The 137606-nt window shown below is 44.4% G+C and overlaps 1 protein-coding gene across 2 annotated transcripts; it reads right to left on the reverse strand.

Moving 5' to 3' along the window:
- Positions 1–2810: 2810 nt before the first annotated feature.
- Rai14 (retinoic acid induced 14) lies at positions 2811–121440 on the reverse strand. Of its 2 annotated transcripts, XM_050139038.1 has the most exons (18): positions 121298–121440; positions 97207–97288; positions 50918–51048; positions 35465–35553; positions 26443–26507; positions 22609–22666; positions 21752–21822; positions 19728–19834; positions 18666–18844; positions 18405–18433; positions 17306–17392; positions 16243–16329; positions 13271–13325; positions 11487–11605; positions 7928–9433; positions 6456–6605; positions 5356–5421; positions 2811–4621 (listed from the first exon to the last, which is right to left on the reverse strand). In XM_050139038.1, the coding sequence occupies exons 2-18, from the start codon at positions 97240–97242 to the stop codon at positions 4544–4546; spliced, it is 2913 nt and encodes a 970-aa protein (XP_049994995.1). In that variant the 5' UTR covers positions 97243–97288; positions 121298–121440; the 3' UTR covers positions 2811–4543. The 2 variants fall into 2 exon arrangements, with proteins under 2 accessions (XP_049994995.1, XP_049994996.1); XM_050139039.1 differs by lacking the exon at positions 17306–17392.
- Between the last annotated feature and the right edge of the window lie 16166 nt (positions 121441–137606).

Genomic DNA, 137606 nt, shown 5'->3' on the forward strand with positions numbered 1-137606 from the left:
GCACACAGGTACACATACACACACACATATGCACATACTCAAACACAAATAAATAAATGCTATCAGAATACGTCTAGGAGTTCTGGAGTTAGAGTAGGCCCATCCTAATGATCATCCAGAACAATCTGAAGGTCAACTAAGAAGCCATTTAAATTGTCCTCTTCCCTGTACAAAACAACTTATTCATATAAATTCCTAGGTAGGGTTTCTATTGCTGTGAAGAGACACCATGATCACAGCAACTCTTTTAAAGGAACACATTTATTGGGCCTGGCTTACAGTTTCAGAGGTTTAGTCCATTGTCAACATGGTAGGAAGCAGGGCAGCATGCGTGGAGAGGTAGCTGAGAGTCCTACCTCCTGATCCACAGGCAACAGGAAGTGAACTGTGTGCCACATTGGGCATAGCTTGAACATAGGAGTCCTCAAAGTCCACATTTACTTTACAGTGACACATTTACTCCAACAAGGCCACACCAACTCCAAAAAAGCCACATCCCCTAATAGTGCTACTCCTACGGGAGCCATCTTCTTTCAAAACACCACAGGTTTCAAAGTTTGTTTGTATAAACAGACCTCTTGGAGGAGAAAACTCACTCTTCCAGAGTTTTTGACATGACTTAAATGCACAGCTTCCAAAACTTCTAGCGGTAACAACACATAGGGAGCTTTTCCTCCCAGTCTTTTCTGGCTATGGCCTTTTCTTTTCTCTTCCCCACACATCTTGTACAATCTGGTAGACAGTAAACTCTTAACTGTGTTTTCTTCCTCTTTTAGGGCCTGGCTTATAATAAAAGTGAAGGATTCTCTTCATTCTATTCACTCTCATCTCTTGGGACATAAGTCCTTCTGGAAGCCTCTCCATAGGCCGGAACTCATTCCCTATTTGCTTTCAAAGACTATTTGTGGTGGCCATCATGAGAGCTCATTTGGGTCTTTGATTTCTCCAGTCTCCCATGCCCTCCTGTAATGCTCAACAGCTCTCAGCCCTGAACTGCTGGTGGAAATCTCCCACTTCTTCCCGAGTCTGCCGCCCTTTCCGGCTCTTTGTCTTGCGGTCGACATTTTAACTTTGCTCAAAGAGCATCACCTCCATCACTGTTGGGCAGCGTTTCTGCTGCTGTCAGCACCCAGCATTCCAGAGCTGTCACAGTGCAAAAAGTTGTGCTTCAACATGTTTGGGAGGTTCTCCCCGCAGTGTATCATATGTTTATCTTAGGACGAGTGGATTTAGTTATTGAGGGCTCTGGAGCCTGTCTTAACAGTTTACAGAAGAACAAATATTCTATGATTCATCCACTACGAAGGATAAGACTATTCTTTCTCACTAATATGATGATGTCAACAATACTTTATTCTCCATATTGCCGGAATTATAATGGGAAGGTAGAGTAAAAATGGTCTACTTGAAAATTATCTGAAAAGTCCTCACTTGTGAATGCATAAGATAGACCATTTTTACAGCCACAAGGTGTTTACAGATTAAAGACTCATCATCGAGCCTGAAGTTAACTAAATCACAGCACTAGGAAATATTGTCCCGCAGTTAGAAAGAATCTCCATATTAAAATACATTCCTACATAAGACTGTCTCAGGTCACTCATTTAATAGTTGTGGTTTCTGGAGAGGTTAGCTGAGGGCTGGGAGCCAGAAGAGAAAGGTCTGTTTTTAGTTTACTTAATTATCCTAGTTATAGCCTGACACCTAACCACGGAGGGATATATCCCTTGCCCAGTAATCTGTCCACATGACATCATCGTCTGAGTTGGTGGATCGGTTCCAGTGATGTCAATTGTTCTCTTGGGGAACATGTATTTGATAACCTAAAATAGAAATAACTCCAATTGCCTTTACCTTTCTTTCTTTCTTTTTTTTTTTTACTTTTTTTAGGGGATAGTGGTGGTGGAGGGAGGGGAACATTAAAGGTTCAAGTAAGCAAACTGAGCATCACACACATGCTTCTCTTGAAATCAAGTTTTAATGTATACTATATTGCATCATTAACAGCTGGGGCAGAGAAGGAAGACTCCAACTATGAGTAGAGGGAATTGATGATGTTATAGTATGATAAATAACACCACTACACCACTACTTGAATTATTTCTCATTGGATATTTTGATTTTAAGGTCCTACAGTAAGAGGTTTGATTTTGTTTTTGTTTTCTTTGCTTCTAGAGACAGAATCTCTCATTATGCAACTAGAGAAGGTATTCCTTGAATTCCTGATTCTTCTGCCTCTACTTCCCAACCACCAAAATAGTCTCCCCATCCCCTAGAATTGAATTATTCTTTTTTTAAATATTTATTTATTATGTATACAATATTCTGTCTGTATGTCTGCAGGCCAGAAGAGGGCACCAGACCTCATTTTAGAGGGTTGTGAGCCACCATGTGGTTGCTGGGATTTGAACTCAGGACCTTTGGAAGAGCAGGCAATGCTCTTAACCTTTGAGCCATCTCTCCAGTCCCTGAATTATTCTTATTAATAAAATAGGATGTATTTACTTTTTAAAAAACTTAAAAAGATAAAGGAGATAGAAGCAGGAAAAAAATCCATTATATATAACAAGTACTTTTGAATGAAAGAAATATGACACAAAATGCCCCAAACTGGCCTGAATGGAACAGAGTTCAGGATGAACCCAGGAGCCTGCAGGCAGGATGATGTCATCTTATGTGGAATGGCGGGGACAGCTCCCACTGGTCAAGGATGGAGTGGGATGTAAAAACCATCACATCCAAGCGCTATTAAACTAATCAACTGGAGCTATAGATCTGCTCACAAATACACCGCAAATAGACAAAAGGGATGAAAAAATGAACCAGGTTTATTTTCTGCAAGAATTTCTGAAAATTACAAAGATAAAAATGCTAAACTACAGCATATATCTTTTCAATATTTAACCAGAATACTTGTAATAAATATGCATCCTGAAACAAGAAAAAGGCTACACGTTGTCAGGCATCCTACAAAATGTCTCAAGTTTTACATTCTGCAGCATTCCTGTGGGGGTGGGCACCAGGGGAGGTGGCTTTGTAACTCCTTAAGTTCTGAGACAAATCCTTTCACATTTCTTTGGAGCACTTTTGAGAAATGCTGAACTGTAAATTAGACAACTTAAGAAAAGGAACACCACCAACCTGAAGCCACTTTTGTTTGGCTGGCTTTGGTCTTTACCTAATACAGATGAACTCAGGCAGTTCAGCCGTGCGCCTCAGAGCCTAGGCAGCCCTGCTGTCCACTGAACCTGTCAGAGTGGGCCTCCACCCTTAGTAACATACTAAAAGTTCTACATCCCACTTATCTCCCTCATGATCGGGGCCATAGGAGAAGCTGCAAGCAAGTCAAACGTTATTTTAACCTGAAAGTCAACAGACATATTTTCCCCCAAGACTTCTGCTGTGCACCATGTTACCACGCCGGGCATTTACTTTCAACATGGAAACACTGGCTGGAACTAACAGTCGTCCCAGGAATCATTTATGGGCACTAGAGTTTGGGGTGTTTACAGATAGCCAACTGGCAAAAGAAGGACTTCATAAGTAGACTAGAAAATTCTAGGGGTACTGTTGGCAACTCATGTTGAGTTTGGAATATATAACTGGCCCTCTGCTATAGCTGAAAATTTTTGAGGAAAAAGTGACATTTTTAAGAAATCTTAAGCATGGTTATCTAAAAATATTGTTAATATAATCTAATCTCACTTACTTCGGGGTTTAGCTATGAAAACATCTTTAAATGCCAATAAAAATATCATAGAGAAAAAAAACCTTTTAAAAAAGTTGAGGTTAGGAACCATGAGGCATTTCTTTTGGCTGTAAACACACGGTTTACTGTCCTTTGCTGAAACACAAATATTTGGATTTCCTGAGCTTCATGGATAACAGCAGGAGTCAAGTTTGCATAGGAAATTTGTAATATGTTGATTTACTTAGAAACCTTTAAGAACCATTCACCCTCGGATTGGAACTTGTATTTCAGTTAGCAGTTCTCACCAAACTGTGAGACCAACAAAGAGAGCAAAGACATGTAAGGCAGCTGGAGGGAGAAAGATGGAATCTGCATTTTTAAATCCACAGGATAAAGGATCTTAAATACTCGCTTCTAATGTTATTCTAATTTGGTAAGAAATTAAATTGCGGTTGGGGAAGGGAGGGAAAAGATGCTCCCTCATACTGAGTGGCATGGCCCAAAGGCAGAGAGCAAGCAAGGACTATGCACCGTGTAACTCAGGAACATCACTCAGATAGCCAGGTACCAAGGAAGGTAGGGCAGAGTTGGGGGGCGTAGCTGATCCCAGCTGTAGATTCTGAAGAGATGACAGGGACTGTCTGTCACCTCTGCTGGTTTGAAGTACCCACGCAGTTCTGAGGAGAGCATCTTCTCCTGGGGCTAGTCCCCAGAAACCTCTGGAGAAGAAGCTGCGCTAGGTCACAGTGCACACCATGGATAAGAACAATGGCAGTGGTCGGCGGCGACAACTCCAGATCTAACACAAAAAACAGGCGACAAAAGGGGCGGAGTCCTGCCAAGGCGTCTGCTTTACTTCTTCTGGGACTGGTTTTTACACATGGTGAGTATTTGCTTCAGAACTCTCTGGACATCTTCATCCATTTGGCCCTAGAAACGTCACACGGACGATACGCATTAGAACACTTCCTTACATCTTGGCACCTTCTTCCCTGAGGAGCGAGATGGCTGAGACTCAGCCTTTTCCTAACTCCCCACAGTGTTCAGAAGAATATCAGTGCTACCAATTCTCACATTTCCATGAAGAGTTGAATCAAAGAGAGCTCCCTGCTTCTCCTGTGGGAGGCGACTAAATCTACCCAAATCCTCAGTAAAGGGTAACTGTGGTCTTAGTTGTGTGAGCCCAGCTAGCCAGAAGCAAGCACAAGGGCAAGGCAGGGCTGAGGGGTATCTGAAGACACTGGCATCCTTATTAAATAAAGCCTGGGTCTTCCTGGTAGGGAAAGACAGATACATCTTTCTTAGTGATAATTCCCCCTAAGTAAATAATGAACCCACCACCAGTAGGCAAGGCATAGGCTTGACACAAAAATCTTACCCAAAAGGCATTCGAGGTTTCCCCAAAAGGAGACTCCTCTCATTCTAGTCCATGTGCTAGTCCAATGGTGGTACTCTGTGCAACACCTCCCGCCCCATTTATTACTGTTACTATTGAGACAGGGTTGCATGTAGCCCAGGCTGGTCTCAAACTCGCTACGTAGCAAAGGATGGCAATGAACTCCTGGTCCTCCTGCCTCTACCTCTAAATTTCAGGGATGACAGGCGTGTGACATTGCTTGGCTAGGCTGACAGATTTCTTCAGGATGCCGCTGGGGTTACCATACCTGAACAGCATACAGAAGATGCATTCTATAAACCGATATGACCTCCTGGTGTTGTTTCTTACATTCCTGAAAGAGACAACCTGACATTACTAATGAGCTTGGGGGGGGGGGGTCTTTGAAGATGCAGATGTTACGTAGGAAAAGCTGTCACTCAGGTGCTACACATCTGTCACTCAGGTGGACCACTCAGGCGGTACACATCCGCATCTGTATGTTAGCACAGAAAGCTTCTAGATTTGCTAAATTCACTGGTTTGTTTCTAAATGCTTGTCACTATTTTAGATATCTCAGTATGCCAATGCTAGAAGAACAGCTGTGGACAAAGTACTTATTACCATCCCAATTTAACACACACACACACACACAGAGAGAGAGAGAGAGAGAGAAAGAGAGAGAGAGAGAGAAAGAGAGAGAGAGAGAGACACTGTAAGTGAATGCCTAAGAAAATAGATGAAAGGCAAAATGAAAGTATTTCAGAGTTGTTGAGCTACGGGTATACTTCATTTTTAAGAGATTTTAAGTTGTTTATTTGTGTTTAATTTGCAAATTTATAATTACTAAATCGTCATTCACTTAGTTGAAGATAAAATCTATTTATTTTTAATGGAGGTACTATACACAGATAATGCCGTGTAGTCCTCAAGAAGCTCAGCTACTTAGTTATCTGTACCAAGGACACAAACGAGGAACAGTCTCAGTCTCAAGGGTCTTCATGACTGCTGCCGCTACAATCATTGCTCCGTGTTAAGTTAGAACTACAGTTTCCCCCACTGACTGTTCCTATGGTCAACACCCGCCTCCCACCTAATCAAAGAGAATGAGTCCCTTCTCTCTATTAAGCAAATGGAAACCATAAAATATGAGTTACCTAAACAAACCTACACATGCTCATCAATACCCTTTTTCCTCTCCTCACCAGCGTCAGCATCCGAGCTAGCTATCCCGTTGCCACGCCTGAAGCTTTGATGTTCACGCTCCAAGGCTGGTTTGAGACGGTCTTCCCGTGTAGCTCAGGCTAGCCTGGACTCACTACGCATCTCAGGCCATGGCCAGCTGAGCTGGTATGCAACTCGAGAGGCCGAGAAGAGAAGCACGCTCACCGTTAGCTGGTTCTGGAGCTGTTTCACCTGCTGCTGGAGCCCTTCCAGCTGCTGGCTCTGCCTCTTGGATGAGCTTGTGGAGTAGGAAAGCTGTGAGAGGCTGTTGAGGGCCTCCTTCAACTTCACGACTTCCTTCGACATCTCATTTATCTGGGGAGAAAGAAAGATTAAATTAGTAGGCTAATAATCTGTCTGCAGAAGCGAGATTCTAGAGATTTCTAGGCCTCCAACATTATTCATTTCTTTGAATCGCTGGTCCAATTCGCGTTTTTTTTTAAATTTCTTAAAGGAAATCGTAAAATAAAGCATAACAAATTCAGACAAACCAGTTAAGACCTTTGAGTCTGTGCCATTCAGATAAGGCCCGTTGTGTTTTAAGTGTACGAGGGTAAGAAAAGCTACAGCACCAAAGTTCTTTTCTTACTTTGAAAGGGGTGCAGTAAAAATATAGTACACTGTTCAAATACAGATCTGCCACATCTGCCTTGTGATACAGGGAACGTTAGCTCGTTTTGAATCCAGAAATGTTTCTTTATCATCTACAAAGCCAAATACTCGGAGGGCTTAACTCCTAGACTGCTCCTTAAAGCTCTGCATGCTCTCCCATCGAAATGGACAACCAGTCAGTCTAAGAAGCCCTAACCCCTCTAGACATCTCACTATAGAGTGAACTCAATTTCTCACGTCGCCCCAGCAGTCCCGGGTGAAAGACGAACAGGGTTCTAACGCCATTCAGAGCATAAGGGAGAAAATCCAGGTACAGGATGATCCTGAACTCACTTCTTTTTGCTTCCTTCCATCCTCTGTATCACACCCAGAAGCACCTCTAAATTGCTGGCTCCCTACAACCAATCACTCTATATCTGTATACCTCTGAAAACCGGGATCGGGGAAAACAGCGTTTGCGGTGATTCGGGTGGCAAGGAGACCCGTCACACTAGTCCTGGATCCCTAATACTAGCTGTACTGGCTAGCTCTCTGTCAACTTGACACCGGCTAGAGTCATCAGAGAGGAGGGAGCCTCAGCTGAGAAAAACGCCTCCATAGGATCAGGCAAGCCTGTGGGGCGTTTCGAGAAGGATCACAACAGCAGCAACCTGAAGACACTAGCAAAGCTTGTATTAAATCATTAATGTTTCTAATTTGTGTGTATGAGTGCACCTGTACTGATGCGTTTTCAGATTAATCTTTAAAAAAAATCCTAAATCCTTTTTACTTGAAAGATAGAGTCTTACTATATAGCCCAGGGTAGCCTTAAATTTATAAGTGCTGGGTTTACAGGTGTCTATTGCCATACTTGGCTCTTCCTGCTATGAATGTGGTTTTGGTAATGGCGACAGACAGGCACTGAGCCTCTGAGTATTCATGCAGGTTGTTACCAACACATTCTGTAAAGGTTTAGAACAGGAAAATTGGAAGGGCCTTATGAGGACTCAGTGCCAGAAACCTAACAGCAAGGAACCTTCACCGACCTTTTCATCTTTATCCTCCTCCAGCTTTGAAGAGGTCTCAGAACATCTTTTCATCCCTTCAAGTTCTTCCTGAGCACGCTGGAATTTCTGCACAAGTTCAGTCACTTCCTGCTCTTTGGATTTCAAGAGGGTCTGGATGTTTTCCTTTTCCCTCTTCACCTGTGAGACCTCACTTCGAACCTGGGCGACCTCCGAGTGGGCTTTCTCTTTCTCTCTCACCGAATCCTTTAATTTCGTTGCTAGCGCATTGACTTCACTCTCTAAGGAGGCCTGGAGCTTCTCATAGGAAGCCTTGGGGACCATGGCGTCGGTCATGGCAGCTTTCTCTTCCAGGAGCTGCCTCTCCAGCTTTGTGACTTCGGCTTCCTTGCTCGCAAGGTGCTCTTTGAGGCTGCTTATTCTCTCTTCCATCTCTTTGGCCGTTGTCCGCAGCGTGGTTATCACCTGCAAGTGCTCTGTGATGGACACAGAGTTCTCCTTGTGAGCATCGACCAGCTGTTTGAGCTGCGTCAACTCGTGCAACACTTTGGAATACTGCGACTTCATTTCGGACAGTGCTTCTTCCGCTTTCGCCCTGGACAGGTTTTTCTCGTGCATCAGCCGCTCATGCTCGGCTTTGTGGATATATTCAGCTGCATCTTCTAGAGATTTCCTCTTCCTATAATCCTCCAGCTCTGCCTGGGCTTCTTTGTACAGCTGCGACAGCTCGCTCACCTGTTTATTGAGTTCATCTATCATCCTGTTCATGGCCTCCTTCATGTCCCCAGCGTCATCAGGGGCTTCCTGTGGCATCTGACTTTTGAGCGTATCTTTTAGTTTCATGATTTCTTCTTGGGCCTGCTGGTACTTCTCAAACAAAAACGTCTTCTCCTTATTCATATTCTCGATGACAGCGCAGTAGGAGCTTTTGATCTCCTCACACTCTTCTGCAGGTGGCTTAGTGGCCCCAGCCTTCTCTTTCTCCGCCAGCTTTGTTTCCAACTCTCTCACCCGCTCTTTATTCCTTGCACTTTCTTCCAGCGCGTTCTGCAGGTTCTGCTTTAGAATGCCAACTTCGCCATCAGCAACCCCCGGCTCTCGGAGTTGCAAATAGCCATCTGCACTCTCATGGGAGAGGAGGCCCAGTTTCATCTGCTTCTGCGCACTCAGGACTTCTTTCATGGCCTCCTCGTACTTGATCTGAGTGTCTTTGAGTTTCTGGCTGAGGTCAGAGCCGTTCTCTGAAATCTCTGCGCTGTTCAGGCACCTCAGGTCTGTCCTCTGGGACTGGAGTTCGGCCTGGAGCTGCTGCTTCTCCGCTTCAGAACTCTCCAATTGCCTCTGCAAAGCTTGCAGACTGTCTTGTAGCTGCTGGATTCTGACATCAACATGCTCGACAGGTGGCGATGATTTGGCATCTGAGGAAGGGGCTTCACTAGACTTGCCCAGGGAGGGGGCCAGGTCAGTCTGAGTGGAATGGAAAGACTCAAAGCTCAGGTCTGCTTCAGCTTCCTTGGGTGACTTGGCCTGGCAAAGAAACAAGGAATGACAGTTACACTAAGGAGTGGCTAGGTGTGCACACTGGAATGCGAGGGACAACCTGAGGTTTAGGTATGGATGAGCAGGGTGATCATTCTGCATGTGTTCTCCTGGATCACGTAAACACGTGGTCTGTGGCACTGGAGGCAGACCGACTGCGCACGCTTACTCCGTGTTCTATGAGCACAGATCATTTCTGTAATTTTAAAACATTTTAACTGCTTCATCTGTAGAACCTCCAATTGAAATTTTTCTATTTTTCTTTGTATTTATATCATTTCAAATTTTTCTTTGTTTTTTTTTTTATCATTTCAATTGCCCAAGGCACTGCATAGTTATTTTCCACCAGGTTCTTAAGATTATTAGAGATCAATTTTACTAAATCAATGGCTATTACTATATACATTACAAAATTTAAGTATAACATTTCAATGTATAAAGGTCTGAATGAGGAGGTGGGCAGGAGGATATGGACAAGGGGGGAAAAGGACGAATCGGTAGACAAAACTAAGGATGCATGAAAAAGTCATATTTATTTAATACGCTTATTAAAAATTATAATCTAAAAATAAAGGTTTGAATACAGGTGCCCTCCATGAATGGATAATGCTCCTGCCAGAAACAACAGGTTATTAAATGAAAATCCCAGAGCCAGCTGTATGGAATACCTCCCTCTGAGTTCTTAATCGTGAACTCTGTGAGAACAATAAGGACCTGCCAGGCGTGATGCTCGTAGCTGGATTTGAAGCTTACTTCTCAGTAGGAAGCTCACACTTGGTCTGTGAACATAGGCCCCAGGGGTAGAGAGAACCTACTACTATTGTCGAGTCTTGTTAAATAATCACAGTCTCAGTACTCATGTCTAGACACATGGATTCGTCACAGGTTAGTGCTGTTCCCCGTCCTCATTAGAGGAGCTTCTTATTGCGGGTGGATGACAGTTAATACAGAATCCATAACTAGACAAAGCACAAGGGATAAGGGACGGTGGACTGACTGCTCAGCCCTAAGTGGACATCGATATCACCTCCTTCTAAAGCTCAGAGAACACCGTGGAAGAGAGAGAGGAGAAAACCTGAGCCGGGCTGTGTGCTGGTAGCGCACGCCTTTAATCTACAGAGCTAGTTTTCCAGGACAGCTAGGGCTACAGAGAGAAACCCTGGGGGACGGGAGGGGGGAAAGCTGGGGGGAGGGGGACAAACAAAACAAACAAACCCTTGAATCTGATTGGCAGACATGCAGCAAAAAGACGTGAAAAAGCCACTGCATTTGGGAATGCACCGAAGATGTGATTATCTGCACAAGACCCACACAAGGTTGGGCCCTTCAGCATTTCATTCAGGGCAGATAGGGCCCATGAGGCCCCACCCCTTCCCGAGGGACTACTAGCTGTTAAGGATTGTTGGAGGAGGAGGTGCCATTTTTTTTTCTTCAGTGGTATAACCACTGGTACAGTTGCTCTTGATCCAGTAAATAACCTCCTACCTAAGCTTCTTGCAGGAACCTATAATTAAAATCTGTAGGTTTTCACAGAAGAGATGAAAGCAGGAGGGAGATTTGGTGGAAGTGGGCTTCAGCAGGAGGGGGAGGGGCTTGAGAGGGGAATGGGAGGGTGAAAGTGACCAACTATATAAATATGTGAAACTATCAAACAACAAAAAAGCAAGATATAGTATATATAAGCATGGAAATATAAAATTTATAGATGAAAAATTTCATAGAACATTCTGTGTATACCACATATATATACTAACTTAATTTATATAAATTGTATCTATATTCTATATTTAAGTTTTATGTCACTATACTTATTAAACTATATATAATTATACATAATTTAGCAATTTCCAAAAATAGAATTAGTGAGCACTGTTAAATAACCTGAAACCATTAAGAGTTTTACAGTTAACTATATTGGAAAAAAGAAACACGATACAGGAAAAGAAGAAATGTGTAGCTATTTAAAACTAAATGTATCCCCAACTACCCTTGAACACACCAATACTTTACAGGATAGCCTGTCAGCGATATTTTTACCAACCTGCAATTTATCTTGTAACTCCTTGTTGTGTAAGGTAAGGGAAGCGACTTTTGCTTGCAATAGGACAAGAAGATCCTGTTGGTCAGCCTCAGAACTTCCATCCAACAAGCTGTCCGCACCTTGGAAGAAAAGAAAGGAAATGTAAAGCCGTGTCTGAAAATCGCAAGTGCTTTTCCTCTAATTCCTCTGCAGTTGGGCAGAGGGACGGCGGCTGTGAGCTGCCAGTGTGTCCCTGCTGTGGAATCGCTGGCACAATGCTACAGGACACAGCTGCACAGCAGGCTGTGGCAGTTGGCAGCTCTGGGTACCTGCCATTCACCCCAAGTACCACACCATGAGTGATTTTCACTTCTCTTTGTCCCCATGTCCCAGGTGTGAATCCTTTCAAAGGTCTCTCTGCATCTGGTTTATCTCTTACCCTGATTACTTCAGGCGTCATCACCATGCTTGGAAACGCTGCAAATGACTCCCCAACAAGTCTCTTCCTCCCCCACCCCCTCCTCCTATCCCCGTCCTTCCTGGTGAAATGGAGCCTGCATGGGAACACATATAGCCATCCAAACATACAGAGGTTGGGTCATTTCTTTGGTTCAATTAACATGTTTCAATTATTCTGTCTCCAAAAACTATCTGTAGGTGGAGCAACACCTCTATGTCTGTCCCAAATCTCTGTTTTCAGGTTTATGTGATGGGGGATATCTGACTGTTGTTCAACCCCCAAAGGGGTTGTGACCCGCAAGCTGTGAACTGCTGAAATAGGTGTTTTTTAGAAGTATCCAATGTAACATTTATTCAGTTATATCAATTGATTTTTTACTAGGAATTGGAAAATTTCATTTCTAAAGTTTACAAATCTATCCACATATAAAATGTACAATATTCTAAGGAACTGAATGTTGAGCCAAGGGGACGTTTGAAATCATACACAATCATTGAAATATAATTCTAAAGATACTATATTCTTTGAGACACAGTGAGTCTAAATATCAGCATCTTCTTTAAAAAGAACTCATTCTCTTTTTCCTTTTTGAGAGAGGGTTTTACTACACAGCATAGAGTAACCTCAGAATTGTGGTCCTAGGAGAGACTTTTAAAAGACACATTGGTTGACGCCTGCCATGGTGAAGCCACTGGGACCATATTGTTTACTGGCAGGTGCTGTCTTTGAGTATACTTGGAGCCTGTGGTGTTAAAGTTAGGTTGTGGTCATAGCATGTTCCATCTGTCTTGGGGACAGAACTTGCTGTTTCTCTGGAATGAGAATGTGGTGCTGTAAGCTGAGAGCTTAAAACCTATGGCCTGCATCTCAAAACAGTGTAAATGTATAAGATAAATACACAGACTACAGTAATATGAAAGCTTATTTGTAACCCACTAAGTATTAAGATGGAAAGCAGGTCTAATAACTGCCATACTTCCTATGGGAGGCACTAGACATGGTATCTGAACCTGTCTCCAACAGTAAGGTGACCGGAAACCGTGAGTCCTCTAGGCAGTGTCCCTATTCCGCGAGTGCTATTCACAATTACAGAAACTACTCATTGATAGTGACAAATGATTTTCTTTTTACATCCAAACTTTAACATGTAAGTTAAGGCCCCTTGCGGTGCAGACAGCACAGCCTATGCATTGCTGGCAGTCTGTGCGGGGGGGGGGGGGGGCACGGGCATGGGCTGGTTCTCACGACCTGGCACAGAGTGTGTGAGTGGCCTCTGTTCTCTTTACAGAAACATGTAAAACCTAAATGTGGTCCAAGGAAGGAAAACCAGTTCTCCCGTCCTCACCTGTGGTGCTGTCGCTCAGCCTGTCTTTGTTTTCTTGTATGGAACTGATCTCAGCCTGTGTGCAGAAACGCAAAACGACATTGAAAGAATTCCCCTAAACGTGCTCACTACACGTTAAGAACCAAATCGCCTTCCCTCGGTGAGCTGCTGAGAGAAGAGCCGTGCTGCTCGACTGCAGAAAAATCTCACAGGAAAACAGTTACAAATCTAGGCAAATAACAGACACAGGGACTCGATAAAGTTTAATTCTGAAACTATCAGCAACTGCGGAGTGTAATTTTGAAAACAACAACCCTCAGAGTAACTTTAAAGGAACTTGATCTAGTTATATTTTATATTATAGTTTATGTGGCAGCCCCCTTCTGGACCATGTCCTAAGATGTAGCAAATACACAGAGAGAGGCACTATGACAATCAAGACTTCTGCCAATCATCCCCCCTTGTTTCCCTAGCCCAACCCGGCTCAGCCTGCTCCATTTGCAGGCAGCCAGTACTTCCCTTTTTGCGTTTTCTAAAGCTGCTGTAATAGAACATCACATAGTAAGGGTATCTTTGTGCCGGGCCTTTCCTGTTCATCGTGACGATTTTCTACTTCTGGTGCTGTCTACACGGCAGATCATCCCTTCCACAGTTTACTATCAAGTGATATTCTCTCATACAGATGATTACCTCTGTCCACGCAGTTATTGATGACATTTACAATGTTCCCAGCTTAGAGATAGCGTGAATAAACGGTGACATTTAAGTATATGATTTGGTATAGGCAAATATTTCCTTTCGTTGGATAAACACCACTGGGCTGGAGCATATGGTAGGTGCACACTTAACTTGTGACAAAATTGTCAAACATACAAAGTATCTAACATTTTACAATCCCACCTCCAGAAAATGATGGGTCTAGTTCTACCGTAATACACTCAAGAATCCCCAGTCTTTTTAAGCTCCAGCCATTCCAAATAGTTGTCATTTTTAAAAAATCTTGTTTTGTTTTGCATTGTTTAGGAATTAGATTCTATCTTCCTCTTAAAAGTTACAATTCGTGGTATCACTGGCTGGAACGCACTGCCCCTCTTGAGCCACAATCAGATTAGAAGACACGGGGACACTAATAACAGGATCAAGACTTTCTTGTCTTCCCCTGCATAAGTGTTCATCTTAAAAGTTTATTAATTCAGCCTGGTTAGAGTGAAGGAAGTGACAGAGAGAATGGGCTTCAGAATTCATCTATAGCATCCTAAGTTGAAGGGTTGTTGGAAACGCAACCAACCACACAAGCTTCATCCAAAGTACAACTCCCTAGTGGTTGTTAGGTAAACAGACACTGACTAGATACCTTCTCTTTTTAAAACACTTTCCAAACCCATATTCATGGAATGGGTGCAATAAAGTCTACTGGACTTTCTAAAATTCCTAAAACAACCGCTTTTATAGTCATGAAAAAAACTGTACAGCCACGAGAAAGCAGGGTTCCTGCTGCTTTGGTTCCCTTATGTCAACTCAACTTTGTAAGAAGATTAGGTTGAGGTAAGCACTGTCTCTTTAAAAACAAAAACAAAACAAAATAAAAATGTTTAATGATTGTGATTATGTTGAGTTGTGTATGTGGGGTGGGAAGTGCGTGCGCGTGAGTACAAGTGCGTGCAGACTCCGGCAGTGGGTGCCAGATCCCCTGGAGCGGCCTGACGTGGGTGCCAGGAGTGGAACTCGGGTCCCTGCAAGGCAGCACCTGCTCTGAACTACTGAGCCGTTTCTTCAGACCCTTACTCTTCCTTTTTCCATTTTTTTTAAATATACTTCATACCTGGAAAATTTTGGATTTGTAAGGCAGTTACACAGAAGTTAACATTAACAGAAACAGGATAAAGATACTACTTTTTGACTGTGTTCATAATATACTTGCCAAAATGGAGATACTAGCACAATAAATCACTGTTAGCTAAACTGCAGCAGTCCTGTATGAGGTACAGCACTTTCCCCACCGGTATCCTTTTTGTCTTTACACAAGGAGGATGACCTGAGTCTTAACACACCAGGCAAACATGACCACTGAGCCAAGTCCCTGGGTTCTGATTTTTTTTTTTTTTTTTTTTTTGAGGCAGGGTCACATTTTACAAAGCTCAGGCTAGGCATGAATCTTCCATATACTGGGTTGGCACTGATCTTCTGATCTCTGTGCCTCCGCCTCTTTAGCTGGGTACTTCAGGTACCACCACATTTGTCTCAATTAATGTATTTTTTCTAACTTAGTGTCCAATACAGGATGCTTTATTTCATGTAGAGAATTACGTGAGATGAATGCTACCAACCAGAAGGAGGTAATTTATGCCACTGTCATTTTGGTTTTGGCTAGAGAAATGGCTCAGTAGTTAAGGGCGGCTGCTGCTCTACCAGAGGACCTGGGTTCAATTCCCAGTACCCACAGGTTGTATCAGTGTCTGCAACTTTAGTTACAGGGGAACCCCCGAGAATTCTAGGGTAACAGACCCACGTTACTGCCCCCAGCCTTCAGTGCATTCTGGGGATCTGATCTCAGCTCTTCATTCATAAGTATCTTATCCACTGAGTCATCTCCTTAGCCCTCAGCAACTTTAAAGATTAAAACACATTGTGAACTCAAATCATTGTGTCATTTAATACAGCTCTTTAATCCCCCCCTCAACATCTCCCCAAATTCTTCAGTCTTTTCAACTCTAAGAACCACCATTCTACTCTCTTGCTTCGATGAATTAACGATTTTACATAAACATCATTTATCTCTTATTTAAAATTATTAGTAAATGTGATTTATTTTTTTCTAAACTTTTTTTTATGTTTTCCATGCCAGAAAAAATAATCAAGGGGCTCTTCGTGGTGAAATGTCATGAAATAGTGACTCAAAAGTGTAATCTGTTTTGCACAGTATTGTATAAATGAAAGCAAGGCCATCCGCTATCATAAATACGGTAAGAAAGTTGAACATAGAAAAGGAATACCTTGAAGGGTGCTTCAGCAAAAAACACTGATTCCTTTCCCGAAAGTGGTGTGGAAGTTATTGATCTCGGAGAAGACACATCACTCAACTGAAAGAGAAAAAGAAAGCCACGAATAACGGGCGTGTCTTCAAGGCCTGTCTTCCGAGTTGCTGAACAATCCATGGCTTAATTCCTGTGGTTAGATCTAGCAGTAGGTATGGAGAGGTTCATTCAACTCAGGAGTAACATCCTCAAGGCAGTCCAGCTGCTTCGAGTATTTCTGAGCGCTCTCAGAGTATAACTTCAACCTAATGCTACTATATTAACTGCATCAGCCTTTAGAATCTATAGAATTCTGCTGTGGGTTAATAACACTAATAATGGATGTGCTAACATATTTGTAAGCGTCTGACAGATTCAATAGTCCTCCCACTAGCTTATCTTTTTTTATATCCTGTGCTTGTCTTGGCAATAAAAGCTATCCTGTTTGTATTTGATATTTCGTATTTTTGTACTTGCTCCTCTATGTATGTATGTATGTAGTTGCTATTACGTACTCAGAAAAAACTTTTAATATTAGCCACCCATAAATGTAGTAAAAAAGCAAATATTAATATCTTAAGTAACTAACTAAAACCCGTCACTCTCTAGTCCTCGCTAGCTAGCCATCCTCTCTAGAGCTGTTCACATGAGCTAATGACAACCCGAGACCATCTTAAGGAAAAGCTCCAGTCCTAAGACTAAGAAATTTCCTTGAGATTAAAAAAAAAAGGATAATGCTAAATTCTAATTTTAAGACAAATGAAACCCACAATATTCCAGCTTAATAACGGACACAGCCATTTACTGTGCACGTGCGAGCATGCATGCGTGTGTTCCTCTGGAACTCCAACCCAGGGGCTCACACATGCTAGGCAAGTATTTATTACTATGCTACACATCCAGCCCCACAGACTGAAACTGAAAACTACTAAGGGAGATTTGGAATGTGCGCTTAGGCGTCAGTGGCGCAGCCTCCCTCTGGGCCCAGACACAGAAGGACGGCTGCTGGTTTTGCTTGTGGTTCGTTCGCTCTTGATTTTACCTGGGTAGGACTGATAGGAGGTGGTGGAGCTTTGCGTTTTTTTGGAGTTCCACTTCTTTCTGAGCTTATTTTAGAGACTTGATCATGCTGAAAGTTATCACAGTCCACAGAACGGAGGTGGGTTAGTTATGTTAGTAAAGTCGGAGCGAGTAGCTGCAGCAAACACGAGAACAACCTGCTGACAGTCACACATTCCTAGCTGCATCAAGGTCTGAAACACACTGCCCGCATGACAATAAGGAACATGCATTCGCTAAGTTTTCTTCCCAGCAACCCATGCTTCGACGGCAAGAAAGTTTAAAAACCAAACCAAACCAAACGGATTAAGGTGGTGTGCAGAACTGGGAAAGGATGACGACATGCCTATCAGCCACAGGGCAGCACCCAGAATGCATTCCGAGTCAGCTTTCCCTCTTCAGGCAGAGAGCACTCCGCACCTCTGCGCGGCTCCCATTCACCCACCACCCAACACCCCGCTTTGAAGGAACGAGAGCTTCATATGCAAAGGTTCCTCATAAGCAACAGCTAGCACATAATAAATCCGCTGTAAAATATCTGCTTTCTATGACTTAGAAACCGCGGTGTATAAATAAACAGAGGAGCCAGACATACAGAGAGCCCGCAGGCTTTGAGGAATAAAATTCCAGTTAGAAAATGTCTCTCTCGCTACCCCGTGTAACACCAATGGCAGTTTCAAACGCTGCAGCTAAAATTAAAAGGCTGAAGCTCTTATTTTTCACAAATTCGTTAACAATTTTATGGGTATATATATTCACCCATAGGATGTGATATTTAAAATATTTTCATTTAGTTTCAAGATTTAGTTGCACCACAGGTCTGTTATTACTGCACTTCATTAAAAAAAAAACAGTATAAAGTACATACTTTTGAGACAATATAATAAAATGGTTAAAAAATATTTGCCACCATGTAACAATGGATTATTCACTCAAAATTACGTCAGTCTTTTCTTAAGAATTTTCAACCCAGTTTTTAATCACTGCCCTAAGGAACCACAGCATTTATTCTCAACATTTTCATATTGTCACAAGCAAATGTTAAAAAAATATATATAGCATCTCATTCCCAAGATAAATACCTGCTTTGGTTTTGTTGGGGTCTTTAAATCTAAAGAGAAAGAGTGAAGAAAAAAAAAGACTGTAAGAACCATAATGATTCATATCTTTTATAAATTTTGGGTGGATGGACACACACACACACACACACAACATTCAACACTTCACCTTCAAGCATGTATCTAGAAGAATAACAACACATCAGATTGCACGAATTCCTGGATCCTTTCGGGGAAAATGAGTGGATAAACTTAAAACAGCATTGGCTGTTTTCTTTTACATACCAGCATCCTGAGAGATTTTTGATAATAGAAGGCTTTGAATTCCTGCGTTCTCCGAGAGTTTGGAATAATATAAGGCATTGTGTCCAAGAGAGTCTACCAGGTTCAGGTCGGCACCTTTTTTAATTAAGGCTTCCACAGTACTAGAGCTGCCAGCTTCACAAGCGAGCATGAGAGCAGTTCTAGAGAAGAAAAGGGACGTACGGTTAGAATGCTTTCCTGAGACACGTTTGTCTTGAAAATAGGAAAGGGGATTAAATACAGTTAAACCTTCAGTCATCTGGGGAACAAAGTGGAAAACCGTCAAGATGAAATAAGGTGGTGTTTTTAAAACTTTGGACTAAATCAAAACGTTAAACTCTAACTAACCAAACAGCACAGACAGTCTTCCATACATGGTTTACAATGACAGAATGTCCTATGATTGGTGTAAATACCAAGCTTGTTTTAGAGGCCGATTCTTCCACCTCTAGTATTTTAAAGGATATACATTATTAAAATTATTGCTGTTTTAAAACAGGGTTTCTCTGTATAGCCCTGGTTGTCTTGAAATTTACTCTGTAGACCAGGATGGTCCTGAACTCAGCAATTCTCCTGCCTCTGCCTCCTGAGTGCTAACATTAAAGGCATGTGCCACCACACCTGGCTTTAAAATTATTATTGTTGTTATTATGATTATTATTGTTGTTTGTGAACCAGGGTTTCCCTGTGTAGCCGTGGCTGTCCTGGAACTCACTAAATAGTCCAGGCTGGTCTCAAACTCAAGAGATTCGCTTGCCTTTACCTCCTGAGTTGCTGGGATTAAAAGTGTGTGCCATCACCGCCCAGGTTAAAATTATTTTCAAATACACTCAATATATCTACTTTTGTTTTGTTTAGGAGGAAAAATAAAATCGCAGGAAATGGCTTATTCAGTTCAATATTTAATTAGTTTCATTGCAGAGTCTTAGTCAAAACAGATTCTCAATTATCAGGAAGGAAGAAAGTTAAAAAAGGAAACCACTTTACAACATTTAAAAAAATGGGTATCTCTGAAATTATGACTTCTGCCTTAACTTGCTGTACCTTCCATTTTTGTCCCTGGAATTGACATCTGCTCCATGATCCAAGAGAAAGTGACAGACCTCACTGTGGCCATTTTGTACTGCAACAAGCAGGGGTATATTCCCATCCTAGGAGAAAAACTCAGATTGTAACTCCAATTCCAATACCAGGACTGCAATACCTTGTCCTTCCCACACTGTTCTCATGACTTGTACCGCTAGGCTACACTTTCATCTGCAGTGAGACTCCATGCCCTCTTAGGGCCACCCTCACACTTCACCGTAAGTCTTACACAATGTCACCGACTTTAGCTTTTCTCTAGAAGCCCAGCTATTTGGGTTGCCTGCTCCATTACCTATCACTAGCTCTGCCTGGTAATGTAAGAGAGAATACACACTAAGTGTGTTCAGATGAAAGTAAGTGGGGGCTGGAGAAATGGCTCAGCGGTTCAGGGCAGGCGCTGCTCATGCTGAAGCCCTGAGTATGATCCCCTGCACCAACGTGTAGGAAAGAAAGACCTGACTTGCTCAGTATGTCCTGTAATTTCATGCATGCTGCACCCCCCAATAAAAATATATGTTAAAAAACTTTAAAGGTTAAAGTAAAATTACTGGGGTGGAGAGACGGCTCAGGGTAAGAGCGCTTGCTGCTTTTCCAGAGTACCCAGCTCATAACCAACCACCTACAAATCCAGTTCCTGGGACCTGATGCTCTCTGACCTCTGCAGGCACCAGGCACGCATGTGGTGCACACACATACGTGTGGGCAAAACACTTTCATACATAAAATAAATACATAAATAAATAAACAAAACACCCCAAGCCAAAACAAAGCAATGACAGAAATATTCCAGACTTTAGAATATGGGGATTTGGGACCAGTTACATAAGAAAGTATCCTGGGGCCAGGACCCAAGGCTACATATGAAATTCATTTGTGTATTTTTTTTTCATATAAAAGACCTTGCAGTTTACACATTTTGGCCATGTATATGAAATACAAGTTTCAGGCTGTGGCGTATTGGGGACTTTTGGAATAGAGATGTTTAACCCTATACTGAGGTTCAGAAAGTATACGTGTATTTGCTTGATGAGGGGCAAGTACATGCAAGTCAATTTTCATGCTATAGCAAGTCATTAAACTCTGGAACCACATGCCACAGGCACATATATGTATTCTTGTGATAGGCTAGTGGAGTCACAAAGACTAAAAGTTCTCTTCAGAGAACTTGGAAAATTCTACTAAGAATCATCAAAGGTGATACTATGAAAAAAAAAAAAACACAACAGAATTTCTAATTAGGTATCTCTGAAGTTCACACGGATTGTCAACTTGAGGAGATGTGGACTCACTTTGGTGACAAATCTACAGACATCTGTGGGAGGGACTTTCTAAATGAGGTGAGCTGTGTTAGGAAGACCCACTGTAACAGCCAGAATGGAAGAAAGCAAGCTGAGAAACAGCATCTGTTCCCCTTAGCTTCTTGACTCTGGAGGTGGTGGAACTAGCTCCCTCAAGTCCCTGGTGTCCTGACTTCCCTGCCATGATGGTCTGCACCTTCAAGGTGAGAGCTGAAATGAACCCCTCCTTTCTTAAGCTGCTGTTGTCCCATACTTTGTTGCAGCAACAAGACAAGTAACATACAAAATGTTCTATTTTTATAAACTGAGACACGAAGTTTTTTTTTTTTTTTTTTTTTTTTTTCAAGACAGGGTTTCTCTGTGGTTTTGGAGCCTGTCCTGGAACTAGCTCTTGTAGACCAGGCTGGTCTCGAACTCACAGAGATCCACCTGCCTCTGCCTCCCGAGTGCTGGGATTATAGGCGTGTGCCACCACCGCCCGGCTAAGACACGAAGTTTTATTCACATTTGGGTTAATGGTAGAACACAAATATATACTTAGGATTGACATATAAGACTATTTTGCCAAAAAAAATAAATAAAAAATTCTGGTTGTAAAGAAATAAAATTTTAGCAAATACTAAGGTCTTTAAGGTCTCTCTAGAAACCTGCACCCCATTCTCTCAGCGTCCACGTGATACATACCGCGTCCTTAAGGTTTATGGGGCTCTTGTGTTCGCAGAGGACCTGCACAGCTTGAAGGCATCCCTGTGCCGCTGAGGAAGAAAAAACACAAGCCGTCACAGACAACCCAGACACCCACTTCTAGGAAGGAAGAGTTCACTCTCTGGCCAGCAGATGCACAGCACAGAAGAGAGAGGCTAGGCCACAGGGGTGTGAAAACACTCGCTTCACTTCAGCCTTAGCCAAAGCTACAGCCACCGACTCCCAGTACCTGGAGGCAAGCATTTGATTTAGCTTCTCACAGGACTTGGCTTTTCTACAATAAAATTAATAAATAAAATTAATTATATATTCAATCACCCCCGTGAGTTTAATATTAACATCTGTCACTCGAAGCTATGACAGAAACCAAAAGTAAACAAATACAACTGGCCTTCATTGTGATCCCGAAACAAACAAACAAACAAACAGACAAACAAAAAGCAGCGTCTTCTAGTCCTGAAATCCACAACTGCCCATTACTACTTTAAAAAGGAACTTTAAGTTGATTTAAAAATCTATACACATACGCACGCACACATATGCACGTGTACTTAGTACTAGAGCTTAAAACCAGAGCCTTGCACATGCTAAGCAGGCCCTTCATTACTGAGCTTACTTGCAGCCTGAGTTGAATATATTCGCCACGGTACTGGCTGCAGGGCAGCAAACCAACAGTAGGGGCGCTCCTTAGTAAATCTGTGTGTGACTTACAAATGGAGTGACACGGGGACCTTCTGGGAGCTACAGAAATCAGCCCCATGAATAATAGAACAGCAAGGCGAGTGACAACGGAAGTCTCCTAGAGCAAAACAGACGAATAAGAGAAAGCACGGTACCTGCGTAGTGTAAAGCTGTCTTCCCAGAGTTGTCAGTACTGTCAGCTGGGCTTTTGTACTGCGAGAGAAAAAGAAGTATCTTAAAGTAACTGCACAAATACCATCGAGTCCAGCCTTTCCCTTCAAGCATCACGTATTCGGAAGGGCACACACGTGTGTAAATCCTACCTTCTGAGCTCCTTGGCCCTACAGTCCTTGATGAAGAAGAAGACACATACCCAAACAATCAGGATAGCAGCTATGGTCACCCCATTGCAGATATGGTCCTTCACCCCTCCCTGACGTCATCTCTTCAGCCCCATTGGCTAACACACACGCTCTATGAGCTCCTGTGTAGATCTTGTATTTTCCCATTTCCTCTGTCTCTTCTTCTACAACCAGCTTTCTCTGAGTTACCTACACAGTCCCTGTTTCCTTGCCTCCCTTTCACTTCTGAACCCACAGACGGCAGGTAATCTGCCCTCAGGATTCCACAGTGATGGCCCAAGTCAAGGTCACCAGGAGTCTTGTAGTTCCCACACATCTGTCCTCTGACAGCTATTTGAGCAGCAGCCTACTCTTTCCCCAGATTTCCCCTTCTTCCTCCTGAGGCTATCTGTGTGGTTCAGCCTCTTGTAGTTTCCCCCCCCACTACCTGACCAGCCCCCTCCTCTAACAAACACACAGTCTCACACTTGTCGTTGCTGCTCCCCAAAGCTCTTTTCCCAGTACTCCCATCTGCACCTACATTCAGATGTCAGTGACCCGACAACAGCAGTGAGCGTTACACAGGTATTGTGCATCAGGCTCTGAATAAAAACGTGCTTTAAGTCTGCTCACAGCCCAAGCTGGATGACTATCCCTGCAGTCATCTTCAGTGGGTGATGTGGGATTCCCTTCTGTATGCTGTGAACACCATTGACTAATAAAGAAACTGTCCTAGGCCTGCGCAGGACAGAATACAGGTAGGCAAGGAAAACTAAACTGACTGCTGGAAGAAAGAAGGTGGAGTCAGTAAGAAGCCATGAGGCCCCTCTGGAGACAGATGCCAGAACTTTACCCAGTAATTTGCAGCCTTGTGGCAATACACAGATTAATGGAGATGGGTTAGTTTAGGATATATGAGTTAGCCAGAAATACGCTTAAACTATTGGCCAAACAGTATTGCAAATAATATGGTTTCTGTGTGATTGTTTCAGGGCTGAGCAGCCTGGAACAAACAAGCAGCCTCCTACAACAAGTGGAAACTGAGGTATAAGTAAATTAATGAATTGCTTGAATTATGGCAGTGGTGAAGCCAGAATGTGGACCTGCTGGAGCCTGGATACTTATTCATATACAAGTATCACCTGTGTGTGCCCAGGCTTGAGACCCCACTGCACCTGCCCGACACCTCTGGTGTGATCCCTCATAAGCACCCGAAAGGCAAGTTTTCCACTCCTCCATGCCCAGCTCGTTCCTCCCTGAGTTTTTATGATCTCTGTGACCACCAACCACTATTGGCTATTTACCCAATGAAATAGAAACTGAATTAACTTTGATTCCTCCTCCTCCTCTTCCTCCTCTAAGCTCTTACCCTGTAGATCCTTTCTCCAAATCACAAATGAGAGACACCTTCTTCTCTCTCTCATTATCTCCATCCTAGCCCAGGCAGCGTTTTCTCTCATGAACAGTTAGTCTAGCCTCCAATGGGTCTTCCCGATTTGTTTCTTCCCATCTTAATCCACTTCTCTACCCCAAAGAATCATCCTATAAAACTCTATGTTACCGTCTGCCATTCACAATTCCACAGAGGACTTGGGATTATTTAGCTTGCACTTCTCGACATACTGGGCCCTGCATTTTGTGCCACACAGTTCCTCACGCCTTTGCCTCAGACTTACTAACTGGCTTTCTCCCCACCCTGGCCAATCCCTTGCCTACCCACGCCCTGTGTCTTGCTGTTCTGGTTGGAATGTGTTCCACTGGTTCTCTGCACACTGGAGATCTCAGCTTAAACATCGCCTTCTCTTGAGGGCTTCCCTAGAAACCACCACTTTCCATCTTAGTGCCCTGGAATTTGTAACACACGTTTCTTTCCTTATGAACCAGACTGTGCACTGCACAAAGTCAGCAACTGCGCTGCTTGCTGGTAGATACTTATTGCTTAGCACCATGCATCGTACCCTGATATAAGGGAGGACAGGAGGACTTACACAGAGAAGGGAGAGATGTCATTTGAAATTGCAGGACTCCACAGCTTTCATTTTGTGCTAACCACCTTAAGAAGGTAGGAGTTGAAAATGGTAGCAGCCGGAGGGCAGAAATATCTTCAACAAACAGACATGGCTAAGAGACCAATGCACAGGGTACAAGAGCAAGGGGTCAGAGAGAACACTAAAGGCAGTGGGCTTGCTGGGATGAGAAGAGCAGGAGACAAGGGGGGTCTCATCTGTACACAGCCTGATTCACAAAGGGGTGAACAAGTGCTGGAGAGGGCTGCCATGCAAGTCCAGCAAGAGGCAGGCCAGGGGAGGTAAGAACAGGCTCCCTTAGAGTGAAACGCTTCCTCTGCTGTGGTTAGGAGAAAGGAGATCCAGTTACTACTTACCAAGGCTTTGGCCTAATTTTAGAACAGCACAAGGAACTGTTTAAAGGCTTCAAAGATTTCAGAGAAAAACCAAAGCATTTGCATAACCAGATATAAAATGACATTAGAGGCTAGAATATCTGGTCCTAGCCCACAAGGACTCTGAGCCTGTCAGGTTAAATCTTCCTTAAAATCAGAGCCAGATGCATGGGCCAGAGTGGAATGGGAATTTAAAACATATTTTTAAAAAGTAAAATAGGGCCCAGGGTGGAGAGAGGGAGGGTACCCTAGCCAAGTGAGTCATATTCCGCCATTATCCTGAGGACCTGGTCCTGCAGAAGGCAAGGAAGAAAAGCTTCATGTTAACTGGTCAAGGGCAACTCTCTTAAGTCAACAACACAAACACAGATCGATTTTTCTTGAGTTTGGCTTTAAAGACCCGTGAAGGTTAAATATTCTCATCATGCAGGGTGAGACAAGGAACCGTGCAACCAATGCTGCAAGTTGATGAATGCGACCACGGTCTGACTCAAGAATTTCAAAGCCAAATGAAAGCAAGATGCTGGGGCTCCAAGAGTGCTTGTGAAGGCAGGACAACAGCTTGATAGGACAGACAGTTCTCCAAACACTTATTTTATTGCTCCATGCGGTTCCTGAAAACAGCCAGCTTGCATTTTGACTGGCAACAGCTGGACATTACTGTACGGCTGCTATTGAGGTGGGGGGGGTCCACGAAATACGTATTTTTACAGATTTACAGAGGTCATCACCTCAGAGGGGTCATTATCAACTTCCTGGCAAAGTCAGCAAACCAGGAAGTTGGATAAAAATTATAAATAAGAATAAAACCGAGCACTTAAGCGAGGACCGAGAACTGTCTAAAAGCTCATCAAGTTACAGACCAAGGGATAATGGCCGAAACTGCTAATCCAGAAGGGACTGCACGCCATGAGCAATTTCTAGAGCGCACAGGACACCGCAGAGCCTGCGAGCCAGGGGTCACCACAGTTTGGAAAAGAAGAACTAAATAAGGGGGTAACAAGGCCGACCCCAGGGAGACAGTCCAATTTCTCGTGACAAGCCACTTTTCTAAGTAGCCATGGAAACAACCTTATTATTGGCTGTTCTTTACAAATGGGCTGCAGGACCGTATTAACAGGTATGTACTAAGAAGAGGGGTTTCTCCTTTTACAGATAGGGTTACCTTTAAATTAGTAATAAATAAATAAATAAATAAATAAATAAATAAATGAATAAAGTGATGCACCTATGAGTTACCTGCTTACCTGAAGGAGCTTCTTGACGTACTCTGGGTGACTGTTCTTGGCTGCGATATGTAACGCACTGTGGCCTAAATGGATTAAAATGGGGAAACAAAACAACTTTTATTTTCTTTTGTGTTAGCATGCAAATAAACTGGTTTCCTGCGAGCATCTCCATGCATGTTAATTTTGGCTGCCCCCCCCCCCCCCCAGGCCTGCTCTGCTCCCCATCTCTCCACCCCACTCCGTTCTTAGGCCCTCACCCTAGTTTTCCCCATTTTACTTTCGTGTCCTGTGTTCTAGCTCCCTTCTAATCCCCTTCCTTACGGCTGATTTTCTCCCCTTTCTCAAGGATGCCCTCTCTGGTTTCATGACCATCAGCAGCCGGAATGCGCACGTGAGAGCACGCAGGGTTTGCCTTTTTGAACCTGGGCTATCTCGATACGGTATTTTCCAATCGACTCATTTTCCTGCACACTTCATAGTTTCACAGAATTCCATTGTGTATATGCAGAACAGTTTCATTATCCTTTCCTCTGCTGATGGATGCTTTAGGCTGATTCAGCTTCCTTGCTATGGTGACTAGAGAAGCAACAGGCAGGGATGCGGTAAGTTTCTCTGTGGTAAGTCTCTGGGTCTGTGCCCAGGAGCAGTAGGTATGGTAGGTGACATTGTACTTATTTCTTGTTTGGAAGTCTCCACACTGATTTCCCTAGTAGCTGCACAAGTCTACGTTCCCACTAGCAGTCAGTGAGTTCCTCTTCCCCTAGCTTTCGCTGTCCTTTATAATTCAAAGTGGATCAAAGACTTTAATTTAAAACATGAACAGCTGACATTGTTCCAATGGAGCACGGGGATAAACACAAAGCTAAAAGTACAGACAAGAACTTTCTGAACAGCACACGCTTCCTACATAGTATCTAACTGCTGTGCCAAAGACAGGAGGAACAAAGTCCCCAGCACAGCAGGACCGTTCCTCTAGAGATTAAGGTCCCACATTCTTTAGAGTGATCACAGATAACATTGAGAGGCTCCAACCACCGTTTCCTGCGTGTTCCGTTCAGCTCTGGTCAGGACTGCACAGGGTTGCATTTAGCTGGCATGTGTGTGCACAAAATGCCCATGTCCACAACTGTCACTTCAAGCTAGAATACCTCAGGCCTAGAGACCAGAAAAGACAGTCCACAAGCTAGCAGACAATAGTCCAGAAACCCAACACTTACATCCTATGATTGGCCCCTCATTTCCCTCTCTACAAAATGCCTTCAACCCTGAATGAATGCTACCCGGGATTTTCAGATGTTTACAAACCCTTGTTCAGGAATTCATAGACAGGGAACTTCAAGAAACCCTAAGGTGCTACCTAACTCCCCAGTGCCAAATGAACCTCCCTGCCAGGGCCTCTACAACTGCTGTTATGTTTAGCCCAAATTCTCTTCCCCTGCAACAGCCACACAGTTTGTTCTCTCGCCTTCAGGTTCAACTTAAAGGCTGCCTTTTTAAATGAGGTCTTTCCTGGGCTAGGGATGTAGCCCAGTTAGTAGAATACTTGCCTAAGTGCGCACGATGCGCCAGGTTCAATACCTATCATAGCACAAATATGGTATTATGAGAGCAGCACCCAGATCAGACGGTCAAGGTCATACCTGGCTAAACGGTTGGAGACTGCCTTGGGACACATGAGACCTTATCATAAAAAAGAGGCCTTTTTTTTTTTCTTTTTTGGTCCTACCCATTACATATCCCATTTCCTCTTTAGCTCCTTTTACACTGGTTTTCTGCATCATTTCTCCATTCTTCATGATGCCTCATATTTTACAGCACTCTGTTCTCAGCTCTAGTCAAGACATATGCTACTGACAACACACACACACACACACACACACACACACACACACCTCTACCTGCTGGTTAACTAGACCCCTGGCCCTGCAGTCCTATCTCACTCCCTACTGAATTCCTTGCTCCTACAACACTGCTGGTGAACAGCTGGTTCTCAACAGAGTCCAGTCATTTTGAATTAAAGGCTATGCTAATTTCAGTGTCTGTAATGAGTGCCCAATATGCCTAAGTAACTCAATATGCCCAAGAAAGCCTTAAATCTTGTCTTTCCCAACTTGCTTGGCCAACATATCCTCAAGGTAACATTCACAAGCAACCTTGATTTTGGGACTTGCTTCAAACCCAGTTTCAACCCCAGCACTATGGATGTTTTTTTTACTGGATAACAGCAGTAGGTAATCATTCTGTTAATTCTACTAACCTGTCACTCTGCCTCCCTGGTCCCCACCCAGGAGAAGTCTACTTATGACAATCAAAACAATCACCAGACATTGCAAAATGTCCCCGAGCATTGAGACCTAAGATTTTAGGAAGAACAATTTCTTTTACATCATGGCCCAGTTCCACAATGCTGTTTTTCCCTTTTGATTAGTCTTCAGTTAGCACTGCCTAGAATTTACTAGAGAATCACATGGCTAGGAAACACCTTAAAGATCAGAGGGTCAGGAGATCATGGGAGCCACACAAAATGCATCCCAATCTCAAAAGAACAGACCTCTCTGTTCTGCAAAAGATACCCTGGGATGTTAAGGGCATGTGCGGAGGACATTTTAGTTGGTGTGGGATAATGAGGCAGAAATCCCTCAACCCTCTCTTGAAAAGATGAGGGAGGAGAGACCCTTGAAAGTGGGAAAGTAAGATTTTTCTTTTCCTCTTCTGTTTCATGTACAGAACGACCCTGTGTTTCAGAATTAAATGAAGGCCAAGAACGAGAGTTCACTATACTGTGCATTTAACAGGCTTTGGTGGTCAGCTTGGCCTCTGCAGACATCATTCGTACCACTGTTGCTAAGGACAAGCACATTTTTAATTTTAAACAAATGCCTTACAAATGAACTTCTGGAACACATCCTGATTGTAAACTATGGGCTGTTTATACTGCGCATGTAAGGCAGTAATTGCTGTCTACCCTGGGAAGAGAAGCCATTCTACACAAACACCACTCATGTGACAAAGTCGCAGTTGTCCAAAGACAACATGGTAGGAACACTCAGGCAACATACCATGACTACGTATCAGCTTTCCTTTCTCTTCATGTTCGGGTCATACCTAGAAGTGAGTCACTGATGTCTGCAGAAGCAAAATTCATCTACTCCCCTTTGATGTGTGCCCGTAGAAGAGCACTTTTCACAATATTTGGTCTCAATATCCAAATCGCAAATCATTCCCAGACACCACCCTACTGACAGCAAGATGTCTCTCACTGCTAACACTAAAACAAATTTCTCTCTCCAAGCACAAATTCTCCTAGACAGAATATATTATTTATGACGGAAGCCCACTGGAAGGAGACGATGTATATTCCTGGCTCCCAGACAGCCATGGATCTGTCTGGCTGTCAAGGAACAACTTCCCTTTAGACAAATATCAAGGACAACCATAATTCATGTTCACTCTAGCAGATCTTTGCTCACAAACACAAAGACTAGTGTTAATTAAAAACCAAGAGCCCCAGATGACAGTTGACTAAGTGATCCAATATTGAAAGTGACTCTAAGTATCTGCCGACCTACATGATCATGCCTTACTGAATCTTTACTAGAGGAAATGGGGGGGGGGGACACACCTAATTAGCAGGGTCCTATGATGTGTGGTGCCTGTATCATTTCTTCAACACCTGGAAACACTTATATTAATATTGAAGAAATAAGACTACATGATATTCAACTAGATATGCTTTAAAATATTTTCTTAAAGGTCAGTTTCAAAATGCAGAATATATTTCTACAATAAAGTCACAACTTTAATTGGTTATTATTTACAATTTTACATATGTATAAATGACATTTTTAAGAAGTTCTTGTCTTCAGGTGAATTTTTACCACTGAAACACAAGCGCGGTCGCCTCGATACATTCCCAGAGAGAAAGCAGACCAGAAAATATTTGTTTTCTGTAATGCTATTCTTAGAATCATGAGACTGTCCCTGTGCCCCATCTTTAAAGTGCAATATATATCCAAGGCCACTTCTGAGTGTTACCTTCTGGAGTGTTTCCAGGGCCAGGTATGCTGAGCCTTGTCTCGTGACCTCTCATGGCCTCCCCACATGCATGCATTAGCAGCAAGTCAAAATCACAAGCCATGCCGTTTTTGCTTTTCTTTGTCTGAAGTTAAAGCATGAACTACATGGATTGATTCTGATGTGCAGCTATCAGGACGAATCATCCTCTAAAATGTGAATATTATCTTTTCTGTTTTCTTTTTTGGGATGGGGGAGTCTCACTATCTATGAGCCATTATAGAACTCACTATGTGGACCAGGGTGGCCTTGATCTCACAGAGATGTGCCTGCCTCTGCTCCCCAAATGCTGCCATTAAAAGCCTGTGCCAATAATCCAGCATTATCTTTTCTACTTTCATAAGGTGTCAACTGTGAGTGGGATTAGTGTGTCTAATATAACGAAAGCTCACTCATAAATTTAAAAACAAACACAAGCAAGCAAACAAAACTAAAACAAGTATCCTGGCAACCGTAGATGCTAGCGAAGTGGGAGGACTCACAAATTTGAGCCCTCCAAGGACTCCCTGTGTTTTACGTTTTCATAGCTCTGATTTCCACTCTTCTAAATATCCTTTCTGACTAAAGAAGTTTCACAAGGAAAAACACCCCAAGAGATTAGCCAATATTTAGGGTTATTAGTACGCCAAGACACACAAATCACTCTTTAGCCTCTGCTTCTGCCTCTTGCAAAACCTCTGTGTTTCAACTAAGCACATAACCGTCTAGAATCTGCATGATGAAGGCAGATTGTGGTCACAGTCCAAGTGGTACCCAGTGAGGTCTGAGGGCATCCGATGCATGGTATGTGAGCTGCACCTCCCTTTCCCATGCTGTTTCTGGGATGTGGTTCCCTGAGATGCAGTAACCTCAAACCTGGGTGACTGGAGCCACAATTGGACTCGTGGGTCATCACAAAAAGAAAGATATGAAATTGGAAGGAGGCATGCTGGGAAGTTGGGGGAGGGGCATGGGTGCATATGCTCATATTTCATTGTATATGGATATAAAATTCTCAGTAAAAAAAGAAGAAAAGCTCCCGATGGTGCTGGAATAAGGAGTGGAAAGCTCTGGTCCTCATGGTGTAGAGGAAGGCCGCCACATTGGTCTAGCACTGTCAACTAAGAAAGATGAACTTCCGGTGCATTAGCCACTTTTGTTTTGAGGTGTGCCACACTGTCCCTGCGTCTATGCATCTTAACAGGGAGAGTCTGAAGGCACGTATTCCAGATATCTAGAATAACATCCGGTTTTTCTTTCCAGTCTTCTAGTATATGTTTTCATTTCCTTCTGTCTCCTACTTTGGCGTACAGGTAATAACAACAACAATCACAAAGAATCAGCAAAACAAAACAAAACCCTAGGCATTGCCTTTGTTATATTCCCAGAGAGAATGTGTTATATACACAGAGAGAATGCCCAGATATCCCATAAGGGAAGAACAAGACCACATAAGAAACAAAGCATCCAGGATGGGTACCGTGGGCGCAGTCAGAGAAGGCTGAACTCCTTACCTAAGCACTATACGCTGCTTGGCAAACAGCAATTAAAGATGGGGTGGAGGGCAAGCAAAAACAAAGACACGGGTCTTCCCTATGTCCAAGGGGTTTGGGTTGCTTGTTCTAATTTTTAAGCACAACCGATTGGTGTAGACACTGTTAAACCTTTTTAGTTCTTTATCCTTGTTGTTTGAGTCAGAATCTCACCAGTAGTAGCTCAGGCTAGCCTCACATTTGCCCACCCTTCTACCTTAGCAGGTTGTGCCACCACACCTGCCCCAAACCTTTTCTTTCTGTTTTGGTTTCCTGTTTGTTTGTTTTGTTTTTGTCTTTAAGATTTGAAGCTCGTTAACAGCCTACTAGTAAAGAAGAACAAAAAGTCAAGTCCCACGAGTCACCATGAAACAGTAGCTAGCTACAGTGAGCTTTCTATGATTTTATACCACGAGCATTCACCTGCCGCTGCTGAGCCACCAAGGGCGACCCTCTCACTGAAGCCAGCTAAGCTAGGTAAGTATGCAGTCGCCTGCTGACAGTGTCTAGAAGATCCCCTGTGAGACGTCCAGAAGAATTTCGTGAATTCCAAGCATCTCATATAGAAGCATAATTTAAAAGATAGATTAAAAATTCCTTGCCTCTAAAGGTTGTCTACTCAAATAGTTTAAAAAGTAGGAAAAAAAATTACAATTTGACCATCATAAGATCGTGTGAATAAAAAGAACAGAGCACTCCAGTGGGATACATTCTGAAAGGAGGACCCTCCCACTGCTGAAAAAGCCCCCCCAGGGGCCAGGCATGGGCTCACGCCTGTAAACTTGGAGTTCAAGAGGCAGAGGCAGGAGGAATACTGAAAGTTTATATATGACTGTCTACGTAGTGAATTCCAGGCCAGCTGGGATAGTGACAATGGTGAGGATATGATGACGATGATAATGATATGAAGATGATGGTGGTAGAATCCATATATATATATATATATATATGTATATGTATATATATAATATAGCAGTGTAGGAATTTGAGTAAGAGGTTTTTATATCGAGTCTCATCAGGTTTCCATATTGGAGGCTAAAACATCTCAGTAACACTGAGTGATATTTAAGATGAGTTTACTGAAAATATCGTGTCAAAGCTAGAGGCACAGAGGTGGGTTATCTTTGGGGTTGAAGGCTAGGCTAGCCAGAACAGCCCATTCAACAGGCTTTGGGCCAAGGAGAAACCGTGCCTCAAAATACAGTGAATAACACCTGGGGAATGATATCAGAGGTTGGTCTGTGGTTTCCACATGCACACACACACACACACACACACACACACACAAGTGCACCCACAAACATGAACATGCACACATACACACACACCATGCACACACAAAGTATACCTGCAAACATATGAACATGAACACACATACACACAACACACACACAAGTGCACCCACAACTTATGAACATGAATACACACACGCACACAAGTACACTTGCGAACACAAACAGGAATACACACCCCACACCCACAAAAGGCAGGACAGAATTCTATAATGTAATTTAACCTAATTAGAAGTGTTAGGGACAGCATGTTTTTCCTGTTGTTGTTTGTTTGAAGGAACACACTATTTCTTCTTTCTTGTAGGAGTAGAAGCAATGGCTATTCTCTTCACACATTTTTGTACTCTCCTATCATGAACATTTATCAAAAGGAGCTTATATCTCTCTTTAATGTGAGGAGAGATGACGGGTGATGTTTGGCCATGATGGAATAACAGAACCACAGGACAGCGGGTCCACTCACTCTAGCCTAGTTCTCGACACTGCAGTTTTCTCCGAGAGCAACCCCCCTCGCTGATGTTACTGGAGGTATGCTGCTCACTCACCTTTGCACTAGATGATGTGGGTTAACTTTAAGAATACTGACAGCGTGCTTTAAAACAAACAAAAGAGCTGGGTCCTGAGATCAAAGATGCCATTTTCTCCTCCAAACAGTCATGTTAAGGAAGTCATTTATCCTTCTACTAACCGACCTTCCTCATATGGTTTTTTTTTTTTAATTCTATGTGAAAAATCATTGAGACTTCGAATTTTCTCCAAAATAGTTATATCAGTTTGAAACATTAGCCTGACTTAATCCCCATTTACTCCCTCAGAAAACAAACACCCGCAACTATTCTCAAAGTATCAAGATTTCCAACTACTAAATTACTTCAAAAATAGGAAAAAGAAAAGTCAAACATGCCTCGGACTTTGAAAACCATCCTGAAACATTACGTTTTCAACTTTACCGTGGGTAAGAATAGCCGTATGACACCTGGCTGATCCCCGAGATGGCTGCTCTGAAGAGGCCATTAGGGGAGGGAGTAGAAGGAACTCAGTAGAGCTTTGTGAACGGCCTAGATGAAGACAGCAATTATACCAATTTTATATCCCAGTAAAAACTAATGTAAACCTTTTAGGGGCCAAAGATTTTCACATGCATCAGACAAATGAAGTCATCAGCTTGAACCTTCCCACATGGCGAGCAGAGAACAAATAGGCCAAAGACCCAGGGGCGCACTGCTGGAGAACAGGGCTGCAAACTCAGGCTATCCTGCTTTTCCTTGCATTCGCCTTGCTAATACTTTGCCGGCACAGGCTTCACATTAGAATCACCCGAGAGGCTTTTAGGAAACACCCCTGTGTTAACAACGATAAAACAACCCAGCAAAAGCAGCTTAAGGGAGAAAGGTTCATCTGGCTCCCAGTTCCAAGTTCCAGTCTCTGCTGGAAGGAGAGCCACAGCGACAGGAGCCTGAGGTAGCTGTCTGCATATGCCCACATAGCAAGGGAAGCATGTACGCCAGTGCCCAGCCCGCTCTCTCCACTCTTACTCGGTCCATGATCCCGTCTAGGGAATGGTACACTGGTTGGTTCTTCCTCCTTAACATGTCAAGACTAGGCATCATACACATGCCTAGTTTCAGTCTTTCAGGCAATCAATTCTAAATTCTGCCACGCTGACAACATTAACCATCACAAGTAATATTCTCTCTTCCTCCCCCCTCTCTTTGTACTGTTTATTCTTTCTTTCCCCTCTTTCCTTCATCTCTTCCCGGTCCCAGATGACTCTGCAGGCACTGCAGTACAGCCAGGGTCAAGAGGAAGTCATCCTTCTGCCCATACTCTAGAAGCTAGCTATGAAATACATTACCAATAATTTACCACACTTATCAGTTTACATAACATCAAGAATTAGGAGACATTAATCTAGGACATACAGTCCTAGAAAATAATATAAAGAGCCGAATTAGAGGAAGAGAAGTATACAGTTTTCAGCTGGCTAGACACACCGAAGATGAACATACTAACAGAGGCGAACAATGAAGTTTCGTTACTGAATTTTGTTTTTTCTGCTCCTGGCTTGTCTGCACGCTCCGTATTTCACAGTGAATATGTTTCACCTTTGTGACACCTATCCTCACGCTGGTTTGTTGATTTAAGAGCTTCAAAACCACATACCGGAAGTATCTTGGGCAGCCACGTCCACACCGTGTGTAACCATGACCTTGAGACATTCCACGTGTCCTTTCGCAGCAGCAAGGTGGAAACTGCAAAGAGAGAAGGAAACACAAATCCTTAGGAGTCATCATCTCAGGGTTCATCTCCAACAAAGCTTTACTTCACCATGCACACAGTCTCTCATCTGAGCTCCATGGCAACACTGCAAGACCCAAGTGGGCATCACAGTGGGCATCGTTATCAACCTCACGGTGAAGACTAGGTCTCTCATCTGAGCTCCATGGCAACACTCCAAGACCCAAGTGGGCATCACAGCGGGCATTGTTATCAACCTCACGGTGAAGACTAGGTCTCTCATCTGAGCTCCATGGCAACCCTGCAAGATCCAAGTGGGCATCACAAGCGGGCATCGTTATCAACCTCACGGTGAAGACTAGCTCCATGGTAACACTCCATGGTAACACTCCAAGACTAAACTAGGCATCACTGTCAACCTCATGGTGAAGACCAGAGACTTGGAAGGGTCTGATTGTTTGCTCACTTAACACTTTTCCTCGGTGTTGAAGCTTGAATCTAGAATGACATATTACCACTGAGCTACACACCCCCTGTCAATCACTGTCATCTTTTATGAATTGATGTAGCAGGAACTCAATCCTGGGCCTTTCAACTCAAAGACAAGGCTCTTTGGAAAGTGGGATTCACCACTTAACTGTCTCTTTCTCCATCCTGGGCTGAGATTCTAAGTAGAAAGTCATCGCCTTTTTTCCTTCTATCCACTGCTTGCAATGAAAGCAACTTTCTTAAACAATACATTCTACTAAGTCACACAGTGGTTGGTTCTCGAACAAGCCAAGTACGTTATGCTGCTGTTTCATAGGTGAGTAACAAAAGTCAAAGGAAACATTTGCTGAGTGTCTAGTATGTGTCCAACAACTTCCACTTTTAGATCTTTATATCTATGTATCCACTTTCATCATCTCTGTCCATCCCTATAATATCCTTTTGAGGTGAGGCTTATATTTGTAGCTGATGGCAGGAATAACAGGGCTCTAGAACTCAGGGACACTTGAGACTAAATGCTATGTTCACCATCTTTAGAATGCCATTAAAAGGACTAAATTAAAAAATTCTACCCATTTCTGCAGTTCCCAGAAAGAGGCACTTCTGCAGGCTGAAAGAGGTGATGGATAACTTCCCTATGCAGTCAGGACCAAAAGCAGAGATGGTCTCCAACATGGGGTAATGGCATGTCTTCCTCTCAGGCCCACTCTTACGCATAGGGACAGGCAAGCACTCACTCCTCCTCAGCCTCAGCTGTTTGAAAGGCGTGTCCTTGGGATGCGTCCTATGCAGGGCTGCCTCTGGGTTAGTGCCCACGAATCGCTTGTACGGTTTGCACAGCCATCAGAGCCTGGAGTCACAGTCAGGGGGTAAACCCGAGATCTGGATAATTTGAACCCAATCGTGTGGCTGCAGACCTCTCCTTACAGCGAAGTGCAGCTAAAGGGCAGATCCATCAAAGGGGGATACATCGGGTCTGACAGTAAACCACCAGCTGAAAACAACAGCCGATTATCTGTGCTTGGGCCAAGTGCATTCAGCTTCCCTTGAGCCTCAATTCCCACCACTGCAAGCAGGTCAAAGCCCACCTAGTCCCAGTCACATTGTTCCAATAACACGACCTGTGCACAATCTCTTGGCCATCAGAATTCGCTCTGTAAGTTATTGACATCTTAAGAAAATTTACTAACTTGGAAATGTGGTCGCCACATAAGCAGACTCTTGGTGATTCTGCCTATGTAACTGCCTCCCTCAGTTGCTCAGGACTGCCTAGGGTGCCTAATTCCATCAATTTACCACAAAAGGGAAGCCTTCTATTTTAACCAGCCTTGGTAGAGTCTGCTGAATGTGCCCCAGACACAGAACTGGTATGTGTAATATAACTAGGCTTGAGGATATGGAGTCCACACATCTGCCTTAGTACTGAACTCTACTTTCAGAGCCCCTGACAACTATGTCCCTACATTGCTAGATTGCTAAGACATGATTAATAAGCTGTTTAATAACTGCCTTTTTTCCTATGGCTATGGGATGTTCACTTTGCTATATCTTCTATGACCAGAGAACATCAAAGTTTCAAGTGTTGAGACTGGAAGTCACTCTAATTATACCCAAACTAGGAACAGTGTTTCTCTCTCTCTCTCTCTCTCTCTCTCTCTCTCTCTCTCTCTCTCTCTCTCTCTCTCTCCTCTCTTCTTCTTCTTTTCTTCTTCTTTCTTCCTTCTTCCTTCTTCTTCTTCTTTTTCTTCTTCTTCTTCTTCTTCTTCTTCTTCTTCTTCTTCTCTCTCTCACACACACATGCATGCTGATGTGTTTATTGTTGGTTTGTTTGTTTGTTTGAGGCAGAGGCATGCGACACAGCATACGCTGGCCTCACTCATGATCTTGTTGGCTCGGCTTTTCGAGTGCTGGTGGTGCATTTGTGTTGCAACAGCCAGGGTTTGTACACGAACTTTTGATTAAAGGATAACACGTGTAACGACAACGGGATATCATTACACAGTTAGCTGAACTTTTGTGAAGAGAAGATGCCCTATTTTACTTTATACAACAAGAAACACAACAGAGTCAGCCGCTTCCATAGCCCCTCTGAAGCTGTCCTTTGGGCTCTCCATGTGTGATAGGACTGCATACGGTATCATGGGGAGTTTAAACAGCAAACTCATCTGAAATCAGTGCTACTACATCGATGCATGCAGCCAAATAAACCTGGCATGAAAGTCACTGGATGACTTAGACCACAGAGCCTCGAACTATTACTTGGAAGATCATGATCATTATAGGGAAGAAATAAAGTGTTGAGAAGATGGGCTCGGCTTCCAATTCCACAACAGAAACTCCTCAGACATTGGTTTTACAGGAAAACACCTAACCTGACATCTTTGACGGCTCGCAGAGCCAATCAGTAAAGGACTCACGGACTACATTTTAATACAGCTTGGTTATGAGTGTGATTCATTGGGCTCTACTACACTCATCAGACTTCGGATCATAATTTAGAGTTACAGTGGTTGCTTTCCCCTGTAGTTTGGGGACTTTCTAACAATTCTCCTGCAGAACGTTTGCACCCTGCTTAGTAAAAGAGAATAATAGACATGCCCCCCTCTCTCAGATTCACTCTGTATTTTACAAAAAGCTTCAATATTTACTGCTATTAACAGAATACCAAAATTATAAATAATTAGAAACAGCTCTCTGCAAGGACAGATACTCATACCTGCAATGTTACACTTCACCATAGAAACCACACTTTTAGCTAGTAAAGCTATTTATTCTTAGTCCGTGCGACTGAAAAGCAAGCAAACCATCATTTCAAGGTACATCTCAAAAAGACTCATTTCTGGGTGTTTCTGTATCTTACAGCCACACAGAAGCTGCTGCTTTAATTTTTAAGTCAGAGCAGGCACATACAGACAGGCCCACATACTGACAGGAAAGGGATGAGCCAGGTGTCTTTGCCCCAAGTTTTTTAACTCATTTAATCCGAGAGGGAAGGAGCTCCCTCGGCACCTTCGTCCTCACCCACAGAGCGTGCATCCTGGGGAGCTTGGAGCAAAGCTGAACAAACCAGTACGTAACCCTGCTCCCAGGGGACATACACAATGCTGAGCCCCTCTGTCCCTCTAGATCTGCCCTGGGCTCGTGGTCTGGGGCCTGTGGCACGGAGGAGAGCTATCATGGCCTGCGTCCAATTTGCCCACCTGTTAGCTGTCCTGTCAGAAATAACAGAATTTCTATGTGAAAGCACGGATAAGGAGTAAGTACGCCCCCACAAACGCCACCAGTTATTCCAGCCTCATCGACACAAGACAGGGCAGAGAATGTGACCTGTCGCTTCACGAAAGAAACGCAGCGCTCACAATCTTTATCTGCTACCACTGCTTTACCAGGGAAGGCGGAGGGGGCAGGAGATAAAAGCCGCATGCATTTCCAGATTGGAAGCTCGGAACAAAGCAGTAGGCATTCTCAGGCCCCAGAGACCCGCTCGACATCGGCCTTGTCGAAGGCTCACACTTGAGCTACTTATGTTCTGGCACCTTTCAGAAAAGTGACAATCCCCAGAGCAGCCCTTGGCAGCAGCGAGACATTAACTGTAGCCTCTGTGAACCAGAAGCAGAGCCGACTTGAACAAGACCCTCAAGTGGGGAACACTGGGTTCCACTGGGTGGAAAAGCAAGACTCATAGGTGACAAAGCTTTGATCCGTAGCCGAGAAGGAGCACGTTTCCGCTCCTGTGGGGGCACTTTCAGAGGGGGGCGGTCTAGGGTGGACAGGGACCAGCTCCTGTATAGACAGCCGCAGGCGGGAATCTGCGCAGTAACCATAGGAACAAGAATGAAGAGTGGCGTAGGTCCCCAACTAATCGCTGATGTCCCTATTGGCCTACGTTATAGAATCCCGGCTATAACGTAAAGCATCTACCTGTAAAAAAAGTTTTGCAGATTGGGATGAGTGCAAACCAAAGCAGCAAATTACCTAAAACCTGCACACAAACTCTCTTTTAAACATGCTCTCTTGACGGTGCTGATGCATATGTCTTGACAACATGTACTACCTCGAGAATGAGATACTTTTAACACTACTATACTTGTATGGTTTTGAAGTACTGGTGCTACTATAGTTAAATTCACCCACGGACATATTTACTACAATATATAGTATCCATATGTCAAATACTGTTCTGAGCCCTGAGAAATAGAGAATAAAACAAACTCCGTTCTTATGAAATGCAGCTTTTAGTATGGACTCTAAAGGTTACCCAGATTAAAGGAACATTCTGTACCTATCACACACACACACATACACAGAGAGAGAGACAGACAGACAGACAGACACACACGGGAGTGGGGTGGGAATTTTACAACATTCAGAGACAGTTCTGGTTACTAATAGGGAAGGGGGAGAAGAGGGACCCCAGCTAATGTGCAGAAGACAGAGATAACTGCTAAGAATCCCAGACATCACAAGACAGCTCCTATCTCAAAATACAAGTCATTCCTGGGTTTAAAAGTGCTGTCCTAAGCCTTTAGATCAACATACGCTCTATCAAAGACTGAAGAAATAAAATAAGCACATTTTCACATTTTACTGAGATACAATCTACATACTATAAAGTCATTATAAGATGCCTGTTTTTAGCCTGTTCACAAAGGTGTGTGTGTGTGTGTGTGTGTGTGTGTGTGTGTGTGTGAGAGAGAGAGAGAGAGAGAGAGAGAGAGACTAGCTTCACTGCACCAGTCAGACTTACTGTCACTACGACTAAAATCCCTGACCTAGGAAAGATGTTTCGGTTCATCGTGGTGAGGATGGCACAGTGGGGGCAGAGAGCTACCACCATGGTGGTCAGAAGTGGAAAGAAGAGAAGGGACAGGGATGAGGGAGACCCTTCAAAAGTCCACTACCAGCGCCCTACTTCCTCCAGCCAGACCCCAGCCTCTCCCAAACAGCCCCGCTAGCTGGGGATCAAACACTAATGTGTAAGGCTCTATATTCAAGTAATAATGCCCACTCTCGAATTCCACATTGTCGACAAAATCTCCAGATGAAGAGGCGCTCATGTTCTCCCAGTCCTTAAAAATAAAATAAAATAATCACCAGAGTAATTTCCACCTTCTACTAATTCACCCCGCTGTGTGAACATTTCCTAGAGACGGGACCATACACTATGTGGTCCACTGGATCTGACTTCATCTAGCATGTTGTCAAGACACACGCATGGATTATCAGTATCTCATGGCTATTTAAGTTCACGAACATAGTGCTTTGCTTTTTCACTGATAACTTGATGCCTGTGTTGGTTGTTTCTACTTTTAAAGGACTGTTAATGCTACAACATATATGTAGTGTATACATGTGGGTATATATATGTGTGGGTATATGCTCACAAGCCTGCAAGTTTACACAGCGATGGGATTGCTCAGACAGATGTATTTACCTCTCTGAGACACCTCTAAGTCTTCTAAAGCTACCCCCTATTACGTATTTCTGACAGAAATGCAGGGAGTCCCACTTTTTTATTTAAACAGAATTTTTATTACAGTGCAAAACTTACAGAGGCAAAAGTTATATTTATATAAAAAAATCTTTATGTATGTGTACGTGTCTGTGTGTACAAGCCATGAGGACAGGGTGCCCATACAGTGCAGAAGAGGGCATCGGGGTCCCCAGAGATGGAGTTGCAGGCTGTCCAGTATCAGTGTTAGGAGCTGATTTCCAGCCTTGCATGTTGGCCTTTCTTGATGAGCCCTTTGAAGTAGCTCAGTTTTCTGACAGCTGAACTCCTCTCCCCTCTGAGGAGTAGAAGAGACTGAATGCAAACAAGAACGCCCTTTGGTTCTGTCTTTATCTAAGCTGCTGACTTCTCCTAAAAACTAGAACTGCCATTAAAAAGTCTACACAGTTGGAGAAAGACTGTTTCCTTACAGTTTTATTTAGGTAGTTCAAGAATTCGGTGGCAGCAGGAAGGCTTGAAGAGCCTTTAATCTACTTCTCTAATACAAGGTCCCCAGACAAAGCTCAGGGTTACACAGAACGGCTCCCTAGAGTGGAAGCGGTAGCACCTTAGTAACCTAAGTCTTGCTTACTCACAGCGTGGTTCATGGACCAAGATGTCCTAGAAATGCAAGTTCTGGGAACTGGAGAGAAGGCTCAGCAATTAAGAGCATCAGCTGCTCTTAAAGAGGACCAGGTTCAACTCCCAGCACCCACAATGACAGGTTAACAACCATCTAGATCTCCATCCCAGGGAGCTGATGCCCTCTTGTGGCCCCTCTTAGCATTGCAATATGTGGTGCAGTCAGCAACACTCACACAAATAAAATCTGTAAGAAGGAAGGGAGGAAGGGAAGAAAAGAGAAATGGAGGGAGGAAGGGAGGGAAGGAGAAAGGGAGGGAGGGAGGAAGGAAGGAAGGAAGGAATGAAGGAAGGAAGGAAGGGAAGAAGGAAGGAAGGAAGGAAAGAAGGAAGGGGAAGCTCTACAGCTCTAACAAGACCCCACATTCCACTGAGTTCAAAGCTTCCTGCACTAGATCCCCAGAACAGCTCCCATATACCTACAGTAAAAAACGCACTGGCCTAAATGGAGGACAAACTGAAAACCCCACATCATTAGGTTCTGCCACGATACCCACTGTTTCACTATTCTTTAAAAACATACTCTCTTAACCTTAAAACCCATTTTATAGCTATGTCCCACAAAAAAGGGTTCCCTCCGGTGTCCTGTTTTGTTGCCACAGGGCATGTTTAGCCAGCCCTCAACAGAGATGTAACCAAAAGACACAAACAAGCAGCCGCACGATTTACATGGAGCCGCTTTCATCCTGAGACGCGTTCTGATTCTTGGGATGTTTCTGCTTTTGACACTTGGACCAATCCCAAGCTTGTAGTCCCCACCAGTTCTACTTCTCTCTTAAGACTTTTTCTTTCTCACCCCCACCCCCGTCCCCATCCCCTGAGAAAGTCACCTCATGGGTGATGTCCCCAGCCTCAAGCAGCAGCTGGGCAGCCTAAGTACTGGACAGTGGGGGTGGCACAGGAGGGGAGGGTGGCCTGGTGAGGAGCTAGAGGTCTGAGTAGCACACTGACATTCATTTTATTGATACATGGTGGTCACTGAACTTTAGCTGTCCTAGAACTTGTAGACCGGGCTGGCCTCAAACTCACAGAGATCTGCCTGCCTCTGACTTCCAAGTGCTGAGATTGAAGGCAACATCACCACTGCCTGGTGATAGGTGGTCCTACGTGCCCAGGATTGACACCAAATGCAGTCAGCACTAATATTTCTGGGCTGGGTTCTCCTGGGGAAGGGGTTAGGGGGTGCGGTGACAGAAATGGAAGATTACTTTTCTAAAGCTAAGAACCCCTACAGGACTGGGGGTGCAGTTCAAGGATACAACCTTTGTTTTTGGCACGTGTCGGGCCCTGGGGTCTGAGAAAGGGGCGAGAAGAAATCCACACTCCGAACGTAACACATCTCAGACTCTGTGCTAGAAAGGAGAGCAGGTGATGTGTATTGATTCCAGAATTTCTGGGCTTCTGAGTGAATTCTTTGATGGTCCCGGGCTAAGTGAGACCTTCAGAAGAGAGGGGTGTGATGAACACTGGACAGGGGTTGACAAATGAACTAGGGTAAATGGGTGACAAAGGGGGAAAACCCTGTGTCCAGCAGCTCAACAAATAATCCCTTAGTCGGCTCTGACCCTGGCCATTTGGTAATGAAACAAGATAAATGCAGCCCCTTTGGGACTTTGCGGAGGTTACAAGTGAGAGGGGGTGCCCGAGAGTCTTGAGACACTAACTCGGTGGGATGGGTTTTCCTGGAGGCTGGCAGGAGGATGCGCGTGTGTGAAGGATAGGCGCTCCTCACTGATCGCACTGACCCTTGAACTGCCTGGCTGCTGCTCAGCGTGAGAACCTCCCGCTCCAGACGCCCTCTCTCTTGTGAGTGACTGAGGGCAGGTCACTGACTGTGTGCTCCACAGCTCCACCCCCAGTCTCCCTGCTCTGCTCTCTACCAGAGTGACCAAGTTTCCCAGGATCTCTGTGACCCCGCATTGGCGGTAGCTTAGGTCCTAGCCAACCAGGAGGAGGAGGAGGAGGTCAGCCAGACAGTCAAGCACCAATCACACACTGCCATCTTAAAAATTCTCCACTTGGCATACTTAATCCACTTACTTCTGTTTTGGGACAAGGTCTTGTGACATACACTAAGCATTTTTTTTGGATGACACTGCCAAGTTCGACCACCAATGTGGGGAACCCAGGCCCCCTTGAATCACATTTGCTGCGGCATTTGTTGCTGTTCTTTTCTAGGGGCAGAAAGTTCCTTTTCCTTTTACGCACTGGAAGCTTAGCTTAGCAACCTTCCCACTATGCCAATGCAGAGTTGGCCTCTCCTTAACAGTGCTAATTTTTAGCAATTACAGCTTCTGTCATAGAACAAGAGTTGGCAGTGACATCCAGCTTAGTCGTCTCCTTTTCCTCTGTGCCCTGTGTATTTTCCACTTCTTTTGCTCTTCTTTGTTGTAGACCTGCAGCACACAAGTGTCACTAATAACCACTTAATAGAGTCAATATGAGCTGCCTTGAAACATCCTCTTCCAAAGAAATTAGTCTATTCCTTTTTCCTTCAGCCTCAGGCAAGTGCTTAGGATGAGGGTAGAAAGCAGCCAGATTCTTTGCTGAAGTTCACAAGAATAGTCTCTAGCTCAGTGGCTAACACTGCTCCCCTCTGAAACCCCTTGGCCTGGGCCTCCACAGTCATGTAAGCCCCAGTCTACTGACATCCAGACTCCTACTTGGATGGCTCACTGGATGGTTTAGTGTTCAACTGCTTTTCTAGTCTAAAATCCCAAATTTTTCACATTCTTCCAAAAAAAAAAAAAACCCAAAATAGATAAATAAATAAAAACAAACAGAAAAACAAAACCATAAACCTGCATGGTCATCAGGTCTGTCACACAGTCTACTTCCTGGGACTAATTTCTGATTTCTGCCCTAGTTACTCTTCTGTTGTGATAAAACATGATGACCAAGGCAACCACAGAAGAAAGAGTTAATCTGGGTCTACATCTCCAGGGGCTCAGACATGACAGCGGAGGGCAGGAAGAGGTCAGCCGACAGACATGGCACCTGGAACAGCAGCTGAGAGCTCACATCTTGAGCCAAACACAGAAAGCACATTAAAATAGATGGTGTGCATCTTCTGAAATCCCAAAGCCCACCCGCAGTGACACACTTTCTACCATCCAATGCCTTTCACCGTCTAATGAAAATCAAGGGGACAACCATTGGCCTGGGGTCAGTGAGGCCCCCTAAGAACTCATTCACCTCTGAAAACTGATGCAGGGATTGGAGTTATGACGCAGAGGTGTAGAGCACTCGCTACTCTTGCAGAGGACCCGGGTTCCATTCCTAGCATCCACGTGGTGGCTCACACCAGCTATAACCCTAGTTCTGATGCCCTGTTCTGACCTCCATGGGCACAAAGCATGAGCATGGTACACATACTCACATGAAGCAAAACACTCACGCTGTGGAATAATCCTTCTGAACACTGTGAAGATGTTTTGTTCTCATTCTTAATAAAAAGGCTGATTGGCCGAGAGCTAGGCAGGTTTTTTGGGGCAGAGAGAATGCTGGGAAGAAAGGCAGCGTTCAAGGGAGTCATGAGGAGTTGCCAGCCAGATGTGGAGAAGCAAAGTGGGAAGTTCACAGACAAGGTAAAGGAGCGTCAGGACAGTACACAGATTAAAAGAAATGGGTTAATTTAAGTTATAAGAGCTAGCTAAAAATAAGCCTAAGATATCGGCTGAGCATTTATAATTAATATTTAAGTCTCTGTGCGGTTCTTTGGGAGTAGGCTGGCAAGACAAAACTCCACCTACACACTCATACACACAAAAAATAAGTAAAATACCGCAAGGCACAATATATGTATTGTATATGTGTGTAGTTTAAGACCTAGCAAGTATCAGCAGAAAGCAGAACGGTATGAGTGAGGGGATAAAGGACATCAAAATCCGGGCTCCAATTTCCAGAGCAGTTTCAAGAAAGACTTAGTCCATACAATCCAGAGCTCAAGTACCTATCACTACCTAAGACCAACCTTTAAAGGGAAGCTGTACTATGCAGAGAGGAACGGAGGCCGCCATCACTCCCAGTATATAATGGTTGTCATTAATTAATTCAGAAGTCCTTTGTGAGAAGAGCTAGAGATGGCTGTTCACATGGTATGACTTGATTTCTAAGATGGAACTGCTGGTACCAACTACCTAAGGCATCCCTATCCCTGTTCTGAGCAAACAGCAAGGCAGAGGGTAAAAGGCCACGGGCCAGAGAAGTGCCTTATTGTACTGGCTTGCAGAGATCAAAACCTACTTCTTTACTTTACACTTCAGTTCCACAGACATCTAAAAATACTTCGAAGCGTTTCTGCTTTCAAGGCCAAAGAGATAAGGTTTCTGAAAAGCGGACTACCCACACATAGTCTCTTTCTTCTCTCTCTCTCCTCTCTCTCTCTCTCTCTCTCTCTCTCTCTCTCTCTGTCTCTCTCTCTCTCTCAATGCCCTTTCTGAGGTCTATACACATATGCACTGGTGAGTACTGGTTCAAATACTATGGTCCCAGCCGTGATTTTATTTAGTCTGGTTGTTCCCAAGACAAACACACAGCACTTTAATTAAAGGCATATTCAGCACAGGGGAAACCATCTTGAAGCAATTAGACTCTTCCACGGTAAGGTTTCGGGGTATGGAATCCTCCCACTTCCTCACCTCCCCCATGGAAAGGGAGCAGATGGGGCCGAGGAAACTCAAGCCTACCTCCATAAACACAGCCCGCCGCCGCAACTGCCGGCCCTGCTCTGTTTTGCTCTCTGACCGAGCCACCACCCTGCTCCCTATCTTCCCTAAATGAACTCATCATTCAACTGCTTTGACTTTTTAAAATCCCCTCTGTAAACAGTGGCGGAAGAAGACATTTTCTGACGGCTTCTTCTTTTACCATGGCAGGGGATCTTCAGGGAGAAACTTAAAAAGTCTTGGGCATTTCCAAGCGACCCATCTGGTCCTGGGCTATGGCAGTTTATGAAGAATGACTGAGCAATGACTACTTGGCCCAGCAATTCTCGGGACTCCTGGGCTTGCTGGTCCTCAGGATAGTACAAGCGGAGTGCCTTTTTCTATTGACACTGGCCTGGAAAAGCAGGGGTGGGGGCGGTGATGCTTCCCCCGGAATTTCCATTTCCTCTGGACCCCACGTTAATTCGCCCCTTAGTTATTTATCTCTGAAGCATTATCAGCCAAAAAGAGTTTTTTTTTTTTTTTTTCTTCTCCACAGCAAAGGGTTCTTTTGTGTCCAGATGACAGGGAAAGGCTAAACAACAAAAACGATTTGACCCTTGTCTTCCTGGAGCTGAACCACACAGGAGATTCGGGTCCTTTGGAAAGCAAGGCCTTTCATGGTGGAAGTATTACTGCTGCCCCTGTTCTGTCAGCCCTACAGAATGTAACTGGACACAGAACTTGGGCAGTGGTGCAGTTTTAGTTAAGAGAAGGTAGGGACATACAGGAAAAGGGGGTACATAAGGAGAGAAGGTTTACATGGGGGCATGGCTGAGAGATGGCGTTGAGTCACCAAGTCCAATCTCGGCACTCACTGGCAAATTCCCTTCCCTAAAAAGTGCTCGAGAAAGGGATCCTGCAGCCCAAATTTGCACGGACCTGTGAACAAGGAATGGAAGGAAAAGACAGGAAATGAGACCGAGCATGGCCAGGGATATAACTTTCAAGTTCAATATGGCCTTATCCTTTAGTGGGAAAAGTGAAGCATCCCAGACATGTCACCAAATGATCACCAATCATTTCCACAGACTTTCCACTGGGCTGATGGAACCACGAGCAGCAGTAAAGGGGACAAGATCAGCCGTGGTCTGCCACAGACTCTGAACTATTCTTAGGACACTGCAGTTTATAGGTTTACCAAACCAAATGTACCTAGAAAGACCAGAGAGAACCAATTTTCCAGGAGTACGCAGATCACAGGGAACCTTGGCACAGAGGCATCAACACCTATGGGCGAGAAGGTCAAGGCGATGGAGGGATGCCACATGGGACTCCTTTGATAGCAGGAAGGTCGAGTTTATAAGTTTACGTTGTTACGGCCTGATAAAGGGATAAGGAAGATGGTCCCTGGTCTCTCAGCCCCACCTCAGTGTGACCACCGAGTTAGACTAGAAATATAAAGCCAGGTAAGATTCAACACCATGGTTGCCTTTGAAACTTGAATTCACACAGTTACTGGTTAATCGTTTCAGTCCTTAAAAAGTATCCCAAGCAGGAAAATGAAGCATTAACAGAAGCGTTGATCTGATCAGATTCAGATTATGATTTCTGGAAAATCCCGCACTGGAAAAGAGGTCCATTAATCTTTCCAACTTTTTATTTTTTTTTATTTTTTTATTTTTTTATTTTTTTTTTGGTTTTTCGAGACAGGGTTTCTCTGTAGCTTTGGAGCCTGTCCTGGAACTCCCTTTGTAGACCAGGCTGGCCTCGAACTCACAGAAATCCGCCTGCCTCTGCCTCCCGAGTGCTGGGATTACAGGCGTGCGCCACCACTGCCCGGCTCTAACTTTTTAAATAAGGGTTGTTGAGGAAAAAGAGAAAAGAGAGCTGCTTTCCTAGAGCAAGATAAGGGGAGCCGTGGTGCAGAGGCCTCACTTTTATCATCTGTAAGATGGAGGCGGGGGTTTCTGTGCAGCGTCTGTGTACAGTAATGCCATTGTAAGAGAACAGAGTGAACACTGGTCATACCAAAACACTAAGTGAAGAAGCTAGAGACAGAGGACACACACACGCTCCACTGACATGGGATATTCAGAAGAGGCAAATGCACAGAGACCGTAAGCTCATAAGTGACTAGTGGGGGAAGACAGCGAGAGGTTGGGGGTGACCGCCTAGCGGGCACAGAGATTTCTTACAGATGACGAACCGCACTGTGAAAAGTGCTCAAGGAACCGCACTGTAGATTTTAAAATCATTAAAATACCTAGTTTTATGTGATATGCTTTTTACCATAATAGAGAAGAGAAACTAGAGTACGGTCATCTTCATCATCTAGTCTATACATATAAATAGGAAATAAGGGACAAATTCCATATGCTCTTCATGCCTGTGTCTGAGATGTTAATCTAAATTTTCTGTTATCTTTTTAGTGAGTAATACCTTAATCAAAAGTGTCATAAGCACTTATCTTGCCTTCTCCAGGGATAACTATAAAAGGCTGTCTTACGCAGACACCGGGACCCAAGGAATAATTGCAGGGAGGTTGTGGTAGACTAGTACAAAAGGCACTGTCTGTCGCCAGAAACCTCAGCACAAAAGCACAGACTCGCTCCCCGGGCTTCCAAAGGTGCCATGACTCAGAACACCCCCTTCAAGTACCTCAGGCAATTCCAGGGCAGAAGCTCCCTGCACTAAGAATCACAGGTCTGGAGTGAGGAAGAAAAGACGTTTCTCGAGTGTCTCTTGCTAGTGAGAATTGTGCTCTCTCTGTACACACAGTACCTACAACCCTCGGCCATTTATACTCTCATGGACCTTTATTACCTAAACCGTGAACACATTGTGGTCCCTAGGGAGAGACTCCGCCTCTGAGGAACAGGAGAGCAAGGACAAATACCCTATTTGTTCTACCTAAACACAAAGGAAAATGGACGTTTTATGCGAAGAGCCAGGCTAGGAGTACTTGGGGCTCTGTGAGCCATATGGGCTCTGCTATAATTATGTGGTTCTGCCTTTGTAGCTCAGGGGCAGCAATGGACCAGGACTTAATGAACAGCAGACAGAAAGCCATGCCTGCCAACTCCGCTATAAGTCTAATACTTCTAGACATCCTCAGACAAGCGCCCCAGTCACCAACCAGAGAAACCTGCCAATAACAACCCCACACCTACAGTTCCTTTCCCATGCTGCTGGGATCTCCAGTGACAGAAGCAATTGGCAAACAAGGCCTTGTCTCTCAGCTGCTTCTGAGGACAGCAAAGTAAGGCTCGGCTGGACATGGTGACACACACCTTTAATACTAGCACTTGGAAGTAGGAGGCAGGTATGTATTTATGAGTTCAAGAACAGCCTGGTCAACATAGTGAGTTCCAGAATATCTAGGAATACCGTCTCAATATGAACAAAAAGAGTGAGGCTCAAGGATAAGGAGGCCATGCATACATAACAGAGTCCACATGACCCTGTGTGGTCTGAAAGTCACTGTTTTCAATACCACTACCAAAGTAAAGACAGCTCTAAGCTCCTCCCTCCCCCCAACAAGGTTTTAATTATGGCAAGCAGGAATTTGATGCATACCAAGAGAAAGCAAAATCGTACTAGAATGCTCATGCAGTCACTACCCATGCTAAAGAGTGGCTTAACAAATCACAAAGTAAGCTTTGAAAGCTGCGCTGTTTCCCATCCAGGGGAGAACCGATTTCCCATCTACCACAGGCAGGCAATCCTGGCACTGTTAGTTCTCTGGTACAGTCGTTGGTTGGTTGTGTCCAGGAACAAACACAGCCACTAGGGAAAGTCCAATGTATAATTTGGACTTGGATGGAAAAGGAAACAAACCCATAAATGTTTTAGCATAGGGTTAGGAAGGGGTCAGCAGTAATTTTTCCAAGTCCCCCAAAACATTGATCAAATTCCCCTTGATATGCTAGGGATTCTGGAGCCCTTGTTGAAAGCCCTAAATGAGCCAATGTTTAGGGGTTTCTTTGTTTGTTTCTTACAGTGTTGGAGATGGAACCCTGGGCTTTGGACATGCTTCGCAGACACTCTGCCAATGAAATGCTCCCCTACCCGTAACACACATATGTCAAAACCAGTCTTTTCTCTTACGCGGTCCTGCCCTCGGTGTCATGCTTGGTGGCACTGGTCCCCTTCTTGCCCAGCAGTGAGGCCACCTTCTCAGCATCTCCATTCTCCACGGCCTGCAGCAGGCGGTCGTCATTCTTGTTCCACTCATTGGTCTGTGGAGCAAAAGGTTGAGGAAGAGGGGTGAGTGACTTCAGCCACATCGCTGTCAAATCAAGCCCTACTCCCAACCAGCAGCTCCACAAATGCCTTCAGCTTCACCGTGGGAACACCCCCCAGAAGGCTGGTTTCTCCAAAGAAAGAACCAACCACTTAATGAACTACCAGGCCTCGGCAAACTCTGAGGTACGGTCACTCGGTCACTCCCTTCAGCTCCCCTTCAGAAGGTGAAGCGATGTGGACAACGGGCCAGTTTACTCATTAGCTAAGTGCTTGCTAACCTTGACAGCTGGGGCCTGAGAATGCAGGCCTTTGACCTAGTGCCCAGTTCACTCGAGAGCACTGCGCTACCAAACCAAACCGGCAAGCAGGTCAAGTTTACAAAGGCTTTAAACACAAGCTCTTCCTGCTGGCCTGCTTACCAGGCCTCGATCCTCTGAGCTGTCTGCAGGTTTTAAGTAGCTGTCCAGACTGCCAACTCAATGAAGTATCGCCCAGGACAGAAGTTGTCCCTGCTCAAGTTATTACACGCCAAACAGCCAGTGCCACCGAGGGACTGAATTCTTCAAACTCCGAGAAACTGCTAGTGAGCGCCGTATGAAATAGCACAGCTCTGTATGATGACCTCAAATTGGATTTTTATCAAAGTCTGTCTGGGCCACCGTCCTCCACATTCCTACCCCAACGGTGTACTCAAAAAATTTAGGCATTATCCTGATGACAAACCAAGCGTCCCATTGAAGGGAAGACAGAAGTGCATGGCCAGGGCACCCGCTCTTCTTACCAGTCTAAGAGGTGCTACTTAACTGTAGCACACACGAAGAAACAGATTGCAGGTGATGTTCCCCCAGAGTGCGCTTTATAAACAAACAAACAAACAAACAAACAAAATAAAGCCTCGCTGAAGAGTGTTAGGGCCAATGATCTCTGGCTACACTTCCCCGAAAGGGAACAGATTAGCCCCCTGTAAAATCTTCCCCTCACGTGCACTGACTAAATTAAGACTGGATCGGGCTTATCAGAAGAATGGGACAGCTTAGTGGATGACACTGAAAGCGTTTAAGTGAGGTGAGGCCACAGGAGAGGCTTTTCTGCCTGCTGCCACTAAGGCACTCAGCTCTTCAGAGAAAAATCCAATGAGGAGGGTTCCCTAAATGAGTTCCAGGTGGATCTCTGGTGAGGCCGCGGCAAGGAAGGGCTCCCTCCCATGCAGCCTGGCGGGCAACAGCACTTGCCTAAGGCCTGAACCGACTCTGAATCAGGCTGCAGGACCTGAGCCTCTCTAGGCAGATGAGGAGAGAAGCTGGCATCTCCTATGTGGATGCTCAGGAACTGGCACCGCCGGTCAGTCTGTAGGTGCTGCCCAGTGGCTCATGATGGGCAGGGGGACAAGAATAGGTGCTCATTCATAGCAGGGACCTTCAGGGTGTGAATGGAGGGAGACTTCAGAGCAAACTGAGAAAGGGAGAGCCGGAAAGGTGACCCCCTACTTTCTTCTAAACTTCCTCTTTCTCAGACACCGCTCCACACACTGCCACCTGATATATTATCTCCCTCTGGCACAGCATGGGGGCACGGTCGAGGAGCATTCTGATGCCACCTCTCTTAGGCATCTAGAAGTAAATTCCTCATTTCCACCCTTATCCCTGTTTCCCCTAACCCTTCCCCAAGAGGCACAACATTGAAATCAAGCGCCAGAAGAAACCTTAAAAGTTATCTCGGTCAATCTGCAGTCAAAAGATGGGATCAGCCAGATAAAAAGATGAAAAGGGACGTTCTCTCCTAACATTTCAAGGTCATTTGCACTCCGGAATCAAGAAAGGTTTCCAGAGATCACCATGCATGGAGAATGTCTCTTCCTCGACTCTTCTGTGAAAATCTGGTTATAAGACAGGCCCCACACTGGTCACTTTTAAGAGTTTTCAGCCCAGTTTTGGGTTAAGCTAACAAAATTAAAAGCAAAACAAAAAACGATACCACCAGGTGCTCAGGTTTAATAAGACTGAACGCCTTGTGGAACATCTGGCTCGCATAAACACGTGCCCACCGGGCAGAGAGAGCAAGTACTTGTTATTAGAGAGTCACAATACAGCAATGGAAGCCGCGGCTTAGAGCACTCTGCCATCCACCACCTACACAGAGGACAACGCCTAAAGCTGACCAGGCCCTGGAGGAGCCTAGGGCCTTCCTGGTGACCCCTCTGCTACTCTGCTCTGCTGTGTCCTCGGGGGCCACCTACTCAGCTCCACTGAAGCCTACTGTCTAGCCGAGATGAAATATGGCATCCTGGCTTTTGCTCGAGGGTTCTGGTTTGTTCGTTTTAGCCCAAACCTCAGTTCCCTGAAGGCAGTGGGCTGCAGCTTTTCTCTCTTACATCCCCGGTGCCTGGAGAATGCGCAGTGTGTGCTCCCTCTTGGCTAATCTAAATCTCTCTTGACTTAGCAAATATTTGCACTGTCACAATAAAATTCATTCTCTTTTAAACAATTAAATCATGTTTCAGTCTTTTAAAAATACATTTACAGGCTAAATGAGGCCAACTTCCTTAGCTCTTCCACACACACACACACACACACACACACACACACACACACACGCCAGTTTTCCATGATTTTTAAGCATGGATACTTTCCGCAAATTTCTTCATGACTAAGATGCCAAACCTCATAAATTCAACCGGGTGAGCCTGTCTCTCCCTCCCAAGAACCACCCAGATGGCGGGTGAGTGTGCATACTCTCGCTCTCATTCTAAAGATTCTGACCCAGTGGCTTGAGATGATTCCCAGGAGTCTCTTAGGTCCAGCAACTATTCTCCCTGATCCCATTCAGAGACATTCGGTCTCTGCCAAGGCCGGCTAGGGAATTTATGTAAACCAATTCTGTCCTCCACAAGGCCTTAATAAGAAGAGGATGGGAAAAAGAGAAAGAAATTCTCTGTTCCAACACCACTCAGCGAACATTAGGCCTTTGCTCAGGGATGCATCTTCAATGTGTCCGTGGGATGTGTGCAGGGTTAACAGCCCCGCTCAGAAGAGACCAAATTCACAAATGACTTAAGTAGATGATAGTACAAATACGGGGAGTCTGCAGGGCAACCAAATGAACACAACGGGGTTCAAGAGCACAGACGATTACTAGAAAATGATTAGAGAACAAGACCAACCTGTAAAGCTCCACTTTATATGCTGTACGCATATAAAGAAAGATCCAGAATAGAACCACACCATGTAGAAGTGGATACAATAAAACCAAGGACAAGGTTGTAGTAAAAGCCAGGATGTAAGTTAGGAGTTGAGGGGCTGTGGCTGGTGAGAAAGGGACGCATGGGTCTACATAGTGGCCCTGGTCTGCTTTGCAATCTGGTTAGTGGCGCCATAGACACTCACTTGGCTAAGTATCCGCCAAACCATATATTCACGTATGTTTTCTCTAATAAATCATATTTCTCCTCTCCCTTCCCTCCCCCATATATAGAACGAAAACATCGTTGGGGTCTGCTTCTGGCTAAGCTGACACTGGGTCAAGGGTGAACAGATGGACACACTCCCACCTGTTTACCATACCATTTATTGAAGACAAGTCTGTTCCTAAAACCTGCTTCTTAATCATCTGGAAAATTTATAAACCCACTCGGTGATGAAGCTGCTGTTAGATTCATGTACATACACACAAAACATGCATGTAGCTTCAAAGGGTCTAACTGAGCTGCCCTGGCTGGCCTTGAACTTGATCTGTAGCCTTAACCTTGGGTTGGCTCCTCCCTCAGTCTATGGACTGGCTGGGACACAGGGTCTATACCATCAAAATGAGCTTATTATTCTTGAACTAGACAACCTGTCCCATTCCCGTCTAACTAACACTCCACGAATCTTTTAACATCCACAATAAACAACGGCTTCTACAGCTACAACCTGACAATGCATTACGGATATAGAGGCAGGTAACACTTTAATGCAAAATTTCTACTCTGTTCCTTAGAAATCACATTTTAAAGGACCCTAGGGAAAACTTCCTGGACAGGAAATTATTTTATTGAATGCAGCTTCACTATTCCAGGAGACTGTTCAAACAGACATTATTTCAACAGAGCAGGAGGCCACATTTGCAAGTTCAGGAAGCCATATGTTACACTCCAGAGACATGTGTAATGTGTCAGCTATGAAGGGCTGCCTGTGGGAAAGGCAGACCTCACCCTCAATGCGGGCTCCCGACATTCCTGCTAATATATCACAAGTGAAATTTTCAGTGGCTAGCCGGTACGTCTCCCAGCTATCAAATCACTTCCAAATGACACCTACTTGCTCACTACTCTTCCCTTGAAGCTTGGCCCCTGAAAGTCCTGACTGTCTCCATCCAGGAGAGCAAATGGCATGTCATGGTGATGGATGCTGGGGCTTTGGCAACTCGCAACATCTGCCCTTGGTCAGACATGGCATCATCTTCTTGTATTTTGGTTTAATCGTGGAAAACTAAAAAAACCAGTGGAAATTCAGTGGTCACAGACATTTGGCCAAGGGGCAGGCTTGAGTTTTGAAACAGATCTGTCCAGTCGAAGCAAAATAGTCCAGGGGCATAGAAGAGAGCCAGGAAGAAAAAAGCTTCTTGGAGTTATTGAGAAAGATCCTAAAGCCCAAACCGCTGCAAACTGAAATAGCACTTGTTGTATGGGGTTTCCTGGAGCAGCTATCAGGGAGAATCTATTTGAGAGATTATGTTTAGAAATGTTTTATTTTCCCCTCTAGTTTATGGAGAAGAATGGATTGTTTTGCCAATACAATCAGCAAGGTAGAAGGCAAATTGTATTTGTACTAGGAATGTTTCAGATTCATGCTACACAGATATATAAAAAAAAGCTTGTACTTCAAAACTTTAAAGGGGGACAATAAACAGGCAAGCTTCATGGCCCTAACTAGCTTTCTCTGTCACTGTTGTTAACAGCCAGTTGTTAATAATGTCTATCTACTAGATATAAAGTAATGAAGAGGCTACCGATGTTTATTACGCAGAAAAGAGAAAAGCCCTATTTATTCATTCATTCAACAAGTATTTATTTAGCTCCTTTTACATGAGCACCATACCATTTACTGACTATAAAATATACAAAATTATAACATTTCCAGAAGTATGCCAACAATAAGAGCTAGTGTCACCTGAAGTGAGTGAAACAGAGAGCCAACCCCATTGAAAGGAAGGAGAACTCTCAGCTGGGCAAGTACATTTTTGTACCAAATCATGAACCAGACTGTGCAGTGAGAGATACTCAGGTCAATGGAGAGGAGTCATGGGTGAAGGACGCATGCATTCGGCAGATGGTGTAGACATGCATGAAGGATGCAGATGCATTCGGCAGACGGTACAGGCATGGGTGAAGGATGCAGATGCATTCAACAGACGGTACAGGCATGGGTGAAGGATGCAGATGCATTCAACAGACGGTACAGGCATGGGTGAAGGATGCAGATGCATTTGACAGACGGTACAGGCATGGGTGAAGAATGCAGATGTATTCGGAAGATGGTGTAGACATGGGTGAAGGATGCAGATGCATTCGGTAGACAGTGTCACATCTTCCTAGAACCTGTTCTCAACCTTCCTAATGCGGTGTAACCCGTTAATACAGTTCCCTATGTTGTAGTGACCCCATAAAATAAAACATAAAATTATTTTAGCTGCTACTTCATAACTGAAATTTTGCTAATGTTATTAATCAAAATGTAAATATCTTTGTTTTAAGATGGTCTTGGCCACCCCCCCCCATGAAAGGGTCACCTGAAGGGGTCACAACCCACATGTTAAGAGCCACTGTTCTACAACCTCAGAATATGATCTTATTTGGAAACCATCTTTACAGATAATCTTTACGATGAGGCCTTCCGGGTGTCTAGTGAGTCCTATGTCCAGTGAATGGCGCCCTTATAAGAAAAGAGACGGTAGGCCCGGGAAAGGTGATTGGGCAATGATGGCAGCGGAGGCTGGAGCTGTGTTGCCAGGTGAGGCACACCAAGCCTGGCAGAGCCACCACGGATTAGATGAGGCAGAGAGGTGGTCTCCCCTTGAGCCTCTGCAGAAAGCATGTCTCTGGCAGCACTGTGATTTGGGACATCTGAGTTTCAGAGTATGGCAGAATGCGTTTCTGTGGTCTCAAACTCACCCAGCTGTGACAATTTGTCACTGAAGCCTCGGAAAGCAATGGAAGAGGCAGGCAGGTACTGTGCTCCTCAGAATAGAGATCACACCCTAAATTCCAGTGTCAGAATGCGGAGACCTGGAAAGCCAAAACCTAGACTCCCGGAGCTCTTGATTCCGAGGGACACTTCAGGGACAGAAGGTGGTGTCTCAGGGTTACTATGGCTGTGAAGAGGCACCCTGACCAAGGCAACTCTTACAAAGGAAAGCATTTAACTGGGGCTGGCTTATAGGTTCAGAGGTTCAGTCCATTGTTGTCATGGCGGGAAGCATGACCACACACAGGCAGATATGGTGCTGGAGAAGGAGCTGAGAGTTCTACACCTGGATCAGCAGGCAGCAGGAAGAGAGGCAGCAAGCCACTGGGTCTGGCTTGAGCTTTTGAAAGCCCAAAGCTTACTCCAGGTATTACCCTTCCTCCAGTAAGGCCACACCTACTCCAACAAGGCCACTTCTAGTCCCTGCCAAGTGTTGCCACTTTCAAATGATTCAGCATCCAAATATATGAGCCTATAGGGGCCATTTCTATTCAAACCACCACAGGTGGTGAACAAGTTGACTGAGCCAGGGGGCAGCTATGGAGGGCAGAGGAAGAGACCTAGGTCTGGTTGGCAATAAGGCTGGAAAGAGAACTCTAACATTCTCTCTTTTCTCCCCTCCTCCCTTTCCACCTTCCCCAGCAGAAACCAGAGCCTGGCATACTGAGTTATGTCCCCTGAATATCCCTCTAAATACAGGAACCATGATTAAAGGAAACTCAGCATCACCCATGAAGTTGGTAGCTATACAAAAGCAATTAAAGTATGATTATTTACTTTGCAAACACATTCACAGTAAGACCTCTGTGAGTAGCAGCACACTCTTAAAAATTTTATGAAGGTACATATAAGATATGATTTATTTTTAAAACTCCTTGTTTAACAGAATAGCCTATGATCTGAGGAATTTTTAATGGTGTATTTAAACAGCTATAGCTTCTAAGTTGTGCTCTTTGTGTAAGTGGCATTGCACAGACTTCCCATGAAGCAGCCCCACAATGGGCTTATCCACAAAACCTGCTGACGCGTGTTTTAGGGTCTACACAGTCGAAGTCAGGGGTGAGGGAGGTTTCCAGTCTGCATATGCAGCCCCATTCCCACCACAGATGCTAAAAATAGAACAAGAGGATAACACAAGGGCAAAAGAATTGCACTAGCTATGAAAGCAGCTCTTCGAGAAACACGTTCAATGTGAATTCTTTGTCAAGACAGGGTTTCTCTGTAGTCTTGGAGTCTGCCCTGGAACTTACTTTATCACAATAAGAGAAGACAAGGCGTGGAACACGGGGAAGAAAGCAACATGAGTGATGGAGGCAGAGGTTAGACTGTGGTGACGGAAAAGCCAACAATACAGAGCGACCAGCATCCACCAGAAGCTAGGACAAGGACGGGATAGCATTTCCTTCAGGGCCCTCAGAAAATGTGAGCCCAACGCTGCTTTGCCTTCGGAGTTTCTGGCCTCCTGAACTGTTTAAGCTGGCACACAGTTTGTGGTCGGCCCTGGGATACCAACACCATGACGGACAGAGAGAAGGCTGTTCATTTCCCACCAGATGGCCCTCGATCCTCCATCACAGCTGACCGGAGGCCCACCATAACCTCTGCAGCAACCACACACTTCTCTGGTCTGTTCCGTGTTAGTTCTCAGTCCCTGGGCTAAGCACTGTACTTAGCTGGGTTCAAAGCCTGGCCCTAAAGTCGTTTAACTTTGTGCACTTCAGCTTCCTAAAGTGTAAAACACAGTTGCTAAGAACACACTTCCATAGTGATGCATGATTCCTCACTGCCACTCAGCAGACCTATGAGGACACTTTGCAATGAACCACTCTGTTAAAACAGAGCCAACGGTATTTGGATTCTGGACAACATTCCAAAGCTTTAGGTCACCATTCCAATTTTTTATGTATTTTGCAACAGAGGCTAGAAGCCTTATTTCACTAAGAGATTTAAGTAGTCAACATACTATACATATAAGCCCCATGGTTCATGTTCTCAGATGTCATTTGCTTATTATTTCTGTAGTGTTGGGGACTGAACACGGGATTTTTATAGGCTAGGCAAGCGCTCCCTGGTTCAGCTGTATCCCCAGTACCCAAGGTTAATTTTAAGTAGTCTGGATATTTTAATGGATTTAAGGCAACAGACACCATTGATTTATTTATAACAGAACACTTACAGTGCTCGAGAAAGGGCATATTTGTTGTAGCCTTTCTATACTCCAATAATAGCAAACTCAGAATAAACTCCAATATCCACCCACAGGGGGAAAAAAATCGAGTTCCAAGAAATTATTTCTGCCTCATATTAAAGGCAGAGGTCAGTGCTTTTTAAGAGCATAGAAAACGGCTAAGAGTTCACTATCAGTCTGATGTGTCCCAGGCTTCAGAAAAGTCTCTGTATAGGTGACCCTCCGACACCACCACCACCCCAGACCTCAGGGAATACAGGGCCTCCCAGGCAGGCCCAGGAAGGCCCAGCTCCTCCACAGAACAGTTCCGAGAGCAGCGGAGAAGCCAAAGCTAAAGATGCTGGCAGATGCAGAGAGATCTGAAAACCTCACAGAAGTTCCTACATTTGAAGCTGTATTCGTTACCCTTCAGAGCGCAAAGGGCAGCCTTGCCTTAGGGTTTTATGACTCAGCTAGAGTCTGAGTGATAAAGGGACAGGAACAAAAATCACCAAAAGGGAGAAAAGTCTAATCATGCAATTCCAGAACTTTGCTATATGCCTTAGGACATGGATTTTGACCCTACTCTAATGTGAATGTCAGGTATCTGTCACGTGACTACTTTAAAACCCAGCGAGTTTGTGGACCACTAAAAACAACGACGTCGTTTAAAATAATAATGATTTTGACATTCTGGAGCTCTATGTCCCAGGGCAGGCAAGGTATTATCTCTTATTATAGAAGCACCTTCTACAGAAACTCTTCCTGTGTTCAGCTGGTTGTGTCCCACTGACTGTGAGCTCAGGGACAGGCACTGTGGCTTTTCTATCTTATCTTGGGTACCCAGAACAAGGGTGCACAGTCAGAAATGAACAGTCTTATTCAGCAGATGAATAAAGAAGCCTCGGCAGTCCATTGAGCTCCACTCGCAACATGGGCGCTAAAAACATCAAAAGAAATCCACCCTCAAGGCTTCCTCTTGCCCACTCCAACTATTTGAGCGTTATTATCGTGACGTGTTCATCCCGACTGCTCCCTCATAGCAGGCAGAAAACTGGCTCCCTTCTGCCAGAGCGATTTCAAACTCTGGACACTAGTACGAGAAAGCCACCGAGTTCCAACAGCTCTTCCAACTTCTGAAAAGTTATGTCATATAAGGCTAAGGCATGGACCCGGAAATCAGCCTCTCTGGGGTCACAGACTGCTGGCTCCATTCTGTGACTTGGGCAAGTTACATCATTCTTCTAGCTTCGGTCATGGAGTAGAAGAGAGCAAGAGTAATCTCTATTTGGGGGGTTGGGAGAACCAAAAGGGTCTGATATTTCTAAAATAGTATCTGGCGGAGAGAAAGGCATTCAGCAAGTGCGAGCTAATTCGGTTATTACTCACAGTCCCACGGGACATCCCATTGTTATTTTAAATAATGGTCCTTTTTCTCTAGGCTTAGTGGGTATTCATATCCACAACATCCGCCCACAACTAGATTCAGATCTGCTGACTGGCTCTGGCAGAGAAAGAGATACTGCTGATGGCACGCGCAAGTCCAGAAGCATCTGCAACTCTGCTGGCCCAGAGAAATCGCTGCCTTGTAAGCTACTGAAGCGGTATGGACTTGGGGGAAACTCATTAAAAGTCTTAACATTTTGAAATGATACATCACTTTCCCAGCGAAATGAACTGCATGGTACAAATGAAGGGACATTTTGCATCTCCACAGAAAATAACGGAAGGAGATGCCCAACCTAGAAACTGTGGGATATATCTCACAGTTTAAGGTCAAGTGGGACAAATTTGGAAAAACCCACTAGACCATGAATGCTAGTTAATAAATTGCATTCTTGTCTGCCAGGAAAATCCCTGGAAGAAAGCCCAACAAAAACCCACTCACAGAGCCGAAGTCCGAGGGATGAGTGGTAGCAAGCACGATTCGTGCATTCCTGGTTTCCGCTTGGTCGTCATGAGGACTACCTGTCTTTAATTACAAGGCAATAACATGGGAGGACATCACACAAAATAGAGTCACCATTCCACGAGTTCCAGGCCACCACTACCATCTAATCACTTTCATTGTCAGAGCCTCCTGCTGCCACTGTCTCCAAACCACTCATTCCTCAGGCACCTGGACTTCTAACATGGCAACACAGAAGGATGGGAAGGATTTTCCTTTCTGCTTGTTTCTCCTCAGCGGACAGAGAGATCTGAAGAGCCACTCCACGGCATCCAGCAGACCCTGCCCACTCAAGTCCACATGAACATTCCATTTTCTATGGAAAGTTCCAGGCCATACATACATATACATATATACATATACATACACACACACATATATATACACACACACACACATACATATATGTTTGGATATGTGCCTGTGAATGCAGGTGTCCACAGTCCTCAAAGGGTCCCCTGGAGCTGGAATTACAGGCAATTGTAACTTGCCCTACATCGGGGCTTGGGAACCGAACTTGAGTCCTCACCAAAGCAGCAAGTCCTCTTCATCATGAACCCTGGAATTTTTAAGATTCAACTGTTCTCAAGAATTTCATACTGATTTTGTGCTCACGATATCTTCCAGCCCGGTTCCAGGGCTACCATCTTCCCGCTTCTATCCTGCAGGACAACTGTCTTTACCTTGACCACACTTCTGAGCTATTCCATTTAGCAAGTTGAATGTCCGGCATGCACTCTATCTGGATCTGGGAGTGTAACAATTTAGACAGCCAAGAGCAGCAAACATTAAAACTATTATTCTTAGTTTTATGAAACAATAAAGAATTTCCTAACTTTTCTCACTGTCACCACAATTTGTTAAAAAATGCATCGATGAGATTTCCATGAGAATGTTCGAATTTAACCGACACTTCAGTCTACATAAGCAAAAACTTGCCAAGGTATGCCTATAGCTATGGACTGTTAAGCCACTGGGGAGATAAAATCTATTTACATTTTGTGGTAGAACACTTGGTGATGCTCCTTGCACACATGAGGAGCTGAACAGCATTTGCTGTCATGCCGACCACTGGTATCATGGTCGCCACAGCAGCACTAGGGCCTGGCAGCACCACAGGAAATTAGGCCCACAACCGGTTCTCCACTCAGGGTCAGAGGCCGATACTGGCTGAGTCTGTATAGACAAGAAAATATAACCCTCTCGTGCCAGTGTCTCTGTATGTTCAGATCCCACCGATTTATTACACTCGAGCCACTTAAATAAACCCTGGAGAATTACTTTCCCTGAAATACTTTCTTAATAAATTACAAAATAGTTATGAGAGAAGATGAACAGCATTTGGAGGCTGTACAAATTAAGTGGATTCTCGTTTTCTGGTCTTCAAAATGAGGCCTACAACATAATTCTAAAAGTCACTTGGAAGATTTCATTCCGCAATAAAGGCAGTTTTCCAAATTAGCACATACATTTACAACTGCCAAATAGGATTCAGGACAGTCAGTTGTTGAAATGGAAGCCAGATTGTGGAATGAGGTAACTAAGTTATTAGGCCAACTAAGACAGAAGGAAAAATAATTGACTAAAAGCTTTCCGTGAAGAGATTTTAAAACTCAGAGATTTGGGGAAATGTCAGAAATCTTCAGAAGCTGAGCACACAAATCACCTGAAATAATAGACACCTGATCCGAGCATGTAATCTAGCCTTTTATTACATTTAATAGTGTAGGGCCTGAGTTTGTTTTGTTAGTGATGTTGTGTGTGTACAAGCACCCGTGGGAGCCAGAGGCCCCTAACCCTTGCAGCTGGAGTAAGAGGCAGTTGTGAGCTGCCTGATGTAGGTGCTGGGAACTGAACCTGGATCCTCTAGGAGCAGCAAGCACTCTTAACCACTGAGCCATTTCTCCAACCTCTAATGACATATGGAAACTAGATTAATTGAAAAAAAAATCACACAGAATAAAAAACAATAAAATAATAGTATCACTTTTAGTTCTGTCACTCAAGGACAAGAATTCTTCATGGTGTTCTTAATTGTACGATCCACCATGACAAGAGAAAACTAGGAAAGACTGGTTTCATATACTGTCTGTTTTTAGTGTTTTACACACGAGCTAGGGATACATACCCTTTCCTTTGTGCTGACAGGTTAAGTGAAGTGGCACAACGCTAATTTGATATCTATCTATCTATCTATCTATCTATCTATCTATCTATCTATTATCTATCTATCTATCTATCATCTATCCACCCACCCTGATAGACAGACAGACAGACAGACAGACAGACACACACACACACACACACACACACACACACACACACATAGAGTATCACCAATGACTCCGACAGATTTGGAACTCTGCAGACCAGGCTGGACTTGACTCACAGAGCTCCATTGGCCTCTGCCTCCCATGGGCTGGGATTACAGGTGTGCTCTACCACGTCTGGCTCTTTGAAACCTTTCGCCCAATTTGTAATGCTTGCTATTCATAGAGAATAAAACTGATTTTCATACTTTAAAAAAATAAAATAATTAAAATCTCTTTAAAGGTTTTGTTATCGATCAAATGTCTCCTAGCAGTACGGCTCTATGGCCAGACATTGAAGTCTACAGATTAGTGGCTGTTGCTAAGTACCTGACCAAAAGCAACTCTGGGAAGGAAGGGGCACCCCAGCTTCCAAGCTCTTTGCTTCCAACTAGGAGGCCATCAACACAATCACAGAAATTAGGGCGCCTGCAACAAGGGAAGATAAGTATCTCTCTCATTGGCTGCCGTGTATGTAGTCTCTTCATTGGCTGCTTCCAGCCATGTCTCTGAGCTACTGACAAGAACAGAAAAGAAAGCCCAGTATGAGGAAGCAGCACTGGAGAAGCCACCAGGTTTGAGAGACGAGGATAAGCAGCCTTGGGTGGGATGAATCTGACAGCATTATGTAGCCAGACTAGAGCCAGTCTGCTGACAGCCTCACCAGAATGGTTGTCTGTGGTTGGGTATAGAGAGTGAGAGGGTTAATAAAGGCTTTACCTGGACGGCAGAACCCCAAGTCAGGGAGCTGAGACTAGCACACACCCGTTGAACCAGCATTTGGTTAGAAAAGCAACCAGTATGGACCAACAAGGCAGAGGACCATCTCTATGCTTAGCTAATTAAAGATGCTCACAATGTCTACAGTTCTAATATATCCCCCGCAATTCCTTTCTACCTCCAGATTCCAAGGGTTTTGTCCTTTGATCCCAAGCAGAACAGAAGGTGAGCAAGGGCACAATACCTCTTCTGTCTGTTCAGTGTGTTAGTGCTGGCTGGAGTCATACTGAAGAAAAGAGATTTAAATGAATTTGGAGAAGGAGTTTTTGGATTGGTCTCTGAAAGTTTTGAATGTTGCCTGCTGTAAAAGTCAAAGGGAAGGAGAGACCTATAACATACAGATCCTACTGAATGCACACCCCAACAGGCTGGAGAGAACTCAGGAAATCAGCTCCCTCTCAAATACAGTTAAATGTCTGTGCTCAATAAATAGGGCACGAGGTCCTCGCTGGGCCATCCATTCATCCAGCAGATTTTTTTGAGTGCCTGTGGGAGAACAGCCCAGCACAGCCCAGGGCTCTGGGAAGTTAGATTCCAAGGGTGGGAGGGATGCTGGAAGACTTCCCCAGTACCCTGGCTCCTTCGGCCTCCCCAGTCCTGTTCTGATATTCCTCCTCCAATTAATTTGTAAAAAGCATGGAAATGAAATATCGTCCAACCACCCGGGTCTTTGTTCCTTCTCTCTCTCTCCCTCCCTCTCCCTCTCCTCCTCTCTCTCCTTCTCCTCCTCCTCCTTCTTCTTCTCCTCCTCCTCCTCCTCCCCCTCCTCTCCCCTCCCCCTCCCCCTCCCCTTCCCTGTCCCTCTCCCTCTCCTTCTCCTTCTTCTTCTTCTTAAAGCAGTGTACACTTCAGGAAATAAAGCTGAACAGTTTGTATTTTAGAAACATAAGCACAAGCCATATGGGTGCTTCTAAATACCCCAACTGCTGGGACCAGAGCTAAGGCAAAGGGCCGTGAGGGGGGAGAGCCGGGAAGAGCTTGCCTTGTCAATATTATTTCCAAATAAAAAGGGGAAAAACCTGGTAACACACACATACACACACACACACAATCTACATTCATCATTACTTTAAAATATCAACAGTAAATATTATGTATTATGTATAAAATACACACACACATATGAGATTTCCTAGAGTGGTTTATAGGCTGTGGTCCAGCTATGTGTGGCCCAGTAGTTGTTCAGTTTATATGTGGTCCAGTTGTCGTTCAGTCTGTGAGGCTGGATGTCTCAGCTGGTCTTCAGTAAATGCCAAAAAGAATTCCAAAGAAGTAGGCTCTAATGCCAGTGAGACTGAGGGCAAGCAGGCAAAAAGAAAACTTCTGTCTTCCATGTCCTTTATAGAGGCTGCCCAGATTAAAGGTGGATCTTCTCACCTCAAAAGATCCAGAATAAAAGTGGGTCTTCCCACCTTAAATTATTTAATTAAGAAAAACAAACCCTTAGCGGTTTTAGTTCATTCCAGGTATAGTCACGTTGGCGACAGTCGTCAAGCAGACACCACAACTTCCTACTATCTGATAATAAGTTCAGGCTTTCTCATATAAGTGTACTTTGGCTCCTGCTGTGGCTAAGTTCAGAATGACTTCCTTCCTTCAGGGTTATAATGAATATTCACACCCATTTTTTTTCCTAGTTCCTCAAAGTAACCCACAATGCTATACTCGGGTCTCACGTATGTACACGCTATTTGAATTATACAAATCACAAGATTTGATTTAATTACCAGTAGGTTGCATCCACTGAGAGAAAAGAGTGTTTCATTATAGTGGCACATATCTAAACAATTTGAATTATTTTGCAGGCTGTCTTCAGATACATTTCCATATGGTCCTAAAGGGAAAAGAAATCCAACGTCTTTTAGAAAAAGGGAAATTCCCACCTTGGCCCTGTAGAGCTTTCTAAGCAATGAGGGCATTTACTAGTTATATGCAAGAATGAAAAACGGGTGTTCGTTTAAATCACAATGAGGTGGGTGCTTTTTTTTTTTTTCTTAATGGCATCTTCTTTAACTGTAACCATCACAATTCAAACAGACCCGAGCCCTTTTAAAGGAACACATTGATTGAGCCTAAGTTTGGTAACCTAGGAGACCCTCTTCTCCGTCTCCCAGAGCCTGTCACCCCAGAAAAGCACTTCGACTTAACAGATGGCCAGTTTTCTAAGCCTCCATCAGATGGATGGAAGGAGGAAGAGAAGTGACACTCCAATATCCCCTAAACGGTAGCCCTAGGGCTGCTTTTAAAGCAGAAATTCCCACGGTAGCAAAGTAGAATTCTGATGCAAAGTCCTAAGACAGGAAGGAAAAAGCACAGACTAAGCAACTGATGCAACCAGCCTTAAAGAATGCCGGGTTTCTGAGTCATGGGGAAATAACAGTTAACACTTGATAGCACACTTAATGCCTGCACAGACATTTAGGGGCAATGAGCATGCTACATTTTAATATGCGATCAACTTATCCATATATCGAAACAAGACAGGCACAAAGAATCAAGTCAGGGGATGCATGTGAATACGTCGTTAATAGTAACAACATTTAAGTTTAGCTTTTATGAGTCAGCTTCAGAAATTCTGATTTTCTAGAAAATATACCCATACCGTGACTTTTGAAGCATCGGGTCCACATTACAAGGATAAGCCCTGGGGACCAGCTGCTTGCTCAAATGCTAGTCTAGACATTGCTGTGGAGGAAAATTGTTTAAAGACTTGTAAACAAGATTAACATTTAGAACAGGAGACTGAGAAAAGATGACTACCTTCCGTAATACAGATCGGTTTCATTCGGAGAGCCAAAGACCACACAACTCTGCTTCCAGAATGCAGTCAATTTTGAGCTGCAAAGTCAGCCAAGTCCACTGCTGATTCATGAAAGCTATGTTAGCTTCACAGTTATCTACTTGTTAGCGTATGACACAACATGTCTTTACAGATTTCCTCTAAATTGGAGAGTGTCGGTTGTTAGCGCCTCTGGAACAGCATGCTGCACCCTGGGCGGCCTCATCAGCAGAGAGGGATCATCTCGGAGGGTCTGGCAATCCAAGCGAAGCTTCAGCAAGTTTCTCCTGAGCCCTCGCTCTGAGGCTTGCAGACAGTGGCTCACTGTGCCTTCACACACTTTTGCCTCTGTGCGTGCAAACCCCTGAGGTTTTTTCTAATAGCCAAATTTCTCCCTCATGTAAGCACATTCCTCTAATTGGATAAGGGTCCTCTTAAAGACCTCATGTTAACTTAATTTCCCTTAGAAAAGCCCCGTCTCCGAATATAACCATATTTTGAGATCCTGAGAATTGGGTTTTGAGCTCAGTGCGTGCATTCATTGTGGTGAGACTCAAGTGGGCTCCAGACAGTCTATTTAGAAATATCCGATTGAACACACAGACCATGCGGCTTATGTGGAACTCCCTATGGAGGTAACCTAAGGAGAAGCTTTCCTCCAGCCAAGTGTCCCTCCAAGAGCATGCAGGGCTGAGGACTGAGACAGGCTGGCTCAATGACTGCAGCACCAGAGGACCTGAGTAAGGATCACCAGCACCCAGGTAAAAGCTAGGATCCATGGTGTAGGTCTATGACCCTTGAGCTTAGGACGAAGCAGGCCTGAGACAGTGAAGTCTACAGAAGCAGGTACAAGGGAGCAACTGCTGAGGGAGTAGACCGGAACCAGAGACGTCTGTGGGTCCAGGCAGTCTGGGACCTCTGAGGGAGTAGGCCTGAGTCAGGACCTCTGTGGATCCGGGCATGAGTCTAGGACCTCCAAGGGAGGAGGCCGGAATCAGAGACTTCTACGGATCCCCTCATGAGTTTGGGACCACTGAGGGAGTTGGCCTGAGCCAGGACCTCTGCGGGGTTCGGACACATCTGGGACCTCCAAGGGAGTAAGCAGGAACCAGAGACCTCTGCATCCAGATGCAAGTCTGGGGCCTCCAAGGGAATAGGCAGGAACCAGAGACCTCTGTGGGTCTGAGGCGCAAATCCGGAACAGCCTAAGGAGTAGGCCTGAGCCAGAACCTCTGCCAGAACAGGCCCAAGACAGCAACCTCAGCAGAAAGAGCACCAAGCAAGCAATCTCTGTGGTGCAGGCTCGGACGACTCCTGGAATGGCAGAGCAAACCCTGGGAGTGCCTAGTGACCTCCAGGAACACGGAGTGACCAACGGGGTGACTGGAATTTTGGCCCTGACTGCACCACACGGAGCAACCATCTGAGCCTTGGATCCACTGGCACCTGGAAGATTGATCACCAGAGTCCCAGACAGCCCCAACTACACAGTCAGAGGAAAAGATGGGTAGACAAGGTAAGAACACACAACACCACAAAGAACAACATGACACCAGTAAAAACTAGTGACCCCTACAACAGCAGGACTTGAACAACCAAATATAGATGAAGCAGAAGAAAATGTTCTAAAAATTATCTTTAGGAGAATGTTTGAGGTCCTTAAAGAGGCAGGGAGGGGAACAGAGAAAATGTATAGCTCAATAAAATAATTAAAAAAATAAAATGCCAGAACTGTATATATGGAAACACGGGTGCATTTTCCAAGACTTTCCACCTCCATCTCCCTTGAGTCTCTCACAGAGCCTAGGGAGCTGCACGGAAGTGCTAGTGCTTCTATTTGACAGAAAAACCCGATGCAGATCCATCAAAATGGTCTTCAGAGCCTGGAAGCAACTGAACATTTCATAGGCCGACTCTGCCCCTATCAGTGGTACCCAATCACGGCTTGGTTGCTTTGTTTTTAGAAATAAGCAAACAAACATTACCCACCTTACCTTTAAATTTCTGGTTTAAGCTATAGGATATATATGTATTATTTAAAAAATACCCTACAGGATACATATATATTGTAAAAACTCTTGTGTCTAGATCTTTTTCAGTAAAAGCTCTTTTTTGGCTTCACACACCTAAGAGTTTATAAACTGTTTAGCCAAGAAGATTTGTCTCTTTCAAACAAGCCTAGACGAGAGTGACAAATGACTATTTTCTGGAGAAAACATCCATGATCACACTGCAAGAAGCTTGATTCCTTTTGAGAAGTCAATCTGTGTCCCTCTGAGGTCACTGTCAGTCTTCTGCCTCAGCCTCACAGGGAAGACAATCTAGCAAATACTACAACTTTCCTATATTTATTCGAATGCATTTTTCCTAATCTCAGGGTACAAAGTAATCGATCTTTTAGTGGTGGGGCAAGTCAGGGAACAGGGAATATGATTCTTAGCATGAAGCAAAAATCAAGGCAAAGCATTAGAAGGGGAATGGGGCGGAGTCAGGTCATGGAGGTCATGGCATGTCCTCTACTGATGCCATTACCAACACACACAGCCCAGGGTGTGGCTACCAACATATGGTTAGTCACTACACATAACAGTCTGGTTCCAGATGAAAACCCAAGCTCCTGCTCCAAACTGGGGCAGAATCCAGTGTTGTACTCCATGCTTTTGTGTTAAGGCCTTGACCTCTCGGCTGCCAAGTCACCTCAGTGTCCCAATACTCAGGTATACTGGACTCGGACAGCTGCCGCCACAGGAAAACACAAGCGTCGCAAATGAACGCCATTCCATCCACTAAGATGGTATAAATACGGTTAACTAGCATTTCCTCTGGAAGTGCAATCTTTGAGAGTGGGCCCCCTAAACACATCCATTACCTTGCTTACCTGTGCTTCCCCTTGAGGGCTGGCCAACTGAGAGGATTTACCATGCACCGGATTCCCACTCCCATACTCATAGTTAGGGCAGGCAGAGGGGAGTGAGCTCAGCTTTGGCCTTTGTCTTTTGAGGATGTCCTGTTGGGACAACATTCAGCTTCCCCCTCCCAAGAACCTAAGATTAGGGCTGGAGAAAATGGCCTAGATAGGTCTGGGAACAACTTCACTACCATCAGGGATGTGAAGAGAGTCCACTGCCCCCAAGAAAGGGTAGCCAGCTCCTTTCAGATCTGTGTTAACGAGGCAGGAATGTCAGCACCTAGTGTTGTCCAGAAAAGCTTTCTTCCTACAACAGACCCCCAGCGAGGCAACTCACTTTCGTTCACAAGGGGATACTGAGAAAACGACATGGGGGAACCTCCCACCTGTCAGGTGGGGAGGTTCTAGTTACACTTCCTCTTCCTAGGGCTGTTCCTTCAGCTTCAGCAGTCAGAACTCACACTCTAAGTCTTGCTTCAGGACTTCAGGGTCTAATTTGTGAGTGTCCCTAGCCCCACCCCTTGAGTCTCCTTAAGTACTTAAATCGCCAATTTCCATGAGGATAGTTGACCAAGTGGGAGAGACAGAGGACAGGACAGACTCTAATGCTGAATGAGATTGATTTGTGTTGCACAACTGAGAAACCCCGACTCACGAAGCTGCATTTTACTGGGCCTGCACTACAGTTTTTCTGAAAACTGTCTACCTGTGTCCCAAGAGTCGGATTAGCTACCTGTGAGCTATTCATCTCTGGCTGAACGGTGAGAGAAAGAGAAGAAATGTACTTCATAAATCTTGCTTCTTATTATCATTAACTTCAGGCATGTGAACAATTCAAAGACATTCCTTGTGGTGACTCTTTAAAACAAACACGGTCGGAAAGCCAGCTATGGCTATGCACTGTTTAATCTGCAAATGAAGAACACAACTGGAGTCCAGCCTCCCCCACTTCTCTCTCCAGGGCGGAATACATAAAAAGAAATTCACAGGGACTGGGGATGTCACTCAGTTGGTACAGGGCTTGTCTATCATGTAGAGAGCCCTTAGTTTGGTCTCCAATATTGTGTACACCAGGCACAGTGGTACACATCTTTAATTACGCCACCGATGATACAGAGGCAGGTGGATGAGAGATTCAAAGTGATCCAGTCAACCTTGGCTAGATAGAGAAATTCTAGGCCAACCTGGATAAATGAATGAGATCTGCTATGGAATATTTGTACACTGTGTGAATATGTGTTGCTGTGATTGGTACAATAAAGAGTTGAATGGCCAATAGCCAGGCAGGAGTTATACACAGGAATTCCAGGGACAGAGAAGACTGGGAAGAAGAAAGGCAGAGATGCTAGGAGTTGCAGAGCCAGCAGGATGTGCAAGAGGAGAGATAACAGCCCCGAGTCATGTATCATAATGTAGATTTGTATAAGTGGTTAGTTCAAGTTGTAAGAACTAGTTGGAAACAAGCCTAAGCCATAGACCAAGCTTTTGCAATGAATAAGAAGTCTCTGAGTATTTAGTAGTTGGCAGGACAAAAAACTTATTACAGAGATCCTAACTTAAAAAAAAAGGAGTAGGGGCAGCGTGGGGAGACGGCTCAGGGGTTCAAGGCACTAGTCACGTTTCTAACTGGAGGGGCTTCAGCCCCCAGAATCCAAGAAAAGGCCAAATAAGCATGATAGCCTGCCTGAAATTCCTGCCTTGGAAGGCACAAACAGAAAATCCACAAAGCAAGCAAACTATAAAACCTAGCCATAATACTGTATCAGCAAGCTTTCAGTTTGACTGAGAGACTCTGCCTCAAAGAATAAAGTGGACAAATGAGAGGTGAAAAGACACGAAGAGTCAATCCCCCAATTTACACACATGTGCAAACACACATACGCATGCACAACACACACATGTGCATACATGACAATGAAAAAAATCTATGACTTTAGAATTACATAATGTCATAAGAAATACTGATCATACAGAAGAAAATTTTCATTCATTACCAAAATTATCTTGCTGCTTATAGGAGGAAAGGGTGAGGCCAAAGCCTGCAGCATTTTTTAATTTTCTCCCCCCAGGATATAGCCCATTTCTTAGCCGGAGTAGAAGATGGAAGAAGAGAATCATCTCAGCCAGGGATCTAATCTAACCACGTGCTCTCTGTTTGCTCTCAAAGACGGTTCTGAGAAGCAGAACATGAGACTGTATCTATCCATAGAAAGCTGTATCATAGAAAGTTAACGGAAGATTATTATAAGCTAGCCAAAGCTACTGAGCATCTTAACTCCACTGTGTTCTTTCTAGATGGAGGTGGAAAGGCAAAATTCAGAGATATAGGACAACTGGCCCCAATGGAACTGCTCCAAACTGGGGAGTCTCAAATTCGCCGGGGCAACCATATCCAAATGTCTGTGTATCTCAAAACATGAGCATGTAAGTCAGCCTGTTCCTCACTGTGCCACTCCCGTCGTGCAGATTGTTTGCCCTGTCTGTGGGCACAAAGAGCTCCAGATGTGTGCTATCAGGCATTCCCAGGGTCAGGGCTCTTTGGCCTTCACATTCCTACACAACAAGAAATGCGCTTGTTTTTCTTGGGCTGTACTATAACTGCCCAAGTACTGCGTACAGATACTCCTGCCAGGAAATTCTTTTTGTATTTTTATTTTTATTTTATTTTTTTCCAAGGCTCATTTCCTTTCAAGTGTCTGGTCTGGTAAGAATTCTGGGAAGATGAACAGTAACATTCTAAATTTACAGCCGAGGTAGCTGTGATTCATACATGTATCCATTCATGCAGTGAGGATTTGCTGAGCGATCCTTGCGGGCCAGGCTAGTGCGTCTGCAAGGAGACACCCGGAGCACGATCCTCACAAGGGTACAGAACCTAAACAATCAAGTGTGCCACAAACAACCAGCATATCGGGAAGGGGGATGTACTTAAAAGTTAACGTGAGGGGATAGGAAACCAGAAGGGGGATTTGTTACTAGAGAATGCTGTGGAAGGCCCGGAGACTCAAAAGTTGAGTAGACTGGAAAGAGGTGAAGAAGTCTTGAGCAGACTGAACATGCATACAGTGGACAGTGTGAGCCCTGCCTGTCACGGGCTGGACACCTCAGCAGGACTTGGCTCTACGAGGGGGATGGCAAGCCACTGAAGTGTGGTGAGCACAGGACTGAGGAAATGGGTCCGCTGGGCTGGTGACTAGGGGTGGGAGATAGAGGGCAAGGGTGGAGCAGTGGGACAGGAGGATTGCTGGGACCGCAGGGTTCGCTGTGGGCAGCATGCACGACTGTTCATGTGTGAACGCAGTTTGAGGACAACACCAGTATGTTTTGCTGATTTGCTAGAAGGAAGGAAGTAATAATAAGTAAATGAGCTTGGATTTATTTATTTATTTTTTTGTCAAAAAATTAATTTTATTTATTCTCTTGTGATACTAAAGGGTACCTCTTTTTAAATACTCACTTTAAATGTCTTTTTCTGTTTTGCCTTCCCCATAAAACTCTAATCCTAGCTTGGTCACCTACAAGCTGTTGACTCCTGGGACAGTAAATGTTCTAAATTCTCCAAATCTCTGCTCTTTTTTTCCTCTGTAAAGTGGAGACAAAACTATCCACCCTGCAAAGAAAAATAACTATATTTAGACAAAGATTACAGTGCCTAGGTGTTATTTTTTAAAAAAGGAAAATGAAAATACTAATAATTTTTATTTCTGTGGCTAACCTAAACGCCCCAACCCACGCCCAACAAAGGTCTCATTAGGGAGCTATCTAACAGACTCGCCCTTGCCCCACAGCTCGCAATAGCCCCAGCTGATGGTCATTCCATTTTACCCCATCAGCTGTTGTTTCCACGGTTGAGTTACACTGCAGTTCTAATCTCAACAGAATCAGCAAACCAACTCTTCCTTTATCAGAGAGATGGGCACTCACAGCAAATAAAACACGGCACCCTGGGGCTAGAGATTTCAGACAATGCAACGGGCAGCACCAGAACATGGCAGAGTTCATACTAAGCTCTCCTGGCTTTGTATTCTGCAATCTACAGCTTGCCCCTTTTCCTGCCCAGTAACTACGTCTAGTCCAACATTTCTTCCTTATGTTGACATATAATCAATATTCCAACCTTATGACCTTAAGAGATAACTGGGTCATGAGGAAAGAACCTTCAGGAATGACGGTAGTGCCCTTTCATAAAAGGAACCACAGGGCGTTCATTTTTCCACCTTGTGAGGAAGCAACAAGAAGCCAGCGGTAATCAACCAGGAAGAGGCACAGCCTACTTAGTCCCTCTTCTGTTGCTTCCATCGTAATACCAGACTGGAGAAATTATGAAGAAAGGAGGTATATCTGGGCTCTGGGTTCTAGTCCAAAGCCAAGGGACGATACCTGCTGGTAGCCATGTGACTGGAGCAACCCAAGGCAGCAGACAGCATCCCGTGGAGAGACTGGAACACTGCAAGAGATAGCTAGTAAGACTGGCTTTTACTAGATACACTCTAGAGATGGTCTGCTAACCCATTATCCACCAGCGAGGGGACTGAGTGATCCACTTGTGACAGAACAACCCTCTTAAAGGGCCCCACACCCCAAAACAGTCATTTCAAATGCTTCAAAATGAGGTTCAGTGGGGAGGGACAAAGCACAGTAAAGGCCCTGGCCATGCAGGAACCCTCACCCCTCAAATTTCAAGGCTCCAGAATTATAAAACAGCAATGGAGAGAGTAGCATGTTAATCGTTATTTTCAAATAGCGTGCATTTCAATAATCCTCTTAGCACTGGGATAATCGCAAAGCGCTAGTCAGCCGGGAGAGGCTGCTGACAACAAAAGCTGCGCATCAGCTCACTTCACCCTCGTGACACACAGAGAGCAGACCAAGGCCTGTCAGAAGACAGCTTCCTGCACAGCGTGTGATCCTAATCCCTGCTATCTGACTCCCAAACTCAAGAGCCTCGAGTGCTGCACTTCAGTCTCCTAAACCATAAACTCGGTCCACGCCCCTCTCTGCTAGCCCATGCTCAACGAATAAATCAGTTTTCTTTTATCACCATTAGTCTATCAGCCATCTCTTATTTCTCTCCCATGGGAACATCTAAAGGGCTCCGAATCCCACTTCCAGCACGCCTCTTGAAGCCACCTCCTTCCTGTCAGGGTCTGACTTTTCCCGGGGCCGTTCGTTCATCTCACCTAAATAGCTCACCACACCCCATACCGCCAAATCTGATACACCGCAAGCCATTAGTCACATGCGATCGCCTCAGTCAAGTGGCCAGGCTGGTGGCTTCCTCAAGTCTTTAATGACTCTCCAGGCTACCCTACTGAATACAAATACACTAGAGCCTACCCACAGCTGGTCTCCTCAGAAACTCATGCTGGAATTCATTCCCTATCATAAAGCAATACACTGTGAAACCGGGAGAGAATTCTGAGAACTGACAAGCGCTCTGCCTTGTGAGCGGACTAAACAGCCCACGTGACTACTAGATGAATGGGCTATCTCTCAAGTGTAAGTCTGCTGTAAGAGCCGGTGTGGACAGAGCTCTCTCGCTGTCTGCGTCTCACCTCCGTACCTCTGGAGACCTAGAGCTAACGCCACCAAGAAGAGCCCAGAGCTCATCTTTTGATAGCCTGCTCTTCTTACAAGATCTTTTAAACATCTGTTCCTCCTCACTCTTCTTCTTGGATATAGCAGTTTTCTTCAGTCAACTTCCGCTCAGCTCAGTGTCTGTTCTTCCCCCAGTTCCACCCCTCCCCCAATCCTGACCATTACCAATCCCCAAGTACAGAACTGAAGGAGGAACTAGCCCTGTCCACCTTCAAGGAGAATACTCAGAAATGTTTTCTCCATTTATCTTAAAACCTACCTCACAGAGACTACATTTTCCACTAACCCTTTAAGACATGCATTTCTATCATGCCTCAGAGATACTCAGTACTCAGGAATAGAGTGCTCACGGAGAAAGCACTTAGGGAGAGAACACTCAGGGAAGTCAGGGCTAGAGCACTCGGGGCACTCGGGCCACTCGGGGATCGAGTACTCAGGGTACTTAAGGATCGAGTACTCAGGATACTTAGGGATTGAGTATTCAGGGATAGAGCACTCGGGGTACTCAGGGATAGAGTACTCCGGGATCGATCACTCGAGTACTCAGAAATAGAACACTCAGAGATGCTCAGGTAGAGCACTCAGATATTCTGAGAGAGTACTGAGATACTCAGAGACAGAGTAATCAGAAGTGGAGTACTCAGATATTCCGAGAGAATACTGAGATACTCAGAGACAGAGTATTCAGAAGTGGAGAATAGAAATGTTTGTTTAGAAGCCAAGGCTGCACACGTCCTGCATCCCCTGGGTTCCTTAGCAACACATTCAGCATCAGTGAGAACTCCATGGATGCTGAATGAGTTGCTGGACTCTAGACCCTTATTACCTGGTAAGTGGGCATGTTGCTCCTGGAATATAAAAGCTAAGAACTGAAAGATATAACCACTTTGCCACATTTAGAGGTTCATCTTTACTGATTTCCCCTCGAAGTTTTCCTAACCACTTTTAAATATATCCTCTCTAAATGAACACACGGAAGATCATGTTAGCTACTTGTGTTCATTAGGTCCAAGAGGATCTCAGGACAACCCCATCTTAATGAATGAACCCTCGGACTGATGGAAGATTCTGATTTCATCTGTCATCTGTCATAAGAGAAGAATGAGAAGATGTGGAGGAGAGATGGGGAGGGGAAAGCAACTTCAACTGTACCACAGACAGCTAATCTTTGGCATGAACTTTCCAGAGAGAAAATGATGAATGTCTAATTGCCATCTTGTCTGATGTTTCTTTACCAGACAAGATAATTCTAGAGTGTGATGAGTAAAGGAATGAGATATCCGTATCAAAGGGGATTCTGTGCATGTACTGATGACAGGGGATGAATTATGCCCTCCATAAATCATATGCTGAAGTTTTAATTCCTCTACTCTCTCTCTCTATATATATGTATATGCATATACATACTCTATATTCCCCTACTTTCTACATATACATATACACTTTCTATAGATGTGGAATATGACCTCATTCGCGAGTAGAGTCTTTAAAGAGGTAATCAGGTTAAAATAACATAACCAGGACACATCAATTCAATGGGACTGATATCCGGTTAAAGGGGGAAATTTGAGCACAACGACAGATCCAGAGGGAAAACGACTCTACCAAGATGGAAGACTGGAGTAAAACATGGCCAAGTCCAAGAACGCCAAGGCCAATGGGCAAACTACCAGCAGCCCAAACAAGAAGGAAAGATCTAAGCAGTTTAGGCCAGAACATGCCCCAATGGACTTAAAATGCTAGCCCTCCTCCTCTCAAGTAAGACCAACTCAGTTTTTAACTTACTATTAAATTTTCCATTAACATACAAAATGATGGCTTCACTGTGTTTTCACTGCCTGAGATTATGTGGCTAACTTGTCCTCAAACATCAACAGAGTGGAAAGGAAAGAGGGGCAGGGAGGGAGGGAGGAAGAAAAGAAAGAACCCCAAATTCAGAAATACGAGGAAACTCATCCTATATGAAATTCAGCAATGGGCTACAAGAACACTCTAGAACTGGAATTTCAGAACGAATTAGTATTCTATTTTTGTTTTATTGACAGACTGCAACTAAATAATCCCAGAGAATTCTCAGGCCCCTGACTGTACCTGTGCACGTGGGTCTTTTGGGACCAGCAATACAACCCGGGAGTGAAAAGCACTGGGTCGTTTAACCTGGCATTCTGGGTCTAAAATCTAGAAGCCAGGAAGGGGAGGGGAGAACGGGGTCGAGAAAATTGTCATCCCATACACTTGCATGTGCACATATGTGTGTGCACACACGCACATACACAAAGAGAAATATGTACCAATGATTTCCTGAGATGACATTTCCAAACACCCTCAGTAGTTTGGAAAAATACAGTATAATAATAATAATACCAACTGACATTCCAGCTGTTATAACTTGGCAAATATCCAAGTATTTAAGTCCAAAGAGATCCACAGCCTCTGAATTCTGATCTACATAAATTTAAGAAAAGAATGCTTTCTCCTCTTTTCCCTTGTTTTACTTTAGAGAGAAGGTAGGCTAATAATGGACCACTGTTTAATGACTGAGATGATTATACTGCCAGAATCCTGCAGGTTTCTTTTAGCATTTATTTTTATTTCTTGTAATTATGTGTAGGTTGTGTGTCTGCACAAAGGGTGTGCACGTAAGTGCAGATACACGAGGCGGTCAGAGGCGATGGACCGCCTAGAGCCCATGTTGGAAACAGTTACCAGCAGCCTGATGTGGGTGCTAGGAATGAACGACTTGGGAAGAGCAGCAAGTGCTCTCAACTAACTGAGCCGGCTCTCCAGTCCCTGCAGATTTCTTAAATACATTAAATTTCTTCCTACTTAGCAATTCCATCACTTCAAATGTGGCTCCAAAGAGTATATTAAATTAAATCTTCAATTATAAATAGAAAAAAAATCCAGAAGGTACTTAGCTTTTATCCTACCTAAGTTGATAAGACTACTTTTCTTTACCTTGGACCCAACACATGCTTATAACGCATATCTAGAAATGAAGAGCCCCCACCCCATTCTCTGTCTTTCCCATCAATCTCTCTTTGGATATTTTTAGTTTATTTTTTTCTCAGAGAATGACAAGGCATTAGTACACCTGCCAGCAATTGCAAGACCCCGGGTTCTGAATTTAATCTACAGCACTGAAAATAAAATAAATATAAAAAAAAATGGGAAGGGAGAAAGAGAAAAAGGAAAAAGGAAGGAAGGAAGGAAGGAAGGAAAAAAGGAAGGAAGAAAGGAAGGAAGGAAGGAAGGAAGGAAGGAAGGAAGGAAGGAAGAGTATTCTAGAAAAGGTCAGCCCTTCAGGATTTCTTGTCTACAGTTTTGCTTTGCCCTTGTGGGAAAGAAGACATGCCTATTTCAGAGGCGAGTTATGATAACCATTCTTACCACAGGGCCAGAGGCTTTCTTTCCCTGTTCTTAACTAGCAACAACTCCACGAACAGCCATGGACTAAAAGATGACTAGCTAGGTGCTGGAGTGACTTGAACATGCTTCATTTAAGATGTGTGTTTTCCTTTTCCAGATGCTGCTGGGACTTTGCGAAGCTCTAGTAAAGATAAATACACTACTTCCGTACCTTCTTCATGAAGCAATTACCAGCGAGTGCAAAGGTGGACGGGAGCCGAGGGAGTCGAAAAGAGAATTGAACAGGAAATACATGGTCCTCAAAGCTTAACGAGACTTCTGAGAGCATCTTATTTTACTCCTGTGGAAACCCAGGGAGGCAAAGCAACCAGCAGGAGTTGGGAATGAGTAGCTGGCAGGGCTTGGGTCAACAAATACAGCTGACAGTCTGTCAAGGGTACGTGCCAAGTTCTGATGCAATCCGGCAGGACATGTGGAGCCTCTCTGCCCTCATGGCTTATATTTGTCATACCTTAATAGTCGATAATTGAATATCTGGTATAAGAGATGGAGTTTCTGATGCTCTTGACTGGGCTGTTAGTGACTCTTTAGGTAAAAACCTCTTGCAAAATATTTCTTAGGAAATACAATCCATAGTACAAAACTCAAGGTTGACTTATCAGATGGGTCAAGAAGATTACTTCTGAATCCACTGAGCATCACTTGAAGCTAACACTTCAAGCAGAGAAAAACACTGTTGCAGTACCAGGAGACAGCAACAAAGAGTAAGTAAGACCAATCAGGATTTTAAAAATACTATTAAATAGCACAACCAATCACATCACGGGTCCAACGCCAAGGTAACGAAGTCCTAAAATGAAATCCACTGTGGGCACATTATTTTAAGTATAAACAGAGGGCTGGGTTTGGTGGCTTGTGCACTTGGGAGAGGGAGTCAGGTAGAATCCGAGTTTCAGGTCAGCTTGTGTTATGTGGGTAAGACCATGTCTCAAGAAAACAAAACAAAAGAAAACAAACCTGAGGGTTACAACTGTAACTGAGTGATAGAGCAATCACCTAACATTTCAAGGCCCTGGGTTCCATCCCCAGCGCTGTCGCCACCAAAAGGGACAGGAAGCTTCTAATACCTAGTGCTCAAACTGAAAAGCCATTAAAAGTTAAATGTAAGTGTCTAACAAACCTCCAATCTACTGTTCAGCCTGAGACATGTATATTTTGAATAAAGGCATTTCAAGTAGGAGGGGAAGCAAGTCAATGAAATATTTAACTGCTATAATAGTCCTGTTTACCTTACAGGAAACCTTCATCGCGCTCAGTTAGCTCTCAATAATGGAGAGACAGTCACATTCCATAGGTCACAGAAAGCCAAGGCTACTTAAGCGGATGATCTAACCCTTCAAGGAAAACTGGATGGCAGGAAGGTCAAGTCCCTTTTTAAAAAGCATATTAAGAGGTATTACAAAAATAAGGAAGTGGTTTTAAGTCTGAGTTCCAAGAAAGGCAACTCCCTCGTATGGACGAGGAAAACACCAGGGCAGAACAATCACATTCCCATGCTGAGAGGACACACAGCATCAAACGCCAACACTCAAACACACCACAAGCATACACACGCCACAGAGGCCAAAATCACCTTTGAAAAAAAAAATGTGTTTTGTTGAGGTATTCAACCACTGCCGTATCTAACCACAGCGAGTAAACGGTAGACAGCATCCTCAAACACATGGTTGCTTGCACACACCAAAGGAAGGTGAGAAAGTGCTCACGCATGAAAAGGCAGGAAAGTGGCCGTGGATCCCTCAGTGGAAACGCAAGTGAGCCGTGCAGTGTGAAGATTCACATCTCCGATGGAAAGACAGCCCCATGACCAGCCGTGCTTCACTCTCAGTATTGAGTCCTGCTATTTGAACCTGCGTATTGCTTCTCAGACTCTCACGTACCACTGCCCAAGAGAACTGCATTGTAAGTCATAGCTTATATCTCTCGATAGCTCACTTTAGCAGAGAAACTAGTGAAATTAAACTTGAATATCACTTTTATGACCTTATGTAGCCAAAGTACTCCAGCTCTGCTCCTCTCTGCCCCTTCCAGTGCCACAGTTACAGATGCGAGTTGCCATGTCCAACTCTTAGGTGGATAATGGGAATCCAAACTCGGGGTCTCATGCTTGCAAGGAAAGGTGTTATCCACTGAGCCAACTCCCTAACCCACCAGAGGGGCTTTCTTTTTCAAGCCCTGACTTCCTGTGAAGAACCAGAGGCTCAAGCTTATGAGGGTACAGAGCATGAGCTGAAGTGACGAACTGAATCAACTCCTGGATAAAACTTCTTTTGGTTCTGTCCATAAAACAATGGACAACCGTTCAAACAGGAAGTTACTCTTTACTTCTTGGTTGAGTTTAGGAAAAAGAGTTTCAAGAAAGACATCAGTGGATTGCTCATTACCACACCTGCCCATCTACCCCTCTTCTCCCCAAAAGACTCAATTCTCTAGTCTGGGTGACTGATCAGTCTTGGCAGATGTAGGATCTCTATGGGGTGGGGCTTAGTAAGCAGTGGTTTGGAAAGTTTTCTTGGTAGGTAGGAAATATAACGATTAGCAAGTACTGGGCCAGGTAAAAACCCAAAACTTCAATTGCTTCTAAATCACCCAGGGGTCACAGCTGAAACACAGAGCATTAACTAGGCTCCCTCCCAAATTTCCATTAGATAAATATGAGCTAGAGATCAGGAATTTGCACTGCCAACAAATTCCCCAGCTGTGCTGATGTCCAGGCATCACCCTTGGGGACAGATGCGCTTGACTAAGACAAGAAAAGAGCCACCATGACATCAGCACAACTTACTAGGCTTGCCTAGGGTACTCAGAGACTAGCTGCTTCAATGTGCAGAGGCTACAGACAGCTGACTCTTCTGGGCTGACTTCCCATGACACTACCAAGTCTTGAGTTACAGGCCTCACAGCCAAGGCCTGTAATGTGTGAAAAAAGGCCTCAAACAAACATATCTTAAAGCAACGTGAATCTTCACAAACCCTAGATCCGCCCTTGAAGACATCTCAAGTATATATGTATGTATGTATATATATATATGTTTTCTAGGAAGAAAAAGATACTATTTTCCCAGCCATCGCAAACACATTTAAAACCTGTCTTTATTTTCAGTAATAACACATGGAATAGCTTTGTAGATTTCAGCAACATTTTAAATGACTGTACTATGCAGAGCCAAAATATACTTGGCCTATTTTTCACTTCAAATATTCTAGTACCTTCTATTTTTTTTATGTATTTTGAAGTATCACCATGGTGACTCTCCAGTAGAAATGGTTGTGACCATCCTTATTTCCACAGATTTCTCTGTGAACAAAAAGTAGCACGTACCACATGTATTTCATGCATGTTCTCATTATATAACAGGCAACCTTGTCATTGCAATTCTCTCCACTTCATAGGTACATTCCTGGCTGTTGCATTTTGTAAGCTTGCTTAGAATGACTAGAACATTGTTCTCCAGGATTGTAGCAATCTGCCTACTCCTCCCATATCTGGGTCACTCTTAATTCTTCAGCACAATAAATAAACAAGGGCAAGCTCTCCCTTTTTATCTGGGATTTGGTTAACAGGGTGTTTATTAAAGGGCCAAGCGTCAGGAGAGTGGCCAAGCCAACAGTGTATTTGGAAACACAAGGTTGTGGAAGATGGAAGCCTGAAAAAGCAGAGCTTTTAGGAGACACACAAGCCTCGTTAAATGAAGTCTGCATCTGTCTTCCACGCTTACTTGACCACTCTGGGGGCTCTCTTCCCCAACTAGGAAGAAGTGGTCCAGAATCTTCTGACAAACTGTGGCTGTCCAACTCACAAGTAGAAGAACTGAATAATACTATTACAATATTCTTTCTTTTTTTTTTTAAATATTTATTTATTTATTTACTTATTTATTTATTATGTATACAATATTCTGTCTGTGTGTATGTCTGCAGGCCAGAAGAGGGCACCAGACCTCATTCNATTCTGTCTGTGTGTATGTCTGCAGGCCAGAAGAGGGCACCAGACCTCATTCCAGATGGTTGTGAGCCACCATGTGGTTGCCGGGAATTGAACTCTGGACCTTTGGAAGAGCAGGCAATGCTCTTAACCACTGAGCCATCTCTCCAGCCCCTACAATATTCTTTCAATGGAGTTGAAGGGGCTGGAAGGTTGGCTCAGTAGTTAGGAGCACTTGCTGCTCTTGCAGAAGACCTAGTACCCACATGGTGGCTCACAACCATCTGTAATTCCAGTACCAGAGATCCAAAGCCCTCTTCTGACCTTCTTGGGCACCAGGCATGCACATGGTGAACAGACATACATGCATACAAAACATTCATACACATAAATATTTCTTCACTTTTTAGATGAGATTCAAGATAATTAGACAACTGTCCAATCCAAACCAGAAGAACCAGAGCCTTGTTCAATGAGTTTCTAGTAATGAAGCAGGGTTTGGGATTAATGACAGGCAGGTTTTTTATGGACAGTAAGACAAAAATGCCAGACAATACTCCAGGTCTTCAAATGTAGGTGATTCTCTGCCTCTAGAAAACTGGCTACCTAATTCATATACATGAGTTCTAAGTTGATAACCAACGTATTGTGGGTCTCTGATCACTTGAACGGATAATAATGATAAAATAGTTAGCCCTTTCTATTCTTGAGTTTCACAGATTCAACTGAACACATTTAGGAAATGTGTCTATACAGAAAATATATAGATGTGTTTATATGTGTATTCTTGGTTCAATTCCTAAGCAATTCAGAACAACTGCTTGCCTGGCATTTGCACTGTATTAGGTATTTTAAGAAACCCAGGAACAATGTAATATATAAAAGGGGATTCAACGAGTTACATGAGAATACTATGTGGGTTATCTTTTTAACAAGAAACTTCAACACCCAGAGAGCCCGGCATTCGTGAACTGTCAGTAACCTCAGTCTACACTTTGGTCATTACATCATCCAACACAGTGACTGCTGCTAGGACTTCTGGGGGATAATCCCACAAACCCAAGACTATGGCCTACCACTTCAACCCACCTGCCTGCCATGCTAGAACAGCTTGGTTCGCTTTCTAAACATACAGAAAGCAGGAATCCACAGTAGGAGACCCCTGTGACTCCCATGAGGGTGGGTCTTAATACTACATCCAGGGCTCAATATACAATCTACATCCTAGCATACAGACCCCAAGACCCCCAAACCAGGACTACCACCTGAGAGGGTGAAATCATACCCCTTGTTATGTTACAACCAGAAAGCTACCCCACACTCCTAAGCCTCAGGTCCCACTGTGCTCTCGGGCCCTCATTTTGCTCCACCCCTCCCCAAACAGGTCTAACCACTTTGATTTCCATATTCCCCGCCCCACTCTTATCTCTGGCAACCCCGCTTTATAGACCGATAATCCTGGGCTGGCCCTGCAGGCCTCCTTGAAGCATGTTTTGGTTAAAGTTTACCCAAGATTATCAACTTTCAGTTGCCACTGGCAGCAGAAATGAGGAATTTGAAATTCAATCCCAGGCCTTCTCTCAGTTGGCTAGAATCACTGTGGTCTGTAGGCCTCCTGACAGCAGACAGGGGCTGCACAGCCAGAGCTCTGCTTGATCTGGGGCTCCTGGAGCCAAGACCCCAGGGACAAATCCTCATTCCTACTTGACTTTGGTGATTGGTACAAACTCTTAATGGAACTGAATTCACTCCCTGAAGCCCTCTCCAGGAGAAGAAGAAACCCATTATTCACAAGGTGGGCCTGAATCGGCACAGTGTACTTCCTATGGAAGGGGAGATTTGGGCACAGACGGGTGCACAGTGTGCACATCTGGGAACGGAGGTAAATAACAGAGCAGAGACAAACTGCCAGACACTGGAGCAACAAGCAGAGATTCTCCCCCACAGGTCTTAGGAAGAACATCAATTCAGTCCCCTCCAGAGGGACTCTGAGATGTGGTAAATCTCCCCCAGGTTTAAGCCACTCTGGAGAGTTGGTTACACCAGCAATATCAATTACCACACCGGTTCTCTACACAACAGTCTCCAACAAGACTTCTGGAATACAGAGGAGTCAACAAATTGAAAGTGAAATTGCTTGATTAACACTTGGCAGGAAGGTGCCTTGCGCTGTTAATCGTCCCTCATTTAGGTGGAACCGTGTCAGCTTCGGCTGCTGTTTCCTAATGGGTGCCCCACCAAACTGCCGAGTGACAGGCAGGGCCAAAATAATCCCACACTAGATTTCTCAGGTGATGAGGGGCACTCAGGCCAGGACTGGCAGGGTGTGGTCACACCGAGAGACCTCCCTTCCGTGGTATCAGGCAGAATCTGGCTCCCTCCCTGCTCTTCACTCCACGCCCACTCAAATCCCAGCCTTTCCTTTCCAGCAGCAGCCACCACCCTAGCCTTGGCCCTAGGCCTGGCCCCTTTCTCTGGTTACAGCTTCTCAAAACCCCCAATCATTCTACTGCCAGAATATAATCATGTCAAAACCTCATTCTTCAACTCACCCCACCCTGGGCTTTCAACGCTGCTCGGAGCCACCCATCAAAGACTGCAACTTCATTTCCTATTAGCTGCCTATGCAGGCCTCACTCTCCAGTCAAATCTCCTCACTCTGCTTCCGCTTCTGGCATCCGGACCTCATCATGACTGGATTCCTCTATTAATCATAACCTGCCCAATCAAGTTGGTCCAGCCGCAGGTTTAGCTCTCTTTCCCATGAAGCTTTCCCTAAACTTTTATATTGCTGGCTGTCCACACACCAGAGCTCATCTTAAATGGCAAAAGTCATGTATGGCCTCATCTAGACAGTAAACATCTATAGACCTTTCATCCCTTACTGATATAGGAAAACTACAAAAACCAGGCATTGTGTTAGGTACCAGGAGCTACGATTTACTTTTGAATTTACCACAATGCCAGGTTGTAATCTTCACATTGTTTTAAAAGAGACACAGGTCTCACCTGAATTAAAGATGAGAAAATTAAAGGCCAGAGCAATTATGGAAATTACTGATATCATATAGATCCCAGGGGATGAAAGTGACGTGGACAGAAAACAAGGGGACAAGATGAGTAGCCAGACTCCAAAGAGTATGGAGAATAAATGATGTCAGGGGCTGGAGATGTGGCTCAGTAGCAAAGATCTTACGTAGCGCACGCGCGCGCGCACACACACACACACACACCACACACACACACACACACACACACACACACAGAGCTTTCAGCTGCTCAATAACTTTTATGGCTTAGATTTAAATTAGATGAGCAAATCTACAAAGACTGTGGATGACTCAATGCCAATGTTATAATAAGAGCTAGAATCTAAAATGATGCCAAAGCTACACAAGTGAAAAAGTTCATCTAATGTAAAACCAAACTCAACAAGCGTAATCACTACAGTAAAACTTAAGTGGGATAAATATAATGTCTTGGTTTTGAGTTCAACTATTTTACTGCACAGATATACAAAAAGAAGCAGCAAGAATCTCTTGGTGGGGGTGGGGGGAATTAATTATAACCCCAGTTTGAATGAAGAAGGCAATGCGACTACCAGAACAGCTAATTAAATCTCAGCATATGCCAAAAGCAGAACAAGCCTGGGAAGTGAGGATTATTTTTATTGTTATTTTGGAACAAATCTAGAGTTCTGCTCAGAATGCTGGGCCACAGCTTGAGACGTAAGCTGTCACCTAGGTTCAGATGGAACTTGCTGGCCTAATTAAAAACACTCAGATTTCACAATTTCATAAATTGCATGTTGTAGTGGTTTGAATAAGAATGGTCACCATACGCATGTATTTGGATGCTTAGGGAATGTCCTTAGGAGGGATGGCTTTGTTGGAGGAAGTGTGTTTCTGGGGGATGGCTTTGCAGTTTCAGAAGCTCAAGCCAGGCCCACTGTGTTGCTCTCTGCTGCCTGCGGATCCAGATGTGGACTTCTCAGCTCCTTCTCCAGCACCATGTCTGCCTGTGAGCCTCCATGTTTCTCTCTATAATAATGGACTAAACCCCTGAACCCGTAACCCAGCCCCAGTGAAATGTTTTCCTTTGCAAGAGTTGCCGTGGTCATCAAGCCTCTTCACGGCATTAGAACATTGACAGAACACATGGACTCATGATCATGCAAAGCTAAGTTTATAATATGTAAATATTATATGTCATTAGGAGGGATGGCTCCCATCTTTTCAATGGAGGTGTGAGGTCAGATTATGGCACTTCTTGTCTGTATAAGAAACCTCAAAATTGTGAAAGTAAATATTACTTGAGCAGACCCACACCTTCTCAGATCAATTAAAGCACGAGATTACTAGCCCTGAAGGAAAATCTTGACTGGAGACCCAGTGTCTCTAGCTGATGACATCCATGAAGAGTTTCCATTCCTAGCCTGGGAAAGGCATTTACCTTCATGGGAAACAGCCTGCTACAAAAGGCTTCTGCGAACACAACACTATTAGGCAAGTAGCAACCACAGCTATGTCTGAGTTGCAAAACCACTCAAAACTTAAGTCACTAAAGATTGAGAACATTCTGGAACACCTTTATTATTCAAGTTTCAAATGAGAGTGTGGAAATTGCCTATGGAGATGACAATTGTCTCTAATATCCATTCTCCTTTGCCCCTTGAGGTTCAGCTTGTCTCATGGATGACAGAGAATATGATCACCTGCCTCCCCTTAACTTTCACAAGAGGGCAATGCCTTGTAGCCCCTTGGGCACATCTTTTAAAAAGGAAAATGTTATACTTCATTTTCTTTAAAACTTAAATGTTGACTATGCAAGACAACAGCCAGCAAGCCGAGAACAGTACTATCCAACAATAGAAGTCTTACAATGGAAGTCTTACTTTTTAAAAAGGCTCTGGGGTCAGGGCGATGGTTTGGTGTCAAAGAGCACTAGCTACACAAAGCCTGAAGAGCCAAGTTCCATCGCAGAAACTAACATGAAAAGCCAGATGCAGTGGTATACAGCTGTAGTCCCAGCACTCGTATGATAAAACCAGAAAGCAGGGACAGGGGAATGGCCTAAATGCTAGCCAGTTAGCCTGGGGTATACAGAGCAGTGGCAGGAACAGTGAGAGTCTACAACAAGGTGGAAGGTGGGACTGGCTTTCACTCCTCCATACACATACCATGGCATGGGTCTAACTGTGCACTCTCATCTCTGTCTCTGTGCCTTCCGCTTTCTCCCCCCCCATCTCCCTCACATACACACAACACATAAATAAATAAATAAAACAGAAGCAGGTGACATAGAGTTCACTGGTTCATAAGAGCCAGCAGTCTAGATAGACCATCAGCACTGTGCTGAGCAACTATTTTAAAATGACACAAGATGCCTTAAAAATACTTAACATATTACGGTGGGGCAGTGCTCAATGTCTTTGAAATCTGCTGTATGCTTTTAGTTCATCTCAACTGAAATCAGTACCGCTTCAAATGCTCAGGAGCCACAAGTGGCTGTGGCTACGGCCAGGCATCAGGCAGCCCTAGAGGAAACAAAAGGACAGCATAGCTTGTGGCCCTGTGCAATCCATGCAGGAAACTGTGCTGCAGATCTTTTGGATGCTTGACAATTTCACTTCACAGGAAAACAGAACCACTGTATTTTGGCATTTTAGTTTATTAGCCCAGTGGGTTCTAGAAGGTCCTTGCAGCTCCCTGGTTATAAAGAAATTTTCAAAGGATAGGTTCATGAGTTGGCATTTAACTCATGCCACAAACAAAGGCTGAGTATAACTGTTGCCTCCCCCCCCCCCACCGCCAAAAAAAAATGAGCACTGGAAAACACATTTCAAAGGAAAGATATCCAAGGAGAATGTGCAGGTCCTTGGCCTTTTTCTTGCTCTCTCTCTGCACACCTCCGAGCAGAGCAACCCACTGGGTAGCCCAGTGAAGAGCTGGAGAAATCAGCTCCGTGGGCTCCTAAGAGGAGAAAGCAAAATAAAAACATTTCAGGCAGCGATTTCCAAAACAGGCAATGCATTCTCAGCAATGAGGGAAACTGACATATCCTGGGAGTCAGACACAAGGCCCTTCCTCCTTTCCACGGAGGTAGGAACACAAGCAGAAATCAAACCCTGGCCATCAGTTTTTAAAGACAGCGCTGAACATTTGGCTAATGCTCTCCCTCCGTCATATAAACGAATCTGTCCACCTCTATACAGCAAAGATCTTTGTGCAGACTCCGCTCAGAACCTCCACAGCATGGTTCAGAAACAGTTCTTGGTGTCTCATCACCAAGGAGAAATCACACAATGAGTTTGTCAAGCCAGGAAAGATGTAGGTCGACAACGGCCCTCACTGAAAATGATCATCGTGTAATCCATTCGTGATAAAGAGATAAGAAACAATGGCACGGGGTGACTCATTTGCTCTGCGGACTGTCGGGTGTTTCCCGAGTTTAGGGGTCAGGGTCTGCCTTGCACTTTGGTCTCCAGCTGGAAGGTATCAGGTTTACCCAAGAATCAGCTTGGGGTAACGGATGAAGCTGTGATTCAATTAGCTTGCCATGGAGAATGGTCTCTGGCTCCAGGAAACAGCAGAAGCAGGATCTTGGCCTCCCCTTCGACAGTGATCTGAGAGAGGTGTGACCACCCAGAGTTTTCCAAGCTCTCTCCCTACTAACGGGGGAAGAAAGGACACTGACAATGGTGGGCTTGACTGCAACTTACATAATATAAAAAGATTGTACAGCTGGGCGGTGGTGGCTCATACCTTTAATCTCAGCACGCGGGAGGCAGAGGCAGGTGGATTTTCGTGAGTTCGAGGCCAGCCTGGTCTACAAGAGCTAGTTCCAGGAAAGGCTCCAAAGCTACAAAGAAACCCCGTCTCGAAAATAAATAAATAAATAAATAAATAAAGCCACTGTAGAAAATCACTATGCATATTTTTCTGTGGAGGAAGGGGTATTGCTGGGAATTGAACCCAGGACTTGTATATGTTAGTCAAGTGTTCTACCCTAGCCCACTGTGCAGACTTATTTCAGCTTAGGACAGGAAAGACTTTATTTCGGGATAACTTGGAGATTCAAGATTTACAAGCACTGATGTTCTGAGTGCGCAGTGGAAACTATCTTGCAAGTAAAACCCAGTTCCCGGCCTGACATTGATCCACCATGAGACCCACACCATAAAAGCGACTTTCAGTCTCAGATCCTCTGTAAAATGCTATCATTAAATGGCCTTGCCCTAACAGGGTCTGAGGGACAAGCAGTGTGCAAAGGACTCAGCACGGTCCCTGCCCCTGGTGGTGAGCAGGCAATACTGGGCAGATGCCTCTCTGTCTTCGTTAGTACAGGAACGATTAGGAAGTCTGCACTCTCTGATGGGGATAAGTACTTGCCGCACAACTGTGAGGAACCAAATCTGGGTCTGTAGCACTGCTTAAAAGTTCGGCACAGTGGTACACACGTGTAACCCTAGCACTGGAGAAGGTGGGGAGCATGGGAGGATCCTGGGAGCTTGCTAGTCAATCAACCTCATCAAATTGGCAAGCTCTGGGTTCAGTGAGGAACCCTGCCACAAAAAAAAAAAAAAAAAAAAAAAAAAAAAAAAAAAAAGAAAGAAAGAAAGAAAGAAAGAAAGAAAGAAAGAAAGAAAAAATAAATAAGGTATGAACACTTAATGCCACTGGCCTCTGGTCTCCCTGTGTATGCTAACAGGCACCTGCACACACGTGCACAAACAGACGTAATATATACACATACATGGGGGGAGGGGAGAGAGAAAGAGAGTAGATAAAATTCTTAAAATGTGGGGATTGGAGTGATGGTTAGGAGGTTAAGAGTGCTTCCTGCTGTTCCAGAAAGTTCAGAACTGTTCCAGACCCAAGTTCAATTCCCAGCACAGGCATCAGGCAGCTTCCAACTACCTGCAATTCCAGTCTGAGGGGATTCAACTCTCTTTTCTAACCTCTGACACGACAAACACGGGGAGGGGCAGATGTGAGCACACACACATACACACAATAAATCTTTAAAAACACAGAAATGTTTTCTCTGATTTCTATGCAACAGGTTAGAACACTCACTTTAATATTGTCACAGTCCTACTTTCTTTTGAGGACACTGAAAATCACACCCAAGATACTAAGAGTAAGGTCTCTAATTGTGTGTACTCAGCGGAAAGAGGTGGGAACTGCCAGGTGGTAGTGTCCAACACCTTTAATCCCGGTACTTGGGAGACAGTGGCAAGTGGATTTCTAAGTCTGAGACCAAGCCTGGTCTACAGAGCAAGTTCTAGAACAGTCAGGGATACATACAATTTTTGTCAATAAAAACAAACAAACAAAAAACCCACAACACCCCCCCCCAAAAAATTAGAGGTGAGAGCTTTAAAAACTCTTCTAGAATAGAAATGTATTATAGAATGAATTGTGTCATGGCCAGAATATTTATATTGAAATCCTAAAGCCTCCACATCAGAATGCTACCTTACTTAGATTAAGAAGTAGTTTTTACATTAAAAAAAAAGTTACATAATAATCTCATTTGAAATGAGGTCAAGAGAGTGGGCTCTAATCCAATGTAATTAGTGTCCTTATCGTAACTGGGAATGTGGACACATACACGCACACAGCGAGAATGGCAAAGATGAAGCCTAGGATTGAGAGAATCCGCCCACAAGCCAAAGGTTCCTGGTCTATGCCTGGAGTCCAGGAGTGGCACCAACAGGCTCTCCCATACATCTTTCTCCACAGCAGCCCTTCCTCAGTTCCAGCCTCCAGACCCAACAGACAATAAATTCCTGTTGTTTAGGCCACCCAGCCTGTAGCACCTTGTTATGGCACCTGGCCAATTAACACAAGGTGAGAGAGATTAGGCAGCAAGAAGATTCTCTGTTTCAAAAGGTCTGACAAGACCTGGAAAGTATGCAGTCCGACAACAACCTTACCAAAGTTCTCTCCCGGTAGGTCGTTACCGAGTCTCCTGTCTCCACCCACCCCATGGGGTTGCTTATCTCTCATACATTACTAAGGCATGTCTCTGCAAAAAGAGCTTAGCTTGAAACTGGTCAAAGCTAGTATGTCTACAGAGAGACCACAATTTTAAATTGTGTGTGTGTGTGTGTGTGTGTGTGTGTGCGCGCGCGCACAGTGACTCAGACATCCGCAAGAACTTACAATAAATGACTAAAAATTCCTTGGGAAAAGAAAAAAAAATACCTTGGCAGCAACAACGGTTCTCGACCTTCATGAGAAGTATAAATCTCAACAGGCAACAGATTCAGAACCTGACTGAGCAGGATGTGTCTGGTTCCTCAAGATTCAGGGAGTGTGAGCATTTCCTTGGCTTATGTCTGCAGCTGACAGGAGCTGCTCCATCATGGTATACCATCAACTGAGTCTTTTCTGAATGCAATCACTTTAATGGGGCTGCTCTGATTTTCTCCACGCCAGGTCTGCCGCTTTCTTATTATAATGGAACACATAACTGGGAATAAATTTTTCATCAAAGCAAACACACACCCACAAAGTAAACTCTGACTCCCTCCACCACACCGGAATGGCACTTCTCAAGGTTTGTTACAAAGACCTTTCACTCCCATTTCCCATCCCTCAAACGTCCACCCATTTCACTCTGGCATTAAAAAGTGTCATTTGCAAGGAGATTCCAAAAGCCAGAGTGCTTTAGCTTGCACAGGGAAACCCCAAGCTTTCTGGCCTCATTTCTCATGATGACAGCTGACTTTTCCACACAGAACGACATGCTAGCTATTGCAAATATTTCAGGAGGTAAAGGAACCACAAGAACTAGAAGATAAAGGATGGAGGTGTATATAGTCAGGAAGGAGATAAAGAGCCAAGATTGGGGCTTAACTTGTTTCATAAGTGTGAGCATCAGCATCTGGAAAACAAAATCCATACTTCGGACTGTTCTTGCTAAAATTCTCACAGCCACACCCCAAACTGAGGCCCCGGTCTGAATTCACCAAGTATTACTATTTTATATGGCCAAGGACAAATGTTGAGATTTGACGTGCTAAGTCGTTGCTCCTCCACCACCCCAGCTTCATCCTTCCCCCACACACCAATCCCCTGGGTTGAAGTTCCGCCTTCACAGAGCTCCCCAAATTCTCCTACTGTCAAAGCCGAGAGCATTTGTCACCAGGCTTCACGGTCTGGTAGTCCCCACGTCTGGCTTTGGTTTCTGGGCACAGCTGGGCTCACCTTAAAGGTTCATTTAGTATCCACATTCTATCTGTGTTTTGTCTTGAGTGTCTGAGGCACACGACGACTTCACCCCTCATACTCTGGTTTATCAGCTTCTTAGGGCGAGGTGGAGGAGTAGAGAGACAGATTCACTGCATGGCCAAGGCTAGCCTTGAACTCCCAAATCTCCTGCCTTCACTTCCCATGTGTTGATCAGGTTTGCACCACCACACCCTATTCTGCATTTCTTCTATGTCTTCCTATCTGTGCCTAACTCAACTAGAAGAGTGCCGCAAATCAAGTTTTTAAAGGAAACTTAAAAAAAAAAAAAAACAAGGCATCACGGTAGTTTGAATGTAACTGGTCCCATCTCAGGGAGTGGCACTTTTAGGAGGTATGGCTTTGTTGGAGTGGGTATGACCTTGTGGGAGGAAGTGTGTCACTGTGGGGGCAGACTTTGAGGTTTCCTGTGCTCAGGATAACTCCCAATGTCTCAGTCGGCTTCCTGTTGTCTGCAAGATGGAGGACTCACAGCTACTCCTCCAGCACCATGTCTGCCCACAAGCCGCCATGCTCCCCACCATGATAATGAACTGAATCTCTGCAACTGTAAGCAAGCTCTCTCAATGAAATGTTTTCATTTATAAGAGTTGCTGTGGTCATGGTGTCTCTTCACAGCCATAGAAACCCTAACTAAGACAGTCATCCACTATGGAAACACCTCTCTAGCCCCTGTAGATTAACTGTGGGTCCCAAATATATTTAGGGGTCTGTCTAACCATGGCTCACAGCATCACTCTGAATCTCCCATGACATACATATAAGCTTGCCCCCAGGAAGTCAAGCGGAGGAGTTTTCCAGAGAGCACACCCCAACTGAATCTGTATCTCCACAATGGTCCCAGGGTAGCAGAGAGACTTGAAGGCCACCCACGGGCAAGTTCTTGCAGCCGCTCTTATCCTTATTGCTTACTCTTGAATTTTCTTCTCAATGGCCACAAAGTTACCTGGTTGAAACGTGATCATGCCAGTGGGTCACCTGTCTCCTCTTTACGTAATCATGAACTTGATCTGCCATCCTTGGCTGCCTACCCTTAGAAACACAAAGAACTCTTTCTTCCCTTTCTTTCTCGCACAAAGATGTGCAGAAACATGGGCTGGCTGATGGCTCAGGACACTCAGGAGATACCACCCGCTTCACCAGGATGGTTGATAGCTTGGAACACTCAAGACACACCACGCACTTCAGTAAAGATTATAGTTTGGCTCATTTAATTGAACATCATTTGTAAACCCATCATCGTGTGACTATGTAACTAGTAATACATACAGACATCTACCGAACACCTCAAAGGTAAAGGCATGCCCTTAAAAAGCAAGCCTCCCAGGTCAACTCACTCCCAGCTCTCAAGGCTCTCTGTAACCAATAAATGATAAGAACTCTCATTTTTATAATCTTTAAGTTCCTTAGTAGGATGAAGAAGTACTGGCCAAATATTTGTCTTCTAAACATCAGACCCTGAGACACGTATCTGATCCCCAACAGCACGCTGAACTTTTTGAATGAAAACCTAAAATCAGAAGAACAAGAGAGCTGTCCAAGGCCATGAACCTCAATCCAAGTTCAAAGTTGCACCCTGGATCACACCGGTTCACAAACCACAATCTCCAGCGTAAGCTCTGACATTCAGGAAAGCTAGACTTCCAATACTTGGCTGCAAAAAAAAAACAAAAAAAAAAAAAACAAAAAAAACAAACCTGTTTCTACAACTCAGACCTGCAGGAATCTATAGAAGTTGCTGCCTCTCTCTAGGCTTCAGTTCCTTAATCTGAAAAAGCTGCTTAATTAGAAAACCACATGAGGTTAGTGGCAAGAATTCCCATCAAGCGCCTAGTGGAATATGGAGTACCTTGTATAAAAATCTGCTAGAATCAGGGCCGCCATACGGCTGGTTAACAAACGGGACTTTGTCTTGAAAGGGGTTTCTTTGTGGGTCTTTATTCCCTCCATTTGCCTGTCTAGTGACAGAGCTTGAGAAAACAACTGGAGATAAATCTGGGAAGCCCTGTAGATCAGGCTGGCTCTATTCAAGCAACTTCCTTTGCTCTCCTCCCCCAAGGCTGCTCCTCGGACATTCCTTCTTCGTACTCACTGCCAAAATCAAGACCTTGTTGCTGCCAAATCTCAGAAGCCTTTACTAGTGTTATTATTGTGATCTTTTTTTTAATTCATGGAAATGTTTCAAATTTTATTTAAAACTGAGTTCCAACAACACCCTCTCTCTGGCCACCAGTTTAAAATTTTTTCAAACAGTACTATATGAGCCTATTGCCCTCCTGTCCTGGTTCAGAGATCACACCCCCTACATGATGAGATCTGGCTACAATAATCTCAATGTGGATAGATGGAAGCAGTCCAAATTCTCTTGGAACAATTTCTTCCCCCTTGGCAGTCCTGGAAATTGAACACGGGCCTTATGAATGCCGGGCAAATGCTCTACCACTGGGCTACATTTCCACCCCAAATTCCCTTATTTGGTAAATCATAGACCGGTATCTCCGGAACTGGGCAAGGCTGTGTACCGCTTGCCTTTCCTCTTTAAGGAAGCCAAAGGTGAGATGCAGGCTTGGTACCACTGGCCAGTGGGTGAGCAGGGTAAGGTTTTCTTGGGGGAAGGGCATCTGAGGAAGTGACATGACTGGAGCTCTCTGGGGCAAATGGTTGAGCTACCTGCTCTTGTCAAGTCACCTCATCTCCTCTGAGTTAATACCTTAGGAGTGAAGTAAACTTTTCTAAAATTTCTTCTTACTTTTTTTTTAAATTATATTTTTGTGAGAAGGACTTTTGTAGTCATCCCCAAAGCCTCTTGCCTATCAGAGCAGTAAGTACATAGGAACATGCCACAGTGTCATCTAAGAGGTAGGTAGGTATGGATGCGTGGGGCGCACTAGCCATGTGATGCAGCCTCATTTACCAAAAACACAGAACTGTGCCAACCTGCCCAAATAAAACTCACAGCAGAGCACAAAGATCCAGGCTCACCTTTAGTTATGTAATCTTAAACCAGTAGTAGAGCGTGCGCATTTTGAAGGTGACTTATCTGGGCTTCCACCTAATGCTCATTCACAAATTTCTCTCACACAACAGCTTTGCGGGAATGCAGTCTGTTACAGGACTCAGATCCCAGCAGTTTAGGAGGTAGGAGTCTGTGAAAATATCACTGTGCAGCCCCTTGCTATTTGCTCTGATGGAGAATTCTGACACTCGACCCAGTTCTCCCAATCTCTGATAGGCATCAAGGGAGAGAGAACCTCAGGAATTTGGGGGGCACGCAGTAGCAGTGAACAATACTGATTCAAGTTTCTTAAAGACCAAGAGGAGCAATGCTGATAATACAATTCCTTAATCACCCCATCCTGGCCAAGTGTGGCAAGGGAACACTTAACAAGGCCGGAGGATGGCCATGAGTTCAAGGCTAGCCATTTGAACAGAATAAGATTCTCAGAAAAAAAAAAATGACTCATAAACAAAATAAGAAATTTTTCTCAAAAAAACCTAAAATTAATTAACAAAAAATATAAATGAAAATTATGAAAATGGCATTGTTAATCAGAATCTTGGCAGCTTTTACTGATGCTTTAATTCGACTGTTCCTTTCTCTACAGGACACAGACTTGAAGAATTTCTTACAGGCTGTTCTGAAAGCCGCACACACAAATAGCAAACCTAAAGCGTGCTCATTCGCCGACGTCACGTTGAGCTGGCGCCTAGTGCTTCAGGAATCTGTAGTTTATTAACCCAGCGCCTTATCAGGGCAGGAGCAGGGCTGTTTCTGTAGGCCTGGGGAGCACGGCGGAGCCGCCAGACCGTGAGTCACAGTGTACTTACATCACTCTTTCTAAACTTCGCTTTCAGGCTCTTCATGTTTAATCCATTCAGCCTTCCAAAGTCCTAGGAGATTTGTCAACACCTAAGCAGAGAGAGAGAGAGAAAGAAAAATAATGAATGAATGTAGATTGCCAAATAAACACTCCAGATTTTCTTCCCTGATTGGATTACGACACTGGGCATGAGGAGGAGGCAGGGTTGGGTTGGGATGACTGTCAGTGAGCAGCTGGGAAGCAGCGAAGACCATACGCTCGCTCGCTCTCCCACTCACAATACGCACCCTCGCGCCGACTGACCTGACACGAATTAATCAGAAGAAGAGAAAGGCTTTTATCTTCCTCGTTTATTTTAACTGGCATATAAGGATTACGTATTCTTGCCACAGAAAATGTGGTTTTTAGAAATACGTATACATCGTGGAAGAGCAAATGAGCCAGCCAGCCCGCACAGCACTTCACACGTTCCTCGCCCTGGAACAGTGAGAATCTTTACCTTCGAGCAATTTCAAGTACACAGACCAGAATTTATAGGAGTCAACAGGCTACAACAACAGAGCTCCAGAGTCCGTTCCTCCTGTCCGGCAGAAACGTTATCTTGTGATTAGCATTTACTCAATCTCTTCACAGGTCAATCCCTGTCAAGGACCACGCTGGTCTCTGCTTCAGGGACTTAGCCGTTTGGATTCCAAACGTTAAGTTACCACACATTAATAGAAGAAGGCTTGTGAGTCACACCTTAACCATCTGGACAGCTGCGGTCGGGGTGGGGTTTGCCCAAGGGATTCCAGTGTTGGAAGCATGGTGATGGAGGGGGGGGTGATGGAATTATTCAGAGGTAAGGCCTGGTGGGAGGTCTTTAGGTCTTTGGAAGAGAGAGAATGCTGGTCTCTTGGGTTGAGAGTCAACTGACCCTCAAATCTCTGCCTTTCCAGCAATATGAGCTTTGACTTTTACAGGACCTCCCTACACTGGCCTTTGCTACAAGGCCGTCTCTAATGAAACATGCCTGTGAACCTCCACAACTGTAAACCATCAATCCTTCGTTCCTGATAGTGTTACCCAGCCACTGGTATTCGTTATAGAAATAACACCAAACCAATACATGACTTGAAGTAATGTCTTTATATATCCTTCATTTTGCAATGAAACAATGAAGCTCCTCTTGAAGGCAGGAATAATAGAAGACGACAGAAACCACGGCTCCTATTACACGTGCTTTCATTCCTTGCTTATTTTTCCAGTGTTTGCTTCCCTCCCCTGCTCCTCTTAAATGCACAGTGCAGTTGGTAGAAAATGCCAGGAACAACATAATCACCCTCGTAAATACCTCAATTCCTCAGGGGACTCACTTTAAACAATGCTAAGACTCTCCCAGTTCTTTTTCCTCTTTGAGATCCAGCAACTCTTAGTTAGTGCTGGAAGTCTTCAGCCATCACCACACTTAGGAGACGGATGACATTTCTGCCCACTAGAAACTGGATACAAGGTTTTCAAGAATATATATATATTACATATTAATATGTATTTTATATGTTATATGTTATACACACAAAGAGAAACTAAGATGCTTGTCTGCCAGTGTGAAGCATGCTTTCCTCATTGCCCTATACAGTTTCACAATCGAAACCCCAAATCCAAAGCCTGTGTTAAAATACAGTACAGAATTGATCGTTTTCATTAACTTAGACTAAGAAAAAAATCAAAGTGCACCTAGGTCAGAAAGGCAAAATAATTCATGTGAAAGTTCCCACCATGGTGAGTGCTCAATAAGCGTCAGTTTTGTTCACTGAAGTAGTAATGGGTGGGCTTCCAACTAGCAGCACGGCTCCAGCTGAGAGCTATGGCATAGTGGGTGAGTGTGCAAGGCTCCAGCTGAGAGCTATGGCATAGTGGGTGAGTGTGCAAGGCTCCAGCTGAGAGCTATGGCATAGTGGGTGAGTGTGCAAAGCTCCAGCTGAGAGCTATGGCATAGTGGGGTGAGTGTGCAAGGCTCCAGCTGAGAGCTATGGCATAGTGTGTAAGTGTGCAAGGCTCCAGCTTGGAATAGTGGGTAAATGTTTAACACTCCTAGCTCTAATTTTTTTAAAAATCTTTCAATCCCACCTTGTTGGGGGCGGCTGCTGTTCATTTCCCAACTGTACAGACTCCCAAAATAATCACACAGAAATCTGTATCAACTGCAATACTGTTTGGCCAATAGCTTAAGCGTATTTCTGGCAAACTTCTTATATCCTAAACTAACCCATTTCCATTAGTCTGAGTACCACCATGTGGTTGTGGCTTACCAGGTGAAGTTCTGTCCCTGGCGTCTGTCTCTGGCGGAGCAACATGGCGTCTCCATGGCTTTCCTACTCTCCCTGCCTGGCTATGTTCTGTTGAGCCATTGGCCAAAAGCAGCAACGCATACACAGAAGAACCTCCCACACCACCACCTGTGTTCTCCACATTCTTATTTGAACTAAACACGGTTTATGAGGTCAGAAGTGGGGTAGACACAGGAAGTGAATGGCCCGACTTGGCCCTCTCCCGATGACCTCATGGCTGCCTCCAGAAGTCACCCTACAAGTTACCCTCTGATGAGCTCTCTTCCAGCCTTGCTCATGCCACTGAGCAGAGGCCTCAGAGGAAGGGCATGCAAACAAGGTCATCGTAAAGCATTCCGGTGGCATTCATTTGAGATATAGTGAGATCTCCCATGGCCCTTTCTATCTTGCCTTGGAAAGTGTATAGACTGTAATGACGCACTGTTAATTGCTGAGGACTAAATCACAGAGTACCTAGAATAGGCATACAAGGAACAAGGAACACACTTGTCCAAGTAGGCCTCACTGATAAACCAAAAGTGAGCTGTTTTTTTTTTTTTTTTTTTCATGTGAAAACAGACGACTTTTGGAAGAGATGATAGTAAAAAGATAACGGTCGTCAAATACTGCCAAACCATCACCGGCCTAGGGCTTCGGGACCGACTATTTTACCATGGAAACCATCCTTCAAATTCAATTCCTTCCTCAGTCTCAAAATAGCCAAGGAAAGAGATGAAACCAGTGCGATGGGAAAGGAGAAAAGAGAAGTCACAGCTGGAAAAAAAAAAAAAAAAACACAAATTGTGTGGCCCACCAAGGCAGAACCACCCAGCATTCCTTCATCCACAGAAAAAAAAGGTCTCAGGAAACAGTGGGTAAGAGTTTTCTGTTTGAGGTCATAGTGGTTGTAAGGGAGCTGGGAGTGTGTGTGTGTGTGAGTGTGTATGTGAGTGTGTCTGTATGTGTATGAGTGTGTGAGTGTGTGTACGAGTGTGTGTATGTGAGTGTGTGTTTACCTTCAGCTTTTTTCCTTTCTTTTTTTCTTAAAGCCTGGCAGTGAGAAGTATGTGGACTGCTTGGGGAGAATTAAATAAATAAATAAAGTAGCAAATTCCAAAAGTTCTCAAGGGAAGGTATAAACAACTAAATGAACATTTTCCCGGAGCTCAGGATTTGACTGTGTGATAGCTGGGTGGTCCATGGGTATGGACTGACGATGAGAGGGACCGGTGCTAAGGGGCAAGGGCTGGAAACAGATTAGTAACCCTAGAAACAAGGCCCCTGACTGGGTGTAATTAGAGGTATTAATCCTGGTCTTTGTAATTAGAGCTAACACTGGGAGCCCTGGCTAGTGCAAGGTCACCGGCCCATGGTTGATACCAAGTTATCTCTGCGCCAGCATCTTCTTTTCTGGAAGATGATGTGAGAGCAAATCACAGCTTACCTTCCTTCGCTCTACTGGGATTTTAGGGCCCCAATTCCAATGCAAAGGATGAACTACAGTCTGTTTTGTATAACGTGACATCCAAATGCAGCAAGGGGACACCAGTGGCAGTCCTTGGAAAAGGCACTTGAGGTGGCTATTTCAGACCAGCCAGGCACAGATTTTTTTTTTCTTTTCCTTTTTCTTTTTTTAAATTCTGTTTTGTTTTTTGGAGACAAGGTTTCTCTGTGTAACAGTCCTGGCTATTCTAGAACTTGCTTTGTAGACCAGGTGCTGACCTGGAACTCACAGAGCTCTGCCTGCCTCTGCCTCCCGACTGCTGGGATTAAAGGTGTGCGCCACCACCGTCTGGCTTACTGGATGTGTCTCACAGGAGTTAAAGAGCTGCACAGCAGCCTGTGCACAGAAAGATGACACACTGACCATGGGCAGGAAGATGGCATGCCTTCAGAAAAACAACTGAACTGACTTTCTCATTGTAAGCAGATAGGAACACTTGCCCTCTGCGCTGAAATTGCTACCTGCTCAACGGTCACCTGTCATGAGGTGCATGTCAGGATGTACATGATGTTAAGTAGCAGGGATGGGACAGCACAGCACGGAACATATCCGTGTCCTCCCGTATGAAACACACAGGAGTTTTTAAATTCATTTTCCCTTTAAAAATAGTACCATAGCTCTCAGTCAGACCCTTATCTGATAAACTGAAATCTTCAATCAAAATAGGAAGCTACTAGCTCAGAAAGTGTGACCATAAACAAAAAAATTAGACTTGCTCACTAAAAATGTGTACAGTGGGTCGAGGTTTTCTTCGGGGTGACACAATGCTTTTAATTTATTGTTGTGATGGCTGCAAACCTGTGAACATAGGAAACACGATGTGACTATGCATCGGGGCAAGACTGAGTGTTACAGGGTTCTCCACCAAGCTGTTATTGAAACAAAAGTCTTCACTTCCTCTCTAAGACTTAGAATCAGGAAAATTCTAAATTAGAAATCCTTAGAGTGATTTGAAAGGAATTTCAATAGGAAAAAAAATGCCAGCAAGCAATGTTCTGAACCGCTAAAAGGTGATTATCCCCGAGAGATTTATTTAGCTATTTCTCTATTATACCTCATCACTGATTAAAGTAGGTTTAAGCTCATGCTACTCCCCATGTGACCCAGAGACCATTCTCCCCCTGCCCCCAGAATCTCTGGACTCCATGATACCCTACCTACACTGTACACTCAGTGTAAAGGAACCTAGACACTGGACAAATGGTTAATTATGACTATTTCTGAGCATCTCCTATGAGAGCAGACATGGCAGGGGGATTCCTATACCCCAATTCGACATGAGCAATTGGTCATGCGTGACCAATAGGAATATTAATTCATAAAAGTAGACAGTGGCTACACACACACACACACACGCACATACACACACGCACACACACACACACACACTTAGTGTTTGAATTGTAAGAATACACTAGCACCTGACAAATCACACCACATGGCCCAAGTTCTCTGAATTACCACAGAATTAGGAGAATAAAGTCCTCTAACTCTTGCATACTGGAATGTGGGGATTATGGCATGGAATCCTAAGTAGCAATACAACACTAATGTGTACTTAGATAAACTTTCCTCTTCAAAGTTAAAAAGAACATTTTTAGACATAAAATCTACACCCACAAAAGTGTCAAAGGGGAGAAACTGAAATACTTGTTTCTTCAGGCAATAACTTTTGGGGCAGCAAAACAAAAATGGATTCTTACCATGATCTATACAAACGTGTGCTTCTCTCAATCTGGCAGGACTAAACCACTCCCCCAAAGGCCTCTCTAGGCCAACTACAACTCTTCCAGAAAGACGGCCCTCATGACCATCTCTCTGATGTGGGAGTGATTTCTTATTAATAAAGAAACTGCCTTGGCCCATTTTATTGGATAGAAAATTAGGTAGGCGGAGTAGACAGAAGAGAATTCTGGGAGAAAGAAGCTTAGTCAGAGAGTCGCCATGATGCTCCCACTCCAGACAGACGCAGGTTAAGATCCTCCCTGGTAAGCCAGCTCGTGGGCTACACAGAATATTAGAAATGGGTTAGAACAATATGTAAGAGCTAGCCAATAAGAAGCTGGAACTAGCCAGGCCAGGCAGTGTTTGAAAGAATACAGTTTCCGTGTAATTATTTCTGGGCATAAGCTAGCCAAGCGGGCGGCCGGGTGCCGGGGACGCAGCCCCGCTGCTCCTATTTCAACATCTCTCCAACCTGATAGAAGCTGCTTTAACATACCCCCCCCCCAAGCTGGGGCCTCCCTAGGAGTTACACCTCTGCTTCTGAAACAAAAAGAAAATAAATTGGGGGTCAGGGCCCAGTGACTACGTCCCTTATCCTGTTCAGTATTCCTACAGAAGACTGGTCTGAGTTTTAAAGACATTTGGACATGCAGGTAATGGAAAGGAGACTCACAACTGATGCAAGGTACCAGCAGAGAAGGATTCTGGAAAAGACGCTTACAATTAGGTGTTAACTACTGCACACTCACTGGGAATCATTGATGGCAACATCAAAAAGCAAAGACTACTTTATAAACGGGGCAGGATTCCAGCTGGCCTTAATCACAGGATTTAGGCTGGGCGACAGGGGGACGTGGTGTCCCTCCAAGCCTGGGTCAGACGTCTGTGCAGTCCCATGATGCTGAGTGCTCCTACCAGGAATCATTGCAGAATTCTCTCTAAGGTCCTCCCTGTCATGGACCACTTTAGATCCTACCACTAGAAATAGTTCAGGAGCCTTGTTACCATTTTCCAGAAAATTTGAAACTTTCCATATCAGGCTGCCCACTAACTTTGGAATAGAGAATTTTTTTTTTTCAGAGAGGAGTTTTCGTTCTGCTTACATATTCCCGGCCTTGACCACCATCAATCAATGTAAACGATCATATAGGACAAAGATACCAATTAGAGGCCTGCACAGGCTCACCTTTCACCTCGGCGGAATTCTCTGTGATCTCCAGCACTAAACAGTGAGCCTGGCTGGGATTTGTGGGGAGGCAGCATAATGATTAGGTTTCGCCACGTACTGATCAAAGTACTGAGAATTTAAAGGCTCGAGCTCCCTCGGGCCTCTGAAGTCTCCACAAGCTGCCTCCCTTTCCTGCCTCCCCATCTCCTTCCTCGCTGCCTCCCCCACTCTCCCCCAGCATCTTCCACAGCCACATGCCAACCCCAGCCAAGGAGCAGACTCTGAATAATGCATTGTTAGGCTCAGCAGAGACTGAGAATCATCCAACAGAACCTTGGAAACAAGTTCTCAGAACAGAGAGATTGTTCTCAGCCCGATTATGCAGACAGCTGTGGGCAAGCCCAGTAATTCCCTGCAAGGCAATTTGCCAGTTCCAGGATTTCCACAGGCTTCTACCGTGGGCCTTATTTAGCATGGGCATTTCTCCTGCTCAACTCAAAAGAAGTCAAGTGAATCATTTTCTCCATCACTTTATCTCCAGTGATCACGTGCAGGGCTTTAATCAATGAGGAACAAACAACGCAAAAAGTTCTATCTTTGTTGTCTTATCATATGAAAGATCAGATACAACAAGCAGGTTTCTTTAGTAATTTCTCTTTTTTAAAAAAGTCAGGTAATTCTTGACAAGAGCTAACTAAACCTCCCGTAATTATATCCTTAATCAAAATACCTTTATATTGCCTATAAAGCATTAACATGAATACAAAAATGTTAAGACTTAAATGTTACATATCCATCCTAAACAGGGCCAAGGTTTCACCTTCAGCTCAGCCGTGTCCTCTTCGGAGCCTCCTTACAGCTGAGCAAACACCTTATAAACAAACGAATGTGGAATGAGAACCAGAAGCACAAAAATGCAAGTCATTTCATCTGGTGAGGCCAGGCCAAATGCAAGTTTCCCAAGGATTTAAGGATTTAACAACAACAACAACAAAAAAAAATTGGTAGCAGTGACCTTGGACTCCCTCTTCACACGCAGAGTAAATGTTAGAAGGTGGAGACCAGAAAGGGATCTTCCTTTGGGGAAAAAAAAGAAGGAAAGAAAAACAAAACTAGGCAGCAATTCTCACCATGCCTACCTGGCCTCATGCAAAAGATTCAAATGTTATTTGGAAAAATTAGATGTTTGAGTCATACCTGGAGCATCTAAAAGGTGTGAGAGAAGCTGCCCTACCCTTTGAGAATGAAGAAGCTGTCTCCCTCCGTGTTGCAGTCAGTTTGAGTGCTGGACTGTGTCTGTGTGTAGATGCCTTTCCCATGTGTTACATGCAGATAACTACCCACAGAGAGTAGCACGTTGTCTCAGATCTCTGTTAAAAGGGCAGATTAGATGAGCAAATAAGGAGTGGAGAAAAGCTGACAGCCTAGCAGAGAAGCAAGAACCAGAGACCAGCGATGCCCGGCTCCTCTGGAGAACCCACAAGAGAAAAGAGGAGTTGCCAATAGCCCCTTTGGCAGCTCTGCAGGGACCGCCATAACAAAGCAGCAGAGGACCGCAGATGGCTTAAGGGAAATGTAGTCCTCACAGCTCTACAAGCATGGTGGGAAGGTGCAGGCAGGCTGGTTCCATCCTGAGGTCCCCTCCCTTGGGCTTGCAGAAGGCCATCTATCTGCTCTTTTGTTCTCGTTTGGTCCTCCTTTGTGTCCATGTTCTAAACTGCCTCTTCGGAGGACACCACTGCTCTTGGAAGAGACCTGACCATATAACTTGTTTAGCTTCAATCATGTCTGTTAACTGCATCTCTAAATAAAGTCATATTCTGCAGTACTTGAGACTTGGACATCAGCATATGAATTTGGGGGTACACAGTTTGGCCCTTAACACCCCTAGAAAAATCCCAAGAACAAGATTCAGGCCCTAAACATCTGCCGGTCTCAGAGAAGACAGTGCTGTGGAGCCGTGGTACTGAACTTGAGACTTCCTTATCCCATTCCTCAACAGCTGCAGCTGTATCAAAGCAGGACTCTTTGTGTTTTCTTTTTAAAGACAGGGTTTCTCTGTATAACAGTCCTGGCATTCCAGGAACTCACTCTGTGGACCAGGCTAGCCTTGAACTCAAAGAGATTCAACTGCCTCTGCCTTCCAAGTGCTGGGATTAAACTACCACCACCACCCACCATCAAAGCAAGACTCTTAACAGAGATCATCAATCACGGCAGAAGATGGGGAGAAATATGGAGACAAAAGGGGGGGGGAGTAACTTTAACATTTTATCTTTTTTTAATTTTCTGAAAATGGACATTCTGAGTCGGGAGTGTGATTAGTGGTAGATTGTACAAGAAAAAGCAAAGAAAAGAAAAAAAGGAATGGGACCTTCTAAGTTCTGAATTCAAAGTATTTAGCCACTGAAATGGAGCCTGGAACATCTTTAAATCTGTAATAATGAGAAAAGTGAGAATAAACAATATACTAACTACTTTCAGGCAGTTGGGCACAACATGAAGTTTTATGATGATATTTCATAAATCTTATTTATTCACCACATCAGATAGACTCATATGAATATAGAAATGAGCAAATGTGCCTGAGCACTAATTATATAGGCTGGGTGCTTTCATATGTGCTATCTCATTTATGAATAAACTAAAGTACAGGTTTTAAAAATATTATCTATATGATAAATAAGTTAAGAAATGCTTGAGTTCATGAACAGGCCAGTAACTATGACTTGGCCATTCCCACTGACACATCCCATTGAACATCACACAGCAGTCAATAAAGTATATCAGTTAAAATTTTTGAATGTTTTAAGTGATTTTTCAAAAGGCGCTTCATTTTGGCATTGAGATCTTCCTAAGATACTGTAATAGCTCACATTTTTTTCCCACAGAAAATAAATGAGCACATTCTTTTAACATCATAAATGTCATTGTGATATTACATCAAAACAACCGTGCACAAAAACTCTCTGGAGAACATTAATCTTATATTCACAACTCACATCTATCCAGGAGATGACATTTTCCTTAAGAATCAAATAGATCTTTCTTCTTTGGACATAAATTCCAACATGCACTGGAGCTGATCTCAGCTCATGACTCAGCCAGAACCGTAGGCACTGATGTGAAACTGCCAGGGGCTCTGGCAAAGCAGCTACTCCTGCTCCAGTTGAGCCTGACCCAGAATTCCCAAGGTTACCTCCTGCCCTAAATCCATCGGAGTTCAAAGACACAGACTTAACAAAGCAAGCTATCTTCTACAATGAAAAAAAAAAAACTTTCTAGGACTAAGGAACGTGCCGGCTCGTCTTCAGGTCTCTCAAATGCTCTCTCTCAATGCACTGCTTATCTTTTGAAGCTCACTTCACTTCAATATCACCTCCTAAGCACACTGCCATGTTCCCCTCTTAATGGAGTAACTGTCTGCACAGATCTAGAACCCCTTAATGTCCAGGTGTCTAAAGGCACGGGCACCCTTGTGTCCATTCCTTAAATGTTCTTCATCTTACATATCACGTTAAAAAGGATGTAGATCTGCTAGGTATGATGGGATGGGACATACCTGGACTCCTAGCACCAAAGAAGATGAAGCAGGAGGATCAGGAGGTCAAGACCAAGTGGGGCTCCCTAGTGAGAATGACTGAAAAATAAATTATATTGATAATATCTTCACGTGTGATCTTAACAATTGATAGTGACAAGGAAAAAAAAAATAAAAGCAAAATGCACAGTGACTGTGCCAAGCACAGTGGGTGCCTTCAGAGTTAAATGTAACCTTACCAGTTGACCCAGAAGGTCTAGTCCCATGTATCTGAGAGAAAAGGAAACACATCCACACAGAGAGTTGTACATGAATATTTAGAGACAGATTCAAGACGGCACAAGAGTAAAACTCAAGTCAACAAAGCCTGACGTTTTGAAACACTGTCAGCAGTAAGCTGGAGTGTACTGTGGAACCATGGTGTAGTACATGCATGATATAGTACATGCACGGTGTAGTACAGGCATGGTGTAGCACACGCATGGTGTAGTACATGCATGATGTAGTACATGCATGGTGTAGTACATGCATGGTGTAGTACATGCATGGTGTGACACACACATGGTGTAGGACACACATGGTGTAGCACACGCATGGTGTAGTACATGCATGGTGTAAGTACATGCATGGTGTGACACACATGGTGTAGTACATGCATGGTGTAGTACACGCATGGTGTGACACACATGGTGTAGCACACGCATGGTGTAGTACATGCATGGTGTAAGTACATGCATGGTGTGACACACATGGTGTAGTACATACATGGTGTAGTACACGCATGGTGTGACACACATGGTGTAGCACACGCATGGTGTAGTACATGCATGGTGTAAGTACATGCATGGTGTGACACACATGGTGTAGTACATGCATGGTGTAGTACACGCATGGTGTGACACACATGGTGTAGTACATGCATGGTGTGACACACATGGTGTAGTATGGGACCGACAGTATGGTGCTGAGCACAGTTGCCTCCCGTGGTGCGGTCTGATGGTGTGTGTGTACAGTGGTGAGCACAGCTGCTTTCAGGGGTCCAGGATGGGTGAGGCTCAGAAGGCAGACACTTACGACCACACAGCACATGATAACAGTCTATGACACGTCTGAGAAAGACGATGTAATAGGCAAAAGTGGAGTAGTGGTCGTCCAGGGCTGGCTGGTAACAGGGAGTGACTGCAAACGGCAGGCAGCTTGTACATCTTTGTCAATTTATTATGTCCCTGGCTTGCATATTAAAGTTGGGCTCTATCCTGACAGAACATAAACAACTCCTCAGGAAAGCTGCTTCTACGAGTATCAAATGCAGAAAGTAAAAAGTGGAGCTCCATGTGCAAAGGGTTCGGTTGTGGAAACTCTCTCCACAGTGAGTGAGAAGACAGCTCTACTCACGGGCATATTTAGTCCCTTGATTTTAGTCTTTAAAAAGGGTTTTGCTGCCAAATTGCATATTTCATCAGTTCTTTGACTCACTTCAGGAGCAGCAATGTTGGCAATGTCACCTACAGTGATCACAGTGGCTCCAGCTGGCCTGTGAAACCTCTTTACCCAGTCATGGGCTATCTTAAGTACTTGGCACACTAAGGGGCACATACATATTATAAATTATTTCTGTGCATGACAAAAACTGGGAGCAGGAGAAAGGGAATGGATGAAGAATCCCCAAACGATTTCTGCTACCCCGACCATCATACCTAGGTATAGAACACCGAGTTCAAACAGCTCTCATGCCAGTCCAAATGAACAGCAGGGCCCCTAGCTAGCAGGTCTATGTGCTCCGCCATCAAAGGCAAACAGTTTTTAATATGAAGGGCACAGAACACTTCCATAATGAAACTAAGATTTAATATGTTCCCCCAATTGATTACATGGCCTGACGCTACAAGGGTTCGATGGCTATTTAAGGGGACAGGCAGAAATGGGAAGAAGAAATCATTGCTGCCATACTCATATTTTATATACTGAATTACCAAGAACACGCATGGCTTGTCTAGAAATGGGGAGTCACACACACACAAAAACTGCTTACAAAATAAGAAAGAAGAAGAGGAGGAGGAGGAGGAGGAGGAGGAAGAGGAAGAGGAAGAGGAAGAGGAAGAGGAAGAGGAAGAGGAAGAGGAAGAGGAAGAGGAAGAAGAAGAAGAAGAAGAAGAAGAAGAAGAAGAAGAAGAAGAAGAAGAAGAAGAAGAAGAAGAAGAAGAAGAAGAAGAAGAAGAAGAAGAAGAGAAAAAGTCCACGCGGCGGACTGGTGCACTTGCACAGGAACACAGATCTGCATGGTCAGGACCCACTTGCTCATTATACCCATTATACCATGTAGCTTCTGAATAAAAATGCTCAAAGCTGGGGTGAAAAATCCAAGATAAGCAGGGAATCATAGTCAGACATGAACTTAGCAAAATGACTGTATATCCTTTGTCTTTCTGCCCTCTGTGCCCCAGGCATGGAACCAGGACTTCGTGCATTCTAAGTAAAAGCTCTACCACTGAGTCACATCCCCAGTGGCTCTAGATGATGGCAGCTCTACTGACAGTGTGCTGGGTGGCAGGAGGTGCGAGTTCCCACATCTGGATGAAGGAATCTCCCTTCACCAACGCTGCCCAGTGGCCACCAGCCACACACTGCTACTGAACGTCTGAGATAAACCAAGATATATTGTAAGTGGAAACACACAGGTTTTATGGAAAAAGAAACGTTTGCCTGCTGTTATTACTAATAAATGTTACACTAATTATGTATTAGAAAGGATGACATTTGAATGTATTGTTCATTTTCTAACATTCCTGCTGTGGCTACTGAAAATCTAAAATTGCCCATGTAGCCTGTATTTGTGACACGAGTCTCTGCGGGTGACAATTTACTTTTTTTCCCCAAGGACTACATATAAAAGCATTTCACTTTGTTATTTATTAGTGAGGCAGGATAAAGAGCTAACAAAAATGTACATGCTGCCAGCTTTAGCATCACCTCAGTACCTTAATTTTATTAATTTACTAAATATTCCATGTTAGTGATAAAAGAACTCAAGTTGTAGTTTTAATGGCTTTCTCAGACACAGACAGAAGGAATAAATGACTAATAATTTTATTCTACTTAAGACTCACAGACATCCCATCTTTGCATGATCAACCATAACCTCCAACTTTACTATTCAAAACCTACGTCTCTTTTTTTCTCTGTTAAGAGCTGGACAGGTAGAGTTTTTTTTTTTTCAAATTATTCAATATGTAATGTAACCTTGCATCCACTCCATCCGGAGCACGGCCATGTTTAATTTAAACAGGATTTTACTGCTACGTTTACATGGTGGTTGAAGCAAGGCAAGTTCTCTGAGGAACTTGTTAAGGCAACTGAAAGATCAGCCACCTTTATGCTATTCAAATATATGACGATGTAATAGAAATAGACAAGTAAAAAGAAAACAGAGAAACAGATCTATAACCTATGCTGGGCCACATCGGCGTATGGGACAACCTTTCTTTATCGCTATAGACTATTAATGGCAAGAATAATCAATTTTGTCAACATAGTCACAGTTCTTGAGGAGGTTGGCAGAGAGCCATAGCGTGCCCTAACAGCCAAAGTAAGTGTTGTTTACCTAAATCAGGACTTCGACATTTTACACTACAACCCTTTTCACAAGGAAAACTTTTGTGACCGTGGTGACAGAACAGGTATATAAAAAGGGTATACGCTGACAAATGAGCAGAAAAAAATTTTAATTCTTATGTATTCATATAATTTTACCATTGTTAATAAAAAACTGCATACTAATGATATGGGTGTGCTTATTCATTTTTATATAAAGAATTAAATCTTGGCTGAGCATTTGACACACTGCAGGACTCAAGAGCATCTTCAGTGGTTTGTAGAGTTGACTGATATTTCAACTTTATAGTTCTTAGGTGTTGAGAACATCACCTTGCATAAACACACAGCATAAAACGGCAGAAACATGTTTAGGGTCACTTGGTAAGTGTTGGAAACTGTCCTAATCCCAAGCCAAAAGTCATTTAGCAATTTTCTTTAAATGAAACGAAAACAGCAACTAACTCATTTTTAAGACCAAACATTCTAATCCGAGATAATGCAAAGAAACATGGATTTGATAGATGCGGAAGAATGATTTAGTTTTTGTAATTAAGCCGGCATGTTTCTGTGAGAGCAGAAAAGTGTGTGTGTGCAGTCTAACACTGTGATTCATAACATGTAATAGCCTTGAGTCTAGGCCGAGCTGTTTCCGGCGCTGATCGATGGGGCTGGTTGGCGGGACAGCATGCAAGGTGCAAATCTGTGCAGTGTTCAGAACCAAGGCCACAGTGAACTCTTGCAGTGCATTGTGGGTGAGTGTTGCCCAAGCCACCTCAGTCACTTTGTGTTTGCTTTTAACAAATTTTTGGTCACCGTGCATTCAGAAGTTCTTCACTGTTGCTCCATGTTCCACAGACCTCACATCCAGCTGCTGTGGGTTTGGACGCCACAGTTTGGGGAGCTGGGATTTAAAGGACTGCTTTAAAATATTTTTCTCCCTCCTTAAATTGTGTTACAAGTGAGGACTACATTATTTAACACAACCACTTCTGAATTAAATGGCATTATCATGTTCAGCTACCAGATTAAAAAACTATAGTATAGAAACTTTTATCTGAACAAAGTGGCTACATTATCAACAACAACAATAACACAGTTCAATTTTTGCGCCCAACGTGACTCTGGGTTTCATATTAGACGGCACTAAAAATAAAGCTTGGCCAGATCCACCTTCTTAGTAAAAACAAACAAACAGAAAAAAACCGAGTTGCCTTGAAAGTTGAAACAATCCCAGAATGACTGCTGGAAGGAATGAGTTCCCCCTTAGGAGCCTGCATGGACCAATTTGTAAAGGGCCCTCCCTCTGGCCACTTCCTCCCTCACACATCCCTTTCTCTCGAAAGTGAATTATAAGCTTAGCCAATACTTTTATTAAGACTGCAAATAAAATCCTTCTCCACTTAGCTTTGATGAGGATACCAACTGACAGAGAAAATATAGGGGAGAGAAGGGCGCATTTCATAACTCAGCTCAGCAGACAAGGACAGACTAGGGTGGAAGGGCCCAGCTCAGAAAACTGAAATGTCTGATACTTAAGGTACTTGGTTTGTTAGGCCTTGGGAAATTATACTGTCTCGTACAATTCTCTTCAACATATGTATAATTTCAATGCTGTAAAGATACCGTCATTCTCCAGGACAATGAAAAGCACTGATATTATTCTTTTAAGGGTAATTCTAGAAAAGCTGCCCAACAAGACAAGGGCATGGCAGGGGACATCTGGTGACACCTGCCCTGCAGCCACATACAGAAGTGCCCACAGCCTCCACTTCAGCCCGAAGCAGACAGTGACATTATAAGGGCCACATCTTCTGTTTCTTTTGCCAGGGTGGATATTAACACTCACTTTGACAGTCAGGGTGGATCAAACACCCTTTGTCTAGGGAGGATGCACTCAAAGTAATGGTGGGGGGGATGAGGGCAGAGGAAGAAAGCAGGCTTCCCGCCAAACAAGACAGGAACAGTCCCCTGCCATCGACAGACTGGCCAAGCACAAGCTTGAGCTCCCTGTCATTTGGAGGGAATCCTCCAACTGTGCCTATTGTTGGCTTTGAGAAACAAGGAAAAGAGCAAAAGAGAAGGTAGAACTTCACACAAACACTGAATGCAGTTGCATGACATCTAAAAGATAAGGGTCCTTCAAGATCACTGATTACACAGGCACGCAAGGTGGAGTTGAGTTTTAAAAAGAGAGAGAAACTCTAAGAAAATCCTGCACTGTAGAAAAGTTGATAATGGGCATTAGTTACTTACTGTTCCTATCCTAGATTGAATAGATTTTTTTTCTCAATTTAACAACAAAAAGTTCATGAGAAGTAAAAAGGTGAATTTCAAGAGAAAATCCTACTAGCCCCCAAAGGAAAATCTAAGGATTTGGTTACATCTATAAACAAAGATCCAAAAGAGTTCTGAGAGCATACGAAACAACTTCCTCCCAGTATGCCTGTGGGAGCTTGCAGATTGTCCACTGAAAGGAGAGACTGGTCAGCACCATGTCCAGTGCTACAACCTTTTGACAGGAATCATGAGGGTCGCTGAGCCCTTCCCGGGACTCTGGCCCATGTGCGGAGGAGCTCACTCTTAGTTCTCCTGTGACTGCCTAGCTTCTGGTTGCAAGGGGCCCCCGTGCTTTGGCTGCCTCTCCCAGCAGCACATCAGCCCGCCCTCACTTTTGAGAGGTCTTCAATCATCAGTAGGTCAACAATGGGAGGAGATGTTCATATTCTTCCTGATTCAGATTCACCTGAACATTCCTGTCAAATTAAGACTCCCAACAGAACCTGCTAAACCCCTGAGAATGTGAGAGATTTATGTGCTCCCCCCTCAGCCAGTGGGCTGCTAAGGGCTTGGGTTCCACACCGTTCATGTCCTTCACGTTCAATAATTTGCATCACCTGAGACTCCTCATTTTCATGTATTCTTTAAATTGACTTGCCCAGGTTTAATCAAGTCTGCATTTGTCACAATATTAATTAGTGGTATATAGGATCCCAAGTCATAATTTGTGTCTAAGGTGGACACACACACACACACACACACACACACACACTGTTCAGGAGGCCAGTGTTGTGTGAGGTCAGAACTAAGGTCATGTCTTGTTCTGCCACATACCGCCCACATACTTATTTTTATTTCCCTGGGTCTCAGTATCCTCTACAAAATGAGTTCCCACCACTACCTCGGTCCAACCACCAACAATCCACCACAGACTGGGTCAGACTGTGGACACGCTGAACCCTGAAATTCTGAGTTCAGGAGGGCAGGGCTTGTCATTCCAGGACCTTGAAACATTGACTCTCCCATCAATCTTTGCCCCTTACGGGAAAGCCGACCACACCCCAAGATCAGACTAAGACCAGCCTTGACCTTATTCACTGTGAGGCCAGCAGCAAGGTGCCTGCCACTGAGAACGTGCTCAGGTGAACTCACCTGTGTGGCTAGCCTCTGTGTTGGTGCAAGTTTTGAACATGCTGGTTTGATGTCACCGTGGGCATACTTCTCCTATGGAGTACGGGTCACAACAGCAGTGCTCTCCTCCTGTGCGTGGAGGTTTCACGGGAGGGAGGTTTTCCTCTGCAAGAGCAGGCCTCTGAGAGCCAGCCTACCAGTGAGGAAACGTGACCCTGTATTCCACAGGGGTTGCTGAGACAGTCCCTGCTGGTGAGGAAGCCAGGACTAACTGGACCAGAGAGAGAGGGAGGAGGGGGGCAAGTTGGGATGTTCCTGCAATGGGCTAAGTGTTGTGAGATAAGCTTCAGGTTGTCCCCAATGTCTCCTCAGAGAGAAAAGGGGACCTGCTGCCATTTACTGAACAAAAGACAGCACAGGCCCCATTCCAGCCCAAGGAATGTTACCCTTGGATAAGGACTTAAAGCTCAGTTTTTCGAATCCTTCAGACCTTAAGAAAACAGTCATAGCACAGAACAACTTTTCTGCTTCTCTGTAATAATTTTATAAAACTTTGGGGGGCTGGGGGTGGGAAAAGGAGGTGCATGCTGTGCTATGCATGGGTCAGAGGATGGCTTACACCATACGGTCAGGCCTGGCAGCGAGCACCTCTACCCACCGAGCCATCTCACCAGCCCCCAGAGCCACATTTCTTTGTTCTCAACAGCACCATCATACTGGACCCAATAGAACTAGTTCCAAAAACTGGCCAACAGTGTGTGAACTGGCTAGTGTAGCAACCAGTGACTAGTTTTCCGAGTGTGGTTGTAAAGCCCACAATTCGTTCTTCCTGGCATACATGGCAGGTTAGCAACCCTTCCTGAGGGGTGGAGGCGCGTGACAGAAGAGAGACTCCCTTGAGAAGGGGCATAAATGCAACAAGGATTTCCAGGTACATTCCATTTTTGAGAATTTGGAATTCTCAAAAAAATCTGAGTATTCCAAAGAGGCTCAGAAATTGCTTTAGAGCACCAAGGTCCACAAACCTCTTAAATCTGATTTAAAAAAATATTTCTGAGCAGACAGCGTCACTGAAAAGAAGACAGTTTCCTCCATGGAAAAACGGTCCAAGGGCTGCATTTGATGTGCAGACGTGCCGGCCCACAGTGCCAGGGTTCTCTAGGATTACTGCAGCAAGGCCTTCCTTGGTCTGAGGGATGGATTCCTTTGGAGGAAAAGAGCTCCTTGCTGCCCAAGTGTAAAGGGAGCGTTTCTTGGCGCTTTCCATCCTTCCAGCAAGCTCTGCCAGAGCTTCCTTTCCTGGCTAAGATGCCAGCCCCACAGCCAGATCCAGCAACTGGAAAGATGCAGTGGAAGTTTAAGGGGGGGGGAGGGATAAAAGCTTAAAAATAAAACAGAAATTCCTGATTAAACAAGCTGAATTCATCTAGAAATCATAAAGAAAAAGTAGGGTTGAGTCTGGTTGCCTAATCTCAGCACTCTGATGGCCAAGGGAGGAGAATTGTAAATTCGAGGCCGGGGGAGGGTTTATTTTGCTCTTATTTATAACAATAGCAACACTGGTCCTTGAGTGTTCTTTAATTGGGTTTTTGACAGTAAAGAAAACTTATGTAGTACATATGCCGCTTTATTACAAACTTGGGTATTCACAAATAGGAATTCAACAAAAGAGTAATTGGGCTAGAAAGATGGCCCAGTGGTTAAGTGAACTTGCTGCTCTTCCACAAGACCTAAGTTGGGTTCCCAGCAATCACTGGAGTGGGATGGGGGTCCAAACTGCCTGTAACTCCAATTCAACGGGGATGCAACACCCTCTTCTGGCCTCTAGAGGCACTGCATGCACGTAGTGTACAGACATACATGCAGGCAAAACACCCACACACATGAAATAAATATTTAGAATGCCTGCTTAATAACAGGGTGAACTAATCATGATAAACATGCCCAGAGTGAACAAAGGACATGGAATTATATGACAAAACAAGGTAATAATATTCAGTGAAATCCATTTACTACCGAAAGGAGTAGAGCAGATCACAGGTAAAGGCTGACAAGATGACCGGAGTCACCATAACACAGCTGGCGGAGCAGTGGAGACACAAAGCACAAACTTTTCCAAGGAACCGGGGGGAGGGGGGATTTCCTGTACATCTTCTCCACTCAAGCATGCATTTTGTTGGAGCCTACATTGTTTTGTGACTATCACTTAAACGCATCTCTAACTTAGATGGCTTCTTATCTCATGGCTACTGTTAGGGGCTTAATGGCATGCCCACATGTGTTGTTCAATAAATACTAATCATGGACCTTGTGGTAGCTGTCTACGGGACTCCCTGAGCATACAGCTGAAGAGGCACACTTACTTCAGCCAAGGCTTTGTTTGTAAATGCACTATGAAGTCAGCAGAGCCGCCGTTTGGAACGTTGGCTAAATTCAATGATCATCCATAAGCAAGTCAGTTTTTTGCTTCCCTACTACAGAAGGCTGGAGCTAGAAAATGGAAGATGTAGCAAGCAATCCTTCTCAAACTCTTGCTGAATTGCTTGCAATTCTAAGCCAGCAGACGCCTCACTAATGACCCACTGTTGAGGTTAACCAAGCCCATCTCGAATCACACCATAACTGATCGGTTCTTGTCACTTTACTTAGAGGACAAAATGGTTGTAATCCAACATTCTAGTCATATTTTAAGGATGCTTGTCAGTACCACTTACCTATATATGTAAAAAATTAGATTCCTTTCCCTACCTCACTTTCAAAATGCACAAAGGCCTTTGCACACATCTAGCTTTGTTCTGTCGACTCCCATACTCATCACCCATGGAAGAGAGAGTTCAGTTGGCTCCCGGCAATGTTGTCTGTACCATGCGTTAAGGGCCTTCTCACGTGACTGTTCAAATCCAGAGTATTTTTAGGTCCCTGCTGCACATTGGCTTCTCTTTGACCTTCAGAGGAAGGTCATTTTTTTCACCACCATAAAAAGGACCCCATCCCACAATCTTCCTAGATGAAGGTGTTTGAGAGTTTATAAACACCCCCTCTGTAGCAAGTCAGGGAGATACTATCTGTTCTCAGAAGTTCCTTATGTCTGGTGTCACTGGGGACTGTGAAGATGTGTTCTGAGAGATGCTGTGTAAGGGAAAGGTCAGCCTCTTTAACATCAGTAACACTGGGAAGACAAGGTTGTCAAGAAAAAGCAAGATGAGCGGGTGGCCAATCATCACGCTCCTTGCTTTCCCTTGACTTTAGATTCAGGTAAAAAACACTGGGTGACAAATACCCGAAGACTTGGGTACTCTGTGGGCTAAGTTACAGGGTGGATTCTTTGTAAGACTGTTTTTCTGTTGCTTTGTTTGTTTGTTCTATGCCATTAGAACCTGTATGCGACACTGACTGGGGTACGACAGAGAACATCTAACATCCCTGGGATGCCTAACACGTACAGAAGAAAGCAGAGGTGGAAAATACCAAGTAGTAAAGTTAAACAACAAGCATAATATTGATAAGTGGGCTTGGTGGCCTGTGTCTGTAATTCTGTACCTTGAGCGGAGGTAGGAGTGAGCTAGAGACCGATCTATCCCACATTACAAGTTCCAGGCCAGCCAGGACGGCAGTTACATCCTGATTCAATAAAAAGCATCTTATATTCATTTAAATTTATCCAGCATGAGTAACTACTATGTGTCAACTCTGGTCATGATACTCATGGGACAGCAAATTTAAAAGATGCAAAACTCTGGCCCTCATAGGTCTGTACCCTACTATAGGAAGACGGCACTAACAGAAATTTACATATATGGCAAGGTAGAAATTGACAGGGAAACAAAGTAGGGAAAAGGTTGCAGGATATACTCGGTGGGAGTGTCTGCGAAAGGACCTCAGGGGAAAAGGCCACAGCCCATGTAAGGGAGGTGAGCTCTAGGGAGGAGGAACATCAAAGACAAGAACTCAGGGGCCAGAATGTGCCTCGAAATCTGAAGGAATAACAAGGAGGCCAATGTGTTGACTGCCTGGCTCTCCTTTGTGGAGCTGGGACAAGTCATGTCATTAATATAGCTACTCATACTGTGGCGATCCGCCTCTGCTCATGAGTACTTAGACCCACAGGCCTAAAAAGGAAGAAACGAGGAAGGGAACCTGAGTGAGCAATCGCAGATCAGAGAGGACCAATGAGCCCTTAGCACAACTAGACCAGACTCAGCAATGTGATAAAGAACTATTCTTATTAGTAATAGAAAGAAAAAAAGGAAATTCAAACTAAAGGATCCAGTCAACTAATCTGACCAAAACGTTTAGAGTTTAACAGTGACCCGTGTTCACTTTGTCATCTAACAGATGGCCGAGACAGAACCTAAATGCTCCCTAAGGAATGAATGACATCATGAAAGCAGCCTTCCAAGAGCTCACTATCCCAGCAACTAGCTGAACAGATAATCTGTGGGTAAGGAAGCTTATCTCAGGATGTGAACTGCTACAACATGCTACAGAACAAAAAATATATAAATAGATAGACAAATAAATAAATAAAATGTGGTGGGCTCTCCCTCAGCTAAAAGGGTGTCCTGGGAACCAGCTTTCAATTGACAGGGGGATGAATATACTGTATTATTCACGTTAGAATGCCTGTAATAGCCGATGTGAATAAAGACCTACATGGATCGCAAAGCAAAAAAAAAAAAAAAAATCTTAAGGACGCACACTGTAGGTATATAGAGTTATGCCATTAATGTAAACTGTACACACAAATGCTCATGATTTTTAATTACATACAGAAAGATAGAGCATGCTTGGACCTATATATGTACTCAGTCATTCCTGCTCACCTGAGGCCAGAAGTAGAGAGGAAAGGACAGAAAACTATTTGCTATCATTTTTTATCATATCTACAAAGTGGAAAGATTGATGCCTTATTGTGCACAATTTCTGCTTATCTTTGAAATATTTCATATTTATTTACATTTTGGAAGACAAGCAAGCTAAGACAGGAAGTGAGGAGAGACAGCCATTTCACCCTGTTATACCTGAGGCCCACTCGTCTTAACAGCAGATCTCAGTTTCTGACCTATAGAGGTGGGTGGCAGTGGACGTAGGGGTTAACATGGCGGTAGAGCCCTTCTCAGCACACTGCAGGCCCCGAGTCTGATAGCCAGGAACATTAAAAAGAAACAAAGGGGCTGGCTCTCCCAACAGATAGAGGCGCTTTCTGCCAAGCCTCAAGACCTGAGTTCTGGTCCCCAAACCCGCACAGGAGAGAACTCACTTGAAAGTTGTCCTTAGACTCCACAAGCATACGGTGGTGTCCATGCGAAACCTATCTCACCGGTGAATGAAGCTAAAACTGACCGCCCAACACCAGATGTCTCTCCCAGGTCCACAGTATACAAGAATTGGATTTCGTCTGACAAAACTGGCTGCCATATAAGCATAAAGGAGAAAAGGCCCTGCTAGTAAGTTATTACTGACAAAGGATAAAATTAAATCTATCAGTTTAAAAAAAGCTTGCTGTCACACGTGTAAACAAGGACCCAGCACTTGTGGGACAAAGCAATCAAAGTCCAACCTCCCTGGGATTCACTTTTTTTTTTTTCCAACTATGTTCAAACCCATAAGAGATGCAAGCTCGCGCTAGAAAAGCTAATCAAAGTCCCACTAACAGACAAAACTAGTTCCTCACCAGACCGGCCTTTATAGCCTTGAATTTGCATACCCCAGACAATGAGCAATGAGCTGTCTGTCCCTGCAGCTCCGCGCTATTCTGCGCTATTCTTCCTACGGGGACCCCCGTCAAATCACCTGTGATCCCAGAGAAGAGAAGCGGCAGGTACCAAGTGAGTGGCCTCGCATCTGCACACTTGGTCACTGGGAGTAAAAGTTGCGCTGAGCTGGGCTCCCTGGTAAAAGAAAGCCTGGCTTTATAATGTAAAGCTCAGGCCTCTGAGAGGTCACCCCTGCCTCTTCAAGTCACACTGGGTTCCATCTGGTTTAATACCCCATCTGTTTGCCTTTCCAGACTCAAACCACCCACCCCACCCGGTCATCCCAAAAATGAGATGCGAAATCCAAAAAGAAAAACCGCAGCAAACTACAGAGCCTAAATTGAAGACACAAACTGGCAGCGATGAGGGAGTTGAAAGGAGGATACCCGCCCTCCCAAACGGGTCGCAATGGATGCCGACCTAAGCCCAGCTGCCTGGAGTGTGCCCCAACTCCAGCATCCTCCTCCCCACCTTCCTAGGAGCTGTGGTGGGGGACAATGACAAGAAGGGCCGGGAGCAGGGGGCCGGGACAGGCCCGAGGTGGTCTCGTCTACGTCCTCCAGCCGGCTCACCGGCTCCCTTGAGTCCGGAAAGGAACAATAGCGGACTGTGGGTCCCCAGAGCCGCCCTCCCGGCGTCTCCCGCTCGCACCTCCTTCTCCGCCTTTTCCAAGTTCGGAGAAGAGGCGGGTCGAGCCTGAGAGCAAGGATTCCGCAGCGGGACGCTTGGCAGGGCGTGCAGGTGGGACGGGCTGCCCAGGGGTGCAGCCACATCGTCCTCCCAGGTCCGGTCATTCATTCCCACCCGCGCTCCCTCCGCAGACAGCCCGCGCACCAGACCGCCGGAGGAGGCGAGCCACCTTTCCTAACTTGGTCGGTCCTCTGTTTCTGCCAGATCCCCACCATCTCTCCAGTTCCTTCTCTCACCCCCCACCCTCCACCAAACTGTCTTCCGCGGACAGTGGGCGGCCAAGGCTGTGTGTCCAGACCGTAACTCCTGCCCCGCGCTCTCGCCCTCCCCAGCCCCAGACACAAAAGCGGGGACCAAGCCCACACCCCACATCCCAGCCTCCCTGCTCGGCGCCGCCACTCACCCCATCCAAGCGGCTGCCTCAGCTCCCGGCTCCGCTGGCCGTCCCGCCCGCCGCTTCTCCAGGAAAGCGCGGCCGCCGGGCTCGCTTCCTGCTCTGCTTCCTGCGCTGGGTCCCTCCTCCTCCTCCTCCTCCTCCTCCTCCTCCTCCTCCTCCTCCTCCTCCTTCTCCTCCTCCCGACGCGAGGGTCAGTGGGCGCTCAGCTCCCGGGCTCCGCCGGCAGGGCGGGGGTAGCGGCAGCACCACCACGTGGCCACCGGGTGCCGGCCCCCGCCGACCTGAATCCCGTGGGCTAGGGGAAGGAGGTGCTAGCCACTCCCACCCCGAGCGGCCCCAAATTCCCGGAGTCAGGTGACCTGGCCCGGGCGCTGCTCCCCGGACCTGCGGGAGGTGCTCTAGGACCGCCCACGCCCGGTCCCGGGGCGAGTCCAGGACGTCCACGTTCAGTTTTGATTTCTGCGGATCGTAGGATCCTTCTGCGTGGATCTGTCTCACACTTTAACTTGAAGTTAGTGGGAATCACGGTATGCGTGTCCCGCCGCTGGGGAAGGGATGAGGCCCCGAAAAGTACTCGTTTCTGGTCAATTCTCAAAGTTTTCTGTGGTCTTGGGAAAAGCAAGGTCAGGGGCAGAAGTCACTGACCCAAGCCCCTCTGAACCGGAGTCGAATCTGTTCCATTTCCAAAGTTATCCAACAGAAAGTAAACTGGGAAACTCACGTTTTCTGGGCTGAACCAGTAGATTGGAGCGACTGTTCCTTACCACTCCTCGGGTGGTAAAAGACAAAACTTTTGTGCTTTGCTCAGAGTTGGGGAACACATCTCCAGCCTGGACTTACAGGCTAGATAGGGACGGGAGCGCCCTCAGCGGGGTGTCTGAGTTCGAAGTCCTTAGATTTCTGGAAGCGTCCCTCCCCCAGCCCACCAAGACCGGATCTCAGAACCTAAATGACTCCTCCATTAATTTGAGGATTTCAAACCTCTCCACTTACACTCTGAATTTAAGCAACCTTTCCCACGCATTTTAGTCCAGCCAGCCAGCTAGATCGTAGAAAGTTTGACTCACCAAAGCTCCATGGTCTCCCGTGTCTTTGGCACAGAGAGAAGGCTTTGTAACTAAGTGGGGGTAGTTGTTCTTGCTAGGATCTGCTGTAAGTCCCCTGAAGTTGGGAGGAAAAACCGCCAACTCCAAGAGAAGTGAGATTCACTCTAACAGTGAACAGTATCTTGGCGGCGCGATAACATCAGATCCCCGTGTGTTTTTCCCCACCCCTGCACAGCTCCTTGCCCTAAGAGAACACCCTGCCTCAGCCTTCACAAGCCAACTTGCAACTAGAAAACAAACGCTTCATCCTTAGCTCAATAGTCTCTGCTTCCTCACGCCGTGCATCGAAAAGATTTGCGGAGAGTGGGGGGGGGGGAGGAGAGATGCTGCCCACTCTACAGGTGTAGAACTCAGAGCACACTAAAAGAAACACAACTGGAGAGCACTTTGTTTAATCCTGACAATTTCTAGAACCCAGGTTTTTATCTTGTTTTATTTAATCAGTTACCCCAGAATGTTTGAGTGCCGTAGAAGACTGAACCTACAGTATTGAGCATAGCCACCCGTGGATTTTTTTTTTCCACCTCTGCATTTTGTTGCATCAAAGGCAGTCGGGACGATGGCAGCAAAGTATAAAGAGCTGCTTTGGAAATGGCAGTGTGTACATATTGTTTAGGGACCGGTGACGAGTCGTAGTTACACTATTCAACAAGTATCTAGCCAGCCTTTCCATCGCCCAAGTCCTGGCCTCTGCTAACCATTTTCAGTCACCTGTAAGGAGTCTCTGTCAAGCTGCCAGGCTCCCCTGGGTGTCACGAATGCTGCTCTCAATCCTTTACATCCCAGCCCTCAGCAGCAGGTCCAGTGCGTGTGAGGCACCGTGTGGCAGGAAGACTGTGCCAAACCCGTTTCTAGATTCACTCTTCAATGTCAAAATTGGCAGCCAATATACTCTAGCTAGAGTCTCCACTTGTCTCAGACAACAGGTAAAATTCTCCCTCCTGCATGGAAATTAACGTTTAAGTATGGGGTTAAGTAACATCATCTCATCGATCTGTTTTTGTTTGGCCCAGAAGTTTTAGAAATGCTGAGCTCAGAATATTTGGATATGTCTGGTACTGTCAATGGGCAGCAAGAATGAAGTGAGCATCTGCTATCTAAAGTCTGTTAAAAATCTGATGGGATAAGCAGCTTGCTTTCCTTCATCCCCAGCCAGGTAACAGTGGCACATTGTATATTGCAATGAACATTAAGAGTAAGGAGACCAGGTGATCATCTGTTTCTTTGTTTTGATTTATCCAGACAGGGTATCTCTGTGTAGTCTTGGTTGTCCTAGAACTCATTCTGTTGACCAGGGCCACCTTGAACTCAAAGAGATCCACCTGCATCTGCCTCCCAAGGGCTGGGATTAAAGGTGTGTGCCACCCATGGCTTCCGATCCATTTATTTTGCTTACTTTTGAACTTGAAGTGTTCTAACCTCTTCTGATCTTAATTTCCTAATCAACAAAAGAACATACATCAAATTACATGGCCTCTCAGAATCTTTTCAGTTCCAGTTCCTAAACCTAGTCTTAATTTGCAGGCCTTTTTATAAGAAAACCACCTTCTTGTTTTTAGGGTAAAGAATTCTCTAATCATTCTCTTGTCATGCCAACACATTGCAAACTCCAGTGTGTAGTCATCTAGCACCTAGTAGGACTTCATGAATGAAATGCCATGATTGGTAAGGCATGGTTTTTGTGTTTGAAGCTAAATAATATCACATCTCTTCTTCCTTGCTCAATCTCTCATCAGTGATGGTTCTCCTCAGATTAGGGAAAAAAATTACCCATCCCTGCCTAAGAAAATAGATACCATTTCATAACCAAAGTACCATCCACTTTCCTTAGTGCTGTGGTTTAGGTCTGAGATGTCCGTGTGTGTGTGTGTGTGTGTGTGTGTGTGTGTGTGTGTGTGTGTGTGTGTATTCAAGGCTTGTCCCCCCCCAAGACTGTGTTATTGGTTGTGTGCTCAAGGCTTGTCCCCCAGGACTGTGTTATTGGGAGATGCTGAAACTTTTAGTAGGTTTCTGAGAGGAGTTCATTTCAGCCTCAATGGATGTGTCCTTACAGGTGTTTGTCTACCCAAGTATCTCCATCTTTATCTTTGCTTCCTGGCCATGAAGCAAGCAGGGTGGCTGTGCCATGAGCACTGGCCATCATGCCATGCTTTGCCACAAGCCCACGAGCGCCATGCAATGTGGCCTGCAGTCTCTGGACCTGTGAACTGAAATGAGATTTTCAGCCAAGAGCCATTGCACGTGCCAGTAATCTCAGCTCTTGGCAGGAGAATCAGGAGTACAAAGTCATCTTTATCTCCGTGATGAATTCAAGGCCAGATCGGGCTACATGAGACCTCGTCTCAAATGTCCAAATTAATTAATTAAAGCTTATCTTTTAATAGTTTGGTTATCTCTCGTATTCTGTTGCTGTGAGGGGACACTGCCTCGCAGTCAGCATCTGACCCTCACTCTGTCTAGTGAAAAGCAGCCAGACTGAGAGAAATGTGGGGCTCTGGAGGCAGTCCAGAGAAGAAGGGGTAAACATAATACAGTCAGCAGGCAGGGAGGAAATAATCTACATATACACACACACGCTCAAATATTCATAGAAAAAACATTCTTTTCACATTTCCCAGTGAGGAGCCACTAACACAGGAACACATTCATAAAGTAACTTTAGATTGTGAACTTTAGCAAGTCCGTCGTGGTAAAGCAGCTTCAAGCATTAATTGGTTTGTGGTTTTTGAGCTAACCAGAAAGCTGGCAGACACCTTTCTAAAGGTAGGTCATTACTCAGGAAAGGAGGCTACAGGAAGCCCTGCCTCAGTTACCTGCTCGCAGATGGGCTGAGCATCTTGGCCTTGGCACTACACACCTGAGAAGTCCTTAATTCTCTGGTGATAACACAGGGGTGCTGATCCCCAGTGCTATCCTGTCGAGTTTGGGGGTGGCAGATGCTACAGGTCTGCTGGGTACCCAATCTACTACAGAATATAAAATGCAAAATCTACCCAATTACACATGCTAGTAAGGAGGAAAAAAAATGAAAGTCTCCATAACCTTTTTATATTGATTGTGAATAGAAATGTTAGTATTTTCTATGTCAACATTATTTTACCTATTTCTTTCTTGATCAAAAAAAAAAAAATGTAGTGACTAGTATTTAGTTTAAGTGGGGGACTGCTTGCCTCGTTCAGCCACAAGGTCCTGGGTTCAGTCTCCAGCACCATACACCGAGACAGATGGTTAATAGAAAACTAAGAGGTTATTATTCAACTTGCATTATATTTCTCTTTGGTGGCGTTGCTTAAAGGGCTGATGTTATGAGCGAACACACTTCAGCGGGTGCTACATTTCTGGACCTTTTCTAAGTGGTCAGCTACAGCGACCTAGCAAGGCCTTTTCTAAGTGATTAGCCACAGCTTAAGTGTGGTGAAGTGTCTGATCTTCCACACTTTTCGATATTCAGGGGGAGTTGCAAATTCTGGGCAGGTTTGAATAAAGGACAAAAAGCAAAAACTGGCAACATCTTAAGCTCATGCAAGTGTTAGGTCAACTAATCCTTATGTCAGTCTGATGGATCAGAAGGACCTGGGACGCAGAAAGAGTAAGCAATTTGCCCAAAGTCACCAGGTTCTGATCAGGTAGTAGGGGTTATGATTTAGCTTAGGATGATCTGGCTGTAGAGCCTTTGTTAACTGTACTGCAGTCCTAGCTACATGAGACCTAACATGGATTTCCTAAGTGTTGTTTCTCCTAATATCCAGCCCAACTCAGGCATTATGTTATCCTATAATTTTTAAATGGGGAGAATGGGTTTCACATAGATGCAGAAATTTGTACAAATCACAGAACTAGAAAGAATAGAGGTAAGAATTTAAGCCTGGTTATCCAAGTCTAGAATGGTCCTTTTAGCCATTATTCTACTGGCCATCAGGCCATCTCGACTAACACATGACAATCAATTTCTTCCCCCTTTTTCCAGCTCTGCGGAGGACTGATTTTGGGAGGATAAAGCCCCACCCAGCATCACTCTAGGTACAAGCAAACAAAGGCATGTAAAATTTGACCTTGATAGTCTTTCTCAGAACATTTAAAGCTAAATTTTATGGGTACCCCATTGCCAAGTTGGTTCTTTTACTGTGGTCATCAGAAAAGCCAAAAAATATCCCCCATTCAGGCTACAGAAGATGTTCTGAAGGGTTCACAGACATCCAGAAACAGCTCTCACGGAGCTCCAAAGTCAGAAGAGGTACCTTGGCATGTGAGTTCATATGTGAATATGCATGACTTTTCTGGCTTCCTTTGTTGAAGGTCACACGATCTCAGGAGCCCTTTAAAGTCACCTTTGGGAGAAATGAAAACAGAACAAACTGACTACTGAATGTCTACTGAGTTAAGTTTCCAGGGGAGATGTGAACAAACACTTACCCATCCCAAGTAAGACACCAGAGCCAAACAAAGTAACAATACCATCCAAGTACAGCTTGATGTACTGATGAGTTTATAGGACCTAGGTGACCCCCAAAGCATCGGCATCATCCCAAAGTCACATCTCAGCATAAGTGACAATCTCCTGAGAGTTGCATAGGTGGAACCCCCTTCAGTTAACCTTCTGTCTGTACGCTAGCACCTTCTGAGACCCATTTGTAGTTGGCGCAACTGGATGCGGAGGGCACAAGAGGAAGGGAATAGCCAGGCAGTGGTTTTAATCCCTTTCATTAAAGGTTTTAAACACCTTTAATCCCAACACTTGGGAAACAGAGGCAGGAAGATCTCTGTGTCTGAGGCCAGCCTGGTCTAGAAATAGAGTTCCGGGTCCGCCAGGGCTACATAGAAAAACCCTGTCTTGAAAAAACTAAAACAGAACCAAAAAGAAAAGGAGAGAGTAACTGGGTCCTGAGGAGAGGAGCTAATGACTTCCCACTCCCTCATTCTGAACACCAACAGGTTTAATGTGGTAGAGGTTCTCATGTTGCTCTAATTAAGATAGTAACAGGGAGCTGGAGAGACGACTCAGTAGGTAAGAGCGCTTGCAATGCAGCAGGAAGACCCAAGTGTGAGGGAATCCCCAGGACCCACAGAAGAGCCGGCATTTCAGTGCAATGAGAGCCAACCAAGGTGATGAGGTCGAGAGTGACAGACAAGGACACCCAATAGCTTGCCCTGATCTCTACCTCTATGTCCACACACTCACATATGTGCACCACACACACACACACACACACACACACACACACACACACACACACACACGCACATGTTAATACCATCAGTTATGCATGAAGGATGCTCTCCCATAACAGTGTTTCACGCCTGTGTCCTTGGATGCTGGTTAAAATGGCCTGATGATGTGGGTTGTGACATCAGCATCTTTCTCTGTCTTAGATCATCACCCCGCAGAGCTCTCTGCAGGGTTGGCTATCCTCACTGGATTGAACTGAGCTATCTCTCAGCCTGCAAACAGAGCAAGCCCTGTAACACAGGTAGAGCGCAGTTCCCGTATCGAGCCTTGCAAAAGTTCCAAGTTCTTGCTCCAGAAGGGGTGATTCCAAGCCCAGCTGCTATTTCTGCTGTACTCTTGTTTTCTGTTATGATGCTTTCCCTGAGCTTTGAGAACCTCATGCTCTCCACTTGAGATATATCAAGTTCTGCTTAGAAGCTGTTTTAGTTCAGACTCCTTCTTCGTCCAGGGAGTTCATCTGAATACTATTTTTACTGATAAGTTTTTGTTTTTGTTTTATCTGCTGATGTTGTGTTTTTCAAACACCCTGTAGCCATTTGGCTTCTGTCTCTGTCCTCTCTAAAATCCTCAGTAATCTCATGCAGCAGACGCTCTGTGTTTTTAAAACTCACCTTCCTGCTGTGGGTGAACACACATGGCAGACTGTTCCTCCTTAGGGCACTTGACTGCCCTGCTGGGAAAATATTCAACACAATTCCACACTCTCTGTTTGCTTTGCCTTCGTGCAAATTCCTCAGCTCTCCACCCATACACCTGGAGGAGGGTTGTCACAGTCAGGATGGGAATTCTCTAAGTTAAAGCTCGTCCTGGTCTCTTGTGCAAGACCCCTGTAATTTCTCCTTCTAGACTTCTGGTTTCAGTTGCAGAATATGAAGATGGCTGGCAACATGTTCTGGGTGTCTTTGTCATTCCAGAAGAGGAAAGAGGGGTGGAAGACAGACCAGAGAGGTCTGTTGCCAATGTTCCTGCAACAGAGCTAAAAAGCACTGGCAAAAGGAAGGCCAGTGAAAACCAGCAAAGCAGGAAGGGGGAAGCAAGACTCCCCCAGATTCCTAGAACCCCAAGAACACAAAAGGCAGGAAGATGAATTGTCAACAATAGTAAAACAGTAAGTGGGGACAGGGAAGGTTCTGGGGCAAAGATATCTGGGTAGTTATTGGTCACCAAGGGGGAGTAGGTCCCTTGAATTGTGTAACAAGGAAGAGAATTTGGGAGGCCCTCTGAAAAGAATGGCAAAACAAAGGAAGCTGGCACTGAGTGAGGCTGGGAACCTCTCACCCAGAGACCCAGGACACGGGGACAGGGAGGGAGGTGGAGCTCTGAGGGGGTCTCATATTTGCTTTGTGGCCTTCTGGGAAGTATTTTAAACATTTTTATTTAAACTGTGCGTCTTAAGAGGGCTCTCCACTTACTTCCAAGTTGATGTGCTCATAATGAGCAAATATAAATTATGGGAACATTCCTCCCCTTCCTGGTTCTCCCTCCCAGGCCCAGAATCCTGTCCCACCCGGAGTCTGGGTATTCTCTCCTGAATGCTTGCTCCAGATAGAAACTGACTAAACGCTAGAAGGGTGCTTGGGAGAAGCTACTGAGTGTGTGAGGTGAGTTCTGTGGAAGGCCAGGGAAAGCAGGGAGGCCATATGCAGACACCCGGTCCTAAAAGTCCTTTGAAGGTCACCTAAGGAGGATTCTCTCCCAACTCAAGAGTTGCTGCCAGAATCATGATGGGCACTGAGCTTTGCCGTCTCTTTGCTTTGAAACATGAAATAAAATTGGAAAATGAATATTTCTTAAGCACACAAAGCTGATATGCTCAGGCAGTAAATTTAAAACTTACTAAGTGACGTCTATGCTTAAAAGCTATGTTAAATCGCTTCCTCTTTCTTGGCTTCCCATTGTTCATTTTGGACAGGAAACAGTTAACTCAAAGGGAGCAAGTGTTCTCTGCCTGGTACAGGATGAAAGCGAAATGATACCGTTATCAGTAATATAGAGAAGCATCCAAGAGTCATAAAAGTTCGGGGAGAGGAGAGGGCGCATATAGAGAATCTGCTGTCACTAGGCTGCAGCTTTTAGGATACTATTCACTAGATCTTATAAAGGAAGTTTATCCACTAAATGTAAGCTACAACACTAAGCTCACAAGGAAATATGAGATAATTTTTGGTCCTTAAGGAACTCCGTCCCACGTGGAGGGACAACATGAAGATATTCAATCGTACCGTGGGAGAGTCAACTACCCCATCCTCATGTGTGTCTTTGGAATTCTTCCAGTTGGTTATTAATTCAGAAAATCTACAGACCTCTCCAAACACAGCAATTATCCCAAGAAGCTACCCTCTTCATATAAGAAATTCACATCTATAAAGGAAATCTCTGTTAGTAATACCCAGTGGGTACTGGTTCTCCCCTGGCGCCCTCCTTTCTAAGAAGCATCATTTCACAGAAAGAAGAGAGCTGGACCCTGACACCTGGTCTAGTCAGAGGTGACAAGCCCTCCCCTCCCCCCATTTCCTGGGACACTTCAACACTTCATCTGCACTGCAAGCTCTCTCTCTGTACAGCTCCTCCACAACCTTTTCCGGGTTTTCCCAAGCCCTTAGCCATTTGTTTGGCCCTATAAATAAGCTTCAAGGGTCTGTCAAGCAACCCTTTGTATCTTGCATGTCTCCTGCCATCTGTTTCTCCATGCTAATGAGCCCCGTTCTTTTCTCCTGTTACTATATCTATGCCTAGTTTATCTGTAGACTAATGTTAAGCTATGAAGGCTAGATGACTAAATGTTAAGCATCTCTAAGGTTTAAAAAGTCAACAAAAGAAGGCAGCTAGTGACTTCGTGTTGCTCTCTAGTTCTTCAATGGCATTCTATGGCTTTGCAAGGTCACAGGACTGGCCAGTCATGCTGTTGAAAGGCATGCATGTTGTTCTGCTGAAGTCTTACAGCACTGTAGAGTGTCACTAAACTCTTCCTCGACTGCTTTTATTCCTCTGTGCAGCCAGCACTGAGAACTGCCCACAAAGCGATACAGCTTATTGTCAGGTCCCAAGGAAACTCCAGGTCTCCGGACTCCAAAATGCAGCTCAAATACCCAGGAATAAGTTCAATCTGGACTACAGATTGATTCTTCATGGTTAGATAAAAAGCAACATTCCTCAGGAATGTGTGAAGCCAGTTTCTGCCTGCCAAAAGGAGTCATTTCCCTTACCCCTGGCAAAAGAGACATATGACCCTCCAGCTGAATACATCTTTAATACCTGTCTTAGTCAATGTTCTATTTCTGTGAAAAGACACTACGACCACGGCAACGTTTATAGAAGAAAGCATTTAATTGGGATTTGCTTGCCATTTCAGAAGTTTAATCTACTATCATGGTTGGGAGTATGGCACCATGCAGGCAGACATGGTGCTGGAGAAGTAGCTGAGAGTCCTACATTCATATCTGCAGGCAACAGGAAGAGAGTAAGCCCACCCCAGTGACATATGTCCTCCAACAAGGCCACACCCCCTAATCCTTCCACTCCCTGATAGTTAAGCATTCAGATATATGAGCCTCTGGGGCTCGTAGAGGTAGCACTAATTGGACTGACTTAGTGAGTTATTGAGGGGACAAACAGAAACGTGGGGTAAGAGAGATCACTTTGTAGTTAGGAGCACTGGCTGCTCTCTCAGAGGACTTGGGTTCAATTTCTGGGTACCTTCAGGGTAGCTTATCACCTTTTCTACCTCCAATTCTATGGAACCCAATGCCCGCTTTTGGCCTCCAGGGGTACATGCCATGTGATGTACATATATACATGCAGGCAAAACATTCATGCACATAAATTTTTAAAAGAAGGACATTAAAGTGGGATGGGCACATGTTGGACGATATTATGGAAAGTGAGAAGTGGCGTTAAATATAATCAAGGTTCCTTGTATGTGTCATGAAATTTTCAAAGAATAATTATTTTGAAATTAACTTTTAAAAAGAAAGGGGGTAAAGCTTCACCAGTTATCTTTTGTTGGGTGAACAGCAACCTATGAACACACACCACTAAAAGGAAAGAATGAAAGTAAAGAGTTTTTACTTTGGAATATCACATACTATAGAAACTTGGAATTCTATTAATAGGAAAACAAGAAGACTGGATATTGACTTTATCTGTTACTATAAAGTGAGGGATTCCAGGACCATCATTCCCAAATATGACATCCTGGAATGTGGATTATTTTAAATTAAAGGAATGTGGAGGGCAGTAGATGTTGCAAGAGAATTTCTCTGAAGTCTCTTGTTTTCTTAAAGTCTGTGTCTCAACCCCAAGGAAGAAAACAATGACCCCTGTTTCCTTCCCCCAATTTCTGTGGGTTAAACTTGTATCACAGGAAGCACTGAGGTCTGCTAGCACTTCTGGACAGACCTACATCCCACCAGTACCCTTTATTCTGGCTTCACGGAGAATCACTAACAATCCGTTATCTACTCAGACAGTCCAGTGGTCTTTTGAACCATCGTACCCTCGATCATCCCACTGAGTTCTCCTAAAAACCTTTTGCTGTCTCTGGCATATCTCACTCCCACTCTCCTTAAATAACGTATATAAAATTCTAAAAAAAAAAAAAAAAAAATCATGGTTCATAGGTGATCACACCCGTGTGATTTTCCCCTGAGCTGATATATTCCCTTTTGACAAGTTTACACTTCTGTCTTTTCCTTTGTTAATGTTTTTGGTCGTCAGATCTTAAGTGAGACTCAAAAGGTGAAAACGCAGCACCCAAAGTGACGCCAGGTCCTGAAATGTGGGCAGCCCGTGGTCCCCTATGGATCTTCGGAGCTTCATTATTGGCAAATGAGAAAACCCAGGACCTCAAACACCCACCCACATCCTCAGACAAAAAGGGGTTAAGGAAAAAAAAAATCATTTTCTGCCAAAATGAAGTCAAGAAAGAAATGTGATTTTTCTTGGGTACTGGTGAAAGGAATGAAAACAAAAATACGGGAGTTTTCTGACAGTTTGTAATCCTAAACCTGACCTTGGCAGGATCTAGTGCAGATACTTCTGTGGTCTGGGAAGCCTTGGGTAGAAAAAAATATCTTATAAAAAAGTAAATTTTATTCAATGTACACCACAGTCTTTAGCATATGTGAGGATATTCTTCAGCCAGGCTTTGGGAATTCTGATCCTTTCCTTAAGAGGAATCTTTCAGGGGGCTGGAGAGATGGCTCAGTGGTTAAGAGCATTGCCTGCTCTTCCAAAGGTCCTGAGTTCAATTCCCAGCAACCACATGGTGGCTCACAACCATCTGTAATGGGGTCTGGTGCCCTCTTCTGGCCTGCAGATATACACACAGACAGAATATTGTGTACATAATAAATAAATAAATTAAAAAAACAGGTCTGTTATATTAAAAAAAAAAGAGGAATCTTTCAGAAACAATCAACATAAAACTTTAAGTGCATGAGAAAACACACCGCCCTAAATTAGGATCAGCGGAAACACTGGAGGGCAGAATTAGAATCTGGGCACAGAGTCCTCTCTTGATATAGACTTTAAAGGGAATATCATTAAAATATTTGTGAGCTGTCAGAAAAACATAAGAAATGAACAAAAAACCATCAAGAATAAAGAATTATTTTTAAAAGAACTAGAGTTAATTTCTATAAATGTTGAATATAGCAATTAAAGTGTAAACCATAATGTATGAATTAAACAGCTGATTTTTCATCGATAATGAGAGAACTAATATGTGTCAACACATTCTCCAGACTTCTTAAAGTGGAAACTTAAATTTTAAAACAGCAGTGTTCAAGCAGAATGGAAGGTACATAGGTTATGATGGCTCCACCCTTATGAACTGGCCACAGCATTGCTATGAAAAGGAAATACAGACGTGACATCTATCTCTCCTACCATACGAGGGTTCAGAGTTCGCCCTCTTCAGGGGTTCTCTGTCTTCTGTCACCTGAGCACATGGCACGATTGCTTTTTTCAGATAATGCTCACCTTGATTGTGAACTTCCCAGCGTCCAGAACTATGAAAACCAAAATCCACGCTCATTGCTCATCCCTGGCACTCTATTATAGCATACAATCTGACAAGGACATTTGGCAAATTGCAAGGAAAGGTTTCAGAATTGTTTTCTAATGCTCTACACAGAGATGAAGGTATGGAAATCATGAAATTGAGGCTAATTGACATGAATAAAAACATTCAAAACACTTGGAATTGGAATTTTAGAAGAGTAGACAGAAGAAAATAAAGGCAACATTCAATGTTATAATGAAAAACACTAATATTCAGAATTTGTCAAGAATATGATTTCTCAGATTTGTAGAGATTTGTACATCAGAAATCAAGCAAAAAATAAATGATTTTCTAATGTTCTGCTGAAGCTTTAAAAGATTATGGTCATAGACTTAACTAAAAGACCCAGAGAAAAAAATGGCAAAAAAGAAAAATCAAATACTTATCTTTTCAATAAAAGTAAGAGAATTTAGAATCAAAAGATATGATTCATAGTATTGAGAGAAAATAATTTACCCTAGAATTGTATACCCTGCTAAACTATCTTCCAAGATTAAGAGCAACTTAAAGAAATTTTCAGAAGAATATAGGATGATATAATATTCATTTTGGTTTCTTCATGGAAACCTCCATTACACAGATTTCTACAGTAAAAAATTAGACTGTTCTGAACCACCACTGTATGGCGCTTACAGCAGTATTAAAATTCTTTATATTGCTTGGGTCCCTAGAAAGAAAGAGCTGGATGATACTATCTACTTACTGTCTATACTCCAGTCATTCTTTTGCCACCTCTCTTTTCCTTTTCTTTCTTTCCTTTTTATTTGAACAATACATCAAGGTCACATGCAATTATGTGTATAAACGGTATTGGCAAGGATCTGTTGGAGGGCAGTCATATCTGATACTCTGTTGATTTGGGAACAGAATGAGGAGTTTCAGTTGCTTAAGGATGTGCTGGGGAGTTTATATTATGGATAGAATACTTCTTCCCCAACTCAAATCCTGTGTACCTCGGTACTTCAGAATGTAAATTTGCAGGGATTAGAGACTTTAAAGTGATAAGGTAAAAGGCGATTTGAGTGTGCCTTATTCCAATCTGGTGTTTTTAATAAGATAAAAACCCAGAGGCACAAAATCAGGACTATGTGAAGAGTTAATGAGCCAAATGGATGGACCTCAAAGGAAACCAATCCTGTTGCACCGCACTCTGGGATTTCCAGTCTTTAGAGCTGTACAAATATTGGTATCTGGTGTTTAGGTTCCTAGTCTGTGGCATTTTGTTGTTTCTGGTTTGCTGTAGCTAAGATGGTCTCATTTCTGTACATGCCTTCTCCCCAATACCAATATAAAGGTTCGTTTGGGAGAGGAGGCACTAGATATTCATTTTCTGATTGGGTATGATGCTGCATGCCTGGAGATTGAAGTGCTCAGAAGGCTGAGACAAAATTGAGGCCAGCCTGAGCTATGTGGCAAAAGCTAGTTTTAAAATAAACAACCAAATTCATCTTTTCTTTCTGTAGAACTGTCATGTGGTCAAGCAGACTCAAGAACTCTGACTGCTAGGAAACCCACATGCTATACGGCACCAGAAATGGCCAGTCACGCTGACTGCCTGAGCATAGCTAAGGTCAGCCTTGGGCTGGAGTGAAACCATTAAGTGGTACCTCCCACCTTTCTTTCCAAAGAATTCCTTCCTCGTGTATCCTTGGCCAGGGTTCCGCACAAGCAGAAGCTGGATTTCCCCCTGGCTGTACCATGACTCTGTTCTTTATAATACTCATGACCCAAAAGTTGACTCTTCTGACTCTGGGATCTGCACTCTTTCCCAAAACCCTGTTGGGTAAGATGTTGAAAGACCAAGCCAGACAGTTCCGCAATCCAGATAGGAAAACTTGAGGAGACAACTATTTCCTAGGCTGTGCACCAGAGGCATGCTGCCGTTGTATGAAGGAAGGCAGAACATCTCTGCTACAGGCAAACACACGAAGAGACTGTGTGAGGCCTTGAGAGCTCTAGGCAAAGGCAGAGCAATGTAGGAAGTTCTATTGCACTCAATACGATTTGTGTTATTTTGGTATGACTTGCTAGACTATTTGGTATTGATGGATTTGAAAGTTAAATTTTGTAATGTGGCTGGTACGCTCTTACAGCCGGTCTCAAATTCCACTGCTTTCCTTCTAAACCAAACAAAGGGAACTGAATGGTACTTGGAACCATGGATTCTCAAAATACTTCAGGTCATGGGATTCAGGAAAGAGCTCTTTATTCTTTTTTAAAGATTTGCATATATATAATACGTAATACAATACATATATGTATGTATGGATTTTGTCTGCATATATGTCTCTGCACCACATGTGTGCAGTGCCCATGAAAGATTTTTGGACCCCTGAGTTACAGCTGGTGTCATGTGGGTACTGGGTCCTCAGAAAAAACAGCCAGGCCTCTTAAGCTCTGAGCTATCTCTCCAGCTCCAGTCATTCTTGCTTGACTATGCTCAGATGCACGTCACTATCCACCTTAGCCTGAGCCTGGAGTTGGTGGATTTAGCTGTCTTGGGTGGCCAGAAACCACCAAGAACCCACTGCATCCCTGGGGCTAGGATTAGGGTGCTGTACCTGGTTTTTTACATTAGTTCTGAGCATCCAGACTCAGGTCCTCACACTTCCCTGGTAAGCACTTTCTGACCTTCCTGGATGGTTTTATGTCAACTTGGCACAGGCTAGAGTCATCAGAGAGGAAGGAGCCTCCATTGGGAAAATAAGATCCGGCTGTAAGGCATTTTCTTAACTAGTGATCAATGGGGGAGGGCCCAGCCCTCTGTGGGGGTGGTGCCATCCCTGGGCTGGTGGTTCTGGGTTCTATAAGAAAGCAGGCTGAGCAAGCCATGAGGAGCAAGTCAATAAGCAGCACCCCTCCATGGCCTCTGCATCAGCTCCTGCCCCCAGGTTCCTTCCCTGTTTGAGTTCCTGTCCTGACTTCCGTCAGGGATGAACAGCAATGCTGAACTGTAAGCCAAGTAAACCCTTTTCTCCCCAATGCTTTTTGGTCATGGTGTTTGGCCACAGCAATAGAAACCCCGACAGAGACACATCCTGAGCCGTCTCCCCAACACTTTTCCCTATTTATCCGGACCAACCTGGAAATCATGAGTCTCCTGTCTCAGCCTGTGTGTCACCACAGCCAGTTACCTGGTATTTCCCCTTCCTAACCAATGCATTTAAAGTTTCCACAACATTGGAGCACCTGTGGGAGGATCGCCCATCCATACCCTGCCGAGCTGAAGGATGACAGTAAGTCTTGCTGTGGGAGGTGAAACGAGAACAGAGTTTTAAGTGGCACCCACAAGTGACCTTTCAACTGAGGTTCCCAGGGTCACCTAGATTAGCAGGACAGGTGATTGTCAACACTCCTTTTACACCCAAACCCCCACTGGTACCACCTGAACGTCTTTCCTCACATTTGGCAGAAACAGATTTTGAATGCAGCAACATGGTGGCAGCCACATTATAGGCTGAGTGAAGTTGAGCTGCTGTGCAGTTAGACAGTTCATTCATCAGTGTGAGGGCTACTCACCCCAGTCTCTGTTCTGTTCCTGGGGAGGCGAAGAATACAGGGCTGCGAGGGTACTTATATAGTCACCAGGAGGGGAGAGCCCAGTTTTTGGGTTTTCGGTTCCTAGCCAGAAATGCAGGAGAGCCTGTCTACTGTATCAGATGGGTGAAAAGGACTGGAGAGAGGGTATTTCTCTGCTTACAGGTTAAAGCACCCCCAGAAAGGAGCCTGATGGGAGAGCTTTACAATCACTGCCTATTTTGTGTTCTCTTATTCTTACGCAATGTTACTTGCTGTAGTTTAGTTAGGCATCTTGCTTGCCTTTTTTCCCCCTCCCCCAAATTTAGTCCCCAGATAGCTGTTAATATCTCACTGCCCTGTTTTTTTTGTTTTTTTTTTTTTTTTTTTTTTGCCCACACA

Source organism: Alexandromys fortis, unplaced genomic scaffold (genome assembly GCF_014885135.2).
Source record: "Alexandromys fortis isolate MF-2015 unplaced genomic scaffold, M_Fortis_MF-2015_v1.1 scaffold_37, whole genome shotgun sequence".
NCBI classification, from domain to species: domain Eukaryota; kingdom Metazoa; phylum Chordata; class Mammalia; order Rodentia; family Cricetidae; genus Alexandromys; species Alexandromys fortis.

Excerpts from the sequence above, each read along its gene's own strand:
- Rai14 (XM_050139038.1), bottom strand. The coding sequence starts at position 97,242 with ATGAAGAGCCTGAAAGCGAAGTTTAGAAAGAGTGAT. Across the intron at positions 18,434-18,665 it reads AAAAATCTCTCAGGATGCTG|ATTTAAAGACCCCAACAAAA; the intron begins GTATGTAAAAGA and ends CTTTCTCTTTAG. Across the intron at positions 9,434-11,486 it reads AGTTACAAGATAAATTGCAG|GCCAAGTCACCCAAGGAAGC; the intron begins GTTGGTAAAAAT and ends TTTCTTTGCCAG.